General features: G+C 37.6%; 1 protein-coding gene across 1 annotated transcript; it reads left to right on the top strand.

The window, feature by feature from the left end:
- The first annotated feature begins 46,722 nt into the window (after positions 1-46,722).
- LOC129238386 (E3 SUMO-protein ligase ZBED1-like) lies at positions 46,723-116,571 on the top strand. The gene is made up of 3 exons (XM_054873410.1): positions 46,723-47,054; positions 47,134-48,522; positions 116,479-116,571. Exons 1-3 carry the CDS (start codon positions 46,878-46,880, stop codon positions 116,569-116,571), a joined length of 1,659 nt encoding a protein of 552 aa, XP_054729385.1. The 5' UTR covers positions 46,723-46,877.
- Positions 116,572-144,179: the final 27,608 nt, after the last annotated feature.

The raw sequence follows: 144,179 nt of genomic DNA on the forward strand, positions 1-144,179 counted from the left end.
GGCGTTTGACATCCATGCTATTGTGTAGAAGATTTCTTGCTAGTAAGTTTTCATGGTACGACAGTCTGTTTAGGTATCTTCGAGAGGCTTTGGTGATTTCATTTCTAACATAAGGTACATTTAAGTCTTTGTGAATTTCGAAGTTAGTTATATACCAAGGAGCATCAACAATGCTTCGTAAAGTCATAGCCTGGTATCTTTGCAGGATTTCAATGTTTGAGTTACTCGCTGTTCCCCAAAGCTGTATTGCATATGTCCATACTGGCTTTAAGATAGCTTTGTAGAGCAGTACTTTATTTTCGAGACTAAGTTGTGATCGCGAGCCTAAGAGCCAGTACATTTTTTTCGATACTCGCTTAAGGGTTTTCATGGGTTTCGTGGGTTCAGAAAATCGAATTTTTTTTGGCTTCTTAATTTCTACAACATCTCAAGAATATTATCCTAAATTTTCAAGTCGATCCGAATAATAGTTTCTGAGATACAGCCTTCGGAATGTGTGCGCTCCAAGCCACTTTTATTGTTACACACAACTTTAAACGCGTTTTTCTCGGAACTGTGTTTTCAAAGTCGGTTGTCAAATGTTCTCGAAAACTACCCAACCGATCTTGACGAAAAATTACACAGGTGTTCGAGTTACAACTTACTCGTGCTTGAAAGAAGGATTTTTTTTTCCAATTACAACTATTTAAAAAAAAAACAAAATGTCAAGCAAATTTGACAGAAATATTCATTTTTTTGCAAAAATGTCTGCCAAAATTCCATTTTTTACTTTTTTTTCTTTCCTTCGTTCAAGCACGAGTTTATGGTCTTAACTAAAACACTTATTTTTGTTTTTTCATTTTTGATAATCCTGTCAGGAGTTATGCTGACGACGCGGACGCACCCTTTTTTCGAGAGGTCACCGGAAATAACGTCACAATGGAGGAGTTTTAATTTTTTTTTTTTTTGAAAATTTCAGAAATAATTCTTTAAATATGTATCTATAAGACAGAAAAAAGTTTGAATTAAATAAATAATTTTTTACATAGAAAAAAAATATTGAAAATAGGCCTTTTTTCCCAACGAAACCCATGTAACCCCTTAAACAACGCATTGAAATTATTAAAATTCAATATAAAAATGTTGAAAATTTGGCAGAGACGGTTCGTAAAACTTGAACATTTTTAAGTCATCGTGAAGCACCTTGTCGAGCCGCAATACAGAAATTGGTGAAAAAATTCGAGCTGTTGGGACAAGTTAGTGATGTGAAGAGTAAAACCCGTGCGCGTCGCTCAAGAACAGCCGAAAATATTGCTGTTGTAGCCGAAAGTGTTGAAAAAAAACCCAGGGTTGTCCATTCCTCATCGTTCTTTGGAATTAGGCATTCCACAAACGTCATTACAACGTATTTTGCATAAATATTTGGGTCTTAAGGCTGATAAAGTCCAGTAAACACAAGAACAACGTCGTGCCTTTGCTGATTGGGTCGTTGAAATGCATGAAAATGATCCGGAATTCCATCGAAAAATCATCTTGAGTGATGAGGCCCATTCCCACCTCGGTGGCTTCGTCAACAAGCAAAATTGTCGGATCTGGGGCTCAGATATGGGACTCCAAGAGTTATTGTTGAAAAGCCTCTCTATCCTCAACGTGTGACTGTTTGGTGCGATTTATGGTTCGGAGGATCCATTGGACCTTACTTTTTCGAAAATGAAGCTGGAGCAACAGTTACGATGAATGGGTTGCGCTATCGAGAGATAATTAACGATTTTTTATGGCCGGGATTGCATGGTATTGATCTGGATAACGTTTATTTTTCAACAATACGGCGCTACGTGCCACACAAGCAACGAAACCATTGATCTTTTACGGGAATAACACCTCTTATTGGAAAACCCTTTATTTCAGCAATTTATGGTATTGGCTGGGGTAGTTCATTATATTGATTTTAATAAAGCCAATTCATTCTAAAGCTAAGTTTTTCCCCCATTTCCCTCAAGCCGAATTTTTCACAAACAAAATCAAAGCAGTGTCAGCTGTCTAATACCAATTTAGTAAGCTTAATTGTCTCAGTTAATTGATCTTTTTGAACAAACTTGACATACGAAATAGTTGCGAGTCTCTTTGTAATAGAGTAGGGACGGGCAGCAGAGTGCACGCTCGCAGCAGAGCGTGCTAGCAAAGTGCTAGATGGGGGGGCGACAAACTTACATCAGAAGGGTAAGCAATAGGCGTGTACGTATATTAATCACTTCTGAGCAACGCATATGTGTTTGTAAAAAAGAGAGTGAAGCTTTGCCAATAGCAAAGTTACCAGATAAGGGTACTTCATTCCATGGTAGGGGATTTCGAAGTGTTGCTCGTTCATATTAAATAATAAAATGCTTTTGCTTTTTTTTATTCGAAACGCTTCTTTGAATATTAACATCATCTTTGCAAATTTCTATTTTATTTACTTTTATAATTTTTGTAATCAAGAAGCATAGGCGATTTTATAATCAAGAAGTTTGAACATTCGCATGCCAAAGTTTCATAGTTGCTAAACTATGTGGAGAAAAATTTGTACTGGCAATCGGTGTATATTTTTCTGAATGAAAAAATTGTCTTCGTTTACATATAAGTATGTATGTATATCGTATGTTTTTATGTTAGTGCATTTTTTTAAAGAATGCTGGTCACAACAGCGAACAGTAATCTCAACCAGCCATATTTTATTTAAACAATGCATGTTATACATTTTATTTTGTTAAAAAGGACAACTCATACATGTTTCCATTAAAAAAATAGAGGATTTTTCAAAAAAACATTGAGGAAATTATCATAGCAGAGTGGGTATTCTTGGTGAGTACTTAGTTGCTCTCAAATTCAAATCACACGCATATGGCAATGCGCACAGTATGACAAAAGACACAAAAATTATTAGAGAAATTTGTTTGCATCCGCTCATGGATTTCGCACCATCGGTGGCAACGCAAACCACTTTTCGCCATGATACCCCCATGCGTTCAGTACATTCATTAACACATTCAAATAAATCTTCACCTTTAGTCGTCCGTTTCATTGGAGTAACGTCAAAAGGTTCTTCACATATATTTAGGTGGGCATCAACTCCTCGGATAAAAATCGCTAATTGGGCTATGTCAGATATATCTGTACTTTTGTCAAATACATAATATACAAGACTTCACCAATTCGCCATCCGAAAATGCACGATTCTCAAAAGAAAGGTTTAACGCGATTTCATAAGTTGCACGCTTTGCATCTACAACGTAATCTTCGCTTTCCTAAGAAATTAAAAAAAAATGTTTAATAATTTGAATTTTTCCGACCTTCTGTAATTTGGCACACCGAATCGGGCTCTTCGTTTAGACTTAAGGATTTGTATATACTTTTCCTTTCTTCTCCTACATATTCATCATATTCACTCCTATGCAGCTCATAATGTCTCTTTATGTTAAAAACCTTACACACCACACGTTTTTCACATACAAGGCATTGTGATTCTCCGTCTACATATTTGCATAAAAAAGTTACACTCCACTTCGGATTCAAATTAAACAATGTTCTTTTATTTTAGGTCATGCTGAACCAAATGTTTTATATTTAATATTTTATTTAACTTTGCTTATCTAAATTAAAAGTTAAAACAGAATAATATATTACACATTAGAAATAAATTTATGTTTTTGTCGGCAGTGTGCACTTTGTTTTGACGTTCGCCGTTTCAAATTTTTAAATAGAATTTTCAGCACTTTCACTGCATCCACACCATACAAATACACTTAATATTAGTGGTTTTTTATGCGACAATAATATGTAACTTACGGTCTCAAAAAATATCGTCGAAAAATGAAGAAATCACGAAAAAACTGATTTTATTTATGAAATGTCAAAACTTATGAGTAAGAGTTGCCGCAGTTGTTAAATGTGGGAATCAATTTTGGAAATTGTTGATTTTGTTATTCATGATTTATATAATATACATATGTAAGTATATACATACTATTGGTTGTTTATTTTTATTTGCAGTTGTGCATTTCAGAGTGTATTGGATTTAGATAGGCGAGATTAGTTTTCAATCACGTCCACTTTTTATGAAAAATAAAAGAAAAAATGGTATCATTTGACAAACTTCGGTAGCTGAAGAGAGTTTGCAATTTTATAAAGTAATTTGCAAAAAAATTTGATTTTCTGGATTTCTTAGCTCAATTTAAAAAACATCAATTTAAAAAAATATATCCGATCTCAAAAAACATTTAAGTAATCATAAGATAAGTGTAAATAATTTACAGATTCGTCAGTATATGCAGTGATCAATATTATTGAAGATTTAACTGTCATTGCTTTCCAATATGTAAGATTTTAATTTAATCTCAAATTGAATATTTTCAGAGGTCTTAATCTTCTTTACATATAGCAATTAAAAAACAGTATTACGCGAACTTTTGAAATGTTTAATTGCTTGTTTATTGTTCTTCATTATCTTAATGCATTATTATAATAGAAAGTTCAATATGTATTAAATTTAGTTATTGAAGAAAAATCTACCAAAAAAACCTATTTTTTTTAGAAATTTGTTGATATGAAGTTAAAAGTTGGCATTCCTGGTAAGAATTCATGAATAATTGCTCTCTCATTCAGGATACAAACACAGACACAACTCGCTCAATTTTTCCGTTTCTTCCCTGTGCTTTGTTATCCCCCTTCACCTAGCACTTTTAAGCACGCAGAAGCACACGCTGCCGCACAGTGCAAATGTGCTGAGTTTGCCCATCACTATAATAGAGTAAACTAATTATTTCCATTTATTCACCGGATTTTTTAAATTATCAAAGGGCCGCTACACACCATATTTGCAAATTTAGCTAAAGGACAATGAAGCCTTGAACGGAGCCTCAATTTAAATGATTTCTAACGAGGTGACTAGCAGGTGAGTATACTAAAGGGATCGGTTACCCTTTAAACGACAAAGAGGGGTTAATATTATATTTATTCCTTTTACGCCATAGTGAAGCACAGGGCCACAAAGAGAGGTTAGATCATTCCAATTATTCTCGCAGTTATTCTAACCATTTTGGGTAAATTTAATTTTGAATTATTTACCCAAAATCATTCCGAGCATGTGGAGATCTCCTTTAGTTTTCGGCTCCACGGCTATGGCAGGATTTTTCAGATTAAACTGATGGCAATAATTAAAGCCATGACACTGGTATTGTGTGTAGCAATACCGGGAAATGATATCTACAATTTTATTGACAGTCAGGCGGCGATAAAATTCTTTACAAAGCAGTCAGCAACCTCCAAGTTAGCCATGAAATGCTTAATGAGATCGCTGAGTTATTTCTCCCAAATATAACATGGAACTCTAACGATTGTCATATCGAGTGGGACAGATAAGCTAGTAAGACTCTTCACCAAACTGACTTATGAGTACACACAGACAATGGCATAGGCATACCGCTAAAGTTACTTATCCTTGAGAATCTTTTAAGCATAGCGAACGAAAGATGGTGAAACGAACGATGACTAATAGTGACCGACTGCTATAACTGTGCTGATACTTCCAGATACTAGGCGCGCAGACACATTATTTCTGCATAAAGAAAAGAAAGAGACGATTTTGCATGTTCTATCTCTGACTCTAACCAGCCGAAGATACACAGGGTGGGCCATATAGCGTTTGGTTTTTGAACCACCTATTTTTTTGAGAATGGTAACACAAATGACATGTCAAATGTGTTCATAATTTACTTAAAGGTTTGACATTTATGAAATGGGACGCTACACGCTTGAACAAAATTGGAAAATATTGAAAACCTATTTCCGAAGTGGTGAGTGTTCTTCTTCTTTTCTGAACATTTTTACATCGATGGTTGAAGAGCATCCTCTTGCGACATGGGCGATATTTGGTTTCAATAGGACAGTGCAACTTGTCACACTGCCAAAGTTAAACTCGAACTTTTGGCTATCGTTTTTGAAAACCGAATAATCAGCCAAAATTCCGATATAAATTGCTCGCCTCGGAGCTGTGATTTAAGACCGTTGGACTATTTTTTGTGGGGAGCCGTTAAGGCCAAATGCTATGCGAACTATCCAGAGACGATTGATGCTTTAAAACACGAAATCGAAGTTGCCATTCATGAAATTGGAGCCCAAACAATCGAAAATGTGCTTAAAAATTGTGTAGATCGAATGGTCTACTGTAAAGCCAGTCGTGGTAGTCATTTGAACGATATTATTTTCCATTCACAAATGAGAATATTCAATCTTCAAAATGAAAAAAAAGTTTGAAAAAATATTGATTCGTTTTTTTTTATAGCCGATTCAAAAAACAAATTTTACATGGCCCACCCTGTATATAAAATTGTGGCGTTCCTCCTCCTTCTATTTGTGGCGTTGTTGTTGTTGCCTGTGTATGCGCCTTAGAGAACAACCGCCACCAACTAACCGAACCTACCCAAAAGCGCAGGCGTCTTGTTAAACCTTGTGGAGCAACATCAAGGCGCGTACCACAAATTCAAGGAACCAAATTCAAATTCAAGGATGTAAGCGTCAATAATAAGTACATAAGTGTTCAGTTTATAGCTGTTCGAAAGCCTTCATCAATGATGCTTCTGCAATGTGAAAGACACACACAAAATGGTCTAAACACAGTCTTGCTAGAAGATAACATCCACTACCCTGTCTTCAAGCTCAGAGTCATCTCTGCTGAGGATTTTTTTGTTGAAATTGCTCTCAGGAATCGAAATCAGTGCACAACCAGCTGAGCTGCTCCGAAGAAAACCAAGCATTTTTACTATGGGCTAGTTGCTAGGGATCGAAAACTCTCAATCTCACTCACTCAATCGAAGAACAGAGTTACCATTTGATAATTGGCGAAGCATACTTGTAGATGCCTGTAGATTTAAGATGACGCTTAGAAGTTTTTGGTGTGGTTCTAAGTGGTTTGAAGTTCTTCAGATGAGGGTAGGTTAGAAGAAGATATGCTTACATTAGCTGTACATGGGAGGATAGGTCCAACAACAGCTTCCTTCAGATGTTATGTGCAACATGAGTGATTAACTTTCGTGCACAAAGTGAGTCGCAATATTATCGCTCTACTTAGGAAAATAGTCTAACGGCTCTGTTAGGGCTTTCGAGTTCTTATGCCCAATATGAGAGGTTAATATTCTTATGAGAGGTTAGTATTCTTACCCACATAGCAAAATGGTTGTTAAGATGTCACACAGAGAGTTTTAGAGTTCTTACATTAATAAAGGGGTTTTCAATTGGCGCGCGTCGATTTTGGCGCCCTGTGGCAGCCATTTTGTTTTGGTGACATCTGTCCAATCTTTTGTTTACTATTCAGTTGTTTATGCCAAATAACCATGGCAAGTTACACGATTGAACAGCACCTTCAAATGATAAAAATTTATTATCAAAATGAGTGTTCATTAACGCAAACGTTGCGCGCATTGCGCCCATTGTTCGGTAGACGAGGTGGCCCTTCAAAGCCGACTCTTCAACGTTTGGTGGCCAAATTTGAGACGACCGGGTCAGTAAACAATCAGCCAACACCCGTACGTTCAAGGAACGCAAGATCAGCTGAGAACATTGCCGCGGTCCGTGAAAGTGTACAGCAGAACCCGAAGCAGTCTATTCCTCGCCGTGCACAAGAACTTGGCCTTTCGCAGACTTCAACTTGGCGAACTTTGCGTCGGGACTTGGGCCTACACCCGTACACGATCCAACTGACCCAGGAGCTCAAAGTTGATGACCATAGACAACGCCGTTTGTTCGCTGACTGCGCTACGAATCGTTTGGAAGAGAACCACAGTTTTGGGCGAAAAATCATCTTTACTGGCGAGGCGCATTTTTGGATGAATGACTGTGTTAACAAACAAAATTGCTGTATATCGGACGACACCAATCCACACGAGGTTCACCAGGTGATAATGCATCCTCAAAAAGTTACCCTTTGGTGGGGATTTTGGGCCGACGGTGTCATTGGTCCGTACTTTTTTGAAAACGACGTTGGTGACGCGGTCACCGTCAAGAGAGCGCTACACAACGATGATAACCAATTTCTTATGGCCCGTGTTGAACCATATGGACCTAGACGACATGTGGTTCCAGCAGGACGGCGCTACGTGCCACACAGCAAACACCACGATTGACGTTCTCTACATCTACCCGCCCTTATTGAAAAACCCTTTATTATGTGAAACTTTCCTAAGAGTTTACTATCCAAGCCTACTTTACTTCGAAAAAAGTTTCAATTTTGAGAACTTTAAGAGCAAAGGAAATTAGCTCATGTAAAATTCAGCTTCTAATGAACAGAAGTGACCAGAAATTTTGGCCAGTTTCATCAAGCGTCTATCAGAATTGAAAGATTCAAAAATTTGCATACGCTTAGGCATAGATACGAGAGTCATTCAAGTAAAAAATATGCAATTAATTACTAAGCACTTATAGACTTCTCCAATGAAATTATGGACGGAAACGGAATGGTAAAGTTCGAGCTTAATGAGTTCCGAAACTCCTTATACAAAAACAAAAAAAAATATAAAACAAAATATTTACCATTCAACCGCAAGGCAGCGCAAAACGAAGGAAAACGCATTAAAATAATTGCTATGCAAATTTTGCAAAATACTCATTTAGCAAAGAGATGAAATTATAAAAGAAGCGTAAAAATGGTATTAAAAAAATGGCATTTGAGACAACGAAAAGAGGAAAGGGATACATTTCTGCCACAGAAATACGAAATAAAGCTTAAGCACCTGTTATAATAAAGAAAATACGCGCAAAAAGAGGGGTAAGCTGAATTTGAGTAAAAAAAGCAAGTATTTGAAAAATAAATGCAAAAATCAAAGCAAAATTGCACTCATTTAAAATTGATGACAACGCTTGGTTGAATGGAATTGATGACGACGTCGATGGTGGTGGTGGCACTGCTACCTTGCCAAGTATTCGTTGCATAGGTAAAAAGTGTGGAAAAAAATGGCATTGCAAACATGCATTCGAGGCAGAAAGTGTGGCTTTAACGCGCTACGCATAATTGTTTACGCTGTTTTAGCAATTTTTGTACAAAATATGAAAATAAGAGTGAATATAAAAAGTTCAAAGCGAATTCACAAAGTTGCCATCGGGTAAGGAAGGATTTCAATTGAATTGCCAAGTATGAAATGTGATGAAAATAAAAAGAAATCAAAAGAAAAAGTCGGGCTGATGATTGCAGGCTGGAGGGCTGAGAAGGATGTGGAAGCATGCATACTAAATGCAACCAATGAGAAAGGAAAGAATACTATGAGTGTAACTCCTGCAAGATAACCAGCTTTGATGATATGTGCAAGAACATTAGTTGGCGCATACTGGCCAAAATACAGGGCGTTCCATCCATTCCAAGCATTGATTTCCACATGAGAACTATAAATAATTTTGGTAAATATTTCTAAAAAGCTATAGGCGAAATAAATTGAGACAAAGTTATTTAAAGTTCTCATGCGTCAAATATCGATGGAATATCACCTCTGAAAGTAATCTTGAAATCAACGGGTGTACCACCCAAATCACCACCTCATTCTGACAGTGCCCATTGGAGTTAGAAAAGCTATGTTTTGTTTTTTATTAAGCCTACTTGTTTTTAATTTACCTTAACTGCATAGTTTCCAAAAATTAGAGGCCACCGCGCTTGCGCCACCTTGTCCAAAAAAACAAAAAATGTTCCTGCTTCACTTTTTAAGAAACTACATTTCTTTTTATTTATCAAAAAAGTTATTCAAAAACAAAATTTTAATGTGAAATAAATCATTAGCAATGATACACCACCTTGTACAAAAAAATTATCATTTAATAAAAAATATTATTAAATTGGATGATTAATTTTGCGCCACAAATTATTCTTAATTTGCCTTTTCAGAAAGTTCATTCCATTTTATTTAATAAAAAAATAAGTTATTCATTTCATTCCTTTTTATTTACTAAAAAAAAATATTTATAAAAAACTTGGATGACTAATTTTGCGCCACCGTGTACAAAAAAATGTTCTTATTTCCCCTTTTAAGAAACTACATTCCTTTTTAATTACTAAAAACAGTTATTAAAAAACAATTAAAAAACAAAATTGGATGACTAATTTTGCGCCACCTTGCACAAAAAATTATTCTTAAAGAAAGTTCATTCCATTTTATTTAATAAAAAAAATAAGTTATTCATTTCATTCCCTTTTAATTACTAAAAAAAATTATTCATAAAAAACTTGGATGACTAATTTTGCGCCACCGTGTACAAAAAAATGTTCTTATTTCGCCTTTTAAGAAACTACATTCCTTTTTAATTACTAAAAACAGTTATTCAAAAACAAAATTGGATCATTAATTTTGCGCCACCTTGTACAAAAAATTATTCTTAAAAAAAGTTCATTTCATTTTCTTTAATAAAAAAATAAGTTATTCATTTCATTCCTTTTTATTTATTAAAAAAATTGTTCATAAAAAACTTGGATGACTAATTTTGCGCCACCTTGTACAAAAAAATGTTCTTATTTCGCCTTTTAAGAAACTACATTCCTTTTTAATTACTAAAAACCGTTATTCAAAAACAAAATTGGATCATTAATTTTGCGCCACCTTGCAAAAAAAATTATTCTTAATTTACCTTTTCAGAAAGTTCACTCCATTTTATTTAATAAAAAAATAAGTTATTCATTTCATTCCTTTTTATTTATTAAAAAAATTATTTATAAAAAACTTGGATGACTAATTTTGCGCCACCTTGTACAAAAACATGTTCTTATTTCGCCTTTTAAGAAACTACATTCCTTTTTAATTACTAAACACAGTTATTCAAAAACAAAATTGGATGACTAATTTTGCGCCACCTTGCACAAAAAATTATTCTTAAAGAAAGTTCATTCGATTTTATTTAATAAAAAAATAAGTTATTCATTTCATTCCTTTTTATTTACTAAAAGAATTATTCATAAAAAATTTGGCTGACTAATTTTGCGCCACCTTGTACAAAAAAATGTTCCTACTTCACCTTTTAAGAAACTATATTCCTTTTTATTTATTAAAGTTAAATAGGGGGGACTTATTTTCCTGTGGCATTTTCCATTAAGTTAGGCGATTTTGCTGCCATTGCTACTCGAATGCTCTCTTTAAGCTCTTCTATGATCTGTGGCTTGTCAGCATACATTTAATTCTTCAAAAAATCTAACAAAAATAAGTTCTATAGAGCTGAATCCAGAGATCTTAGTGGCAGGGCTCTTCCGACACAAATAATATATTACTGCATATGAAGGGGAATGCCACGCTGTCTTGTGGGAACCAGAAGTTTTCCATTCACATACAAAGTGTGGTAACAGCGATCGCCCTTGACTGAAAGTCTCGACAGTTCTGAAGAAGAATGGGACTAATGATGGATTTTGACTAAGCAGCCCCAATGCAGTCACTATCAGCTAATGAAATGTGGTTTAGTGATAGATGTGAGGATTATTGTATCCCCAAAAGTGGCAGTGCTATTTCTTGAACGCCCTTAGTACTTGTACCATTAATCAACTTAAATTCATTCACTTCAAAAATGAAATTGGGTATACCATACCTTAGTGCCCAAAGGAGGCTTATCAACATCAGTAATAAATAATTTTATATATATAAGTGCATCTACGTATGGGCTCGTATGTAATTGGAGAGTATTTATTTTGTTAGGTACTTGTCCGAGCTCCTCTGCCAATTTGTGATGTGCGTCTTAATGTTGTTCCAGAAGTGGATGGACCTACAGTTTTATGCCGCCTCCGAATAGAAGGAGGTTTTTATGATGATCTTTTAGAGCTTAACGTAAATCCCTCGAAGGTTTGCCATGGCCTGTCAAGTGGCGGTCGCTATTAGAGAAAAATTGTTTCTCTCATTTGGAGTTTCATGCCCTCTGTATGCTCTATAGTTTACTATTTACTATTTGTAGTTTCCTGAAATGATAACGAAGTCTACAGTTTCCCATGTAGTAATCAAGGAGGGTTCGTAAGATCTCTCCACCCAGGTTTGAGAACCTATTTGATGCTCTTCTGAAGGGCAGGACAAGGATGTTGTGCCAACCTCTATCTTAGGCTCTCCATCCAATGTTGTGTGAATTCACTGACCCTCCAGTCTTTGGGCTTACCAAAGCCCACAAAGCAGTTGTGGTACATGAAATTTCGAGATAGCGTCTAATTTCACAATTCAACGCGCATGTTCGTTGCCACCATAACCTTATTGTACTTGAACCGAAAGTATTGAGAACAGTGAACCATTCTCGCATCCTCGCGAGCTTGGATGTTATTATGTGAGCCTACAGGGCACATAAAGCTGTCTGATTGTCTGAAAAAAGGCAGAAGCGCTTCGTAGCTGTGCCACTTCGAAGGCATTCCTGTCACAGATTTCTAAGCCATGAACCGCCTATGGGTATTCATTTTTTAAAGTTTGGCCTAAAGACACCTGACTAGCCCTACCATCCGCGAGCTTCGACACATCTGTATGAAAGACGTCTCCCAGAGTTGGTGATCTAAAATGGTTGCCTGTGTTTCCATTTAAAATGGTTGTCTTGAAATTCCTATATATTTTTAGCAAAAAAGTGTTTACATCGCGTAATTGCTGATACTTCAACGTAAACGTCTCGCTTGAGCTTGACGAGAGCAATACTCCTTTGGCTTTCATAACTGGTGTTTACAGTGTAGATGCTAGTTCTCATATAAAAGAGGTATGCTTCTTCTTCTTCTTGATTGCCACAATAGTCGATTACGCGATTTTGGCCGAGTCGTTTCTTTCTCGTGTTAACCGGTGCCAGTTGGACACACAAAGTGAAGCTAAGTCCTTCTCCCTCTTCCTCTGCTACCACCAGCTGGGAGCATTTGGTTCCATTCGCAAGACATGAATCTGCCAACGAAGGTCCTGGACCTAGCTGCACTATGTCTATGTCGTCGTAAAGTTCATGTAGCTCATTGTTCCATCAGTTACGATACTCGTCGTCGTCAACGTGCAAAGGTCCAAAAATCTTCCGCAGAATCTCTTTCGTTCTTTGTTTCCTCAGTAATGCTGAGCATCTACATAGAAATGGCTCCTCCTAACTGTCCGCTGTTCATTTTCAGGTGGTCTTGTGCTCGTGCTGTGGTCTTCTGTTCGCCCCATCTGCACAAGAAGGGGTACCCCAAATGTATGCTCTTCATTTGCATGCCTACAGATTCTGCAGTAACCATTGGCTGCGATACTCAGCGTTTTAGCGTGGGTCTCAATAGGCTGATTATTAATAAGAACGATGGTGAGTATAGCAACGTTAGACCTTAGCTTCGCTAACAGGTGGAATGATCTCTTAAAACTACAAGGTGAAATCCAAAATAAACAAGACTGAGCTGAAACAGAAACGACAGGAGCTTTGTTCGGATAACTTCGAGTTTATTTATTCCAAATAGTCCCCTCTGGTCTCGATACTCTGAAAGCTTTTCGAAAGAGTGTTTCAGTAGTCCTTCAGTATGTCGGTACAAGCTTTTTGGATGGTCTCTGCGGGCGCAAAACGAATAGCGGAGCCATATCAGGCGAATACGGTGAGTGATTGATGGTTAAAATGCGATTTCTAGTCAAAAAATCAGTCACAAGAGTGGATTGATGAGATGGTGCATTATCATGCAATAAGCGCCAGCTTCCTCATTCGCGGTATTCAGGGCGAATTCGACAAATCCGATGCAACAAACGTTTCAAAACGTCAAGATAGAAATACGCATTGACGGTTTGACCGTTGGCACGAACTCCTCGTGGAAAATTCCCATTCGTAAAACAAATGAGCATCGACTTGATTTTTGACTTCTTCAAACGCAATTCTTTTGGCTGGTGCCTTCCATTCGGCACTTTGACTCTTATTTCGGATTCATGTTGGAAACACCACGTTTCATCACCAGTTACAATGTTGTAAAGGAAGCTCTCGTCTTTTCTCGCCTCTTTAATGAGGTCTTTCGAATGTTGAATTCTGAGCAATTTTTGGTCCTCAGTTGACTTGTGCGGAATGAAACGTGCATAGACCTCTCGTAAGCCCAAATGTTCAATTAAAATGCAATAAATCGATGTGTTGGAGATATTCGACTTCGCTTCCATGAATTTCAACGATGATCTCGGTTCATTCTTGATACATTTTTCGATGGAGTTTTCGGTGATTAATGATTTTAGGCGGCCCATTCATAATTTTGGTGATTGTCATTTATGTTCTCTGACTCTTACACATTTTGATGGATGTTCGGCCGAACTCCGTCTCGTGTTTGTGGTGTGCTGTGGAAGGACTTGCCTGTAAATTGCAAGGACCTACAGTTTTATGCCGCCTAAGAATGGGGTACAGAAATAGGTACACTCGGAGGTTTGTCAAATCTGTTTCTATCATTTAATGTTTCATCCACGGGTTTTCGAAGCTGGGTGGTCATGCGCCAACTCTTTCTAATGCGACGGTTGCTGACCATATCAGGTTGGTAGTTCTACTACCGCCATCTATGACCCGATTTCACAATTACGTTCTGGATACTGTAGCAGGTTAAACTCCTACCTATCCAGAATCGACTAAATATATGTCCGGCATGTGAAGGCACCTCGCACGACACTAACCACCTTTCACATAACCCATCAAACCCACTCATTTAACTCGAATCTTCTTCTGGAGTCAACCTGTCCAAATAGCAAGTTTCCTGATCTTACCGTTAGATGAGCTAGACGAAAACAACAACAACAACAACCCGATTGCTAGAGATAGTGGATGCAAGTGTATCCGTTATTCCATTGTATTAGGAATTCAGCATCCAAACCTTGTTTCAGATCTTCAATGCACCCATTCTGGCTAACTCAACGCCGACTTCGCTTCCGGATGTTTTTTTTTTTTTTTTTTTTTTTTTTTTTTTGTTTTTTAATGAAATACAATTCTACTCTTTTATACCTGAATTTTGTATGAAAACAGATTTATGCCTGTTCAAAAAGCCACATTAACGAAAAGAAATTCCCAGCCAAGCATGCGAAATGTAGTCAAAGGACCTTAAGAAACGTATTCATGTCAGCCCCTAATACGCGCAGGAAAACGACGCACAAAAGTTCGTTCATTTACTTAGTGAAGCAGCAGTTTATTCGCCACTGTTAGCCCACACCTGCCACCTTCGCCTCCTGCCACTTTATCTGTGCTCATCACCCACCATTTATACTTAATGTAATGTATGCCATAACCAAATAACGAATCAGCCAACCAAAACGACCAAAGCACCAAACCACTGGCGTCATCATTTATTGCATTTTCTACAGTACATTTTTTTTGCTCGTACATGTTGTTGTTATTGTAATTTACATATGCATAATACGCTTAAAGAATATGCATTTTTCTGTGTGCTAATGTGAATACAGCTCGAATGAGTTTATTTTTCCGCAAACGTGCGCAAATTTATGTTTCCTTTATCCGGTTGTCGCAAGTGTGCGCGCACACCCACACAAACATCGCTGTGAAGCACTCATTCATTTCATATTTTCCTCCGATATCTGATGCTGAGACTAAAATATCTAATGAAGTAAGTCCTTGTGGCAAAGTGTGCTTGTGTGCTGCATGTGTGCATATGTCCTTCTCACACCTCAACGCACATGTGGCAGGTTTTGCTCCATTACTGGTGTTTATATCTCGCGGGAATAAATCCATTTTGCAGTTTTCATATTTATCATTTTACAACGTTTTTTTTTTGTTTGTGTGTTATACGAATATTTTTTTTATTTTAAACATTTTTTTTCTCTTTATTTTTAGTATTTTTTTTCTCTATTTTTTCTTCTTTTCTAACCAACCCGCATTTGCTTTGGGCCATTTGAGAGCGTGTGGCATGATTTCCCTTCGGAAATTTTCTTGAAAAATAATGAGGCTTCATTTTCATTTTTGTGGCAAAAACGTAGTACCTGCATGTGTATGTATGTGTGCGTGTGGGTGTGCAGATGAAAGTTAAATAAATGCATAGGTGGGAGTGGGTACAGATTTACTGATGCATACGAGTATATTGCGGTAATGATGGTTCGAAAAAAATTAGTAGATGCAACTCTGTCAAATGGATATTTTTGTTTGGTGCACAAAATGAATTTTTAATGAGCCGCTACTGAATTCAATGTGGGTGCAACCAACAAAAATAGATTATTAATTCAAGCTATAACCTATAAAGAAGCTGTATTCCTTTGCATGCGACAGTGCCTATAGATCTCTTTGGCGTTCCGTACGTGACGCGCTTTATAAGAGGTGACGTTTGCGTGCATTCGTATTTTGCTGCACATACAACTGTTTTTGTCCCTTTTAGCATCCTTAATCTAAAAGTCAGAAAGGATCTTTCCAACTTCTTGTGGAGCTCAGAAATGCTCGAAACCAGATCCCACATTGGCTGGTTAATGTTTCGCCTTGGGAGTTCCATCATCTCCGTTAGCTCTTTAATCTTAGCGCTGAAGCTGCGATTGAGTTCTTCCTTTACGGCACTGATGCACTGCATACATGGTGACGCAGATCTGGTTCTTCCAGTCAACGGAGGCGAATGAGCCATTGTGGAGCTCCTTTGGAAGGGGGTTTTTATTAGCTCCCCGCTGCTGTTACTGCCGCCTTCAGTCTCTTTTGATAGAGCTAAAGATGGAGTGGTTGCTGCTATTCTAACTTCTTCATTTGTATTTTGTTTGTTGTTGTTCATGGTGGTTTAACCCCAACTTGTAAGCCGTTATAATTATCCCAATGCGTAGTCACTTCATGATTCCATAGTTCTCTTCGCAAGCAGGGAGGCCATGCGAGGGTTGACAAAGGCTCCTTATGAGAGCCTAAGTTCAGAGCCGAATCAGTGCTAACTAGGAATGTTACATCTAGACCTACGCCGACACTTAATGGCGACGGGATATGGACCGTGTTTAGAGATTTGCCATAGTTTTAACGAGGTGGGGGCGACTGCACCATTAACCTGAATGGCATTTCAGCTAGATGGCAGTATATTCCAAACATATTCCAGCATATCGTAATTAGGACCTTACTGGGCTCGGTCTTAATGTCCACTATCAAATAGCCGCCTCTAACCTGGGGAACAGACGGTGAACAGTTAGCCGCTAACTGTCGTCGCTCCTGGATTTATATTGTTCACCATGCATGGTGAGGGAGGCACTCATTTAATAAGGCAGTCTCGATTCGCCTTTGACACAGTAACGTCATCGGAATTGCTAGCTGCCGCTCATTGTCGGGGATTGCGTATTTGTTTGGAACTTATTCACAACTAACCTGTTACTACAGGCCTTCTGGCTATCCGCAACCTGCCGACCCTCACGGTAGCTTAGAATCCAGCTTAGTCGCCCGATCCCGAAGGAACGGCACGGGAGCCGAACAATGGAAACTCTTCCACCGAAATCCAAACCGGTAGGGTACCTAAGAATTAGAGAAGCTTTGTAATACCAGCTACTGCATTGAAAATTGTGTGACAAAGATGCAAGGGAAATCTTAATTTTGCCACTAAAGACCTTCTGTCTGTTTGTATACTGCAGCTGCTTAGTTCTCGAGTGTCTAATATGATTGACGTTCGCCGACATTTGCTAAAGATATAAATTTTCTAACAGAGCGATTAATTCTGCGCCACCTGATTATCGCCATTATTGAACGCTTCGCGCAGCTGGGCGCAAACAGAATGGTTTTGTAATTCGTGTTGGTCACCTTTTTTAAAACCTTCGGTTGGGCAGCAAGGCTGGCCTTTTTTAGTCCTATTCGAGGATCCTTTTTAAAGGGTTACAGTATGTGTCAGTAGAAAATAACCGCTTTTTTTTCTTTTAACTTTAAGATATATTTCGCTCTGCTTTTTGCTGCGTAAAAGTTCCACTCAAGGGCTATGACGCCAGTGCTAACTCAGGTTAGTGTAGTTCAAAACTTTCCCGTAAACGCAACCAAACAAAAATGAGTGAGAAGTACACGAAACGTTTCAAGGCGGTATTTTTATGCACGCATTCGAGGGCCGAGATTATCTTACGCCATGGCTGAAAAAGTGATTAAAAAATCAAAAAATTTTGTTGTGATGCGGAATCAGCGGTATAAGATGTATACAAATATTGATGACTTTTCCGAGCGCAGCTTCAACCGAGTGACGACAAAAAAGCAGGATAAAATGATCATCCAACTTTTTAAGCCGGACCCTTCTTTGCGACTACGCCAAGCACGCACAATTGTTGCTAAAAAGGGAATAGATGTGAGTATCAACACCATCGCACGATGACTGAAGGAGGCGAACATATCCTACCGTCCGACATCGTCAAAACCACTACTCTCAGAAAAACATATTGAGAAACAACAAAATAAGAAAATGGCGGCACAGTAATGGACTGGCCTTTCCAGTCCCCAAACGCCAACCCCATTGTAAATATGTCGGAAATTATGAAAACGCATTTTGTTGAAAAGATAGTCCACGATTTAAAACAACCCGTGCGACAAATTCGCAATATCTGGTCCTCTTTGTCGTCGAACCACGCAGAAAAGATGTCAGGCTATACTCGACAACGATGGAGACTATACAGCTTATTGAGTAATTGCGTCTCGTAGTTTTGTACATACTTTAATATAAAAAAACTTTAAAATATATATCTTTTATACTTCATGAATAATCGCGGTTCCTTTTTTCTGTCACAGAATTTATATCCATAAATCGGTAGAAAATTAAATTTTAGGAAGCTACCTTGAAACTTAAGTCTTGAGGTATAATAGAAATATGTTAAATTCACATCCAAAGTCGAAGACGCCAGTTCAGCCAGACCCGGGTGCCCAAGGGAGGGTTAAGTCATCAATTAGTTTCGACACTAAACTCATAAAAGTGGTTTTAGCTGATTATTCGTAGGACTAGTCATATTATGTGATTCTAGAAAGAATAAATCATTACTTCGCAAGTTTTTTTTTGTGGAATGTGAAAAAATGCGGAATTTCCTGTTAAAGAAGAGGACAGCTAAATTACACCACCGATGATATCAAAGGGATAAAGTTGAGTGAAAAACACTCCTGAACCAAGGCATAGAATAAAGGCGACTGTAGAGTATAACTTAGAAATTATACAATTCACTTATAAATGACTTAGAAACAAGAATTTTGAAATTTATTTAATTTTGAAATTTTCGCTAGTTTTAAATTCAAATATCTTAAGATATTTTTAAATAATTTTTTTTTTTTTTTAATTTTTGAAATTAAATACACATAGGGAGAGTTAGTTTTCTTTGCAGTTTTTGAAAATCATCCCCTCTTAAATTTTTTTCTTACTATTTTCCTTAATAGCTGAGACTGTGCTCAGTAATCCGCCAAAGTTTCATAGTGGAATTCCATTAGGTTTTCGAGTTATTTTCAGATATGTAAAGCGAAGCAGTGGAAAGTGTAATGGATCTGCTTACTAAAGTACGTAGCAACGCTTCGACTTGCAGACGGACGTAATGTACGAGTACGTAGGCTAGCGCTTCTCGAATTTTGCACTAAAGCACGAAGCTCTGTAAGCTAGCTGTAATTTAGGTTTCTTTTTCTCTTCTTTCTAGACACAACGAAGTGCTATAGGAAATAGGAAATAGCACTCTTGAAAACTCTATCAACAAATAAAAAATGGTTTAAAAAAAAATAAATTAAACGTGGGATGCTTGATATAGTAAATATTACAATCATTCTATTGGCAACTACCTATGTACAGAGGGTTATGAAAGTGAAGCAAAATGCATCCCACGCTTTTAACTCTAATTTGAATTACTCTATTTGTATCTTAACTTTTGTTATAATTCTGTTCTGAGGTAGTTGACTATGACTGATCGTTCGATTTGCTATTACTTCATTATAGGTCTCTTTGTTATTAAAATTTATTTTCTACTTTTTAGTTCGATTAGCAAAAAAGCGTGTTTTTTAGTTTTTTTTTTAACTATTTTTTATTATGAATGAAAATTATTGTTATCATTGCAGTCAGTGAATTAATGATTCGATATATTCGTGTTATATTATATTTAATTCCTTTCTTAACGACTGTGAGTCTAAAGCTATGCAGTTATCGGCCGTGATAAAGAAGTAATCGGGATGAAGAACTTATTTCGTGGAGGGAGCCTGAGAAACGGCTACCCCACTCCTGAAACGGAGAGGTAACAACAAAATATACTGACATAATCAATATGTTACATACTTTTTCCCATATAGATCATTGATTGAAGGTCGAGCCTTGTTTTTCTGATTGAAAATTATTGTTTTCATTTAGTCAGTGATTTATAGTCCGATTTAATTGTGTTATATTTAATTTCTTCTATACCGACTACATGTCCAAAGAAAGGCCAGCATTGGCCTTGACACAGAATAGATACTCTCAGCACAGAAAAAGGAGACCATGGATTATATTGACACAATCAAAACGAGATGTAAAGTTCCTGTTTGGTTTTTTTAATTAATTTTTGTTGTGAATTGTACTTTAATCGATTAAAATTTTATAAATGAAATTAAGGTCATGATAAATTCCTTCTTTACTTGCCAAAATTTTGTTCCGTAAAATAATTTCAAAATTTATGTTTTGATTATTTTATTGTAATTAACAAAATTACATCTTATATGAAAATTATTTCATCTTATATGAACATTGAATAGAGTAAATTTGCGTGTATGAGACTTGTAGTATCTACGCATGTGTAAAGACTGTACAAAGTGAGAATGCAACTACCCTGAAAACGTTTTAGCCTTCTATTCGTACTGCAGTGCCGCGTGCCCGAGCAAGTTCGAATTCGAAAGAGTAAGTCGTAGACTCCCGATATCAGTAAGAGTAACTCGGAGAGTGCAGGCATGCGCAGACCGCGCGTTAGCTCTGTCTTTCTTACTCTTCTACAGAAGATCTAAAATAAAAGTGTGTTAAAAAGAAAGTATTAATCCTGGCAATCCTAATGAGGATAATGGAAAACTTTTATCAAATTATTGCATTGTCATCGGTCCTTGATAGGTGTGCAAAATTCCAAGTCGATCAGATTTTTAGAAGCCAGTGAAAATTAAGCTCAAAGATTCCGTTACATACATACATACATACAACCCGAGCTAATAAAAGTGTGTTAAAAAGCAGAGGATTGTGGAATTAAAATGACGCGGAACGCTAATTAAGTGTACCCCAGTTGCGAAAACACAGCCACTGAAACAACAACAAAAAACAATAAAAAAATTTGAGGTATGTGGTTAATGTTTAATTATAAAAAAAACTTTTTTCTTTCATAAATTTTGAGTAAGCACATAAATTTGAAATTTTTTTCAAAAGTATTATATATTTCATTCTAAAAAAAATTTATTTGAAAGGCTATGCCACAAGCTAAACACGGTCACTCGAACAACAACAAAAACAAAAAAGAAAATTGAGGGGTGTTTTTGTTTTTGTAATTAAGAAAAATCAATCTTTTTGTCACTTAAACTTTGAATATTTTTCAAGAGTGTATTTTCTGCTGGAAAAAAATTTAAAACCTTATATTTTTATTTGAAAAACTATGTCAACTGCACCAATTTTGAATAAATCTCAAAATTATTATTGTTTTCAAAATATTTTCTGTTTACTAAACCAATTTTCGGAAAAATTTTCCAACTCGTGGTGGCACTAGACCAACAAAAGTGTTTTGTACGTTTGATTGTCATTGTCATTGTATTAGAAACGTAGAAAACAAAAAACTAATTCGCATTATTTCATTCTGAGCTGACAGCCACATTAACACATCGAAAGAAAACAAAAACAAATCAGCTAATTTACCAATACCACCTTTAATAGATTCGCCTTGAAATTTTCATTTCCATTTCATAAATTCCAAAATACTTCGATCACTTGACTTGAACTCACTCGCCTACATTTCACATTTTCCTTCTTGACAAAACAAATTTTGCTTTTAGATTTACACTAATAATTTTATCCGATTTTGCTTCAACTGGATTCCAACGTTAATTTTAAAATAGTTAAAATATTTATTTAATTATTTATTAATTTAATAAATCTAGAAATACAAGGTGTCTTAAAGACTATATAGAACTAACAGTATTTGTAACAGTGCCTATACATATTTGGCAACTATTTAAAAAAATTATTGAGTGATAATTTGAATTCCAAGTCAAAGAACATGAAACCTGATTGAACTCAATCAATCTAGTTCTAATTAAATCTCTAAATTCTAATCAAAGGTAATTTCGACGCATAAAGGATTTTAACCCGCTCTAAGAAGTAAGAATGAATCATTAGTGCGAAGATATTTTTGAGGTATGAGAAAATGAGTAAAGATCTGAGTGCAAAACGAAGAAATTTCGTTTGAATGCGTTCAAGCATATTGATATGGCACTGTTGATATACCCTCCAAATGAAGATGACCTCCAGGTTAGATCGCTCAAACGAAGTAAATGGTAGCTTTAAAATGCATGGATCCGTAAAATTGGATCCGCAAAAAGCGAAAAGAAGGTAAATGTAGAATCCCATTTGGCGACGACAAAATTCAAATAACTAAGAAACTGAAAAGTAAAATCAAAGAACTCTCAAATCAGAAATTTCATTACGGGAACAGATACCTGTAAAATTTCGAAAAAAAATTTTTTTTTTATAAAATGTTAATACAATATAATCCTTTAAGAATATGTCAAAAAAAATTTAGAACGTTTTAAGTATTTCTTATATTATAGATCGTCAAGTGCGACGATTCTATTCCTTGCGTTCGAGCGCTGGGAGAGATTAAATTTTCATGTATTCAAACTTTAGACGCGTTTTTCTCAAAACTATATTTTTCGAATTGGCGTACACGATAACTCAAAAAGCTATTGACCGATCTCCCTGAAATTTTGCACACATGTTTTTTATGATATTAATTTCTATGTGAATTTACAATTCGAAAATTTTTCGCAAAAATAATTTGTTCGAAGCAAAAATAGTAGGAAAATTCGCCCCAAAATTCATTTTTTTTAAGGATTTTATTCCTCGATTTTTTTTCCATTTGTTTTTAAGTCATATAGAAATTATGACTTTGATAAACAAAAAAAATTTTGGTTTTTTGTATTTAGGTCACTGACGCCAATGCTACAATGCCTACCGATTGAAAAGCCCCGCTACGACCTTCCTGGAAGAATTGAGTGTACATCCGCCATTTTAAATGACTAAAATAAAAAAGTAATTTTTTGTATTATTTTAATGTATAAATAAACTGCATGCCAATTTTGAAAAAAATATATTATTTTGACTTCTTCATTTTAAATAATTTTACTGAAAATCAGGGTAAGAGTATCGAAATGCGAGTTCTTTATAAAATTTTTATGCTTAGAAAATGGCACATGATAATATTTCTTAATATCTACAATATTTAAGTCTGATTGAAGTTTGTATGAACGTGACCGGCCTAACACAGAGAAACGGAAACAATCATAGATATACCAGATATGTCGTTAATAAAAATTACAAAAAACAAAGAGTCCAAAATGCTGCCTTAAGTGACACCGGAAAAGGCCCGCATATTTCCGCAGTGTGGATTAAAGAGTACTTTTCTGGACCAAAGGCATCACCGTCAAACTTCTGAAGAATAACGCTAATGAACACTGTCTACCAAATATAATACTTGCAACAATTCTTCAAGGATGGCTGAAGTACGTCGTAAGCTCTTGAAGAGATGAGCAAGCGGGATTCCGCCTCCAACGTAGCTGCGTCGACCAAGCAAACACGCTACGCGTCATAGTCGAGTAATCGGTCGAATGGCGCTCGCCGCTACACTTGCTGTTTATTAACTTCAAGAAGGTATTCGATACCATTAAACGCAGCGCAATTTCGGTAGCATTGAGTAGATGAGGAGTCCCACCGAAAATAATTCGTCTGATCAAAGCGCTGTATGAGGGTTCTGAACTGGCAGTACTGTACAATGGTACCATAAGTGGCGTATTCTCAACCAACGCTGGGGGTTAGACAAAGATGCCTCCTCTCACCGCTTCTTGTCGCCATCTTTCTGGATGAGGTCATGTGCCAACTTACCATGCGCCCCATAGGAATTACATGGTTTCCCGCCACACAACTGGAGGGTTTGGACTTTGCTGGCTATATTTATCTGTTATCGCACAAGTTGACCGATATGCAGGCGAAGGCGGACGCTGATACGCAAAGTCGGGCTGAAAGTAAACGTCGCAAAAACTAAGGCATGGGGAACCTCAACCACACCAAGAATAACCACGTAATGATAGATGGCAAAGAAGTGGAATTCGTTGATAGTTTCTACTACTTGAGATGCACTATAGTAGTGGACGGCAGAGCAGACGAAGGCGTCAACAACAGATTGAACAACGCAAGGGCTGCAATCGGGGGCTTATGGAAGATTTGGACAAGCTCGCAAATTTCCGGAAACACCGAGCTCAGGATATTCAACCCATGTGTCAAGTTGTCGCTGCTATATGGAAGTGAAACATGCCTTGTTTCGAAAACGATCCCCCAGAAACTTCAATGCTTCACCATCAAATGCTTAAAGATAATATGCAGAATATTCTGGCCCAACATAATAAGTAGTGAAGAACTCTGGAGATAAGCGAACGATTAGCCCATCTTACGCCAGCTAACACGCAGGAAATGAACGATATTAGAAAACCGCATCATAAGAATGGCGTTAGATCGAAATAGTCAGAGAAGCAGAAGTCGCGGTCGATCAAAGAACATCTGGAAAAGATCCATACAGATAAGTCATATATCCTCCATAAACACAAGACGTTTACTCGTAGATGAGAGGACTACTCAGCAGACAAATAAGATAATAATCAGCGAAAACAAGTATATTCCTTAAGGGCAACCTTTTTAAGTTATCATACGTGTTTCATACTTATACTCGTACCCAAGAAAAGAAACAGTCTTTAACCTATTTACCCTTTTTATCCAGCATATTTATATGTAACATATGTATATATCAATACATATATCAAAATCAACCATCCGAATAAAAAGTTTCTAAAAAACCACTGTAATTTTTTCATACAATTTATTATTTAGCTTCAAATAAAGAAATTAAAATTTCTGTGCACGCAATCAAATCACAAATTCATCATTAAGTTAAATTAATTTCTAATTTAGCCAATACATCCATACCATCTTTGAAAACTTAATCTCTGCTTAATTTCTGCCCACGCTACCCTAGCGCACTCGCTTAAGTACTTTGCATACAAAAGCAATGCGAAAGGCAAAGAAATCAAATTCCACTCAGCGCAAGAAAAATCTTACTAATGAAGGGATAATTATGACAAGGCAAAATGTCAAGGATCATAAGGCGCGCACAAACAAAGCCGGCAGAGGGTGTGAGCAAAAGAATCCTTGCGAAAGTAACTACAATGGCACAATGCAAAGTGGAGAAATGTCTTGAAGTGTAACTGTAGTAAAGCTGCGCAAAGAATTAGACGCATTAAGGATAATCGAAATTAAGGAATCATCAACAGCAGCACAGCGGGAGACGAATGGCCGCCACTTAACTACAAACATAAACGACGGACTAGAGCGACGACGGCAGACTACGTCCAGTGGTTGACAGCTACTGTACATTGCGCAGCGCGCCAGTACGAGCAGAGTGCAGCATACCATTATAGCACAAAATAGAGAGAGAGAGAAAGAGAGCGAAGCAAACAGCGCCAACAACAACAAACCATAGCATTTAAATCAGAGGGAGGGGCGTGGATGTTGAGAAAAATGTTTGTTGAAAAAAAATGGCAAGTGAATAAAAGAAAAGAAAGAATAAAAGCATGTCATCAAAGCAAAAACAAATGCAAAAGCAAAAGCAAACACAGCTGCTGCTGAGAATAGATAAGAAACACAGCGATAGCAAAGCAATGTGCTAACGAAGTGAATGAGGGTTGTTTGCTCGTGGCGTTGCTGCAGCTTAACTGCAGGTAAATGTTGCCATCGGTGAGAAGAGTGCAACAAGAAAAAAATAAACAACGAAGTGCTGTATGTGGAAAAGAGCGCGAATGCAAGCCGAGCACAGCTAGGGCGAAGAATGTGTGTATGGGCAGCCTCAGCTTAGATAGGTGTGTGGGTGCATGTTTATACACGTGAATGCTGCCTGCAATGGCGTGGGTAGCTCGCAATACGGCATCATTGTTTGTATGAATGTGCGGACGACTGTTGTTTAGTGGTTGGTTGATTTGTGCTGACTTTTTTGCTGTTCTCTAGTGGCTGTTAGTGCTTGGGATGGACTGCGAAATAAAAGCTGATTTTGGTAGTTCGTTGTGGTTTATTTACGTTTAGTGGGTTGTTAAAGTTGTTTTTATTTAAAATGTCATTCAATTTTTAATGATGTTTGATTTGGTAATGGTAATGAGTCAAACAAGAGATTTAGTGTATTAGAGAAATCATTCAATGGAATAGAAGCTGAGTGAAGGCACAAAGTGGAAGCTTCTAAGGGAATTTTCAAATTCGCATTTAATTATCTTAGAAATTTATTGGACTTGCGTCGAAATCAAACCTTAACTAAAAATGTCCCAAGTGGAGGATTCACATTTCTGAAAAAATCATATGAAACAAAGATTTCTCTTATCTGAAATGCAGATGAATTTTAATAAACGTCATGCACGTTTTTCTAGCTTAGAGTAATGGTCGCTAGGTTTCAAAGAAGTCGAACAAAAAGTACACAAATAATATTATTTGTGTCTTGTAAAATTAAATAAAAATGAAAAGAATTGCGAAAGGAAATTTTGTAAAACTATTTTTTTGCGGGAAAGACATAAAATACCTCTTTTTGGGCCCCTTTTTGATCATACCAAGCATAACAATTTTACTAAAACGAAAAATTTCCCAAATGGGAATTTTCCTAAATTGGTAGTTTTTAGAAAATATAAAATTTTTGTTGAAACTTTTCCAAAAAACACATTTCTCAAGGATAAAGCATGAAATACACATACATACATTTATAAAAAAAACAAAAGTTTAATAATGATGAAATTTATCGCAATTGCATCTTATGTAATTAAATCACACAAAAAAAAATTGAGTACATATTTCAAAAATCTAGAATATTGCAACTCGCTACTTCTTAAAAATATTGCCCTAAAAATTATGTAACAATATCTATGTTATAAAACATAAAATCAGTACAAGTTGACATGCTGTCAAAAATACAGCAATGTAATGGGTGTCCTATTAATATCGCCTATTTTGAATTTGACATCAGAGATTTTTATTCAGAGAGATTATAAGTTTTAGGAATTTAAAAAAAAAGTGTTTTCTTTTAATTTAATTTAGTTCTAAATTTAAATTTCATAAGAATACAAATTTCCCAAAAGGGCATTTTTCAAAAATGTTTTTTTTTTCTTTAATTTATTTTTAAGTTTAAATAAGATAAAAATAAGAAATTCTCAAGAGGGAATTAAAAAAAAACTGTGTTCTTTTAGTTTAATTTAATTCTAAATTTAAGCTTCATAAAAACACAAATATCCCGAAAGGAAATTTTTCAAACAAAAGTTGTGTTTGTTTGTAATTTATTTTAATTTTAAATTTATATTACGTAAAAATAAAAATTACCCAAAAGAAAATTTTTCTAACAAAAGTTGTTTTTGTTTTTAATTTATTTTAATTTTAAATTTATATTATTGTAGATACATAAAAATTTCCCAAAAAAGAATTTTTCAAAAATAATTTATTTTTTCTTAATTTACTTCAATTTTAAGTTTAAATTACATAAAAATAAAATTTTCCCAGAAGAAAATTTTTCGAACAAAAGTTTTTTTATGTTTGTTTTTTAATTTTAAGTTTAAATTGCAGAAAAAGTGAAATTTCACAAAAGGGATTTTGTTTTATATAATTAATTTACTTTATTTTTAAGTTTAAATTACGTAAAAGGAAAAATATCCCAGAAGAGAATTTTTCAAACAAAATTTGTGTTTTTTTTCTCAATTTACTTAAATTGAAGTTTAACTTTATATCTTTAATATTAAGTTTAAATTATATAAAAATGAAAAGGGAATTTCTCCAAAAAAAAAAGTGAACCGTTTGTTTTTGGTAAAAAGGGCTTATAAGCAAAAAAAATAAAATTAAGCTAAAAGGGAAAGCTTAAAAACATACGGATGCATGTTTATTTATAAGGAGATATATAATTTTAAGCATTTTAATATAAGTGTTGTTGTAATGCTGTTCCTATAAAGCATGATCCAATATGATTTCGCTACATCTTTAAATTTTGGCATAAAAAGTATAAAAAATGTAAGTCTAAATACCTATAATCCGATCAAAGTGGGATGCTATGCTATTTTATTCTCATTTTTGCCATAAAATTAACATCTTTTTGGCGGTATTAATGCATCACCCATTATATTTTTTTTATTTATTTATTTATTTATTTAATTGATTAATAGTCTAAAAATACAATATTTCTTACAGACTATGAAAACAGATTAATGCTGAATAAATTAATCAAAGTAAAATTAAACTTATAATTAATTAGTTTCAATAGTAATGAGTGAAAGGAAAAGAATACATTTTTTATAATTTACAGAAGAAGATTAGATTAATACTAAGAATTAATTCAACAATTCATTTAGAACCAGTTTGAAGTGATTCTTTGTGGAACAGAAATCCAGGCCAGTATGATTTGAAAGCGAATTAAAATCACCCAGAGTTCTAGAAATCGGAGCATTGGAAGCATAATTAGCTCTTTCCATCCCTAACCAGAAAAGATCATGATTCCGTAAACTTCGCTGAGGAATATTAAAATTGATTGATTTTCTCGAGTAGCGATGTCACAATACAGCGCTTTATTTCCATTTTTGCCATATAATTAAACATAATTTCGTGGGTCTTAATAGATCACCCATTACTTTTTGTAAAATTATGTTCCAAAACACTGTTTTTTCTCATGTTTGCTATACAATTAAAAATAGTTTCGGTGATCTTAATGGACCACCCATTACTTTTTGAAAACCATGTCCCAATACACTGTTTTATTCTCATTTTTGCTATAAAATTAAACATAATTTCGGGGGTCTTAATAAAACACCCATTACTTTTGTAAACTTTTGTCGCTGTTTTATTCTCATTTTTCCTATACAATTAAAGATAGTTTCGGCGTCCTTAATGGAACACCCATTATTTTTGTAAAAATATAACATGGAATAAAGACTGCCACATATACGAATTCCAAAGATAACGAGGACAATAATTGCGCGTCGCACAATTATGGCGGTAGTTTGAGCTCACACATGCATGTACGCGTATGTATATATGTATGTACATTTGTACATGTGTGCGTGCATTTAATAATGTCTGTGTGTGTATAGAAAAATATCGCGCACATATTTCATCACGCATGCATCGCCATTCAATCAGGCAGTCATACAAATGAATACAAACACATTTAAACCTATGCATGTATGTATGTACATATGTATGTAAGTATGTAGGTACAATTGTTTGTATGTAGCAAACTGCCATTATGCCGTACTGCAGCTGTTCCCCTTGCATATACTTATGTTTGCTTGCTCTACTTGTTGTTATTGCATGAATTCGCTACCACCACTAACCATTGACATCGCATTTATTTATTGTTTTTTTTTTGGTCTCCCTTCTGCTGATTTATTATTACGACGATGATGATTATTATTATGATTGCTTGAGTGGGAAAAAGTGAAAAAATGGAAATCAGACCGCCATTAAAAATCAACATCAGCTATAGTACATCCCTTCTGCTTGCCTACCGCCCAACCGCCCTACCGCGCTACCCTTCACCGCATTACCATGCTGCTTAACGTTGTTGGCTTCATTTGCGTATCGCATCCTCTCACTCATAGCTGTTACAATTTCATATCCTTGCAAAATGTTACTAGAAAAAGAAATTTAAAAAAATCCTCCACTTCCTCGAATTGTGCGCTACATAAGTTTCTATTCAATTTTTCTACATAAATATTTTTTTTTTTTTTGCATCCAGTGCTTTTTCTTATTTTAGCTCGACTTTCATAGCAAATCAGCGCTTTATGGTGACATAAACTAACAAATCGCATTTTATTTGTTTGAATGTTTGAGTGGCGGGTGGTCTGACAAAGGGGTTATTACAAACTGGCGCAAGGCAAAATATGAAAAGAGGAAAATTATGCATATCCTTTGGTGTTTGATTGTGACAATACGAATAATAAGGCATCGCAATTGTTGGAATTGGAAAATGTAAAGATTTGGTAGACTCTTTACTAGAAAACCCGAGGTTGATTGCAATTATGTGAGTAGAAGAGGAATATTTTTCAGCCGCTCAAAAATAGAAAATGTGTTTCAATAAGTTAAGCCGGACCTTTAACAAAAATAAGGAAAATTAGTATTTTCATTCGAACGTGATTCTCCCAGCAAAAATGGAATACAACAAAAAATAAACTAATAAATTTTATCTTTCTTAGCAAGATAAATGTATACTTTATGAAAATAATTAAAAAAAAAAAAAAAAAAAAAAAAAAAAACTATGAAAATGATACCTTAGCTTACAGTGCCTGTTAGACGGCCAATAAAGGCATTTACATCATTTCGGTAAAGTTTTAGGAATTGTTCAAAAATTCAACGAACCGAGCTCTACATTTCTAAGATTACTATTTTCCTTTCGGCTATAGAGCTAATCACTCAGTTCTTTCATTGCCCATAAACACCTCAACCACCGCTTACTTTAAGATACCCCACAAAGTTAAAGTGTGAAGTGACCTCTGCTCGCGCAGATCTATTTTGTGGTTGGCCACAAGCCTTCATATTGCAATTTTGTGTGAGTTTAGCATCCTGAATTCAGTCTGAAACACCGACGTAATATTTCTATAAATTAACAAAATTTCACTTTATTCCATTTATTAAGCGACCCCAAGCGGATTTTGCTTTCGATGCCAACTTTTAGAAGCGAAAATTTCTCTCTATAATGAACACAATGGAGGGTAGTACCGTTGGTTGTTATTGTAGCAGTCCTACTCAAACATGCTGGCCGGATATCTACTAAGTGTTCTGCTAGAGATAGAGATGGTGGTGCTTCCTGTCGTTTCGAGAGGGTGCCACAAGAAGAAAAGGTGTTCTAGATTTGTTGGCTTGGGAAGCCAAACGGAGGGATAAGAGTGAGATAAGAAAGGCGGATTCCTTCATAGGTGGAACATGTGAGCTATTTTCATTGGAACAACATCAAGACGCGCGCCACAAATAGGAGGAGGAGCTCGGCCAAACATCCAAAACGGTTGACGGTTAGCAGCTGAAGCTCTTTATCTGCAATAGTCGATGATTGGCGCCCGCTTTCGTTTGGTATAAACGGCGATAGCTCGATTATCTTAGCTCTCGATTATATTCCAGGACAACGCAAAGTTCAGGCTACCGTTTGGCTTTGAGTTTTTGCTTATGCTGACTTTTAGTGTGCCCTCGTTTGCAATATGTAGTCGGCGATGGGTCTCCAATTACGGTTTGCTGTTTTTGTAGTAGCAGCATAACTTTTCCCACGCATATTTAGAGGTCTCAGCTGGAGTTACAGTCCCTAGGCGGTTGTAAATCCATTTCGTTCCGGCAAAATAGAACCGACTACGTGGGAACTCTCCATTTACGTTCGCTATGGACGGTGACAGCTCGATTTTCCTCTTAATGGATTGATCTAAAAGTACCGGGAATGTTTAAATAAAACAAAATAGAGTTTAATTTCAGGCAAATTTATTTTATCTCCTCCAAAATATGACCCGTTTGAAGCAACACACACGGGCCAACGTTTAACCCAGTCCTCCATGCACCCCTGGTAGGCCGACGAAGGAATGGCCTTCAGCTCCTTCGTCGCATTCTCTTTGATCTGCTCTGTCGACTGAAATCTCCTTCCACGAAGTGGTAACTTCAACTTGGGAAACAAAAAGAGGTCGCACGGGGCCATATCAGGTGAGTACGGTGCTTGCACGATGGTATTTACTTAATGTTTGGTCAAATAATCTAGGACAATTTGGGCTCAGAGCGATGGCGCGTTATCATCATGCGAAATCTAAGAATTGTTTGTCCACATTTCCGGCCGGCCAAGCAGGCACTACTGATCCGAAGGCGGCATGGACCGGTTCCCACTGTGCGGTTCGTTTAAATTAAACATTCTTGGTATTTTCTGATCATAGGGTATGACCGGGCAATGCAAAGCTTCTTTTTGCTTTTTCACTGCTTATTTTTGCTTGTGATGTCTATTTGATGCTCTCTGGTGCTTTACAGTGAATCCTATGTTCAATAGAATTACTTCTTCTCATAGTTCAATGCGACTTTGACTTTGTTCTCGGTTGGATACTGTTCTTTAGACTTAGCGATCATGCTGTCAGGAACCATTCTGCGCAGCCCTGCGTGACATATCTGCAAGTGCTTCTTTTTGCTGTTTGAGTTGAGTGGACGGAAAAAACTAACACTCTACGGAACTGTCACCATGACCGTGGCGCAGAAGCTTGGATGGTGATGATATCCGATGAGGCATCCCTTGGAGTGTTTGAGAGAAAGATTCTGCGGAAGACTTTTGAACGGTGACGGCGATTATCGCAGACCATGAAACAATGAGTTGAATGAGCTTTAAGATGACGTAGACATAGCGCGACGAATAAAGATCCAGCGGCTACATTGACTAGGTCATGTCGTACGAATGGAAACAAATACTTCGGCTCTGGTAGCAGAAATATCAGGTGGAGAAGAACTTGGCTCCACTTGGTGTGTCCCACTGGCGCCGAATAACATGAGAAGGAAACGACTGGTATAGTAGAGTATTCGAATTGTGAGGTATCGAGCTGTAGTTCCAACGATCTGCCGAAGTGGAATGGGAAAGCATTTAAGGGGACTCGGTGGTCTCGAAATTTCAAAAAATCGATTTTTTGTTTTTTCGATATTTCGAAAGTATAGTAGCTTAGGAATATACTGTAAAATTTGCATGCCAAAATTCCCAATATTATAACGGGTGATTTTTTAGCTATTATCTTTTTAAACAGTTGGTTTAAACAGCTGACGCACGTTTCGTGTTTTGTTTCACTGTCGAACATCTTCAGTTTGGTCTATAATTTAACCATGAATCGTCTTACAAACGAACAACGCTTGCAAATCATTGAATTTTATTATAAAAATGCGTGTTCTGTTAAGAAAGAGTATCGCGCGCTTCTTCCATTTTTGGTCAGTTTAATCGACCCACTGAAGCGGCTATTCGAGCTATTCTGACTAAATTTAGAACCAAATTTACATTATTGGACATCAAACCACCAACACGCTTACGTAGAGTGCGAACTGAAGAAAATATCGTAGCTGTATCGGCCAGTGTTAATGATGACCATCAATTATGGATTCGTCACCGTTCGCAGCAATTGGGCCTCTGTTACTCAACAACGTGGAAAATTTCGCGAAAGGATTTAGGTGTGAAGCCTTTCAAAATACCAGCTGCAGCTGGTGCAAGAATTGAAGCCGAACGACCTACCGCAACGCAGAATTTTTGGTGAATGGGCTCTTGGAAAGTTGGCCAAAGATCCATTTTTTTTTCGAAAAATTGTGTTCAGCGACGAAGCTCAAATATCAAGGGGATGTAAATAAGCAGAATTGTCGATTTTGGAGTGAAGATCAGCCAGAAGAATTGCAAGAGTTACCAATGTATCCAGAAAAGGTAACAGTTTGGTGCGGTTTATGGGCTGGAGGTATCATTGGACCGTACTTCTTCAAAGATGCGGCGAATCGTAGCGTTACTGTGAATGCTGAGCGCTACCGTGAAATGGTATCCAACTTTTTTTTCCCCAAAATGCAAGAGCTTGACTTGTATGACATGTGGTTTCAGCAAGACGGTGCCACATGCCACACAGCACGCGTAACAATGGACTTGTTGAGAGACGAGTTCGGTGAACATTTTATTTCACGTTCGGGACCTGTCAATTGGCCACCCAGGGAGGCTATGTTAAAGCTCATGCCTATTTAGACAAGCCTGCTTGAATTAACGCATTGGAAGACAACATTAAAGCATTTATATCTCACCGGCTAAAACATTGGAAAGAGTATGCCAAAATTGGACTAAGCGGATGGACCATTTGAAGCGGTCAACATTTGCATGAAATATTCTTCAAACATTAAATTATATGGACTGTACTATCGATTTAAATAAAATTTTCATGCATTTTTTTGAATTTTACGTGTGTTTTTTTTGAAAGACTTTCCTATAGCTCTTAAAAGATTATCCTTTAGCTTCCACAGCCCATTAACTAGGGAGAGAGCGGTCCGCGCGCTCCTGTGCCGCAAATTTTAAACTATTATATTCACCTCGAAACGACTTTTTTCGGACTGGTCTTGTTGAAAAAAAAAAAAAACTATTCAATCGAATCGTCGGAAATTTTAATATGTTGGTCACAACATTAATGGCTATCGTCCGTAATGTTATTATTTCAATTATTTCGTTTTTTTTTTATTAAAAAACTAAAAAAAGCCGATTTTTAGAGTGTCAAATTGAAAACCGCGCCATTTTGTCAATTTTCTTTTTTATTCTTGTTTTTATATTCCCTAGCTGGATATAGCTACTGATTAATATTTTTTTTGGTGTTCGTGTTTCAGTTAAATAGAAGAGCCAGAATGACCAACATCGTCCAGGCCCAATTTTTTGGGAGGGTCAATTTCAGCGCCATTTTTTAAATTATTAAAATTAAAAAAAAAAATCAGTTTTGTATGTAACAGAAGTTAAATAAAAAGTCTAAAAAATATCGTTTTTAATTTTTTTATTGTAAAAAAAAATTCCTAAAAATACTCCAAATCTTCGAGATCTTAACCACCGGGACCCCTTAAGGTATTTTGAAGCAGAAAAAATATTTCAGCAAAGTAATCAAATTAGACTGTGGTTAAATAAGTATATTTTGCGCTCAAATTTTTCCCATCAATTAGAAACAGAAAATTAAAAAAGGGGTTGCCATTGTTTGACTGCATTTAAAGAGTGAACAAGAGGAAGAACGCGGGTGAGAGGTTTTCCTCTTCAGTTTAAATGAAATGCAATTACGAAATTGATAGATACAACTGGGGAGTGAGAAAGAAGTACTTGAATATAACTGAATGAGATATCTGTAATTTTTCTTTTTTTTTTTTGCTACGGTTATTTGCGTCCAATTCAATCTTCTATCGCATAACCTACTAGAAATTCGTTTGAAATCAATTCCGTCGCCGAATCACTGAAGCACATAACCCACACTCAATCAGCCAGTCAACCAAACCAATCAACTAACTCAGCAATCAGCCCAACCCAGCAATCAGTTATTCAGCAGCAATTCATTTATTTGATCGAGTTTAATGAGTATCAGCACGCAGCCATACACAGCGCAAGAATAACGCTGAAAGTAAAGATAAGCTTACATATTTACATGCGGTTTGAGGGCTCACTTGAAGACATTTGTGTATATGCCCCGAGCCCGCACTGAAGTACTTGAAATGTAAAATATTTTTGAAAATATTGCAGAAAAACGGAAAATTACAAAAAATGCAATTTTTCACAACGAAAGGAGTGTGAGACAATAACAAAATGCAAAAAATAACAAAAATAATAAATAGAAAAAAAATCGAATGACCTCGCTTAGGCGCACTTGCATGCATACAAATGTATGCACGACACTCGAGTGCGTGTGGATTTTTTGAGCCCGTTCAAGTGTGAGTGTATGTATGAGTGTATGCGTGTTTGCTTCGGCTCCCATCATGCTTGTTGCTGCATGCTTGATGAGTTGACGAGGTTTTCCAGGATATTAAACGTTACGTTAATGAGGACGATTATGTCGATGAATTTTCACTGATGTTGACGTTGATTATAAAGGATTTGTATGGAGTGTGCGGAGAATGCGGCAGGGAGGAAACACGCCATCCGGCACTAAGCTACCAGCCAACCAACTGGGTGACTTACGGACGCACCAACCAACGGCACACCAACGCCAATGACAGGCAACAAGCCGTCCGTCAGTTTGTCAGCCAACCAGCCAACCAGCCAGCCAACCAACCAACCAACCAGTCATCATCATCTAGCCATCCATCAGCATCAGCGCGCTGTTTAGCTTCGTTTACCTCATTTTAGTGATAAGTTCAGTTGATTGATTTGCGAATGAGCAGGTCGTTAGGGATTCAGGTTGATTGTTGTTGATGTTGCCGCTGCTGTCGCTCCGCCGCCATCCACCGACCGCCGTTGACTGCCTGATGACTACTTCACTTAATGCAAATTTCAAATTGAGTGTTGCCTAAAGCGTTTTTTGCCTCATTGAATATGTACGGGCGAATTCTTTCGTTGACTCGCCTCGTACCCCATACCTCCATACTTTGCACTCAGTGCCGCTACTTGTCCTAATACTCGCACCCAGCGAAACCCATCGCCAGCGCCTAACAATGGTATTTGCTATTACGCCATTTGCCCATCCCTTCCATCTATCCGCCCCACCTATACAATTCAGCGTATCTCATCTGCGCATCCATTCAAGTCGAATGCTGTCGTCTCATTGTATAGCCTCATTTTGGACAACAACATCGCAACGAGGATGCACCTGCTTGATTTTTTAGTGCGGTATAATGAATCAGTTGAAGTATTCAATACTGTTGGCGATATGCATGTGTTTGTTATGCTCGAGTTGAAGGACTCTACTACAGGCTGGCGGGGTTTGTATGCGTAACTTTTCGTCCTCCACTCGTGTGCTCTCAAGTGGTGTATATTCGGTATTAATGTGGCGCTTAACGATGCACTTGCATAATGCATTAAATGTGGAATAGATACTTAGTATTACGTGTGATTAAATTAAGAAGCATAGCGGGAGAGGGAGTGTTGTGAGCCTTCGGATAGGCAGAGCAATGCACCACTCAATGGGAATGCAAAATTCTCTATACCACTTGGCTTGTAAGGCTCACTTCTGACTAGGGAAATAAAATATAGAAATGTTTTACTATAGGAAATTCGTTTGTATGAAATGGAGAACTAGTGACAATCTAAGGCAGTGCTGTATTGTTTAACGAAATATTAAGAGTGGAGATAGTAACGGTTGAAAATGCCAGATCGCATTTTTTATTACTTGGTTGACGGGTAGATTCCTCTTGTTTTAAGACTGAATTCCGAGAATTTTAATTCCCCATTTTAATCCCATTAAAATCGTAACGTAAGACGAAAATGCAACATCCTTCTTTGCTAGGAAAATACTTTGTACATTCCCGTAGGTTGTTTTAGGGTTGGCAAAGGCATCTACACAGACGGGCTGAACCTAAACCCACAGCTACCTGCACACTTTCTAGCTGAGTTAATAGCTTTAAGAAGCAATTGCGTTGTGGATCAGGGACTTGTCTGTTTTACATTAAACTCGTAAGATCAGATGAGAGCTCCACTGTTAGATGCAAAACCCTTCATGGCCAAGCAAATCCTTTGTACATTCGCGTAGGTTTTTTTTGGATCGGCAAAGAAGTGCTGAACCTACATCTAGGGCTATTTGACTAATGCAGCGTCTTTCAAGCTGAGTTGATAGGTTTAAGAACCGACCGCGTTGTGGGTCAGCAATCAAGCTGTCATAAAATCTCTATATTATTTTCTCCAAAGTAGTAATTAGCTGACTTGGGAGACACACGTTTCACTGAAGGTGAATAGTGCATTGAAGATTTTTCAGCAATGCCGTAGAGCCTTTGGCAAAACTTGGGGTCTGAAACCTGCTGTGGTCCTATGGATATACACGGCACTTATCAGACCAATCATCACTTACGCTTCTGTGGTCTGGTGGCGACGGAGCCTGGTTAAGTCCACAATCCGGGAACTATACAGGCTGCAAAAAAGTGTATGTTTATGCATCACGGGTGCCATGAGTACAACCTCTGGTGATGCCCTAAATGCTATGCTTGATTTGCTCCCCCTGGATCTTAAGATACAACAGGAAGCAATAAAAGCAATGTGTAGACTCCATAAATATGGTTTCTGGCACGAAGATGGAACTTCGGGACACAGAGAAATCTTTAAGTTGCTGTCGGAGCAGTATCCACTGTTTTTGGCACCTAAAGATGACCTGATACCCACAGTTTCATTTGGAAGGAAATTTGATGTCAGATTGATGTCAGAGCAATCCAGAATGCATGCAGGGAGGTTTGACGGATATTTTCTTTACCGATGGGTCCAAGACTGAAATAGGGTCTGGAGCCGGATGGTACTTAAACGATAGTAATGAGTATCACTATTCCATGGGGGGAATGGCAACTGTTTTCCAAACAGAAGTTTTTGCCATCCTAAAAGTAGCCGAATGGATAATCGAGATGAGATGGAGCGGGAAACATATTGGAGTCTTCAGTGACAGTCAGGCTGCATTGAAGGCCCTGGAGAACGCGAAGCAAACCTCTAAGATTGTTCAAGAATGTAAGAAGAAGCTTAATTCTGTCGCAAGACAAAACAGGCTTGTACTTATATGGGTTCCGGGACACTCCGGTGTTCAAGGAAACGAAATTGCCGACGAATTGGCCAACCGTGGATCAGCGGTGCCCCCACAGGGGCCAGAGCCAATAATCGGAATCAGTCCCGCAGGAATCAAGAATTGGATCAACGATTATGTAGGCAATCAACATAAAGAGCGATGGTCCGGTCTAGAACGCTGCAGAACTGCAAAGTGTTTTGTGACAAGTCCGAACAGAAAACTGTCAAACTTTCTTCTAAAACCTAGAAGGAAAGACATTCGGTTGATGGTCGGCATCATTACAGGACACAACCCATGGGGTCAGCATATGACCACCATTGGAATCATCGAGGACCCGGTATGCCTGTCATGCTTGGAGGAGGCGGATAGCACTGAGCACTTTCTCTGTGAGTGTCCTGCCTTTCCTAGAGCGCGACTACGAGTATTGGGTTCCGATGTCATGAGAATGAGTAATATTCGTTCTCTAAAACTGGAGGATATTTACAGATTTGCCAAAGAATCTGGAAAATTCTCACAGGACTAACTATCTCTATCTCTGTCTCTATTCTTTCCTATCTCTTTCTCTGATACTTTTCTCCTTCCCTCCTTGACTATCTACCCCCTTTCCAGAGCTTTAAATACAATGGGCTTTTTAGCCTGAGTGTTTTAGGAGCTACCAAATCTTCTGGTGCTCCTTGGCTCGACCTTTTCAAATTCATTTTCAAATTCAATTAGCAGTAGAGCTATTCTGGGTCCCTGGACACAGAGACATTCGTGGAAATTTTATAGCGGATGAGTTGACAGAGATGGGAATTGATTGCAATTCAGCCCTTAAGTCTATCTTGTATGTGGGCACCCCTTATCCTTTACGAAGCACTGGATCACGCTAGTCTAAACCCCAAAGACCAACAGTAGGTGGACCATGGATACCTTTTTTGTTTTTTTTTTTTGGTGGGTGAGGTAGGGTTCAAAATGCCTTCGCATTTACAGCGACCGTCGTCAACTGCGTCGAATGGTGTGGCCACTAAAAAAATCCCCCTTCCTCTACTGGTGAGTCTCCCTTTCCGGAAATACTTTATGCATTACTTCGGTGGGGGCAGTCGGGCGTCCATGAAATATTATATATCAAAACTTTTCACCCACGTCTGGGCCCTCCATATTTGTATGTATTTTCATGCTATAGACTTGTGGCTCTGTGCCGTCGTAACAGTGGTATGTGGAGTGTATGTGTACGATATCGATAGTTTCACTTGCCACGAACCACAGAACCCTTTCTGAGCTAAGTAGACAGGTCTGACCGGAAGAAATGAACACAAAATTCGGTCCCGCAGGTTGATTGTTGTTGATGCTGCTGCTGCTAATGAGAGCAAAAAGGTAGTAATCGCTTGGTGTCAGGTCCGGACTAAATGGTGAATGCAATAAAACCTCGCAGCCAAGCTGCCAGAGTATTTGACATGACAAGTCACTACATACGTGTGTGGCCCTGCGTTGTTCTAACGGCACCCAAAACTTTTTCTGTTGGCCGTCAATCGCTAGCTTCAAACGTTCCAATTGTTGACAATAGAAATCTGAATTTAGTGTTTCTCCATACGGAAGCAACTCATAAAAAAGTCACTCCTTTCAAGAGCCACTACACTCAATACACAGTAGAACCTTCCTGGCCAACAGTCTTGGTTTGGTCGCCGTTTTAGCTACGTCATCGCGCCTTGATCACGATCTCTTTCGCACAATATTGTCGTATGCGACCCATGTTTCAACGCTAGTCACCATCCGTTTGGGAAATGGGCCGATTTCATGCCGTTTGGTCAAGGCTTCGCAGATGGAAATTCGATTTATTATGTTTTTGGTGTCAATTGGTGTGGTACCCAAACATCGAGCTTCTTTTTGAACCGAGCTTTGAGTAAATGGTTTCAAACTATTGTATTATCGATTTTTAGCTCCTGGGTGATGCTACGACTACCAACATCCCGATCAACTTCGATACATTACGAGATGACCATCGCTACAGCCATCTACCGAGAAAATAAAGGATTTCTTTTTCCCCAAATTAATATATTCCATTGCATTCAAAGTGGTCTTCCATCCATATTTTATTGCTAGTGGCAGGGCTTTTCCCAATCCTTGAAACACTTGGTCATCAGCTCTTCCAGCGATGCGATCTTTATCCCCTCAATCGTGGCAAATCTCCTGCCTAGAACGAGAATTAGGCACGCAGGAGGGCGAGAATATTTGGCGGCTAAAAGTGCCAAGGTAAGTCTGTTGTTTTTAGTTAAAAAATGCAGATGCTTTAATCCATTTTTGTCGATAGCAAAAAATCATCAAAAATGCCAAATCATATTTTACCTTTAGATCTATGAAAAACCAATGAAACCAAAAATGCAGAATATCCGTTAGTATCAACATATATTGGGCAGATGTGTCGCAATATAACAAAAAAAAAAAAAAAATGTAACAAAAAAAAAAATGGAAAATAGAAAAATTTTTAAAGTCACCTGTTTTTCAATAAACCTCCTATTTGGATATATGAGCCCTTGAATTTGAAAGTGGTATAAGTCATATTTTCCTTAATCCGAGATATTTAGAGTTTTGCATTTTAAAGGAATAAAAAATATTTTTGTACTATGGAATATGATTTTTCGACAGTAACGTAGTGCCAACAAACAAGTATTTATAATGATTATGAAATTTATAATCATTTTTAAAAGGAAATGTGGTTTTGAAAGACCTAAATGACTTTTACCACTTTCAAAATTAGCTGCATGACTTTATAAATGACTTATACCAGCGAGGAAACATTTTTATTAGTAATTAACATTTTATTCAAACTCATTTCATTGTAACTAAGTAAATTATTTATTAGTATTTAGGGAAATAAAGTTTTTGGTAAAAATTGGTGGGATATACCTGTAGGGTAGTAAATCCATCATATCTTTTATCTTTTTTTTCTGTTATTGGTCTAATGGTTGTGTATAATGGAAGTTTTCGTATATTCTAGGTCTTCCTCTTTTAGGCGAGAGGTCTAATACTTTGAATTCGGAAATGTCATCCAAAGAAGTTTTATAAAACTTTTTATATGGAGCATTTTTTGGAAATCTGATCCATTGTATTTTTAGCCAAGACACAGCTTCTCCATTGGTGTTTTTCTTTCTATCATTCGTTGCTTCTTTTAGTTGTTTTGTCTAAATGATGTCTTTCTGAGCCATTTGTACTACCAAAAATTGGTTTTTCTTTTTATATAATTCTATTAAATTGTATTGTAATAATGCTTAGGTATGTATAAATAGTTCGATTTTTTAATTTTAGTTTGTATCAAACCAAAATAGCAATCTTTTGGCAAAAAAGAATGGCCGGATACCATAAATTTATGATCAACCGTTTCAACATTATTATCAGATGACTGAACTATTTTTAACCAAATTAAAGCTATGTTAATGTTACGAATTTGCTCTGAATAGGCATAACCGTAAGCTATGACATGCTTTTGAGTGGTAATGTCACGAATCAACTTCGTGTGATCCTCTTGATGTGATTGTTTCATCCCATGCATAAATTTTAGCACTTTTATTGTGGAAATTATGAAACCCTAAATTGTATACATGCATGTTGCGCTTATAATAAACTACCGAAATAGAAAGTTTTGGATAAGAAAGTGCTTTCTGAATTCCGTACATTTAGATGAAACTTAACATTTTCTCATATATCCTTAGTAATTTCTGGGCCGTATTTGTTTATTGATTGTTTTCGAACCAAACCATACAGAAACAAATTCTGTTTTTCGAAACTTGCTAATTTCCAAAAAGAATCAAAATTAGCTTTCCTGTCTTCATATCAGATTCCATATATAAATGTTTTGGAACAAAGGTAATCTTTATTTTCGAAAAGCTTGCCACTCACATGCTTAGACTCTTTTGTTTCATATTCCATATGCCAAACTTTGTGAACAGACTGACTTATACCACTATCAAAAAAAACAGTAACCGTATTTTGTTTATCAACTAAAAAAGAAAACACATTTAATCGAGTTAATTTTCATGGAATACTTTTAATCTCTTCAGATTATGTTATTTTGTTAAGATTTGATATGAAATAGCTGATAAACTAAATTTTTGACTTATACCACTTTCAAAATCAATTGCTCATATATGGACGCAAAATTAAAAAAAAAATACTCAACCAAACTTAACAAACGCTTCTAATATAAAAATTAAACTACTAAAATAAATTTTGAAACGCCTCATTCTTCTTCACTTTTCAAACGAAATCACCTCCCCCGCAATCCACATTTATTTCACTTCCCAACGGTCGTTCAAAACGAATAGGAACATACAAATGAAAATTTGCTCAATAAGCGTAAATTTTCATTTATATGAAAATTGCAATCATTGCTCGGACGTCAAAAGAAAGCAAACAAGTAATAATAATTTACATCAAAAAGAAATAAATAGGTATAAGGATGAATTGATAATCTGTGTTGCTTTTGAATGCTGCGCAGAAAGACATAATTTGTTTCTTTAGCAAAAGAAAAAAAAAAGAACACAAAAAATCAAGAAAATCAAGAAAATGAGTAAATGAAATATGAATAATAAATTTCACCAAATCAGCAAATAAGAAATTAATTCATTCACAGATATACCAACACAGATAAGTACGACTTCGCAATGCTGTCGTTGAATGAGGAGAGTAAAGAAGAGGAAGAAAACTTAATAAGACAATTTTGCATGCCAAAGGACTTCTTCAATGGACTTCTGTGAGCTGCATTAAGCAACTTTTATGGTTGTTTTTTTTTTGTTTTTTTTTTTTTTTTTTGTAGAAATAGTATTAGAAATTGATGAATACATACATACATACCAAAGCATTTTTCTGACTGCATCTTTATGCATTTATTTTTATTTTAAACCTGTCTTCGCAACTGGTTCTGCTTCCTACTTTATGACGATTATGTTTTGTAGTTTTCTATGCTCTTCAGTAGTTGCTAGTTATAATCACTGTTGCCAGAAGTGCAGATTCAATTCATTAAAAAACAAAAAAATTCAAAGAAGCCTTCACAAAAGGTAGCTGGAAAATAATAACAAGAAACTAGGACCGAGTGAAGTACCCCCCAGAGCTCCTCAAGAAGATCATAGAAATGCGACCACAAATTTTACTAGACATGCGCAACGCCTGTCTAAGCGATGAAATTTTCCCAGAAATCTGGAAAAAGCAGCAGCTCGTGCTAATAAATAAAGGCAAACGCAACCCGAACCTCCCATCAGCAAATCAGCCTTTATGAATGCTCGATACAGCAGGCAACCTCCTTGAAAGACTGATCAAACTTCGAATGAGCCCTGCCATATATAAGGCCGGAGGACTATCAGCAAGACAGCACAGCTTTGGACGCGGAGAGTCTACAATAGGAGCTGCAATCGAAACTGTCATAAACAGCGGAGGAGCAGCGCGACAGGGCAGTATTTGATCGAGAAACATAGTCCTCCTTGCTGCCTTAGATGTGATGAACGCTTTCAATAGCGTAAGATGAGCGCACATATTAGCCGCCTTCGAACTAAGGTTCAAAATTCCGGTATACCTACAGCGCATAATGAAGAATTAATTTTTTTACTGAGACAAACTAGCAAGTACAGCACTCAGACAACATGAAGTCCATTGTATTGCACTTGGGTTCCCTTTTTAAATTTTCTTTAAATCTACCCAACCTCCGAAGAAATCTGAATAGACCATGTGGGTCGAAGAACCCGAGGTGGGCGCTTCTTAACACATCAGTACCAATGCCACATCACACCCCAAGCCCGATTCGAGCGAAGGTCGGGCAGATGCACAGAAAGTGGTCCACCATTTCATAGTCCTCTCCACATGCTGGGCAGAGTGCGCTGTTTGAGATGCCTACCTTTCCAATGTACTTCGCCCACACAAAGTGGCCCGTCATCAGTCCAACCAGTTGCCTACAGTCCCTTCTGCTTAACAACAGTCGGCCTGACATCGAAATCAATTTTGCCCCTATGCAGTCTCTCTCAGCCTGCCAAGCTCGCTTGAAGTAACTCGTTTGCTAACCGTGGCTTTGATGGCTGCAGAAAGGAGTGGCACAACGGGTTCCGGGCCAAACAAATTGGCTTCAGAGCTCACCCTAGCTAAAGAGTCAGAGAGCTCGTTACGCGCGATACCCACCGATCCCGGGACCCATGTTAGGATTAGAATATTATATATACGTACATAGTTCAGCTTGGATTTACCGGACTCACCTAACCCTGAAGTGGTTGAAGGGCTGTCTAAGGCCATGAGCGCAGCTTTGCTGTCGCTGCAGACACATACAGATCTGCCTCTCCATTTGTTTTCCACAATAAAGTTCATTGCTTCATGAATAGCATAATAAAATAATTACTTGTGAGTAGAGGAATTACAAAATACAGATGGATCTTGTTGTAGTGACGTCACATCCGGAGCGGCACAAGGATCAATTGTCGATCCCGACTTGTGGACATTCTGTTAGAAGCTAGCAATTCCGCTAACCACAAAGGAGGTGCTAAAATATCTAGCACAAGACTGAACTCAAGACTAACCTTCTGGACCCAACTAAATCACGTAGCAGAGCAAGCCGCAAGAAAGACGCAGGCATTCCTACTCAGTAGAATGATGGTGAACATAGAGGGGCCAACTCAAAGAAGACGGGAAATTATGATGGCTACCACGCTTTCTGTTCTTTTATACGGAGCTGAACTGTGGGCAAAGGCGCTAAATGCAAATCACAGGTGTAAGCTCCTAGCAGCGGTACAACGAATGGCAGCTCTGAGAGTTGTTCCTGCCTATCGCACCGTATCAGGGCCAGCAGTTCAAGTGATCAGCGGTTCAATACCGATCGATTTACGAGACTTTGGCTGGACAAAGTTGTGGGTAATAAAGAACGAGAGGATGGAAGAAGAAGTAGGCAAATTTGTAGCGCGCGAAATAAAGGACGAAACGATAAGGCTATGGCGAGACTGCTGGACATACGAAACACCCAGCAGATGAGCAGGCAGGTCACTACATGGAACAGCAGGAACTCGGTGACATTTTTTCGGTACTGGAAGGTGTGAGGTATAGAGTAAGTACTTAGTCTTGCCATAAATTCTGTGGCAAATTTCACAATGCATACGGCGAGAACAAATTCACAGAAAAAATTCCGTTACTTTTGCCTTTGTTCGTATGTATTGTCTACTCATAAATTGTACTCAGTTTTGTGGCAAATTTCGCTTGTTAACAATGGAGTGCGCAGCTAAGGCAAATCGCATTGCAGTGATTGCATTACAAAGGGGTGGTAAAAGTGCATGTGGAATTTACGAATTGCTGAAAAAACTTAATTTTTCGAGAAAGTTTGTTTATCGCACTACGAATCGTTTTTCCCAAACGTCTGAAGTGACAGACAGAAATATATTATATGTATATAATTGGCGCGTACACCCTTTTTGGGTGTTTGGCCGAGCTCCTCCTCGTATTTGTGGCGTGCGCCTTGATGTTGTTCCACAAATGGAGGGACCTACAGTTTCAAGCCGACTCCGAATGGCAGATATTTTTCTGAGAAGCTTTTTCATGGCAGAAATACACTCGGAGGTTTGTCATTGCCTGCCGAGGGGCGACCATAATTAGAAAAATGTTTTTCTTAATTTTGGTGGACAGAAATAGTACGTTCGAGAAAGAGTTCGCAGAAATCCCATAAAAGCCGTTCGAGAAAGAATTCGCAGAAATTCCTTTAGAAAAAAGAAACCCATGTCCAGCGAAATAAGTGTATCGACCAGATCCATGTCAAGACTAATTAGAGATGAGCTCCACAATACGAGAAAACTTATCAGGTCTGAACATAAGCGTGTAAGGCAAGTTGATAGCTCTTTCTCGAATCTATGGGTGGTGGTGCATGGCCATTCTTTGTTCGTGCAGTGATTTGTCTGGTTAATTCCGATAACGAACGAGACTCAAATATATAATATTAAATACTTACTTTCAGGATTATATAGCCTTCTTTCATGCGTACATCGTGAATGTACAAGTATTTGAATGTGTTTATATAATATAAGTGGAGTCGTACCTGTTGGACAAATTGCGTCTAGCAGTAACGAGATTGAGCAATAACAGGTCTGTGATGCCCTTAGATGTCCTGGGCTGCAAGCGCACTACAATGAAAGTATCAACGTGTATTTCCTACTCCGCTGAACCACTTTCATGCTTGGAATCGTGAACTGAAACTGTTCACATGAACTTGGAATTCCTGGTAAGTGCGAGTTCCTCTTCCGTCGCTCAACCATAGGGATGTTAAAAAATAATCGATTTTTGCTTTAATCGATTTTTTTTTTCTTATTATCGATTTTTTGTAGTCGATTTTATTAAAGGCGAAAATCGATTTTTAATAAATCGATTATATGAATTACACATTTTAAATCGATTTTTGTAAATAGTGCCATCTGTGCGACGGATGATAAAATGGATAAGTAAGCTAACTAATGTGAACAAGTCGATAAAAATCAGTGCCATCTTTACGTACAAATATGTAATGAATTGTGATCCTGCCTTTATTTATTTCTTGGAAGCTTTGAAGTGTCGAAATAAATATTGGTTTAACCATAAAAATGTCTTCCGCTGCTAAAACACCCAGAAGCTGCTGGCGCAAGTATTTTACAATAAGGAAGGAAAATGCAACCGCAAAATGTAAATACTGCCCAAAAGAGTTAAAAACATGCAATAACACTACAAACTTGAAACAGCACATGGAAAGAAAACATTCTGATGTCTTACAAGCTGACGAGGTAAAACTCATTATTTGATGTAATAGTTATTATTTAAAATATTTTAAATTATATTTTGTTTTTATTTTTATCACCGCAGAATTCACATGAAGTTGATGTCCAGGATACTACCAATTTGAGGCATAATGATTCATTGGTGCATTCGCCATTGACAGACACTGAGGCTTCGTCGTTAACTCCAAAACGGGCTAGATCAACTATCGGAGCGGCTTTTTCAAGAATTTCAGCATATGCCTCAGATGGAGAAAAAAATAAACAAATAACAAACAGCATCGCAGAAATGATATGCCGGGACAGTCTTCCTTACAATATGGTGGAAGGAACAGGATTCAAAAAGCTAATGAAAACTATCGTTCCTTTGTACAAGGTTCCATGTCGTAAAACTATCACAGATCTCATTGATACTAAATATGACGAAAAAAAGACCCTTATTAAACAAAAATTACGGTCTGTTAAAAACGTCTATCTTACAATAGATGAATGGAAGGATATGCAGTTAAGAAGTTTTTTAGGCGTGACTGTTCACTTTATAGAAAATTTTGAAATGAAATCGGTGAATATCGCATGTGAACCGCTTCATGACAATCATACAGGCGAATATTTATCGGAGATGGTTCTTAATGTTTGTGAAGATTGGGGTTTGTCGCATGACAAAATTGTGAGTGTTACTACAGACAATGGCGCTAACATGGTTAAAGCTATTGAGATTACTTTCGGCAGAGCAAAACATATTCGATGCCTAGCACATACGTTGAATCTAGTAGTTGAAAATTCTGTGAGTTCCTCTGATGTTAAACTTTTTTTGGATAAAGTACGAAAAATCGTAACTTGGTTCCACCAAAGTGGTGTAGGCGCTGAAGAATTGCGACAGATGCAAATGCAGGAAAGCGTTGTTGAAGGAAAATTGAAGCATTTGGTCGGAGATGTGTCTACAAGATGGAACTCACAATTATTTATGATTGAACGTTTTGTGTTAATGAGCAGCACAATTGGATCTATTTTAATAAACCATCCGAATGCACCCCAAATGCTTCAAGCAAACGAAATCGTTGTGCTCAAAGAAATTGGAAAAGTTTTAAAGCCTTTTCACAATGTTACCGAAGAAATGAGCGCTGAAAAATATGTGACAGCTAGTAAAGCTATACCTATTATCAAGTGCTTGAGAACTTTGTTAGACGCTATACCGATAACCAGTGATTTGGCCAATCAATTCAAATATTCATTGCAAACAGAACTAAAAAAAAGATTTGAAAACATACAGAAAGTTCACCTTTTCTCAGTCGCAACGTTTTTGGATCCTAGATTCAAAAAAATTCATTTAGATGAGCCATTATCTTTGTCAAAAACAATTAATTATACCAACCGATGCCTAAGTTTAAATACTAGGAATGATGATACTATACTGGTGACCGATTTTGAATCATCTGTTTCATCACAAGTTGCCAGTGACGATCAAGATATATGGCAGGTACACCATAACAAAATAATGGCTGCTAATACGTCAATGACAAAAAATACAGAGATAGATTTATATATCGCAGCGCCATTATCAAATCTTAAAGTAGACCCTCTCGATGTATGGAGAAGTTCTGAGGGAACTTTTCCAAAATTAACAGACTTAGCTTTGAAACACCTCTCAGTGATGGCCACTTCTGCACCAGCTGAAAGATTATTTTCGAAGGCTGGGAATATTGTCAGAAAAACTCGAAACCGTATTTTAGGAAAGCGACTACCAAAACTATTATTTTTAAACTCTTTGACTGAAGATTTATGGCAATAATTTTTTAAGTTTCTGATAAATTTTGATTTGAGGTTTGGAGGAAGCTTCCTTTTCTTTTTTAATGTTCATACCCAACAATTCTCGTTATATTTAATACTTAAATTAATCGTTTAATTTTATTTTGATTCTAGTCGAATGTTAATTGATACAAAACATTTGTGGCAATTATTTAATTGAATTTTTTTATTACTTAAACTAAAAGCTTGAAGATAGCTTTCTTTTATTTTCTTAGTTTTGTTTGTTATATTGCTATATTTTGTACTCTTATAGTTTTGTATTATTTTTACTGCAATAAAATATTTAAGAGTACTAAAAAATGTATATATGTATCATTAATTTGAATATGTATTTATAATCTTAAAGTCGTCCTTTTAGATATTTTTTCATACTTATATATCAAATATGCATTTTTCGTATTAAAAAATCGAAACATCCACAAAAATCGATTATTCCCTCAAAAATCGATTTTTTATAAATCGATTTATCTTGAAACGAAAAAAATCGATTATTAAATGATCGATTTTTTCGACTCGAGGTCACATCCCTACTCAACCAGTCACATTTGGACAAGGCACTTAAAGAAAATTAGACTCGACAGTTGCAATCATCTTCTTCGGTGGCACGCGGTCAACGGCCATGAATATATTCTTTCCACAAATGAGAAAATGTTCACTGTCGATGAAGTTTTTAATAAACAAAACGACAAAATCTGTTCTAAAGCTTCCAAAGAAACCAAATTTGTTGTTCCAAGGGTTCAGGGTGGCTACCATCCAGCCTCCGTAATGGTTTGTTGGGGAGTTTCTTGTGAAGACATCTCTTCTTTTTGCAAAAAGGAGTTCAGACCACGGCAAAGGTGTACCAGGAGGTGAGTTGAGCAGTACTCTTTTGAATGGAGAGTATTGGATCTTCTAACAAGGTTCCGCTCCACCCCATAAGGCAAAAATCACCCGGCAGTGGGTAAAAAACAATATTCGTGTGTTCATAGAGGCAGAAGATTGTTCGTCTGGAAGTCCAGATCTAAATCCATTGGACTGCAGTTTGTAGTCAAAATGGGAGAACATGGCCTGTCGAAGACCTCACAGAAATTTGGGGAGTCTCAAACAATAGTAGGGGCGAGCGATGTCAGTATCCATGGAAACCGTGTGATAGCTGACCGACCTAATCGTGTGAAGGCTTATTTAAGGCTAGGTTGAATAAAAAATGTATTATAATTTCGTAACTTATGGCAGGACTAAGTACAGTACCGGTGCGAATATACTGCCTTGTGGTACTCCGACCGATATTTATCTCATTTCCGAATATGCCGGTTTTTGCTTTACTCTGAAGTAGACATTTATTACAATTTACCAAAAACTATAATTAAAACTTTGTAATTCATCGGGCTGAGAAATTGTTATTCATTCATAAACACAAGCTGGGACTATGCTGAGACGCAGCATCTAATTGCGCACGTTGGACAAGCCTTGTGGAGTCCCTATGCTCCTCAAAGGACTAATCAGTAGAAAAAAGGAAAAAGATACAGCGCCCTACTATTAATTTGTACACGACTGTACATATTCACTTTTCGCATTCCCACTTCCCAACACTTGATGGCACTTAAGAATATTAAACACGCCCAGCGTACCACCTCAGCCCAGCAAACACTAAACTCGCCGCCACACAACGCGTACAGCATCAAATCAGGATTAATTTTCGTAATTGTAGTCCAACGAATAGAAACGACTTAATTTAATATATGAAGCCAAACACGCCTACGCACAATTGCATTAAATTACATTTAGCGAGCAAATTTAGCCTTTGGAGCCAACAAATTATTTGAGCAAAATGAATTAAATGGAGTAGAATAGGATTTCCAAAAAAAAAAACAAAAAAAAAAAATGCGGGCAAATATCTTCACAGCAGTATTTTGCTACCTAGTCAATACACATTTGTTGCTGTTTTGTGTGTATGCCCACATACATACATACATATAACCGCTTGCATGTCCATTGGCGCCAAAGATGTCAACAACAGCAACCCCAACTGAAGTGGGCTTTACCCATAAGTGCCATGTTTACTACTTCTTCGATGGCCACAATAATATTTCGTTACTTGAGGTTAAAAGCTCTGTTGACGTTTCAAACAGGCTCCCTCGCCCAAGAATTTATTTGTTTGGCAACAAATCACTCGCACATGCAGACATACGAATTTAGTTCTTCATATGAGGACCACCCTCAAACTCAGCTTTGTTGAAGTTTCCTTACCCATACATACATATATACAATCATACAATATTTGTGACGCAGTTGGGAAGGCGGACATTCCATTTTCGTATTTCGCCTGAAGTGATTTATTTGCAATTGGGTTTATTTGTGGTTGAAATGGCATGTGGAATATTTGTTAGTGAGGGTCATTGTACAAGTTGGAAGAATTAGTTGTTGCTGTTGTAGCAGCATACATGTACGGGAAGTGCTGCTGAAGGGACAGTGCTTAGCCAGATATAAATCCGGGTTGTTCCGGTAATGTAGGACCGATTGCGGGACGTCCAAGAATTAGTCGTTAGATGGGGTGATTATGTAGTGTCTGAGTTGAAGACTGCTAAAGAAAGTTCTAGTAGATGTGAGTTGTGCTTACAGTGTCTGACTCCTCGCATGTCACTCTGTTTGGAGATCCTTTTGCGATCAAACCAAGACCATTTGGTGAACAATCCAAGTCCAATGACTAAGGTTTTAAGAACTTCTACTTTGAGCGGAGCAAATTGTCGAGTAGAAAATTCTGACCTCGCAGGTTATGTCCTCTTTTAGCTTGTCCTCCTTTATAGGAGTTTAATTACAAGATATTACACGGCTCAGTTGTTCGAATACTGACTTCGCTCAAAAGTTCAGCTGTTTATTTAAGGACCTCTTCGAGTTGGCGACAATCGATAATGTAAACGCCGGTACTTCAATCAATATGAGCTGCACGAACGAGTTTAGCGCCCCGACTAGAAATTTTGGTAAGGCGCTAATTAGGCGCAAATAAGGCAGACCGCATTCCAAATTTGTGCCTCATAAGGCATCCAAACTAGGCCCAAGTCCCGAAAGGTATCGCCACACATCTGCCTCATTAGGCGCAGGTTCGAAAAACCGAACTTCGGTAATACTCCGGATGCCTTTCTACAAATCAGTTAGGGATTCCAATTTATACCTAAGTGAGACACTGCCACAGATTTTCGTGACCACAACCAAATTTGGTATTGTTCTGGCATGCCAATCTTTGCCTTGCCTAACGTGGGCCTGGTAAGGTAATAGTGAGGCGTACCTCAGTAAGGCCTGCCTAATTCGGGCCTAACTGATTCTTCGGCATGCCTCACTGTAATTCTAGTCGGGGCTTTACGATTTAGGGGCTAACGAGTTCTTGTATGACTCCCAACTAAATATAAAGCACCGCCTGTAGATATAATCAAACTGCTGGTGATGACCAGCTCTGTATTGGAAAGACCAAGTGATGAATGAATTCAAGTTGGAGGCAGAGACAACTGGCATACATCGTTGAATTAAATAACAAATTATTCAAGTTTCCTTCAGAGTATCTTTGGGGACCAACCTATGTAAAACACATTAAATCCAGCTGACTACGGAAAAGCGAAGAGACATACCTACAATTCTATAGCCATGAGACGAGACAATGACGACATCAGAAGCTTCAGAGGAAATTGTGTCGATACTCAGGCGTCGCGACTGCCAACTAAGAGCGGGAGATGTTTATTAGGGGCAGTATACTATGGACTGTAGGTCCCTCCATTTGTGGAACAACAGACGCACACCACAAATAGGAGGAGGAGCTCGGCCAAACACCCAAAAAGGGTGTACGCGCGACTTATATGTATATATATATATACTATGGACGAAATTATAACTTGTTTATTGAGGCCATATGTTTCAGCTAGGAACTATGAGAAAGTTTCCAGTTGCTCCATCTTGTTGGAACCACAAATTAGGATACTACTCCGCCATTGGCCCCAAAAAGTTTTCAATCAATGTTCTGTAAGAAGCTTCTGAAATCGATTCCGGCGTTTCATTCTCATTTTCGAAGAAATATGGACCGATAACTCTAGTGGCCATAACACCGCACCAAACAGTATATTTAGATAGGTGCAACTGATGCTGGTGTGTTGCCCTTGGATTTTCAGAGCCCCACAATCTACAGTTTTGTTTGTTGACATAACCATTTAAATGGAAATACGCTTCATCCGACATATGCCGATATTTACGCTGCGTTAAAACAATTGATCGTTGACAAGAATAGAAAAACTCCATAGTTTTAACGCGCTGTGTTGTACTGTTGGGTTCCGTAATAAATTTCCACCAATTCAACTATAACCTACAAAAAGAGAAAAGTAAATATGTCAAAAAATAAAAAAGTTATTTCTGCTTATTATTTGTAACTCTTATTTCGCCCTCCCTGTATATACTATGGTCAGTTGAATGAAAGCATTTTTTTTTTTTAAATACGTCCCAAGTAGCAGCCAATGATCCCGGAGATCACAAACTTTTTTTGGTTTCTATATGGTCGGCGAACTAATCAAGCCATTCACAAGAAAATTTGGTTTCCAATCCACAAAACGTTGTCTCGTTGTAGGTCTTCACTTAAGAAAAAAAATAACTCAAACATTTGTAAAAAAATAACTTAAACATTACTAAAAAATAATTTATTATCACATTTTAAATTACACTGGCACTAAATAATATTCCGTCAATTCATTTGCTACTTAATTTCCCTGGACTACAGAAGAATTTAAATAAAGAAATTAAGAATCCTACCTCCATTGCCACTGACTCTCGTGACCATCTGAATCGGAATATGAGCGGCACATTTCAGCTATCATTGGAGAAGTAGAGAACAAAAAATTTATTCGCCTTGTTTTATTCTGTGCTGACAGCTACATGGACACAGTTAAAGAAAAAAAACAAATCAGCTGATTTGCCAACATTATCTTTAATAGATTCTCCTGGTCATATCTCAAGTTGATAATAACATAAATAAAAAGTCAAATAAGAAATGTTAAAAATAACTTTGTGCTGGATCTTCTTTTGTACCCGAAAATCGGAGTTTCTCGCGCCAAAGACCAGCAGTATTCTGCTCGTCTACTATTTCTCTGAAAATGTCCTCTGAAACTTAGTCATGTCTTAATGGAACTATTCCAAGTGCTCACCTCAAACTGCTTCTAAAATTTTCAGTGAAGAACTTCAGTTGTGCGTTTCTACTTAATGGAATATACTAGGTTGCTCAATAAGTTTTGCGGTTCGTTAAGAAAAACACAATTTTATGGTTTGAAATACACTTTATTATTCAGTATAGTCTCACTGAATATCAATAAACTTGTTCCAACGAGATTTGAATTTATGAATTCCATACCTGAAGTGAGAAGCTGGAAGGACTGCGAAATTCGCTTTAACAGCTGTTATGACCTCATTATTTGATGAAAAACGCTTTCCACGCATACGTTTTTTTAAGTTTTGAAACAGAGCGAAGTCGCAAGAGGCCAAATCTAATGAATTCGGTAGATGCTCCAACAATTCGAACTTTAATTCATGGAATTTTGCCATTGGCGAATTGTCCTGATGAAAAATACGTAAACTTTTATGTCGGTATGTAAACGCTGAATAACTTTGTCATTTACCAACCGATCGACTTCAACAATATGTTTTCGATACGTCAATTCAGTACAATTTCAACCATGGATCGCTTTACACCGAAACAACGTGCTGAAATAGTGAGACTATACATCGAAAATAGTCGTTCTATTGTTCTAACTCACGCATATCGCAAAAAGTATCGCGGCAAACAGGCACCGTCTGACAATACTATTCGTCGTTTGGTGCCGAATTGTTTTGAGTACGGGTCAGTAGGAGATCGTCAACATGCCGTTCATCAACGACCAAGACGTTCCAATAAACTTGTTGAAGCAGTGAGGGAGAGCGTTGCCCAGGAGCCAACAGTGTCGTATCGTCGTCGCGCTCAGCATTTTGGCATCAGTGAAACCACAATACCGGGCATTTTAAAGGATAATTTCGATTTGTTTCCGTATAAAGTGCAATTGACACAAATAATATTGTGTCGCTCGAATGTTTGGCACTGAACCCAATTTTTGGAAGCAAATTTTATTGACTAACGAGGTACATTTTAACCTCTCTGGCAGCGTGAATATATAAAATTGCCGCATTTGGGGAACTGAGAATCCACACATTGCATGACCGGAAAGTAACTGTTTGGGTCGGCATTAGCGACAAAACCCTCATTGTGCCATATTTTTTATCAAGAAAACAAAACGGTCGATGGAAACCGATATCGATGGATGTTGGCTCATTATGTCTGCCCGCAAATGCGTGAGAAAGGTTTAGACGGCTATTCGTTTCAACAAGACGGTGCGCCATGCTACACTGCGAATGCAACAAATGAATTTCTGCAACGAAAATTCCCGGGACGTTTAGTGTCAAAAAGAGGCGACATCGACTGGCCCCCCAGATCACCTGACTTACTAAATATTGCTTACACTGCCCAATGAGATGCCTAGGGCTTCTACTATCTAGATCTCTTGCAGTCACTCGACAATTTTCCTGTATATTTCTACGATTTCTGGTGTGGTTGCTATTTGTGGACGTCTTTGACGTGGATCGCCTACAAGGCTTGTACGGCCACGTCTCATTTCAGCAACCCATCTTTCTACTGCACTAATTGATGGCGAAGACCTTATACACTTTCAAAATTCGTTCATAACTTTCTTTTGCTTTGAAACCTTCCAAAAATAAAAATTCATTCACTGCACGACATTTGATTTTTTCCATTGTAGAAAATAATTGGCTTGTAAAAAAAGAATGACTTGACAGATTGTAATGAAACTTCACATAGTAGGTTGTTCAATAAGCTTAGCGGTTCAATAAGAGAGAACTCTTCACATGAAGAGCGTACCAATACAAGAATGATAGAAGAAGATTGCGCCCATCAAGAGTGTGTGACGTCACGTTTTTCCAAATTTTGCAGTATTGCCAACCATTTGCTCTTCGCAATAAATTTAGTGCTTTTTCATACCGAAAATGCGAAAATTTTGAAGTTTTGAGTTTGTTTCTTTTTTTTTAATTTAAAGCTACCGAAATTTTAAGTTAAAAAAACTGTATTATTATACAAAAGAAGGTTAAGAAATGCCACTCTGAGAACACTTTAGTGCTAATGAAAATTAGTTGGTTCTTATTAAATTAGATATTTTGAAAGTGTGAATTTAATTGTTTGCTCCTTTTAAGGTTATGCAAGAATATTAAATGCCCCTCTCTCAACTCTTCTTAAGATTGAAAACCTTTTTACACATTTTAAAAGGCGTTTGAATTTACTAAATGCGAATTAAAACCATAGAGGTGTAATGATTTCCTCCGGCCCCTAATTCTTAATGGGACATAGAGCATCATTCATAGTAAAAATAAACAAAAAAATACTGGAGAAACCATAATGACATTTTTACAAAAAGAGTACCTTATATTGTTACATAACCTGAAATTTATCAACAAAGTCGTTCTTCTAACAAAGAAGTTTCTCTTAACAAAAAACTCATAAATTAAATTGTACATAACTATAAACCATTTATTTAAAAAAACGCACAATTTGTCACGCATTCAAATTTCTTGAAGTAATTTAACAAAATATTAATATTTTATTTTCTTTAAATGGGCATTTTAGTGCGTTTTTTATATCCAAAGCTAGGCAACTCTGCACTAGCGAGAGAGATTTGACTGCCGAAAGCAGAAGAACACCAACAACACCGGCAATCGCGGGCAATGCCACCAGATGTTAAAAAAAAGTAAAGCTAAATAAAAGTGAGTCAATTATTTAACTAATTCTTAAAAAATGTATATTTTACAAAATTATAAACATTACTTTTAATTAGAACAGGCTAGAAAAATGTCATGAAGAAAGAACTAAAACTCCGAGACTAAATAACAAAAAAAAAATGCTAAATCAAGTTACGAAACTGGTAATCGGGCCATACTGGAGCTAAAATCACGTAACTCGTTGTCAAATTCGCTGAGAGCAAAGTAACGGTACCACGATAGGCGCAATCTCATTATTCTCTCCATCGTGGTACCAATATAACAAAAAAAAAAAAAATTAAGCCAGCAGCAACGCCCTTTCTTATTGAACCGCAAAACTTATTGAAGAGCTTAGTATGTTTTCTTTTAACTTCTAGTGGAGCCTAGGACGTCAACTACTCCAGAACGCCATCGAATACAGTTCCGCCATCTGTGATCCTCAATTAGCTTCGAGATAACACGAACTGCCATTTCGTAATCGGCTGATATACGCCAGGTTAAATGATTCAGTAAAAAAGAACTTGGGATTACTAGAAAACTCCAGATAAACAAAATTGTAAAACCCTAACGTGCTTTCAGTGCGCTGGATATAAAAGTTACTGACATTCATTTCCTTACTTTTTAGCCCACTTTGTTGCAATAAAAATGTCACTAAACGATTTGCCTTTATTTGCAGAAAAAGCAAATCTCACTCAACTCAAAGTAACTAAATTTATAAGTGCATACTTAAAAGTAACTTAAAAAGTTTTCCTACTCCCAGCCTGCCTATTTCAATTTATTTTTACTTTTATTTTTTCCACTTCAACTTAGCGAATTGCACGAAATTGAAAAATATGCAATGCCTGCACCTTGAGTGAAATGCAATTTCCAATTTCCCAATTCCAATACTCACTCACTGACAACAAACAGAATTCAGTGCGTAGAGTGCGTGGGCAAACAAACTTCAATAAAACTGCCACGACAGCTGCGTGGCGACACGTAATCGAATTACATTGTGCGCGCTTAAATGTCAAAACTTGCATTTGCACTTTTAGTTATGTCCACATGCACACACACACACACACCTACGTATGTATGTATGTATATGTAATATTCTTGATTTTTGTGAAGTTTGTTTAGAAATTGCATTTTTGTGTGCTTTGAAAGTTTTATTTGTCATTTGTTGTGAGTTGCTGATTTTGCATTGAATTCGCGCAACTTTTGCCCCGCGCACAAGTGAAATGTCAACTGAAGTTTTTGACATTTACATACAGTTTTCATTTTTTATGCCTTCGAAAATTGAATTCAATTGTAAATGTCGTTACAAAAGTGAAAATGCACAAGCGCTCATATGCCAAGAAAAAATGCAGTTCATAAATGCAACACTGCGGAAATTGCGCAGTTGACAGTTGTTTACATGCAATATTTTTATGCTTACAAACGAAGTACTCGGTTGATAGAAATATTTAGTAGAGATGAGGTCTAAAGGAGACTTAAAAGAAGAAGGTTTAAAAGTAAAGTGTTATTCATAGGACGCACTAAGATGTTGTTTTAAAATAAAAAATATATATGTAGATTTAAATTATTTTAGGTTTCGCTAATTTTATTCAAAATACGGCTCTCAATAGTTATACGAGTGCTTTGAAGGGGATAAAATAGATATTAATGAATAAATAAATAATTAAAAGAAACCCAAAATTCGCGATATTTTTTGAACACACCTCGTATGTAAAAAATGACATCATTTAAATGTCCACCGTGCTCACATCTACACAGAGCAAAAAGTACCTAATAAAATTAATAAGATTGTCTTCATGAGCAGTTTTTGCACTTAGGGGTAGTCAAGACGTGTGAAACGAAAAAAATATCATGTGAAATTCTCTTTGGTTTGATTAAGAAATTCTTATTGATATTATTAAGTGTAATTTCTTCTTAATTTTGTAGCAATTCTTTTTGAACGTGTTATTTATACGAAAATCTTCTCATTTCCTTTTAAAACTTCTGAGAAAAAATGGGGAAAAATTAAAAGAGAGAAAGCAACTTATTTCTTGATGGTATCTTTATGAATATTTTTATAAAGAAAACTTATTAATTAGATTTTTAAAATTTAACTGTCGGTTTGCAAAACTCAAAATGTTTTGTTTCGTATTTTCTAGTAATTGACATACATTAATCTATGTATATACGTTAGTAAATATATTAATGTCAGTGAAATGCTTACTTACATATGTAGGCCAACATAACGGTTCCTTGCATTCCTTTTTTATTTCTAATATATGAAAGTAGAAAATGCTTATTATATTTTCAGTTTCAGTTTAACAAGCAAAAAGTGTGGGCGAAAGTGCTAATTTTTCAGTGTAATTCGGAAACTATAGAACGTAAGTGTTGGCTACATCACAACTGCAGTCCACGGGAACAGGTGATAACGTACTGGAAAGTCACATGGAAGACTAGTGTTGCAGAAACTATATTAGAAAAAGCGTTTCCTTAGATGCCATCTTTAAGGATTGGCCACGGTATAGTGACTACAATGGTTATGATCTCGTAAGTATCTGATAGTAAGTATCTTTTTATATTTATAAAATTTTATTCATTTCTTCACAAGATCGAAATAGACTCTGCAAACTTATTGTTTCTAAATTTGGAATCTTTTTATAAGGGCATATTGGACATTTTTGAAAAAGAAATAAGACACCTATACAGCAAGGATATTTCAAATGGTTAGTATTTGGTTTCATCTTAATTGCTCCAATTTATTTTAATTATTATTTGTATAGATACTAAATACAGTGCCAGCTCGCTAATCCGAATTAATGATTGCAGACCCTGATTCGGATTAACGAGATATTCGGATTACTGGATGTGCTGTTATTATGCTTATAATTCACTATATCCGAAAATAAAACAAAAGCCAGGATTTCAAAACAAATTTATTTTATTTTTATTAATCAACAATGAAAAAATTAAAGATTTTTATAAATAGGTACATATGTACATATGTATGTATATTATGTATTTACATATTACTTTTTTTTTTACGTAGATAATTTGGGATATAGGTTTGCTTGTCTTTCAGTGCACATGCTTCTAAAACCTTGTTCCGCAATTCTTTTAGCATTAATATGTAATCTGATTGCAGACCTCGTTCCTTTGCCCAATCTATTGAAATATTTAAGGCCTGCAGAGCTTCACGATTTTTTGTGTCTGACTCTGAACTACTACACGAAGTATTGTCAGAGTTCATAATCCAGCTAAGAACTTCATCTTCAGAAATATGCACTTCATTGTTGCGGTGAAATAAGTTGGTTATTGTGCGAAATTCTTCTGTTTCTTCAACACGATCATTCTCTGGCAACTCTTGTTGTAACAATGATAGAGGGATGTTATCATCTGAAGCCCACCTCTGAGATTGAATATGCTTCCAACAAGACTTTATAGAAGAATTGGGCACCCTGTCCCAAGATCGTTTAAGCAATTCACAAACTGAATTGTTTCAAAAAAATGTCTGAATCATCCGCTATAGAGCTTATCCAAGAGATCTTTTTTGTAAAACAGCTTAGTCGTATCGCGTTCTGATCCATGGGTTGAATAATACTAGTAGAATTTAGGGGAAAAAACATAGTTTTATATTGCTCACATTCAGATACCAGCGGCTCTCCATGACACTTCGCATTATCCAGTAACAATAAAGCTTTTTTGGGCAAATTATTTTCAATTTGATAGTCTTTTACCTGTGATATAAACGATTTAAAAAACCATTCAGTAAAAATATATGTTGTCATCCATGCATTTTTCGATGCGTAATATTCAACAATATGTTGTTATTTAAACGAACGTGGATTTTTGGATTTCCCAACCACAGCAATGTTAAGCTTGTGAGTTCCAGATTTGTTGGCACAGCACAAGAAGGTGATTCTCTCTTTGCTCATTTTGGTACCAGAAGCAGACTTTTCTTTACAATGCACTAAAGATTTTCCTGGAAACATTTTCTAAAAGAGTCCAGACTCATCAGCATTGTAAATTTGGTCGTCAATCAGGTTTTCAGTCTCGATAATGTCATAGAGCTTATTTTGAAAATCAGGTACAAGATCGCGTCTAGCAGATAAGGATTCGCCGCATATTTTCAAAGTTCGCACAGAAACTCGCTTCTTAAAATTTTGCAACCATCCGTCACTAGCGTGAAATGATTGATTCGGATACATTTTTTGATGAAGTGATTTAGCTTTTTGTCGTAAAATTTCTGCGAAAATGGTTTGATGCCGTGACCGCTTCTCTTCAAACCAAGCATACAACTTAATCTCTAATTCTTCATTCTCTCCCGATTTGAGTGTCTTGCGCTGTTTTAAAAGTTTGGCATCAGAATTCTCAGCAAATCTTATAAAAGAATAAATATGTATGTACAGTAATATTTACAGAATACATTTTTTACACAGGTTTTTTACCTTTTAATATTTTCAGCATTTCTTTTTATGTCGCAAATTGTTGAAGCTCCTACACCAAATTTCTTTGCTAAAACTTTTCCTGATTGTCCACGATTTACTTCTTCTATTATTTTAAGCTTATCAGCTAATGACAGTGTTTTATGTGCACGTTTTTTTGCCATGTTATTATATTTAAATTGATGTTTTCGAATGCGGACTATAGAGCACGTAATGCGTCATAAATTCAATTCGGATTACTGGATAATTCGGATTACACACCTTCGGATTAGCGAGCTGTATTGCATTACCACAATTCTTCTGCATGCATTACTGCCTCTTCAGCGCCTTAATAAAACCGACAAACCTACTATAGCCGATGCTTAAAATGATTTTGTCACTCTTGTAGCAGCAACGAATGATATTCAACGTAAAGTTATGGACATTATTAATCAATTTGCTGAAAGAAAAGAGAAATGTTAACCCAGAATCATTGCAGTTAGAACTGATATTACGTGTGTTTCCGTATTTTATATTTGTTTCGATGGCATAAAATGGAAATACTTACGGCCATTCTTGAAATAATATACTTATGGCCATTTAGATTCGAGGCTGCACACCAACTGCATAAAGAATATGCCAGAAACATTTCCTCTAGAACAAACATTTCACTAACTCTGGCTATTAAATCTTCGCTGAACTTCGCAAATAATTTATTGAAAAATGATATTTTTCAAGAAGAATGTATATTTAGAAGTATTGAAAATATTAAACAAGAAAAGAGTACATACTTATCTTCATTAATGTCTGATTTAAACTTGTATAAAACAACAAATGGACTTATTTTTTAAGGCATTGCATTTCACTTTGGTCATACAGTAACAGTTTCTCAGAGCGATAATATAAATATTTATTAAATAATTAATTTTTTTGTAAAAAATAATAATGTCACATTTTGCGTAAAAAATGGGAAAATATAAGTTTTTCACAAAAATATCAATCGTATTTAATAGGCAATTCCAGCAATGTATATAAAATAATAAACTTTAAAGGACTAGATGGGCCTACACATTTTTATGACCTAAATAATGGACTTAAAGTATTAAGGTTGTAAAATATTAGCACTAAATATATTCAAAACAAATAATATTTTTGTATATATAATAATACGTAATAATGTTTGCATAAGAATAAATAAACCATATTATTTTATAAATGAACTGAAATTTTATTTTTTGTTTAGGTATCTATAGGGTTAAATAAATAAAAGGTACTCCGTTTAAAATTTAAAAGATATCTCTTCGAAAATATCAATAAGATTATCTTCTCAATATCTTGTGATATCTCTTTGGATATATTAATAAGAACATCTTATCGGTAATATATGATACCTCTATAGATATATCAAAGAGAATCTCTGATAATTTTTCGAAGATATCTTTTTCAAGAACTTAAGAAGTTTTTTTCTACAAATATATGAAGAGCTTCTTCTTGAAGAAAATCCATAGAGATATAATATCATTTTTGTTCTATTTTATTAGGTGATTTTGGCTCTGTGTACAGGTTGTCATAGGAGAATTAAGATTTTCAAGTACTCGCTCACACATTAAGGGGGGAAGTCCATGTAGAAGCCTCAAAATCTGTCATTTTTTAAACACATTTTTAAAGGTGATAAAATAATTATATTATTTTGAAGCTTTAACACAACTTTATTTAACCTCTCAAGAGTCCAAAAAAATTTTTTTTTTCATTTTGGTTTCCAAAATGGTGGCTCAGGATCATTACCTCTTCGGCTGCCTACGGCGCGAGGTCCCAAACTGCTCTATTGATTACTCTTAATCTATCGATCTGAAACAAAAAAATTAAATTGGTTTTTTTATAACAAATTAACGGAAAGGATGAACCTATAAAATTAAAAAACAAGTATAAAATTATTTATAAAATAAGCCTTTGAAAAAAAGTCAGAATTTACGGCTATTTTATTGACATTTTTAACCGACAAAAAGTAATTTATCAACGCGAAATAGCTGAAATTTTAGGTTTATCCTTCCTATAGTAATTTACAGAAAGGCCTCACCAAACTTCAAACAAATCGGTCGAAAGCTTTTCGAGTTACAACACGAGCAGTTTTTAAAAACACAGTTTCGAGATAAATGAGTTTAAAGTTTAAGGTACAGGACCGCTCTCTACATAGTTAATGGGCTATAAAAGCTATAATATTAGGAATTTCCGCATGAAAATTTCATAGTATATTCTTAAGATACTATACTTTCGAAATATCGAAAAAAAATCGATTTTTTGAAAATTTTACATGGACATCCCCCCTTAACGCATTCAGTTCAGCAATCCCGTTCCGAATGTTGTTTCAGCTTATTCAGATAGACTTTACTTTTCAAACCACCCCCGCTTTTTTCGCCAGTCCTTTTTTTCTTCAGCAGAATCAGTTTCTTGACATTTTTTCACCAATCTTTGAAATTTTGTCTCATCCGGTCGATTATTTCCACCGAAAAAAAACATCACGAATTTTGCGATACACTTTTCTAAAAGAGGAACAATTTTTATAAAAAATTTCAATAATTTTAACGCGTTGTTTTATCGCGTAAAAATGTACAACTGTACTTGACAAATGTCAAAAATGGCATAAAGAAGTAGGAATTACTTAGTACTATACTACAAGGTGTCACTTTTGAAGACCCTTCATAATGATCCGCTTTTAGATGTAACTGATCTGCTGGTGGTTGCCAGCTCTGTGTTGCAAAGATCAAGTGAAGAATGAATTGAAGTTGAAGGAAGAGACAACAGGCATACATCGTTGAATTCAACAACGAATTATTCAACTTTCCGCCGAGTATCTTTGGGGGCCAACCTATGTAAAACACATTCAATTCAGCTGACTACGAAAATGTAAAGGCGAAGAGACATACAATTCTATAGCCATGAGACGAGACAATGACGACATCAGAAGCTTCAGAGGAAATTGTATCGAAAAACTTATAACAAAGCGGACAGATACTCAGGCGACGCGACTGCCAACTAAGAGCTCTTTACACCGGAGATGTGTGTACTAAAACTTGGAAGGAAAGACGTTCGGTTGGTCGGTATTACTACAGAACCAACTCATGGGGTCAGCATATGACCACCATTGAAATCATTGAGCACCCAATGTGCCTGTCGTGCTTGGAAGAGGCGGATAGCACTCAGCACTTTGTCTTGCCTTTGCTAGAGCAAGGCTATGAGTTTTGGGTTCCGATGTCGTGAGAATGAGTAATATTCGTTCTCTAAAACTGGAGGATATTTAGAGATTTGTCAAAAAAACTGTAAAATTCTCACAAGTCTAAATACCTCTTTTCCTTTATTCTATCCTATATTTTTCCTTCTGTTACTGCTTTCCTTTCCTCCTTTACTATACCTCCTTTCACTTTGCGGAGGTTTAAATACAATGGCATGAGTGTTTTAGGTGTTACCAAATCTCTCGGTGATTCTTGGCTCGACCTATTATTCAAATTTCATTTTTCAACGGACATTGATCGAGAGGTTCACAAACTTTTGGTTCCTACGACCAAAAACTGGAACTTCTGTTGAGAAAGCTGCTGCTGTAACGCAAAGTGTTGATGAACAACTTTCACCATCGATAACTCCACGCTCTTAACAATTCGGCATTCATGAATAGACTGCTTGACGGATTTTACCAGTAGACGAGCTCATGGTGAGCTCATAATAGAGGGCGCTGCTACTAGCCTAAATTGTATTTTTTTTTTTGTTATGTTGGTACACTCTTCATATGAAGAGGCCTCTCATCGCGAAAATTATTGAACAACCTAGTATGTGAAGTTTTTTTTCAGTTCGACAATTCATACTTCGTTTACAAGCCATTTGGTATCGACGTGTCACAGTATTTTCTACAATGCCACAGACAAAACATCAGAGGTCAGCTGAGACTGAGATTGTAATGTTGATATACGAAAAATTCAACGTAGCCGCTGCCTATATTGCTACGTTGCCCTCTGATTGTTTGAGCGTGAAATAGGCGGACAGAATTCTGCAGCCGAATCCCCGATGACGCGGCGGCCGAAGTTACTCTCACGATTTCGCATCGAATGGTCAGCCCTGACAATCTGTTATCCTTGAGGACGGTGATGTTAAAATGACGCTAGATGCTAATTAAGTCTCTTCCCGTTCAGGAAATCCAGCTGCTCAGACAACAACAACTATATGAACATCTTGTTGGTACTACTGTGGGTACTTAAAATTCAGATTTGACAAGTTTTCATAACCTTCCTTATAAATTTATTAAATTCGTGTGCCAAAAAACTTCGATCGAAATATAGATTTAAGCATACTTGGGAAATGAATGGGGCAGCCGAAGCACCTCTCACAGTTACTCTCTCTCTCCTCGGATGGCCAAACCATGCAATCTCTCATCCTTGGACGTACATCTGAAACACTAGAAGGGTGCCGGCGGTCTTCCCAACATACTCGGTTTCATTTGAGAGCCTCTCACGCAATTGCACCAGTGTGACGTCATGCCTCTCTGATAGGCGCAAACTTGTTTCTTTATCAGCGAAGTCATGGAAGCTGAATTTTCGGACTTTGAAACATATTGTTCCTTTTTTGTTCACGCTTTCGTTAATGATAATGAAAGCGATCTGCGTCTTCATAGTCATTTTATTCTGTAAAGGTGTGGACGATTTACGGTACTTTTATTGATATTTTCTATGCCGAAATTATTAACAGATTTTCTCAAATAAATGTTCTCATTATGTTAGCTTTAATTTTTAATGGTATTGTGGATTAGTATGTTAGGTTAGGTTAGGTTAGGTTGAAGCGGTTGTCCATTGTCGGACACACTCAGGCTCATGGCCCATTGTGATGCCGCGTGGAGAGCTACCCCCTATCTCTCCTGAAACCAATGTGTGCAAATAGCACAAATTTCAAATTTCGCAAGATCCTTAATTTCGACAGAGCCGAGGTCTTCTAACTCGTTGAAGAAATGTCCGCCTAAAATGGCGAGTCTTCGTCTGGATAGAGCAGGACAGTGACACAGAAGGTGCGGGATCGTTTCTTCCTCTTCCTCGTCTAGACAACTTCTGCAGAAGTCACCCACTCTCTGGGCATGCCTACCGATTAGGCAGTGCCCCGTAATGACTGAAATCAGTGTGTTAAGACTATGCTTATCTCTTCTTAGTAGAAGTTCTGTGCGTTTAGTATTGAGAGTCGGCCACATCTGTCGGGCTATTTTGCAAGTGGCTGCGTTACGCCATCTTTCGTTCGCTACTCTTATAATTTCCTCGCGGATACGTAGTCTACATGTTTGCAAGGGTGTATCTATATCGTTGTCTATGTACTCATCAGTCAATTTGGTGCCAATTTTCGCTAGTTCATCGGCTCTGCAGTTCCCCTCAATGTCGCAATGGCCAGGAACCCATGCTATCATTAGGTGAAATGACTCAACCATCTCGTTAAAAGATGCGCGGCATTTCATGGCTACCTTGGAGGTTATCGACTGTTTTGTGAGGGATTTTATCGCAGCCTGGTTATAAGCGAAAATGTAAATATCATCTCCAGGTATCGCATCACACTGTACCAGTGTCACGTCTTTCATTATTGCCATCAGTTCAGCCTGAAAGGCACTACAGTAGTCGGGGAGCCGAAAACTGAAGGAGATCCCCAGATGTTCAGAATATACACCTCCGCCCACCCTGCCATCGAGTTTTGAGCCATCTGTGTATACATGGATGGACTCGCCCTGTCTTACCACGTTCCGTTCCCACTCTCCCTTCGAGGGTAGGATGGTCACGTAGTGGCAAGTATAGGCGGAACAGTATAGTCCATCTGTCTGGGAAGCCCCAACGTGCCATCCAGGATTTTGCCGTGGCCATAGTCTGTGTTTGACCACGTGCTTAAAGTGCTCAGCCTTATTGCTGAACTGCGCGCAATGTACTTTGCCTGCAGGTCTACCGGAAGGAAGTTTAATATGTATCACATATAGTGCTTTCGATAGTCTGGTTGACATTGCACCGGTTATAAGAACGGATGCAAGTCTTTGGACCCTGTCAACTTGTTTAATATTCACGCCATTCTCCAGGGCATTCCACCATATTGCAATACCGTAGTAGAGAATTGGTCTAATTACTTCTGTGTACAACCAGTGTATCATTCTGGGTTTCAAACCCCATTTTTTCCCAATGAGCCTTCCGCAGGAGTATAGCGCCGTCGTAGCTTTGCATACTCTATCTGCGACTGGGAGCCCCCAATTTAGCTTCCTATCTAGTACAAGTCCTATATATTTAGCGTTTTCTGTTACCCGGAGGGGTTTTCCTCCTAAAAGTATTAGTATGTACATATGATATGCTCTCATACACATACATACATATATTGGATATAAATATATGTATGTATTTATGTACGTGAATGCTCTTTTGAATACCATCAAAATTGAAGAAGGTTACAAATTTTACACACCGCATGTCATTCTAAAAATATCCATGTTATCCTATCAAACAATTACAACTTACGTGCGAACATTTTATCAACACCTACGAAATACAAAAGTTAGCGCTTCATCACAGCCAAAGTGCCAAAATTTCATAATGCAAACCTTCCTAGAAATTCTCTAGTCTTTGCTTTCCTTTCAGTTATTTCTCTTTATTATTATTTTGTGCCCCTCTATTCTTCGCATTTTCACGCCATCCGCACAGCTGCGAAATACTACACAGATCCCCGTATATTATTTACATTCCACACTTCATATTTTCAATGCAAAAATGTCAATACAACAATGGCGCTTATGTCACACACAACCGACATATCAGAATGCGGATCACTGCTAGTGATGAGCAGGCGACAACAGCGGCGAGGGCTATGAAAAAGTCGAGGCACAATTTGTGTATTTTGTATGAATGAGCGTTGAAGTGTGTGTGTGTGTGTGCTGGTGAGGAGCGATGCATATCACGCATTTTTTGTTATTCTTACTTATTTTATATGAAAAGGTTATATGCACACATACATCCATACATCCATATGCACATATTTGCTTACTTGCTTTTGTTGTAATTGTGTAATTGTTTGGACTGGCGATGCCGCTCATTCGTGACAGTTTATTTTAATTTGTATGCCTTTTTTTGGTATCCAATTTTTCGTTTGAGATGTTCACACTCTATTCCTCAGCCTATTCGCCAGTTAATGATCTAATCATCCTCGTAAATTATGCAAGCAATTTATTCGGTGTACATTTTGCTAGTTATCTTAATGCGACGATCAGTTGTCAAGCTGTAGCGCATCCTTTCGACACTTTTACGCACTTAATTGCTGGGCAAATAAAGATGGCTGATGTATAAATATTTGCTTTTTTCCTCTGTATGTTCGTGCTCGTATAGATTTTGGATATGAGAATTGACACACATGCAACTAGGGATTATTTTGTGTGAGAACAACTGGATTAATAAAAAAAAAAATTAAAAACTAAAACACAAACTTAATTAAAAACTTGGAACTCATGCAACTATAATTATTTTATGTAACTAGTACTGGACTTTAAAAAAAATTTTTAATTTAAATTAAAAATTAAAAAGGCAAATGGTACTGCATTCATAAAAAAAATTAAACAAAAATTAAAAATAAAAATAAAAAAATTAAACAAAAACAATTTAAAATGAAAATAAAATAAAAAAAGTAAATTAAAAAAAACTGAATAAAAAAATTGTAAATTAAAAAGGCAACTGATTCATACAAAAAAAAAAAAATTAAAAAAAAACTAAAAAACAAATTTTTAAAATAAAAAAAAAAATTTAAATTAAAAAGGCAACTGGTACTAGATTTATGAAAAAAAAATTAAAAAACGAAGTTTTTAAATAAAGTGAATAAAAAATTTAAATTAAAAAGGAAAAAAAATTTTAATTATTGTGCTCTCTTGTTGCAATTGTTAAAATTGTTCGGTCATAATATTAAAGGTAGTTGTAGTTTTCTTGAACAGGTTCTGGGGTCAGGGCCGTAGAGAGCATATCCGGGCCCCGGGGGAAAATTGCAAATGCGGGCCCTTTCCAATTGTGTCTAATTCATTTATTCGAATTACTCTGGAGTCCGGGCCCCTCTGAGAACTCCGGGCCCGGGTCAAAAAGTCCCCGATCCCCTCCCCTCTCGTTGGGCCTGTCTGGGGTGTATCTGAAGTACGGTATTTTGCTTTGATTGAAGTTGTACATCTGCGTCAGTTTTAGATGGATTATTTTCGCGATGTCCTTGTGTCGCTTCAGGTACATACTATAGAGTTTGCCAGTGTGGAACATCCCGCTAGCACGTGACCTAATGTCTCACTCTGACTATTGCATCTTCGACATCTGTCTGCAGCGGCATTTGGATCTCGCATTACATATTTAATGTAATTTCTTGTTGGAATCACACCATCTTGTATAGCGAAAATGGAACCCTTCGTTTCGGCGAATATCGGCCTGTTGGTAAGCCATAAGTGCGACTATTTGTGCTCGGCGTGTGGGCTCAGCAAGTCTTTTCGATATACGCCGTGGACAGCCATTTCAGACCATCTTCGAATCTTGTCATCCGTTGAGATTGCGTTCCTGATTTCGTAGGATTGATTCATCCAAAGTGGGGTGTATTTTATTTTATTTGTTTTTTTTTTCAATTTCATTTTATTTATTTGATTTTTAGTTTTATTTTATTCTATTTCATTGCTTTTATTATAATTTTTTTAATTCGGTTTTATTCTCTCAATTTAATTTAGTTTTTTACTTTATTTTATTTTAATGATCCTTTTAATATAATTTTATTTCATTTAAATTTATTTTATTTTTCTTTATTATATTTTGGTTTATTTAATTTTTTTTTTACTTTTTGCTTAGTTCTATTTTGCTTTATTTTATATCATTGTAACTTAATTTTATTATTGTTTTAATTTTTTTAATTTAATGTTTTTAAATTTAATATAGTTCGCTTTATTTTATTTTGTTTCATTGTTTTTTATTTAGTATTTTTATTTATTTCTTATTTATTCTCCTTTATTTAATTTAATTTAATATTTTAGTTTTATTTTATATTTTGTTTAATATTTTTAAGTTTTATTTTGCTTCACTTTATTTAATTTCATGTTTTATTATTTTTTAGTTCTTATTTTTTTTGTTTTATTTTAGTTCATTTTATTGTAGTTTAATTTAATATTTTCACATGTTTTATTTTATTCTTCTTATATTTAAATTTATTTAACTCAACATTCTTATTATGTTTTCTCTTTAATGTTTTAATTTTTGTTTAGATTTGTTTTACTTCATTTTACTTTATTTTATTTTTATGATTTTCTCCTTTTATATTTTTTTAATATAATTTAACGTGGTTTTATTTTACTTTATTTCCCTTTTTTCCTTAATTTATTATTTTTATTAATTTGTTATTTATTTACTTTATTTATTTTACATTTAATTTATTTTATTTAAATAACTTTTATTTAAATACTTTTTTAATTTAAATCTGTTATATTTCACTTAATTTTATTTGGTTTTGTTCTTTATTTTAATGTTATTTTTTATTTTATTTCTTGTTCTTATTTTTAATTTATTTTATATTTATATTTTATTTATTGTGACTAAATTTAATTATTTTATTTTTTGCCTTTTTTATTTCGTTTCATTTTTTTATTTTAAATTTAATTTTATTTAACTTTATAGTTTTTATCTTAATATTTTAATTTAAGTTTTTTAATTCTTTTGTTTTATACATAAATTAATGTAATTTTTTCTTTTATTTATTTTTTAATACATTTTTATCTTGTTTATTTTATTTTATTTCATTTTACTTAATTTTTTTATAATTTTTTCTCTTTTTTTTTCTTTTTTTTTACTTTTGTTTAATTTTATTAAATTTAATTTAATTTTGCTTCATATGTTTTACTGTATGTCTTTTTAGTTTTTCTTAATTTATTATTATTATTTATATCTTATTACTCTTTTATTTTATTCTTCTTTATTATACTTTAACTTATATTTTAATGAAATATATATATAATTAGCGCGTACACCCTTTTTGGGGTGTTTGGCCGAGCTCCTCCTCAAATGGAGGGACCTCCAGGTTCAAGCCGACTCCGAACGGCAGATATTTTTTTTGAGCAGCTTTTCCATGGCAGAAATATACTCGGAGGTTTGCCATTGCCTACCGACCGCTATTAGAAAAAACTTTTTCTTAGTTTTATCTTTCACAGAGATTCGAACCCACGTTCTCTCTCTGAATTTCGAATGGTAGTCATGCACCAACCATTCGGCCACGGCGGCCGCATTATTAATGAAATAATTTAATTTATTTTTCATATTTTTTTTGTTTAGTTTTATTTTTTCTTCATTTTATTTCATTTAAGTTTTTTTAAATTTAAGTTTTTAGTTTGTTATATAGTGTATTTTATTGTACTATAGTTATTTTAATTTAATGTAGTTTTATAATTTTTTTTGGTTCTATTTTGTTTTATTTTAAGTCATTTCATTTAAGTTTTGTTTTTTATTACCTTTTTAGTTTTATGTTTTTTTTGGTAATTAAATTTTATTTAATTTCACTTTATTTTAAATTTTTTTCATTTTATTTGATTTTGCATTGCTTGATTTTTGTTTACACAACGGCAACAGGTGTAGCTTTCTCTACCCAATTCTGAAATTCCATCATATCCTTATTCCCACTCTATGCTTAAAATTCCTTCACATGTGAGAAAGAAAGCTCATTTGTTTACGTGACAAAAGCTATGCTTTTTTACCGCCGTTTGTTCTTGTGCTTTTACCTCATTCGCTCTGTGTGGTGGTGCTTTCTGTTTAGCAGAGACTACAACCATTTCCTCCAGATACAAATTTTTATATGGATGTGACATGCATGCGGATATTTTTTATGTATGTATGAATGTATTGCATTGCGTGCCGTGTTAGGACTTACAATTTTTTAATCTTATTGCAGTATTTAACCAATACAAAGCGCCATTAAAATATAGATTTCTTTGCGGGTAAGTCGTCTCCACGTATGGCTTAGTGCAAAAAGTTCATAAAGATTGCAGTTCTTTGCTCATGCCCACTGTACTAGCAGAGGTTTCGTAGTTTCCCACCATTGAACCAAAGATTTTTTTTGTCCATCTTGACGTTGAAGTCGTTAAGCACAATTTTGATATGATGACGTGGACAACACTATTAAGAGCGCTCCATCTTTTCGTGGAAGCGCGCCTCGGCCACGTCTTTCTTCTTTTCAGTGGGTGGCAGGACGAAAATCTACGAGATATTAAAGAATCTCGTTTTGGTGCGAGTTATGTTGAGAGACCCCTCAATCTGGATGAGCAAAAGTATTTGGCGCCGAAGTCTCTCTCCACCACAGTTTTAAGCTCGAATTTACACACCTAGGTGTAATTACTGTGACCCATTTACAACGAGCCCATAAAATATTTCCGCAAAAAATCAGATATCTCGTTAAGATATTGAAAATTTCCAAAAGGCTGTGGGGAGAATATTGGCTGGTGATTGACTGGCAAGAACTGAGTATGAAAACTTCTCGGAGTGCTACTTTGGAAAGGGTAATACTGGCTGGCAACTTGGAGATTTTTCCTAATCATATCAATGATTCTCTGTAGCTCTTTCTAAGAGTACCAGTTTTCTGATCTTAGCAAGGAATGGAGGAGCACTGGAATGAAGCAAGCAATGAATGAGCACAGAAGATGGTTTGTATACCGATATCACGTCCCCCCAATACCAAATGCACGTTGAGAGCCTCCAACGACAGCTAGAAGAACTTTTGAAGTTGAATTTTTAACACCCATAGAATCGGCTTTATTTTTCTTCAAAAATATGAATCTTGATACAGCTAACACCAAGCTCCCACGTGTCGGTCTTCAGACATAACTGGCATTCCATCTCAAAAGACACACCCATTCGGTGCTGCAGCAAGCGCGTTCAATGAGATTCGATGTAGTTACCTCTGGGCAAATTTGAGGCAGACCCACTCTACCGGTTTATGCCTGCTCACTCTGAGTATATCCTTTCATTTACAAGTCACGCTGATTAGCCAAGACCACCCAATTCTTGAAACCTCAGAATAACACCGCATGAACCTCCACTTTGCAGTTTATCGACAACCGCGATTCCTTCTATCCAGAAACATTCCGTTTTTCCTTGTCATAAGCTGAAGCGTGTCATACAATTATTTGGGGCTTGGCTTTGAAATCTGATTGCTTAAATTATTGAATTATATTTCTCTAATATTCCTGGCGGCCGCCGTAGCCGGGTGGGTTGATGGGTTGATGCGTGCCTACCATTCAGGAAACAGCAAAATTATTGAAAAAGTTATTGTCTAATAGCGGCCGCCCCTCGTCAGACAATGGCAAACCTCCGCGCGTATTTCTGCCTTGAAAAAGCTCCTCACAAAAACCATTTGCAGTTCGGAGTCAGCGTGAAACTGTAGGTCCCACCATTTAAGGAACCAGTTCAAGACGCACACCACAAATAGGAGGAGGAGCTCGGTCAAACACCTAACAAAAGTGGGCGCGCCAATTATTTTTAAATTTTATTTAATCTTCTCGGCCTGAGAAACTGTTTTGGATTTTCGTGCTTAAGCAGATTTAGGAGCAAAAATTTTCAGCGTTGCTGTGGTTCAGGAATAAGCCAGCTTTTGCAGCTTACTTAGTCGAAGCATTTCTGTATTTCGAAAGCTTTAAAGTCATCACATTAAGGACCTATAAATTACAATCCGAAGCACGTCTCTACTACAAAGCCGGCATAACAACTCTGAGTTCACGACATCAGGTGGCTTTGCTTACAATTTTGTCGGGGTGTCTTAGTACAGTTCTTTGGCAGTTTCAATTTCCAAATTATCAATGGTTCTTTTATCCTTTTTTTACTTTAATATCTGCCACACCTTTGCACACTCACAACCAGCCAAGTGCAATTCCATTTCATAAACCACTTTCGTGCATCACTTGCATATGGAAATATAAATAATAATCCTTTGATAAAAATCCCGGCGTCCGCTCGCATGTGAAATTCAAATACATCATTAATACCACTCTCCTCCATTTTCGCTTGCTCCCTCCATAAGATTTCGCATCTAATTTCGCCTTTCAAGTTATTTAGCATTTTTCCAATTTTCATTAACATTTGCACAAAACACTTTAGTAATTTGCAAATTTTACAATTTACACAAATTGTAGCTGCAAATTGCATTAATCACGACAACGGTAAAATCTTCAACAACAACAACAATCATTCAAGTGTTAACAAAAGCGAAAGTTGTTGTAATGTTGCAGAAAAAAATGTGCAAAAATTTAAATCAGTCCCCAAACAACTGCGCGAGCACGAGTTCGCTGCGCCGAAACGCGAAATCCACATTGAATTGACGCCTTGATGAGTTGCCACTTTGGCGTTTCCCCCCACACGACTCTGCCTCCGCCTCCTCCTCCTCCTCCTCATATCCACACGCCCACTTTGGCGTGCGCGCCCATTCAAATTCAAATTCAAAAACTCTCGATTCTATTTCCCCACCTTTCGACGTTTCTTAATTTTTCACTAAATGCATTTATTGTATGTTGTTGAGTTGGGCGTCTGCAGAAAAAATCCTTTTTATGATAATTTCTCAAGAGTGCCGTCCTTTGATCAGCGAATGCGTCCGGACGCATTTCGGCTGCAAATTTACAGCTTGAACGCGTAGCAGGAGACATAAAAGGCATTCAAGCATAAATTTAGCGTCGCACTTCGCTAGAAATCCACAATTGCAAGCAAATAATAATAATTCGTTAAAAGCGAGAATATGAAGCAGCTAACGGACGCCGTCATTGCTGAGTGAATGATTTCTGAATTTCTACGGAAGCTGTCATCTTATAGCGCGCCGCCGTCGCCATCCACCGTATCCGTAGTAGGAAGCGAGTAGAGAGACGCTACAGTTTTATTGTGCGCGCACCTCAATAAAAAAATGCTGATTTCCTCTTCCGTGTCGGTGGCTCAAACTTTGCTAGTCAGTTCTAAGCTGTGCCCGTATAAAGAAAGCTAGAAAAAATCTAAAATAAGAAAAAAAAACGTTACCCGCTTGCCCAGGGAAATCACTGCAATTAAATCTTAATTGTTTTTTGTTTGTATTTTTTGCTATTTTTTATTTTTATTATTTTTTGTTCGCAATATTCCTGCGCCACTGCGGTCCACAAGCGCCAGTTCCATTTGAGAGTTTATGCAATTTAGCGCTCACTCTCGCTTGACGCCACGGGCTTGTATTCGGTATGATGTCGCCAGCGGTGCGCTTTCCATATATGGCGAAATTCATTTGCATAATTTCTTAATTTTCTCGACGTATTTGAAATGCTCGCCGAGCCTTCGCACGGTTTTCATATGTCTATGTAAAAGTGCATACGCATGAGCTCTTATTATTTTTATTCCTTTGCTGCAGGTGCACAATCCGGATTCACTTAATTTTTTCCCCTTGCACCTCAAAAAAGCTAAACTTACTGAGACATTACGAGATTTTTCATGCATTAATTTGAAAATTTGCAGTTGCGTATTCGTTAAGTGGGAGAGGACTACGGAGAAATGTGGACAGAGTAGAGGACAGTGGTGCGAAAAGTACGAAATACTAAATTATAAGCTTCGAGCTGTACAAACCTTCGATGGTTGAAAGTTACAAAATGCAGTAGCGTTTCGAGTAGTGAGGAAATAGATGAGTGCGCGAATAGAGGTACTGACACAGAAATTGAGAAATGGAGTGCACACATCTAAGTTGCTCTGAGTTTCCTGTTGTCACAAGTTTGGAAGAGGAGTAGACTCATCTGAATACATGCAAAGTACAACATTCCAACACTCGACGAATGTGGAGCTTACAACTTACAGGGGCTCAGAAAGTGATATCGTTGTCTAAACGCTTATTTCTTTAAAAGTCTGGCATACTTGATATCCGACAGCCATTCACAGTATTGTATCGTTCATTATCCGAGAGACGAAGTGTTTTTACCACTTTGAGGATTAAAGATGGAACTTGAGTCCAAAGTAGTGGTATCACACCTCCAGGTCTAAGTGAGCCCCCTTGTGCTCTTATGGAGACTGGAAATCTAAGCTAACCTACGGAGGCTCTGCAATATGCATATCCGACTTCTCACGGAATATCACTGAATTATTGGGAATCTCGCCGCTATGAACGGAACACCGCCTAAAGATTGCTATGGAAAAGTATCGCGTACACTTTGACCAACACCCGACGCACGAGGAACTCATAACTTACTTGCTTACTTACATAGATGTCACTACAACCGCAAGTCGGTTTTGGCCGAATCTAAAGTGCAGCGCCATTTAGCACGATTCACTGCTTGCTTTAGTCAATTGGTGACGCCGAGTGCTGCCCGGTTATTGCCCACTTGATTTCCGTAGAACGTAGATTAGGTCTGCCTCATCCTCGTCGTCCACCAGTGGGCTTCCTCTCGAAGGACTACCGTGCCAAAGCACTTTCGCTTATCCTCGAGACATGGCCAAGCCAGCACAGCCGCAGTATTTTAATACGCTTCACTATGTCCACATCGCAGTACAGCTCATTCAGCTCGTTGTTCCATCAGTTACGGAACTCATTCTCGACTACGCGAAAAGGACCAAAGACTTTTCGGAGAACTTTTTTCTCGAACATTCCCGCGCTTTCATCCATTGTCGTCATTGTCCAAGCTTCTGCAACATATACAAGGATGATTAGGTTTTAGTACAGAGAGAGCTCTGTTTCTCAATTGCTTAAAAAAAAAATAAATAATTGGCGCGTACACTTCTGTTAGGTGTTTGGCCGAGCTCCTCCTCCTATTTGTGGTGTGCGTCTTGATGTTGTTCCACAAATGGAGGGACCTACAGTTTCAAGCCGACTCCGAACGGCAGATATTTTTATGAGGAGCTTTTTCATGGCAGAAATACACTCGGAGATTTGCCATTGCCTGCCGAGGGGCGACCACTATTAGAAAAATGTTTTTATTAATTTTGCTTTCACCGAGATTCGAACCAACGACCTCTCTGTGAATTCCGAATGGTAATCACGCACCAACCCATTCGGCTACGGCGGCCGCCAAGTAACATCAGTTGACAAGAGTTATCCTCTATTTAATCTCTATGTTGACGTCGTTCTGGCTGTTAACACTAGATCCTAGTACCTAGATAAAGAAAGCCCTTCATCGCATCAAATTCGCGTTTGCCAACAGTGGCGTGTTGTCCAAGACGCGGGGACTCTTTGCATGTTGACAGCGGGTTCGATCACCGCAAGACCCACTTCTTCTGCTTTCTTCTCCAGACTGGAGTACGCTGACCGTACGAATCGCGGGCTAGGGCTCTAAAAATCGATTGTAAAAAGCAAAATTGGCAGTTCCTGTAGTGCCAAAAAAAAATGTATGCACCCTTTAATACCTTATTCCTTCAAAAAAAGTTTTTTTCGGGGTACAACCTATTTATTGAGGAAAAAGTGACTATTATTTCCAGCAAGGTGGAGCATCTCTTCATTTCCTGATGTGAGAGCTTATTTCAATGAAAACCTGCTGAGCAGATAAAATGGTCGAAGGGGTGACATCGACTAGGGCTAGTGTGCTCCAGACCTCACGCAACTGGATTTTTTTTATTGTGAGGATTCATCAGAGATGAGGTTTAACTGCCATTAGATCATTAGAAGGCGGAAATTGGCAGAGAATGCAATTAAGTTTCTAATGAAATGATTCGCCTCCTTTGCGGTTTCACTGCGCCGCGTTATCAGCAATTTTTGGATCCAAAAGGGGCATCAATTTGAACAGCTCTCATAATGAGGTTCATTCTTTGCGAAGATCTAGTATTCTATTAAGCTTCAGAGTTCTTAGTGTTTGCCGTCGGAAAAATTTCACATCACGACGGCCAATTTCGCGAAGCAAAATTTCATATCACTTGACCACAACAATCACCCGTCGACTGACGATAGCAAGCCTACCAGCGCATTTCTGCGATGAAAGAGCTTCGCATAAGAAATCATCAGCGATTCGAAGTTTGTGTAAACCATAAATTGAAGAAAAAGCTCGACTTCAACATCTTTGAAGGATTTATGCTCTAGTCTACTACATTCTCTAAGGGATCTGCCCAAACAAGACGAATATGGAAAGTTCCAATTAGCGTCATTTTATATCATATAAAAATCGTCGCTTCATGTCACAAAAAATACCAAGTGTCTTCTTCTCTTTCTTCTTTTTCGTCCTCGCCGAAGTCCCTGAGTTAGATCGGCCCTCCTTGTACACAATCTCCAGATTACTCGGTCCTTGATTGTCCCTTGGTTGACTTCGCTTCGCTGCATATCGTTTTTAATAGGGCTTAGCCAGGATTTAAATGGTCGGCCACGTCCCATTGCGGTTCTGTTCCGGTCTTCTCATAATGCGCTCATACCAGCGCAAGCTATTTTCTCTGAATTTCTCAATTATTGGAGCCACATGGCAGCTACCTCTGATGTGTTTATTGCTTATCTTATTCAGTTTTGTTTCCGTTCGATGCCCATTGCGGCATTCTCAACTCCGCCACATGGATTCTTTGTTCCTGTTTAGCAAACAGCGGCCAGCATTCTAAGGCATACGCCATTGCAGGTCTAAACACAGCTTAATAAATTTTGGAAATTGCATCTTCATCCAAATATTCTTGATGCATTCAATATTCATATGCGTAAAAAAAGTGTGCATACAATTTCCATTCCCTCTTGCTTTCGATTTTGTCCCACTGTTTCGCCCCACATCACCAAATAACTGCAAGTACTAAATTCCTCATTATACCGAGTTTGTTAGCAGCAAAGGCAGCCATGAAAAAAAACGCTGCGGAATATTATAATTGCAAAAAGGACGCGCATACCAGCTCCCCTACTAAAAAATTCACTCACCCTGTCGTCACTTGTGCTGCATATGAACACGCCCATTTCTGCCAAACGCGTACATACTCGTACCTACATACGCACACAGCCGGCGACAATGTAAGCACAGCAAATATTAATGCCGAAAGCAGCTAAAGCAGCTTTTAACTCATAAAACTTGAGCAGCTTGAAAAAGCGGCCGCAGGATATGTGGCAAGCGCCGGGTGTGGAGAGGGAGTGAAGTGCACCGTGTCAAATAAAAAAAACTGCTGCAGTAACAAACAGGCTTAAGAAGCAACAACTATTGCATAATTGTGATTAAGTCGGCTGGGCAGCGCGAGAAGCGAAAGGTGGCAAGGGTGGTGGTGAAAGGTTTGAAATAGTACTTAAATTAAAAAATGCGCAAAAAACTTAGGCAAGCGTAAGCGTATGCACCTAAAAGCACACAAGTGAGATTAAGTGTTGCATAATTACAAAAACAGCAGCAATAGTGGAAGAGCCTCGCTGCCAAAGGCGGCAAATGGTAAGAATTTAAACTTTTTCAAACAAATTTGGCCCGCAAATATGTTAAAGTAATGCAGTTAGTTGGAGGATATGAAAATTAAGTGCAGTTAAGTTGTGAAGAAAAATGTATTATAAAATAATAATATTTTAAGGGTTGATCACAATTCGCGTGTGTATTTGATTATTTGAGTGAGAATTTTGATTTAAACGAAGAAAGGAAATTCAAAATTATGCATTCGCTGATGCCAATTGGAAACCTATTAGGCCAGTTCAGTGGCATATGAGCGATTTTCGGAGCCTTACGTATTGCATAAGGCATTGCAATGCCCTAAAATTAGGCGATTGAAGAGCGAAAGAATGAAAGTTACATTGGACTCTCTCAATTCTAACAGGGCAGGAGCTAAAGAATCAATCAATCAATCAATTCAATCTTGAACAAACTAAAGAGCTATAAAGCGACTTTCTCGTGTGGGGATCCTTGAAGTCTTTTGCGTAGCGCTTGAGGAATGTTAAATTGGAGTATACTTTAGTAGCCACAGAGTTCACATAGTTAATGAAAATGAGATCTGAATCAATTAAGACTCCTAAACTCAAAACATTTCATAGCCTTGAGGGTCGCTAAAAAGTTTGTGCAAACTCGAACAAATGGCGCTATTGGCGCGTATCGAAGTCATGTTTAGTTAGTAACATCTCTTCGAAGATTACACACCGAGTTTCAACTAGATCGGTTCATCTCCTCAAGTATGGCATTCGTTTGAATCGAGGAAATAGAGTGCTTTTCCATCGAAAACGCATCAGCTCACGCCTTAGTAGTTGCGGTCGCAAACTTAATGGAAATAGGGTTCCAACTCGTTTCACATCCCCCCTATTCTCCAGACATGGCTCACTCGGGTTTCTTGCACTACTATTTGTTCCCAAGTTTAAAGAAATGGCTGGCGGGAAAAAGGTTTTATTCAAACGTGGAGGTGGTTGCGGGAACGAATGTCTATTTTTCAGCCTTAGATAAATCCTATTATTTGGATGGGATCAACAAACTAGAACAGCATTGGACAAAATGTATACAAAAATAATGTGTATGAAATATAAAAACGTTCAACCCAAACAATTAAGTAGTTTTTATTTTTACACTGACCTTTCAAATGACCCTGATCTCAGCAAGTCGCTTGTGAGCTAAGAGGCTAGAAACAAAGTTAATTAAAAATCGCTAAACTGCTGGTAAGGCAGGTTGCTTACCTAAGACAAGACACTCGGTGAGCCTAAGGTCAATTGTGAAACCTCCATTTGATTTCCATCCACTAACTAAGCCCCTCCCACCAAACATTTTGCAAATTTTCCAGGTCTTCAAATAAATAATCGCCAAGATATTTGGCACGGCTTCTATGAAGTACAGGGCATTCCACTGACATACAGAGGAGGTGTTGTACCGACTCAATTTCTTCTTCATCTCCACAGCTCCTGCAAAGGACATTGTGAGGCATACCCATTCTATTGCCTAGGGTGCCAAATTTTTCGCTTGGCGAGCAGCGGAATTCTCTAATGCATCGAAAGCAGCTATAAATGAATGGCATTAACTTACATAGGCGTTTTGCGAAACATTCTGTATTGTTAAGAATCAGTTGGCTAAATGACAGTCCAGAGTATTGTTTAAAAGCGCGCGGAAGCATTTTGCCGAGAGTAAACGCGAAAAAAAAAATCAGTAATAGATTTCAAACTTAAAAGTGTGATTGTATTATATAATATTTGGCTGGATTTTATAATCAGCAATTTTCCGTGCGTTCGAGCAACGTAAAGTAAATAAAGTTTTTGTACCATTTCGCACCATTACTCGTTACACTGATACTGGCAGCATCGCGAAACGTCTTGAAGGTGGTCATCAAAAGACTGCAACGTCACTTGAAATGGTTCAAAAAGTGAAGAAGCGACTTGAGCGAATCCCCCGACGAAGTGTCCACCAAATGGTAAAAGAACTGAAAATATCTGACCGTAGCATCCACCGCATACTGAAATATGAGCTCAAACTCAAGCCTTACAAGATCCAAACGGCGCACACACGGCAAAATGAGGAGTTTAGGAGGTCAAAAACTACAAATTTGAAAAAAATTATTCATTTGCACTTTTTAGGGTTCCTAACCAATACGTTATGAAAAATAATGATAAACAAGAATGAATGGGTACTCGGGAAGCCTGTACCTATTACCCAAAGCACTTTTATTATGTTGTTTTTGCACGTTGTTGGTGTGTGTGTCGTATTATTTATGTATATTAACTACTACATTTTCTTAATTGTGTTTGAACTTAAAAATACTTGTAAGTACCTAACTTCTAACCTATTCAAACTTACCTACATAACTAAAAAGGAAAAGTGATAGGAGTAAAACAGTTAACAGAAATAAAAAATATTTATTTAGGAAAGGAAAAAAAGTAAGTATATTTCAATACCTATACATGATACAATACTATATAGGTTGGGTCCTTATTTAGGTATATCTATAGTTTATAATGATTAATAATCAGGATGCTTCATCATCATCTTCATGTTCTTGGTCATCATCTTCGTTTTCGTCATCATCATCTTTATTGATGACGTTTTCTATTGAAGGATTTTCCAACATTTCTAAAACCTCCTTAGCAAATGGTTTCCTTCTTTTATAGTGGCTTATAGCTTATAAGCTATAAGCATCCAGTGCGCAATGTCGGTATTGGTGCCGATCCTGGAGGTCTTTCTAGTATGGAAAAGCCGTACGCTTTTAAATTCCTTTTGGCTGGTCTCCAATACATCTTCGGAGAATAAACCTACAGGTAGTGGCAGCTGCTTAATAATATCTGCTCCATGTATCAGAAGTTTGTGGACAGAAGCACTCATTTTGTACCAGCCATACCAATCAATGCAAAGTTTTGCAGTTTCAATACTGTAATTTTTGAATTTTTCGTGATTTACGTTGAATCCGCATGAGAATACGCTTAGGGTGTTGGCGAATCTTTTGATGATTTCCGTATCTATACCTGTTATATTAGACGATTTGGTAGGCTCAGCAAAAAATTTCCTGGCCGTATTTCCGTCATTTGAATTCCCCCCTCCTTGTTTCGGTTGATCCACCACCAATCCCATTTCTTTGTAGAACTTTTCAGTTATCTCGTTTTTTCTTTTTTTAATATTCTCTTTGGCTGCTGTGCCCCTGGCTTGCCATTGCTGCAACTCTATTTTATACGAGATGTGGAGTAGATACTCGTAACACCTTAAGTACGAATGGAGCACAGATATACCAAACTTGAACGGAGCCTTGGAATGTTGTTTTCTCAAAAGCAAATCTATGTTGTTTAGCTCATTGGGTGATGCTTTACATATGTTGCAAGCTTGCGTTGATGATGTGTCAGTTAAAACGTTGCAAGTCTTGCCATCCATCATTGTACATACAGGATAATGTTTGAAAGTATATGTTTTGTCGTTAAAAGAGAACACATTTTATTCGTAACGCACTGTCTTCTGATTGTTTATAAATACTATGATTGTCCAATATGTAACTAGTTAATCGTTCCACACACTTAGACGATGATAATTTATAAAAGTTTTCATTTTGTAGCACTAAAATCAGATCCATTTTTCTAACATGTATTTTCGAGTGACTTTGATCACTCCGACTACCTGTAAATAAAAGAGGATAGTGTCACAATGAGTTCGTTTGAGTTCTCAAAATTCACAATAATAACGGCCAACTAACTGTTAACTGCAAATATCGAAGACAGAAAACGGTACTTAGCGGAACTTTTTTTGTAAGTCTAAGTAAACATGAATTATAAAAGGAAATTTAACTAGACATGCAATATAATATTTAAATACTTACGATTACATTATTTTTAATTTTACTGTATTAATAAAATGTACATACCTGTAGATTCCATGTTATTGACTACTGTTGATATTTAAACACGAGGCGAAGGAAACAATGCGTATTGTTCATTCGACGGTAGAAAGCAAATTAAACGTACAATCATTTCGCTTATCTGCCGGGCCCTCCCACTCCTTTATTGTAAACATATTAAAGGTGAATTATTCGCTTTGTGATGGAACGACTATCAGACTCGAAAAATATAAACTAATTTAGACTTTATCTTCAAGTTGATAAATCGCTTTTTGACCTCCTAAAGTCCTCATTTTGCCGTGTGTGCGGCGCATGATCTCACACCAAAGCAGCAAAAAGTCAGACTTGAGAGAGCGAAGGGGTTGTTTTGCTTGGCCGAAAGTGGTCAATTTCCGAACATTATGTTTTCTGACGAGAAAATTTTGCAAATTGAGCAAATCGTAAACTCCCAAAGCAATAAGGTTTATTTGACCGACCCTTCATACGAGAATTTGAGTCATCGATTGACCACCAGGAGGCAGCACCCGCCACAGGTAATGGTTTTAGCCGCTGTAACCGCAGATGGGCGCTCTCCAATCGTTTTCATCGCGCCTGGCGTCAAGGTAAATGCGAAATATTATCGGGAGAGTATTCTGGAGGTTCCTTTGAAGCCGTGGGTAGACAAACACATCGGTGGCAGACCATGGACGTTTTAACAGGAGTCGGTACCGTCTCACAAAGCCCGAGTGAACCAATAATGGCTAAACAACAACATTCCGAACTTCTTAACGTCCACACAATGGCTCTCAAGTTCACAAGGAGCGCATCCGATGGATTATTCTCTTTGGGCCACTTTGGAGAAAAAGGCCCGAACTAAAAGATTCACCAGTCTCGAGACGCTGAAACAAACCATTGTCCGCGAGTGGGCCAAAATATGTATATGCAAGCCACATTCGGGCAGCTTGCGATTCGTTTCTGGACCGTCTTAAGGCCATAGTCAAAGCAAAAGGCGGTCATATCGAGCAAAATTAAATTTATTGTTAATTTTGTATTATTTTCACACATTCTTTACTTTGAATTGAATGAAAGTAATTTTCCAAACTAAATTTATGGCATTTTTAATTAGTTACACTTCGAGTGCCAGACCCTGTAGCGTTGCAAAGTTCTCGTTCTATCGTCGCCACTGCGCAAAGACCTATGAGTTTTTCGCAGGTTTTTGTTTTCAATACTTCAAGTGATACATCATGGATTATTTTCGTACAGACTTCTGCGGCATACTTAATTTTAGTTTTATTTTATTTTAGTTTATGTAAGAGTATTTCAGGCCAAATTACAAATTACTTGATACTTAGCCTAGAAATTAAACGATTCAAGACTTCGAAGTGGATCTTGATAATGAAAATTCAATATCTGCTCTCCCTATTGTGTTAGAAAATTCCGAAAGTGCTCTAAATATTGAAGCTGACGGATAATGATTAGCTCTAGTAGCGTCAAAATAGTACAGCGTTTGAAAACGTAAGATTCTGTGAGGAATATTAAAACCGGTTCGGGGCATAGAATAGATTATCGAACCAATTCGTATAGAAATTTCATCAACTGAATGAGTTTTACTATTTCTAAATTCTGTAAGTTTATTAATTCACAGCGAGCAGCATAAGATTGAGGCTGAGGAGCAAAACGGAGCAGTTTTGCGTAATCTCAGTTCTTGGCACCAGGGACGTTAGAAAGTGTAAGCAAACTTATACCCTTAGAGTATTTATTCCTTAAAAGCTACCAATTTTTAAAAATGTTTTATAATATTCAAGCACGAGACATTTTGAGGAACGAATAAATATCCATTTCGTATGCATAATGGCCTTTGATGTAGTGCAAAAAAAAAAAAAGAATCAGAAATGCATTTGAGGCATTCCAAGAAACAAACAAAAAAAAAATTACAAAAAACGATGAATTAATGAGCGAACAAAATGTGCATTCACGCCCGCTAGGCAAGCAATGGAGAGCAAAACGCTTTGATCTACACGCATTTATGCGCTTAATAAGGACTAAAATCAAAGAGAGGCAATGCCAACTGGCATATTTTGTTATAACAATAGAGCGAACACCTTTTTTTGTTTAATTTTTGTTATGAAAAATGCTTAGTTTTGGAAAAGAAAAACATTCCGACCGAAATCTGCACATAATTATTACTATTTTTCACGCTTTGATAACTAATTTGCAGTTTTCAAAATCGCATATTTACAAAAAATTTCTTTAAAATTTATGTACTTGCAGCACTTTGCTTATTTTCTAACGCCCCTGCCAACATCAGCTTAATTTTAAACACCTTTCATGCCGTCAATAATTGCTTTGAAAACAATGCAGGGCACTTGAAACTTTTTTTCTTTTTCTTTTTATTACTTTTTAGTTGTGTGAGTATTTTATGTTTCGCTTTTTTCGACTTCAAAAGTATAAAGTCACGCTCACAGGTGCCTCGTACACTTTTCCACAACAGCCAGTTTTCAAATCAATTATCTCTGTGTATTCTTTCACGCCTTCGCTGTCAATTTCCAACTAATTTCCACTGCCACTTGGCGCTGGAGTTGCCATACACTTGCGCTAACGAGCTACGTAAACGGTTGTGGGCGCAAGCAAAGCAAAAAGTGCTGCCATATAGGTGCACATGTGCCAATTAAGTTTAATTGGAAAAATGGTTCATTTAGTTGGAGCGAGGAAGTAGTGGCAGGGTAAAAGGTGTGAGCGGCGAGAATTTTTAATGAAAGGTGTAGCAGAAAAAGTGGAAAAGATAAATCAGGTAAGACAAGCTGATCATCAATTGCTTGTGGGTAATTTTCCAATAAATTGTAGTTAAAATACCAGATAAGAAGAAATTCATACATCATCAGAAGTGATACAGAATCGAGAAGTGATTTCAATGTGAATTTAGTCTTATAAACACAAATAAAATTTTCCATAAACAAACATTTATCAAAATAAACGGGTTTTCCGCACTAAGATTGTGACTCGAGTTTAGTACTCTTCACGACAAATCACTTCTCCTATCTTATCTGACTTATTCAAGGGTGGCATGGGCGTAGACGAAGCAAAAGCATATTTTCTATATTTTTTTTCTCTAACATAATAAGTGAAATACAGTGGCCGACAGAAGTCTACATACACCCCTCCCCTTCGTTGTTTCCAAAGTACAAACACTTTGCTTAAAAATGTGTTTATTCAATTTCATTTGAAATCTTTTTCTAATCGACTTAACTAAAACAAATCCATTCTTTAACCTAGAACAACACACTTATGCTAAAAAAATGCAAAAACAGCGTTGACAAAAGTGTACATACAGAACTGGTTTCCTAGCTTGTACTCTGATATCCTATGTTGTGATAACGGTAAAATAACGTTTGTCTATTTCTTTTCTTTTCTTATGTATGCTGCTTTGCTAATATTGATTTTATTTGCAATTTGAATATATAAGCGTCTACAATGGCTCCTCGAAAAGAAATATCAGTTGACGTTAAAAATTTAGTTATTCAGCAGAGGAAAGAAAAAAATCATATGGCGAAATTTCAAAAATCTTAAACTTTAGTCATGCAGCAGTCCAGACCATTGTAAATAACTTTAAAAATAGTGGTTCCACCGGAATTAAGCCGCTCAGAGGCCGCCCGAGCAAACTATCTCTCAGAGACGTCAGCTTGATTCTAAAAGAAGTGGACAAAAATCAAAAAGTTTATGCTCCGAAATTGGCCGAGGATATAGCAAGCTCATCCAACAAGTGTGTTCATCCAAGAACCATTCAAAGAGCTCTGAACAAAAACGGCTTTCATAGTAGAACACCACGAAAAAGCCTCTTATTTCTGAAAAAACCCGTAAACTTCGGCTGGAGTTCGCCAAAGCACATACGGAAAAGGGGATGGATTTTTGGCAAAAAGTTTTGAGTCAAAATTTAATATAGGTTGGGTCTTTCAACAAGATAACGGTTCAAAGCACACACCACACATTGTGAAGGATTGGCTGCTTTACTATGCTCCAAGGCAATTAAATACACCAGCGCAAAGCCTAGATTTTAATATTATTGAACATGTCTAGGAAATTTTAGATCGAAAAATTAGAAAAAATCCAATTTCAAGAGCTTCAGTACTCAAAGAACGACTAATAGAAGCTGGGAACAATATAAATTCTGCAGAGTTATTAAATTTAGTCACCTTAATGCCACGACGGCTTCAAGCTGTATTTGATGCTAATGTTGGGCCAACTAAATACTAAGAAGCAATATTACTTAGAGTTAAGTGAAGTTTTTCACTCTGGAGTAAGATATTTGTGTACTGTATGTAGACTTTTGTCAATGTTGGTTTTAGGGTTTTTTGCCATAGCTTTGCTATTTTATGTTAATTTATGGATTTTTTTAAGTTTATAATGATTAGAAAAAGCTTTCTAATAAAACTGTATAAACACATTTTTCAGTAAAGTTTTCGAACTTTCAATCCAGTGGAAATTGGGGGTGTACGTAGACTTTTGTCGATCACTGTAGTTTCTTTGAAGCTTTTAAGCACGTCAAATATAAATATTTCAAAAGTATTTTATGAATTTTTCACTTAAAATTTTTTAAAGCTCAACCAGTAGGACCACATTTCTTGTAACCACACAGCATAAATTGTTTCTTCGCATTCTCCGAAAAACTCATTACCGAAAAAATTATACCCTGCTCATTATTATAAAAAAAAAAACAAATTAACCATTTTTTATAGTGACCCTGGAAACTCCCCAAATGCACAATTTTTCACGCTAGTATAACGCGTTAAAATTATTGACTTATTATGAAAATGGTCGATTTTTAACAACAACATAACGCGGTGAAAAAGGTGAAAACTGAAATAACCTCATTTTAAAAATTTTTTTGTAAGACAACACCTAGGCGAATTTCTTCAAATTGGGAAGCAAGTAAGCCAAGCCTGAAGAAAAAGCGGGACATGAAACGAGGTGGAACCCCATTTCCATTAATTTTACGACCATAACTGCTGAGGCGTGAGCTGGTGCATTGGAGTGATGAAAAAGGAAAAACACTCGATTTCCTCGATTCAAACGAATGCCAAGCACAAAGAAATACTACGATCTGGTTGCAACTTGGTGTGTGTTCTTCGAAGAGACGTTGCTAACTAAAAATTAACCTCGATACGCGCCAGTTGTGCCATCTTTTTGACTCCCTATAAGTAGGGAAATTTTATTTTAGCTTTAGTAACACAGTCCTGCGAGGTACAGTTTCTAAAACGGCTATGGGTGTTTCTTGAAGGTTTTTTTGTGCTGAAAACGAATATGGCCTTGAAAATGTTCCAAAACGTCAGGATTTTTGGCAATTTGTAGTTAAATAGTCAGAAAATGCAGATTTTGACCATTTATATGATTTTTTTTTGAGCAAAGTAAATTTTTTTTTAATTTTCCACAACGGCATCGCAAAATCTAAAAGTCTCCAATTCAAAATAGAATAACTTTTTTATATAATATTAATCGTAAAAATATTTTTAAAAAAGGACCTTAAAGCTAAAGAGTAGTACTTTGTAATGCCGTTGTGGAAATTTAAAAAAAAGCTTTACCTTGCTCAAAAAAAAATTTTTTAAATGGCCAAAATCTGCATTTTGCTATTTAACCTCAAATTGCCAAAAATCCGGACGTGCTGGAGCATTTTCAAGGCCATATTCGTTTTCAGCATAAAAAACCTTCAGGAAACACCCATAGCGTTTTTAGAAATTGTAAAAAAGCGAGATTTCGCAGGCCTGTGTAATGGATGGATTTCTCCCCAAACGAATATTATGTTTTTTTTTCTCCTTGTTCGCTCCTCTCGGGAGCATAGGGCCCCGACAAGGCTCAGTTTTGCGTTGGTTTCGTTAATCTATTTTGATTTATGACAGGGTAGGTGATTAGCCTGCCGCTACTTATGCTCATTTTTACCAAATTTAATCGATTTTTAACCATTTGTATGGTTTTAGATGTATTTTGCCTCATGTTCTTTTTTTGTTCGCAACAAATACTATAAAAAAATAAGCGCGTACACTTCTCTTAGGTATTTGACCGAGCTCCTCCTCCTATTTGTGGTGTGCGTCTTGATGTTGTTCTAAAAATGGAGGGACCTGCAGTTTTAAGCCGACTCCGAACAACAGATGGTTTTCACGAGGTGCTTTTTCATGGCAGAAATACCCTCGGAGGTTTGCCGTTGCCTGATGAGAGGCGACCGCTATTAGAAAAACCTTTTTTCTTCATTTTGGTGTTTCACGGAGATTCGAACTTACATATTCCGAATGGTTGCCACGCACCAACCCATTCAGATGCGACAGGCGATCTTAAAAAAGTCTTAAACAGTTTTTCTTTGCGAACTGCTAAAAAAAGGATTTCGCTTATTTCACTACTAGCCAGCTGGTTGGTGCATCGAAAACAGCTTAGGTTTAGCTTTTCTAAAATAAAAATTTTCTTTGCGAAATGACAAACCAATTTGAATGCAATATTGAAATTCTTAGTCAATATTTCTGATTTTATTCCATTAGTAATGCGGCTTAGCCTGAAGTGAAATAAGAAAGTATCTACGAGTATTTTTGCAAATGCACTGACCAGTGTTGTCTTGGTGAGAGCAAATGCATCACTAAGCACCAGCCTACTGCCACTTTACCTCATTTTCAGACCACTTTATAGTATAAGCGCAACTAAAACGGAAACTCAAGTGTGCACATACATACATATGGGCGTCAAGTCCACACCTTATGTCGCATAATATATGTGTGTATGTGTGCACGAAAGCATCTCTTACTTAGCAACTGACAGCTAAAGTGTCTCTTTCGCAATATGCGCACACACTGAAATGCATATTTATTTACATCCACATGTATCTATGTATGTATATGTGCATATGTGTGTATGTGTGTATATGTATGCCGTGTGTGGCTGGATAAGTGCTTGCTTTTCGCATTTTCATACTAATGTAAAAATATGCAATCCGGCTACTACCACTGACAGTTGCATCGTGATTTGTTGCAATTACTTCAGTGCTGTTGTTGTTTTTATTGTTGCTGCTGCCACTTTTGCTTTTGTAGTTTATTGTATGCGGGAATTTTTAATGAAGTACTTTTTCATTATTCCCCCGCTATTCATTTCTATTTCTGTATATTTATATATTTTTTCATTATAATTTTTGCATTTGCGTTTCATTCTTTCTTTTTATTTTTTTATATTCATTTTTATGTCATGGCAAAGGATGTGAAAGCATTTTTTTCTACTTTGCACATACGAAGGAAATACCTTATTTTATTTTACTTTTTTTATTTTGCTTTTTTTACTTTGCTTTTTTTTATTTTGCTTTATTATTGTTATCATTTTCAACTATGCAAGTGGAAGCTTCTTATGAGCTTCACTAGGCGCCTCTGCATTTGTCTTAATTTCTACTTTAGCATATCTCTGTTTGTCATTATGTCTATCCGTTCATCCCACTGGTCCTCTGGGTACTCACATGCGCGCCGAGACAGCTTAAAAGGCATCATAATGCAAATGTGCGCTCCAATTCCTTCGCAAAAAAACAGAAAAAAATCCTAATGTGTGGACGACAGGAAATCAACGTCAATTCCAAAAGCTTATGGGTGCAACTAAATACTAAGAGGTGAGCTTGGCGAGCTCATGAGTCTGTGGAAGCATTTGGGTAAGGTGTTTCATTTCAGAGATGCACAAAATTTATTACTTTGACACCTGGTCCTCCGAAATCGGTATAAAGGGTGACCCACACAGAGAAGCAGCAAAATCATAGATACTACCGCTGACCATCATGTTACACTCAAGTCTTCCACCAACAGGTCTACTAACTGCTGAGTGGTGTGCCGGCTATTAGAGAGCAATGAAAATTCAGTGGCTCCACCACCTTTCATTTAGATGCTTTTATATTCCGACTTTCTGTACTCATCAATATCTATTTGGTCCCCTTCAAAGTATTCCCCCTCAGATATACAGACATTAGACTGGGCCAAAAAAATCGACTATTTTTGTTTTCTTCACTATATCGAAAATCTTGTTCAAGGTGATAAAAAAAAATATTGTGAAGATTTGAGCCCTTAATATTAATATTAAGAGGTCTATCACCTTCAATTTTGATTTTTTATTTGTGCTTTGAATTTTGCGTCAACGCTCCCCAACTACTGAGGTGATAAAATTTTTGTATACCTATATAGATTTTTAGTAAATTAAATTCCCTACAAAAAAGATCTCCTTCAAAATATTTGCCAGATGAGTCGTTTCCGAGTAATCAAGCTTTGAACATTGATGTATTTTTTTTATTTAAGTTTTTTTATTTTGCAATTCTGCAACTTATCAACAAATAAATATAAAAAATCGAACAATAAAAATTTTGTAAGGAGATTCAATTCTCTATAAAAAAGGTTTCTTAACATTTTTTTATAAAATCGCACTTTCAAAAGTTATTCACAATTGTAAATGAAAAAAAAATTAAATTATTGTTTTTTTAGTTGTTTAACCAATTTTTTATACTCAGTGGAACAAATTGATATTTTATTTAATTAAAAATCATCATTCTATCAATGTTATCACTTAAAATATCTATAATGTTATAAGATATCCAAACCTATTTTCTGTAAATAGCTACAGGTGCTACGGACATGTACTTTCTACCTATGGACTATGCACTCCCTCCTACACTTGCCATCACAACGTTCACGACCCTCATACCCTCAACGGTCGAGCGCGAACGGGACGATGTAAGGCAGGGCGAGTCCCTCCATACATGCACAGATGGCTCAAAGTTCGAGGGCTTGTTGATCGGAGGTGTATATTCCGAACAACTGGGAATCTCTTTCAGTTCTCGGCTCCCCGACTACGGTAGTGTCTTTCAGGCTGAATGGCAATAATAAAAGCCGTGACACTGCTACAGTTCAATGCCATACCTGGATATGATATCTACATTCTCTCTGATAGCGAGGTGGCGATAAAATCCCTCACAAAACAGTTGATCACCTCCAAGTTAGCCATGAAATGCCGCACATCTCTTAACGAGATGACTGAGTCATTGCACCTGAATAAAGGTAAACTGTGTACCTGGCCGTTGTAACATTGAGGATAACTTTAGGGCCGATGAACTAGTGAGACTCGGCACCAAGTTGATTACCCTTACGCTTACCTTCACGGACTTGTAAGCTACTTATTTTTGAGAAAATTCTAAGAGCAGCGAGTGGAAAATGGCGTAATGAAACCAGCTGCCGAATCGCCCGACAGTTGTGACCGACTGTCAGTACTAAACGCACAGCATCTCTGCTATGCCAAAATAAGCAAAATGAAAAAGAGAAAGAGACGACCTCGCACCTCCTGTGACATTGTCTTGCTCTATACAGACGTAGATTTACCAATTCAGATAGACATTTCTTTAATGAATTGGTAGATCTCAGTACTGTGGAAATAAGGGATCTTTTAAAAAATTTTCAAAGTACAGACTGGTTTTGGGAGAGATAAGGATGAGCTCCCCACACGGAATCGCAATGTGCTATGAAGGCGAGTGTGTCCCACAGTGAACACTGCTCTAACCTAAACTAACCTAACCTAGTCCTCAGTAAGGCTCCTGCGCTAATATCGGTCGTTTTTTTAGCTGCATGGAAATGACTGTAATCGGTAACTATCAATTCACAGCTGAGAACGATAAACTGTGTTGGTATTTCTATTCAGTAAGGAAATCTGTTTGCGAAGTTCAGAGTGCGAAGTGTTGAAGAAGATGCCGAAATGTCGGTACGTCGTCGTTTACAACTTGTTGGCCTTTGTAACTCGTAGCCGCGGTGAACATCTACCGGCTATCCTATTTAAGAAATAAATGCCAGTGAATTATCTACCAGATTGTAATAAAAATAATTTCATTCCAACAAATTTTCTGTTCTGTACTATCATTCTAAGTTCTCAAGCCTTTTAAAAATCTCCTTTTAGTAAAGGTGGTAACTAATTCGCAAGCTTATGAAACAAGGCCGCTGATATGGGGTGGCCAGCTAGTCGCAATGCAACCAGACTGAATGAAGGAACGCAGTTCAGCGCTTGAGTTGTTTTATATTTGGAGAGCTCTTCCACTTACTAAAACAACTATTTATTTCATAAATATGATGAAAATTATACGAAATTCGAGATAATAAGTGAAACGACAGCTCAGTGAACGCAGGCTATAACAGGCGTGGAGCTTTAGTGAGCAATGCACTCGTGCTAAGCGGATGAGTCACGCCTCAAATGTCTTTTAGCAGCTGCTTTTGAATTGAAAAAATTTCAGTCAAAAAGTAGTTGAAAGAACGAAATTCGGCCTAGACAAACGGTGGCCTTAATCAGGATTACCGACGCAGTTATTTCTGATTGAAATTGTATTATGAAAGACGTTTGTTACGCGAATTATTGAACAGCTGATTTGCCTATTGCATAGTTTTGTTAGTAAAAGATGGACCGCAGACAAGAAATACGGATATTAGTTGCACTGATACTAGGTTAGGTTAGGTCCTTCGCGAAGGTAGGTACCTTCTCGTGGTGTGGGGCTTAGTCGAATCAGTAATCATACCTTATCAAAGGATGGTAGTGTGCCCGCTTACGTACACTCCAGTATCGAGCGAGTGCACTCCTTTTTCTGTGGTTCGAGCTGCCTTTTTGAACAATGACCAAGTTCTGCCAATCGGAGGAGCAAACCTCTTGAAAAAGCTCTGAGTTGGAACAAAGTTAAATACGACCCATGCCAAACGGAGTGCTTCGGATACCTGGCGACCTCCGACTCTATCTAGACTTACCTGTATACAGGGACCTCAGTGCAGGTGGACCTCTTTTGTCACTCGTGGGATCAAAAATGCACTGATACTAAGAAATAGTTATTTATTAAAAAAAATCTTAAATTGCAATTTCTCAAACAGCTCACAAATATCAAAACAATTAATGAAATTTCGAACGTTTTCATGCAAACTGACATTGCATCCAGCCCTTCTTGTTCTTCTCCTTAAAAGTTTCATTATTTTTCATGCACAATAGATATTAACTGTAATTTTTCGATGATCTTGGCATCGGAAACTCCGCATCTTCTTCTTCCTGATTGGCCCTATAACCGGTTACTCGATTTTGGTCGAGTTTACAAAGCGTGCCAGTCGTTTCTTTCGCGTGCCAACCGGCGCCAATTGGATCACACAAAAGTGAAGCCAAGTCCTTCTCCACCTGATCTTTCCAACGCAGAGGAGGCCGCCCTCTTCCTCTGCTACCACCAGCTGGTACCGCATCGAATAGTTTCAGAGCCGGAACGATTGTTTCCACTTGGATGACATGACCCAGCCAACGAAGCCGCTGGATCTTTATTCGCTGCGCTATGTCTATGTCGTCGTAAAGATCATACAGCTCATCGTTCCAGCGCCTGCGATATTCGCCGTTGCCAACGTGCAAAGGTCCAAAAATCTTTCGCATATCTTTCTTTGAAACACTCCAAGCGTCGCTTCATCGGATGTTGTCATCGTCCACGCTTCTGCGCCATACGTTAAGACGGGCATGATGAGAGCCTTGTAGAGTGTTAGTTTTGTTCGTCGAGAGAGGTCTTTACTACTTAATTGCCTACTTAGTCCAAAGTAGTACTTGTTGGCAATAGAGATTTTACGTTGGATTTCAAGGCTGACATTGTTATCGGTGTTAATGCTGGTTCCTAAATAAACGAAGTCTTTCACGACCTCGAAATTATAACTGTCCACAGTGACGTGGGTGCCGGTACGCGAGTGCGCCGACTGTTTGTTTGAAGATAGGAGGTACTTCGTTTTGCCCTCGTTCACCACCAAACTCATTCGCTTTGCCTCTTTATCCAGTTTGGAGAAGGCAGAACTAACAGCGCGGTTGTTAAGGCCGATGTTGTCAATATCATCGGCATACGCCAACAATTGTACGCTCTTATAAAAAATTGTGCCTGAGCGATTAAGTTCTGCGGCTCATACGATGCTCTCCAACATGAGGTTAAAGAAGTCACGCGAGAGCGAGTCACCCAGTCTGAAACCTCGTTTGGTATCAAACGGCTCGGAGAGGTCCTTCCCAATTCTGACGGCGCTGCTGGTGTTGAGCAACGTCATCTTGCAACATGAACATTCTCCTAATCCGCTTAAATTATGAGATCTAAGTCTAGTTGTCAGTCTGCATTAGTTGCACTTAAATCCTGAGATAATTCCGAATTAAGTCGTCAATCCCGATTAACGCCACCGTATGTCTAGGCTATAAGCGCCATTCAAAAAATACTTCCCTGTTCACCATATGAAAAGCCAGAGGTAGATAATAGCGCGAATACACTCGCTTCTCCCTCATCCTCCTACTGCTTGTTAGACTTACCCATTCACCTACAACTTGGCGAAGAATCAGATTCAGTCTAGTTAATTGTGGTTTTCCTGTGCTTTCCACGCCCACATACGAAATCTCAACCGCCGATTCATTATTTGCTTTAAGTATGCATTGCGCAATTTTCAATTATTTTCACGCCTTGAGTGCACAAGTATGTGCATGCGACCGCTCACTTTGTGCGCAGTCAAACCGCATTTTCCGGCTCCACAATATCCATTTGGTTCCACATACAACACACAATTGTAGGCTCGTTGCCTCGGGTTGTTGGCTGCCTGGTTGGTTGGTTGGTTGTTTGGTTGGTAGTTGGGTGTAATTATAAGCTGTATGCCACACTTTTATCTCCGTTACGTTCAACCCAATCCACATTAGTCCCACCGCTGCCACATTTCCGCCATTACAGCGTCCATATAATCAGCGGTGTAGCACCACACACATACGCATGTGTATGTATTTGTATGCAACACTGCTTGTGTTGCAATTAAAAATGCAAAAGAGTATTCGTTCCGCAAAACCATTGGTCTGTGGGGAGTTTGGCGCAATGGAAAGCAAATGGTGGGGAATTTGTATTGTAGCTGTGTGAGTGTGAGAAATCTAGATTGGAACAATAATGTGGCATGTGGCATAAATTATGCAATGGTCTTATTACTTTTATTCAATCTTTTTTTTTCTACTTCCTTCAGAACTCCTACGCTATTCAGTGTGATTTTATCATTATTTTCAAGTGGAATGAATACCTTATTATTGCTTTTCTGCTCTACCATAATTTATTTGAATGAATATTTTTAATGAATATTAATGAATGAATGCAATTGTAACAGTAATTGGTAGTTCAGTGCAAGATTTTTAGAAGGTAGAAAAATGCATGTGGTTTTTCCAACGCAGGTGAAGAGGCTTCCACTCGCCTTTACTAGTCTCCCCTCAAATGTCTTGTAGCAGCTGCATTTGAATTGAAAAAATTTCAATAAAAAAGTAGTTGAAAGAATGAAATTCGGCATAGACAGACGGTGGCGTTAATGGGGATTACCGGCGAAGTTATTTCTGATGAAAATTGTAGTATGACAGACGTTTGTTACGCGGATTAGTGAACAGCTGCTTTGCCTATTGGATAGTTTTGCCAGTAAAAGACGGACTGCAGACAGGAAATACGGATATTAGCTGCTCTGATTCTAGGTTAGGTGAGGTCCTCCACTCGCCTTTACTAGTCGCTGTCTCCTGAGTTGGGCATAGTGCCCTAAATAATTAATGCAATAAGCGGATAGTTAAAACACTGGAAAAATGAAGACTTAGTTATAATAAAAGCCTTATTTTAAGTAGCATCAACAAATTAGTATTAGCGCAACCTGGCTGTCTCTGATCCATATCAGTTCAGAAAACTTCAGCACATTCTTTCTCTCGAGCCCACGCCGAATCTTGTCCTCGTTTAGACGCCATGTGAAAGGAGTATCAGTCTTATAAGACGATAAATTTATTCGTTATGAGAAGACTTTGCTGTAAACTCGCCGGCTCAGTCTAAAGCAGGTCTTCTTGGCAATAGTAACTCCAGGTATGTTCAAGACTAATGGCGCTTACTAGTCTTCGCAGTAACAAGTAAGAGGGATGTAAGGAGCATTGATGCGTCATATAAAGCCTCTCATGCTTAACCGACAACCTCCATTTCCCGTAGTGCACCCTGCTTCTACTAAGAAGGCAATGTCGACTGAGTACGTAGCGGTATAACTATGCGAACATCCTGCTGTATTAAGAAATGACTACAGCCCGAACAAGCTGTGACGCATGCTTGGAGGCCTTACATCCAACTTTACAATCCTCGAAGGAGCAGCCCTGCCACCAAGCTTTGGAGTTCGAGGTCGATAGTCTATGAATTGATTATCAATATTTCAACAGTAACGCAGATCCTCCCGTCGTTAAGCAGAGGGGACTGTAGGCAGCTGGTTGGACTGATGGTGGGCAACTTTCTATGGACGAAGCACCAGACCATGCCCAGCAGGTGGAGAGGAGGCTGAGACGGCGGACCTCCTTCCGCGCGTCTGCTCGGCCTTCGCTCGAATCAGGCTTGAGGTCTTTCGCATTGATGTGTTGAGAAGCGACTACCTTGGCTCCTTGGCACCTTAAGATCTACTCAGAATGCAATGGACTTAATGTTGTCTGAGTGCTATACTTGCTTGTTTATCCCGACAAAAACAAAAATAAATCAGAAATTCGTTTACTATTTGTTTGATGATTGGTGATGTTTTGTCGCGCTTTCGGTTTCGGTTAAAGAAATTCATCATCATCAACGTCAGTTAGCGCTACAGCTCTGTGTGAGATTTGGCCATTTGCTCCGATCCTTGGTTGATTCCTTCCAGTTTTTGATCTTCACTTTTATCATGTCGTCTTCTAGTTCGTCAATCCATCTTGGTCTTGGCCTGTTGCTTTCCTTGGCCTCTTGCTTTCGTTGCAAATGTTTAGCGTCAATTATTTTTCGTTGAGCTCTCGTGGGATCCATTCTCATGGTATGGCCTAGCCATCTTAGGCTCTGAGCTTTGATGAACCGCACAACATTTTCCTCTCTTATAAGTTGGTCCAGTTCATGGTTCCATCTTAGTGGCGTGGCGTCCCCAGAATTTTCTGAGTCTTCCTTTCATTGTACTGGGACCAAAGGCTTTTCGTGAAAAAATGGAGATCCATCTGATCTGTGCTTTCCTGAGAAATAAATTGGGCAATTCCGCTTTAGCAACATGAAACCAATTCAGTCGGCTCCTTCCTGGCAAGCTCATCAGCACTTTCACTTTCCTCTATATTCCTATGCACGGGAACCCAGATCAGAGAAATGTTACCTGCACACCCAAGAGATATGATCTCCTCCTAGAGGAGCTGACTCGTTTCGATCTCCACCATGGCGTCGTCAGATGCGTGATCGGTGCTTTTTAAGAACTGTTTTTAGAGTCTCAGCTGTCAAATCATAGTTATCGGCAGTTCTTAAGCAGCTAAAATCACACCTGATATTTGTATAGCTCCCCTCGCAGTCCACAAACACCCTCTTTGCATAAAAGAACGCCCATACAGTTTAAAAAAAAAACTGCTGAAGTGAGTGTTCTCGAGCGAATATAAATCTGGATAGTTCCGATGCCACTAAACGAGCTATGGAGGACGATGGCTGCAATAGTTTTTAGCGGCCCGCGTCATAGTCAATCTATATATGATCTGTCAATATAGTCAATATATATATAATCTGCCATTTCGTTTTTCTTGATTTCTGATGCAACGTCTACCTGGTTAGCTTGCGCCAACAACTCGGCGTTGGTTATTGTTCGGGGCCAGAAGTTCGCAAAATCCGACAAAGGCAGCGATTTATGAATTTGTGAATCAGTCGATCTTTATTGGAAACGCTTTCCCAAGTATGCTGGGATATTTTGCATTCACGGTTATACAATAAAGGCTGTTAGCCTTTTTCTAACATTTGGTAGTTTCTACATTCTTGGCGTGCAATCTTCCGCAGCACAGCCTTACTCGTTGGTTCAAAATACAAGATTTCCTTAATATTTTTATTTTTAAGCTGTAAAAATGAATGAAAACCCCTGCACTAGTGAGATCCGACGTGACATTCTTTTTACGTGACCACCATCCCACATTCCTCATGTGTGATCCCATTGCAAACTCGCTTCCATTGTCCATTCGTAAACGTCTTCTTGCATCTCGCACTCTTCACTTGCTGTATAGTTTCTCACTGCATTCTTCTTGAACGTGCGAAATTTTTGGCATACCACTGTCAAAATATTTACACAACATTTGTCATGCATACGATCTACAGCGTACAGACATACGAGTACCCATCGAAGGCGAAAGAACGGATCATTTGGTCGGTGAACGGTCAACGTTGGCCTCACTCAAATTGCATTCCTCTGCATGGTTGACGACGACTACCTGTCTGCCCGCACGCTACCAATGCTGGTGTGAACTGTCAACGGCTGTTCATTTGGCTACGGTAGCCGAGTGCTTAGTGGCAGACAGAAAAGACAATTGCCAAAGCAATATTTTCTTTTGTGCTAAGGATTTGTGTGCACTTCACTTTTGAATGGCATTGCTTCCTTCTTCATCTTCCGTAGAAGTCTTTGTTTATTTGTTCAAATTTAATTGTAGCGGTTTAAAATGTGCCTTCCTCGCTGCCCTTAGTTTCGGAAATAATTCTATTAGATTGCTGTTGTTCTTGATTTGTAAGTAATTAGTGAAAATGTGTCTGTTGTACTGTGACGCTGCACCTTTCGCCACAAAATCCTATTATCCTACTAATGCGCGAACGATTACAAGCGGATTATTGTGTGGTCAGAGCACACAAATTGTAGGCGTAGACTAACTGGTTAAGATCTACTGTTTTTCTTTCGCACTTGTGCTCTTGCATCCTAGGTCAGTGTGTGTTTTTTCTTGGTCCTTCTGCGAAACTCATTCAGTCGAACCACTTTATGGCCTAAGCACATGTTCTCACGGCTATAAAATTTACAACTTTGTCAAGAGTTGTTGGATTAGCCTGAGAAAGTGTTAAAAGTGATGAATAGTCAATTAAGGGTGACTTATAAGATGCCTTTCTGCCAACCAACAAAGGGACGTGGGATATGGAATAAATATATAAAATATATTCTTCTTTACAGACGCTTGAAAGATTTCCCAAAGAGAAACTCCCCAAGCGTTCGAAACCGCATAAGTGATGCCATATGTGCTGGATGGCTAATTGAGGTCGCCACACCAGAAATTATAGATAAAATCAAAGAGTAATAGAATACAAAATTTTCTCATCCGAAGCAGATCGTTATTCAGTTTTCTGCGAATTTCACAGAACCAGCTGACGTCACTTGGGGACTGAGATTGTGTTGGTGATATATGAAAAAAATCAACCAATCAAAATTTGTTGCCGTCTGAGTAACGACTGGTTGGACGAGTGTTTGAATGCTTGTGAAATAATCGTGCAAAATTCGGCTGTCGAATTCCCAAGTGACGTGGCAGGCAAAGTACCGGTCACAACTTTCTTTTTCACCATATTTAAAGAGCAAACCTGGTAAATCCATCATCCTCCAGCCGACCTCTGTTGTAAGCAACCCGCTCTCAATTTATTTATTACGTCAGTTTCAAGCAGATTAATCAAATGCACCCTTCCAGCCGTATCTTCATGGGACAAGTACTCCAAAGAAGTCGGCTTAAGTATGAAATCACTTTACTTAAGCCTTTTGTTTAGTTTTAAGTCATTGAACTATTGAAATTCCAAAGTTGCAGCCAAATTTTTGGTCTAAGGCATCAATATTATTCCACTTCTGAAATTATTTGATTTTATAACTTTATGTCCAGCGAAGAATCACTGGACCTATTACTAAATACGTATTTCCTGGGTAACACGGAAAAGGCTGTAACCACCAATAGTCAAATTTTGGGTACCGTATTGGTTCCAATATCCTCGACATTGTCACAGAAGCCAAGATAACCTAGGCTGTAGAAAATTGCCAACCTTATAAAGCATCGGGATCAAATGGAATATTCCCTGTACATCTGCAAAAGACAATGGGCTACGCTATGAAATGGTTAACAACCATATTCAGAAAAACTTTGGACTCATTATCTTATCTTCATTTCTATTAAAAACGTTACAGCGATTAAGAGAAACTTTTATAAGGGAAGGCTTGACACCGTCGCTACTCGCGAGATCACAAAGGTAAATCTCCAGAGACAGCACTAAATACTCTAGTTACATAGATAGATAAATCGATATAGAATAAAGAATATCCTCTGGTAGCCTTCTTCGATATAGAGGGCGCATTTAACAACATCTTACCAGGTGCCATAAAAAACGTCATGACTGATTTGGGTATCGCCGAGGGGCTTGTGAAATTTATCAAGTAGGTGCTACTAGGCAGGTTCGTAATTTCGACGTTGGGTCTCTCGACGGTACGCCGATCCATCAGGAGGGGTACCCGTCAGGGCGGTGTACTTTCTCCTGTGCTGTGGATCCTGGCAATGAACCGATTTTTAAAGGATTTATAGGAGAGGAGGACGCATGTGCTGGCCTACGCAGATGGTGCTGTAATGAACGAGGGGTGCCTTTTATATGTTGGGATTTGGCAACCCTGGTGTTGCAATCTGGCAACTGACAGCTGTATCGCAAGGTTTGACATTTTTGGCTTTTACGTACTCAGAACGTTTTGAAATACCAGTGCTATTTGTGTTGTTTACAGTAACTTAAAAGATTCATCTCGGTCCAAAAATGGAATTAAATCGTGAACATTTTCGTCCGATTATTTTTTACAACTTTCGACGTGGATTAACTCAGCAACATTGCAAGGATGAACTTAATTCATTTTTTGGCGATGAAGCTCCATCAAGGACCAGTGTTTCTCGATGGTATGGTGAATTCAATCGTGGTCGTAGTTCACTCCAAGACGAATTTCGTGAAGGTCGTCCAAAATCAGTTGTTGTTCCGAAAACCATTGATGCTGTGCGCGAACTGATATTGCAAGATCGTCATGTGACCTATCGTGAGATTGAGACAATCTTAGGCATTAGTGGGACCAGCATACATTCAATATTGCATAAACATTTGACTTTCAAAAAAATGTGTTCGCGTTGAATCCCACACAATTTGTCAATTGCTCAAAAAAAGGCTCGTGTCGATTGGTGGAAGGAAATGCTCAAAAAATACGATCGCGGGGCTTCGAAATACGTCTATGACATCGTGACAGGTGATGAATCATGGATTTACGCGTATGAGCCCGAAAGTAAACAGCAGTCGACTGTAAGGGTGTTTCAAGATGAGCCAAATCCAACAAAAGTTGTTCGCGCACGAAGCCCTTCCAAGCAAATGGTCGCCTGTTTTTTCGGAAAAACTGGACATGTCGCAACCGTACCACTAGAACAACGCGGAACAGTAAATTCTGAGTGGTACAGAACCATTTGTTTGTCAGTTGTCTTCCAAGAAATTAGGAAAACCAATCGCCAAAGACGGATCACTCTTCACCAGGACAATGCGAGCTCTCACACATCGGCTCAAACAACTGCATTTTTGAGCACCCAAAACATCGAATTAATGGGTCATCCGTCGTACAGTACTGACTTAGCACCGAATGACTTCTTTTTATTCCCGTACGTAAAAAACAAACTGAGAGGTCAACGTTTTTCGACACCTGAAGAAGCGGTTGCGGCATTCAGAATGCATGTTTTGGAGGTACTTCATTCAGAGTGGCAAAAGTGCTTCGCCAATTGGTTCAAACGCATGCAAAAGTGTATAGATCTTCATGGAGAATATTTTGAAAAACAATAAAGTGACTTTCGATGATTAAAATTTGTTTTTATTCTCTAATCCCGACATAGATCTCAACAAAACGGAACTAATCTTGTTCGCTAGGAAATAGTGGAATCACACTGTCAGTCGGGGAAAAAGCAAGCTAGCTAGGCCTAATATTAGATAGGAATATTTCGTGGAAGCAAACGTTAGATGATAGAGTAAGAAAAGCAGCCACCGCATTCTATATATGCAAAGGAATTGTGGGAGCAAAATGGGGCTTAACCCCGAAAATAATGCTCTAGCTATATACACCAATGGTAAAACCAATCACAACACACGGTATCTTGGTTTGGTGGTCGACACTTGAGAAAAAAACTATGGTAAAACGTTTGGAAAGTATTCAAAGCGATGCTAGCCTCATATAAGTTTGGGACAATGAAGTGGAGTCAGTATCTATACTGATGGTTTTAAGCTCAATGATCACGTAGGCATGGTATCCGTAGCGAGACTGGGTGCCCCAGTACCGTATCAAACAGATAGAGCGAGCATACCCATACCTCTAACTTTTAAGCTACTAATAGACATACACATCATCAAATCTGCCAACGTGCTATGGGCTCAATTCCTGACCTGTTCAACAAGTACGATGACATAGCCAGAATGGATTAAGAGTTGCACAAACCCACTGTTGAAACTTAACAGGAAGGACGTGAGCAATTTTTTGGGGCTCAACAGGGCATTGTCCTGCAGGAAGGCATGTCAGAAGACTGGGAGCATCCTATAACAACTACTGCTGAAACTGTAACGACATGGAAGAAGAAGAGACTGCACAACATTTTTTATGCAGGTGTATGGCTCTGGGTAGAAGAGGTTCAATATTCTAGGAACAAAATTTTTGAATACAGCACTGGAAAATTACTTTTATTCAACTCAAAGTAAAAAATGTGTGAAAATAATACAAAATTAAGAATCAAATTATTTTTGCTCGATATGACCAGCTTTTGCCTTGACTATGGTCTTGAGACGGTCCAAAAATTAATCGCAACCTACCCGAATGTGACTTGCAGGTATTTTGACCCACTCGCGGGCAATGGCTTTTTTCAGCGCCTCGACACTGGTTAATCTTTTAGTTCGGACGTTGGTTTGCAAAATGGTCCAAAAAGACTAATCCATCCGATTCGCATCTAGTGAATTTGAGAGCCATTGTGTGGACGTTATGAATTTCGGAACGTTGTTTTTAGCCATTCTTGGTGAACTCGAGCTTTGTGAGACGGTGCTGAGTCCTGTTGAAACGTCCATGGCAACCTCCAGAATACTTTTCCGATAGTATTTCGCATTTACCTTGACGCCAAGCTCGATGAAAACGATTACAGCGGCCCAAACCATTACCTGTGGCGGGTGCTGCCTTCTGGTGGCCAATTGATGACTTAAAATCCCCTATGAAAGGTCGATGAAATAAACCCTATCGTTTTGGGCGTTTACGAATTGCTCAGTGTGAAAAAATTTCTAGTCAAAAAACACAATTTTCGGAAATTGACCGCTTTCAGCCAAGCGAAGCAACTCCTTCGCTCTCTCAAGTCTGACTTGTTGCTGCTTTGGTGTGAGATCATGCGCTTTTTGGATCTGTAAGCCTTGACTTTAAGATAATTTTTCAGTATGTGGCGGATGATACGGTGAGATATTTTCAGTTCTTCCGCCATTTGATAGGCACTTCGCCGGGGAATCGCTCAAGTTGCTTCTTCTCTTTTGAACCATTTCACGTGACGTTATCCATAGAACTTTTTAAAATTACTAAGCTTTTGCCCTAGTTCCTCAATCTAGGCTCTGGTGTTTTCCATTTCTTATGTAATGTCGTTCCATATATTAGATCAGACAGTCCTCTGCTGGCAGCGCCTTTATTGCATCGGTTCTGCACTTAAATAATATGCTGACGACACCCTCCAACTTTTTCGTGAGCTTTTAGATAATTTAACAGAAAATTGAGTTTTGTTTGAAACCCCAAAAAAATACCGAATTAGAATTGCATGCTTGCTCCCTTGCATTGCCATAAATTATCAATAGCTGATACTTCACTTTTGCATACTTCACGAATGCATTCTTTCTTCACAAACTACCATTTCACTCCACTCTGTTTTTCGCACTCAACATGTGGTATTTTAATTTAACATTCATCGCTTCCAATTCGCTTCAATTTTAATTATCACAGTTCACTTTGTGCGTGTAAGCGCTAAAATGCTTGATTAACTTTTTAAGTCCTCCTACATGGCTTTGTCTTTGAGCGCTTTGGTGATTTTTAGAGTGGAAATTTCCAACGAAAAAAGGCGTGTCAAACGACTACTCAGAAGTGTAATACCTCTTCACAATTGTGGCCTCGATTATTATGCGTTCTGTGATTGCAATTCTGCGCCGCTCTCCTTTCCTTTGAGATGCTAGAGGGCGGCGTCGGTTGCTGTCAAGCGTAATTTGACATTTCTACGCAGATTTGCATTTGCACTCTAGCCTTGCATTGCAGGTGCTTTTTGTGTGGCAATAGCTGGATTTTTTAATTATGCTTAAGTGGGTGTTGTTTTTGGTTGGGCGGGCGGAAATGCAGCATTCACTGACTGTTGGACGGTCTGCAGTATGCCTGGGTATTCCACTTCTATGCATTTTCGGCTTTCGATTTATGCCCGAAATGCGTTCTTTTAAGTAATTGCAATTAGGGGACTATAGAAACAGGTTCATTATGGTTAAATGGCTTTTGTGCAATTGGGTGGTAGAAAACCCCGCAAGATACCTGGATTACAGACGTTTCACCAGTGGAAGCGACGACTTCTCCATATGAGGTGTGAATATTTGAGGATTCGTAGAAGTAGGCTGCAGAGGTGGAAATTTAGTGCACTAGAGAAGACAAGACGTAAGTAGGTCATAGTCACCCCGGTAACATCATTTTTTAAATGTCAAGAGAACAATATGTGGACGACATTCACGGCATCCGAGGTTTAGGATTGGACTCGAAGCAGGTTTACTAATAAATTTTGCTCCATTGATGGTAAAATGCGTGTTTGTGCCGAAGTGATGGCCCTTGGCTGGGATTCACCGCGTCAATCTAGTAACGTAGAACCAATGTTGTTAAGAACATTAGTCGCTAGAACGTCATGCTAGGCAGAAAGTCACTCCCATATTCCCGCAAAAGGATAGAAATACCGCATGGTATACGTTCCCACGGCAGTCGATTCTACGTGACCGGAACGACTCGGATTTACGAGTATATCCGGCCAAGGACTGTCACTGCCGCAGTATTCCGCGTATATGTATGGATAATCTTTATGCTGCTAAAACAGCAACAACCGCCTGGCATGGGGTCTACTCTACCTTAGTAGATGCAGGTTCTACAGAACTAGGCTAAATTTCCATAGAACGCAAGGTTTGTCAAGGAAAGGTCCGGAAATGGAGAAAGAGTTGGCATTCAGTTTGGGGGCATAGTGCTGATGAAACAATAACGACCGAAAATTTCAGGTAGGATAGTAAACTTTTGCTAAGTTTTTTAAATAAATGCAATTGATTAATTTCGTGCAATCTCCAGAAAAATTATTTTTTAAGTGAAGTAATTAATTGAAATCCGCTTGGTTGGATTAGGTTAGATTAGATTTGTGGGGGGTTGGGCAAGTCCAAGCACTCAGTCAGTAGACCATTGTACTGCACCCCGATAGATTTCAGTAGAAAGAAGAGAGATAGGAAAGATAAAGAGTGGGTAGTAAGACGAATAAATTAGTTTGAGGTTACTCTTCCACAAATCTCTTGGTTGGAACTCAACTTTTAATGAAGAGAACTGATTAGTTGAAATATACTGACGATGAGATGCAAAATTAATGCAATGGAATAAAAATATGGAGAATTTTGAGTATTTTATTTGAAAGAAAAAACAAATGAAACTCTGGCAAGTTGCAAGGCCAGCTGACTACAAGGCGCTTTCCCTAAAACTTAATGTCACTTTACTCTTTCAATTTCCATGTACTTGCAACTTTTTGACCGTGGGAAAGCAATTTGTGATAATATATAATTGAGAAAATAGTCAAAGAATTACCTATAGGAAAGTCGCACAAGAACTGCGTCAAGCCAAAAAGCTCATAAGACCTTTTATCTACTACTGGGAATTGCGTAAAAAAAATTATAGGTTTTCTGACCGGTCACTATTACATAAATTATCATCTCTCAAAAATTCTCATTGCGAACGAAATGAAGTGTAGACTCTGTCGGTAGTAGTATGGAACCACAGAGCATAATTTGAGCAACTGTATCGCCTTGGCAAATGCAAGACTGCATAACTTTCATCGAGATCAAATGGATCCAAATGAAATCAAAAATCCTCCTGTTACAGATATTACGAAATTTGTTCGCAATTTACTGAAAGAATTTGACTTTCAACCAATTCCCAGCCTGAGGCAGAGAGTATCTAGGTTGGTTAAATAGAACCTGATGTAATATCAGGTCAATCCATAAGTTCGTGCGTATTTTCCCCATAATTTCACTTTAATACGATTTTTGCATACAAAAAAATATTCGCGGAATATAACGGAACTATTTATATTTTCTTTGATATATTGTGCATTCAACAAGTGATTTTAATCGCAGATTATAACTCGTGTTGTTAAAAAATAAAATGGAATCTTTGAACGCGAATAAGAGGCATATTTTGTATTTTTTTTTTTATAAAAGTGGTAAAAATGCAACAACTGCTGCTGCAGAAATAAACACTGTTCACGGAGAGGCTACCGTGAGTGTAAGGACTGCGCAAAAGTGGTTTTCAAAATTCCGAAATGGTAACTGCAACGTGCAAGACGCCCCGCTCGCTGGTCGTCCTGAAGTCTTTAACTCCAACGCCTTGCTCGAACTTGTGGAAGCTGAGCCAAATTTGACAATCGATATGATAGCTCAGAGGTTGAATTCAACGCATGGAACAGTTCACAGGCACCTGTTTTAGTTGGGAAAGGTTTCAAAGCTGGGGAAATGGGTTCCGCATATACCTTTCGTCGCCAACCTTCAGCAGAGAGTGAATGTGTGTTCTCAGCTGTTGCAGCGGAACCGACCCCTAGAGATGGCCTTCACCCCAAAAAGATTCTCCTGTCTATTTGGTGAGATATGGCCGGTATTGTTTATTATGAACTTCTGGAACCAAATCACACGATAAAAAAAAATAAATAATTGGCGCGTACACTTCTGTTAGGTGTTTGGCCGAGCTCATCCTCTTATTTGTGGTGTGCGTCTTGATGTTGTTCCACAAATGGAGGGACCTACAGTTTCAAGCCAACTCCGAACGGCAGATATTTTTATGAGCAGCTTTTTCATGGCAGAAATACACTCGGAGGTTTGCCATTGCCTGCCGAGGGGCGACCGCTATTAGAAAAATGTTTTTATTAATTTTGCTTTCACCGAGATTCGAACCAATCGACCTCTCTGTGAATTCCGAATGGTAATCACGCACCAACTCATTCGGCTACAGCGGCCGCCTTATTATTCCCATCAGTTATCAAACCTGAATGAGGCACTTAACAAAAATCGACCGTCTTTAGTGAATAGACGCAAAGTTTTGTTTCACCACGACAACGCAAGACCTCATACCGCAAGGCAAACATTAGGAAAAGAGCCTGAACGAGCTCGGATGGGAGCTAATGCCGCATCCACCATACTCTCCGGATATTGCACCTTGTGATTATCACCTTTTCCGTGGACTTCAATCCCATATGAGTAACAAGAACTACTCCTCCAAAGAAGCTATAAAAAGGGATATCGAAGCGTATTTTGGCTCCAAGGACAAACAATTTTTTGAGCAGGGAATTAAAAATGTGCCTAAACGTTGGAAAGAGGTTGTAAATAGTGAAGGAAAAAATATATTATTGATAAATAAATACTTTCAACATCTTTTTTATTAATTTTAAAACCACCTTTAAAAAACGCACGAACTTATGGACTGACCTGATACATTAATGGTAGTAGTGTCAGTTAAGAGGACTAGCATAAACTACTCCTAACGCATGTAGTAGGGCACATAAGATCTTTTAGGTCGTAGTGGCGGCCATTGGGCCCACTACAGATACTAAAGTATTAAAATTAATTAATCTGTGATATTTCGCGAGAATTCTTAACAATTATTTGCATCGTGAGAATATTGCTAATGTTAGATGCCTCATAAGTGCTAATCAAGCTCAGCAGACTGTTCAATGCCTTTAGACGCTTGCTTTCAAAAATTTTATATGCCATTTCGACAGGTCCTCGACTTTATGAAAAGCTTTCTTTCTTGTAATAAATAATAATTAACAATTTGATCAGAAGTGAGGAAAAAATTGCTGTGCATTTAAAATAAAATTTGTCATTTTTATAAATGTCTAAAATACTTTGGATTTAGTACGACACATGCGAGACGATAAAGAGCTAGGAATCCCCCGCCATTCAATTTCTAAACTTATAGCGGTGGTCAGCGGTCACTGGGTGATCGGCACTCATGCGGAGAAGCTTGTACTTCCGTACAAACCCCCATTGCAGAAACTGTGGGGATCCGAAAGAGAAAGAGACTATTGGACATTTTCTTTGCAAATGTCCGGGTCTGGCGGCTGGGTGCTTTTGGTTCCTTGGTGTGCCTTTCGGAGATAGCCTGAGGCAGTTCTGCAGCCAAGATCACGTTTCTCAACTCCACTACATCAATAGCTGTAGATGGTTTTTCTTCCTATAAGTTTTAAATTTTTTTGCAGGTCCTACTTGTAGTGTATCCGTGGTACTCTTGCCAGTTAGCCGAGTTATCTATACAGTCAGCGTCAAGTGTACACCATATATTGATAAGTTTTGACAATTTTTTTTTTTTTTTTGTAATTTCAGTTACTTTTTTTATAAAAATATAGTTAATACTACATCAGCTACCATATAAAGTGAAGTTTCGAACTTTGTATACAATTTTTTAAAATTGGCAAATTTTCATCAAAATTGCAAAGTTTTTACTAAGAATGTATGCCGTTTTATAGATCATGGAAATTTAGTGCAATAAAAAAGAAGTTTCTAGTGGTTCAAAAATTCTGGAAAAGCCTGGAGACTGCCACGCTAGCAATGATGAGATTGCAAACTTTAAAAAGAGACATGGAAGACGACGATGTCTAAAAATTTGCGAAGAAAAACGCGACAAATAAGAGCAACCCATCAACCCACTTTTGAAGAAATTGAACAAAACAATTAAGGATTTAAGTTTCACAAAAGAGCAGTTATTCAAAGCCGATGAGTCTGGCTTATTTTAGAAGCTCTTACTCGTTAAAACTCTTGTGCGCTCAAAGGAAACCTCGGCTCCAGAGCATAGGCTAAAAGGGTATCTCCATAAGTACACGTATTTGATGACAGTAGGCGTTCCTGGGAGAAGTTGGTGTTAGCATCGTGTGCTGCCATCTATTAACCCAGCGAGTCGGGGTAAAGAATACATCCGCGGTAAGGCATGCCTGTCGTAAGAGGCGACTAAAATACGGCAGGAGCGGGAGCGGCTCGCCTCGAAAGGCAACATATACCCCGAGTACCTCCAGCGGCAAGGTTGTAAAGCTCATCAGGATCGAGACCAGTAAGATACTGATTACGGTATACTGGAAAATATTCTTAGATTAGGAAGTCTATGGGCTGGTAAAAGTAGTAGTCTATCACCTCAGTACAGGAGGGTGACACCTCACCGAAATGGCTGATAGGCTAATGCTACAATCGTCTCCGTCCCGTTAAAACTCTGGCAAGCCTTCGGGTACGTTTCTTACATGTCACCATTAAGTTGATGGTGCAGGCTCAGTTGAGAAATACCGACTAGTTCCTATCCCGGCTCTGAACTCTATTGCCCATGAAGCGTAGAGTTAACCCTCACATGGCCTTCCTACTCGCATAGATAACCATGGGGCACTTAGGGAAACTACACTTTCATGTAAGGATAGCGGCCTGAAGTCAGGACTCAATAGAATTGCTTATAAATACACAAAATCCAAAAAAAAAAAACCAACGAGCAAAGAACGCAGAGATGGTCGAAATGGCAACGTGGATCCAAGAACAGCATTTAGGAAAAGTAACTTACTGCTAAAATCCCCGTAGGCACCCATCCTTAATGCAGCTGGAAGCGGACCAGCCCGCACTGCGTTCAAAAATGTCAAAGTTGATAACTCCACAAACGACAACAGGCACCGTAACATCAGCATTCAGATAAAGGATGCTTCCAATGTCGCCATTGGAGGGCTGCAATCAGCGCAGCATACGCCAACATGCACTTTTGCAAAATTCAGCTATTCGAGTAAGACGTGTTTCGCGATTTTCGCTAAGATGGAAGAAGAGCAGTAGCGTTCAGTAATTCGCTTTTTGTGTTTGGATGGGAAAAAATGCGAGGAGATAAACTCAAAATTTGATGCTGTCTATGGGGATGCTTCGCCATAGATGACCACAGTTAGTCATTGGTTCAACGAATTTAAACGTGGGCGAACATCCGTTTTTGATGAGGAGCGATTAGGACGCCCGCCAGATGTGGTTAGGGAGGAAATCATTCAAAAAGTCCACGACATGTTTCTCGCTGATCGATGGACAAAAGGGCGCGAATTAACAGAGGCCATAGGTGTGTCGAACAGAACGACAATTAATATTTTGCATGATAAGTTGGCGATGAAAAAATTGTCGGCCCGCGGTTGTGGCTGCCGCGATTGCTCGCGGTGGACAACAAGCGGATGCAGCTGTTAACTTTGAAGCGGTGTTTGGAGCAATTTAAGCGAGCTCCGAAGGAGTTTTTGCGACGAGTTGTCGCCGCTGATGAAGCCTGGATTCATCATTACATCAAAACAATGGATTTGCATGCTCCGGTGAATCCGCATCAAAGAAAGCGAAGACAGACCCATCGGCCGGAAAGGTCATGTCGACGATTTTTGCGGATGCAAACGGCGTCATCCTCATCGATTTTTTAGAAAAACGGAAGAACGATCACTAGACCATACGACAGTGAGTTATTGAACCATTTTCATAAAAAAATTAGAAGACACGGCCGCATTTGGCGAAAAAGAAGGTGCTGTTTCACCACGATAACGCACCAGAACATTCATCCGGAGTTGTCACCGCCAAACTGCATGAATTGCGTTACGAATTGCTGTCGCACCCCCGATATTCACCCGATCTGACTCCCTGCGTCTTTTTCTTGTTCCCTAACATGAAGAAATGGCGCGCGGGAACAAAATTTAGTGCATGCGAGAAAGTCATCGCCGAGACAAAGGGGTATTTTGGAGAGTTCGACGAATCCTATTGGGTTGTTCGGAAACTAATTTCGTTCTTTGTGTGGATTTATCGAGCTCCGAGGTCAAACCCAGGCCTTTCAGGTAATCATAAACAGTTGAATTCGTTAAATTTAACCTCTCACCGATCTCACGTGTTGTTATTCGCCGGTTTGCATCAATTAATGCGTCTTCATCGCGTCTTTCTCAGCTTCAAACGGCCTTCCAGAACGTGGTGCATCTTCGACATCAAAATTGTAGGATCGAAATTTTGCAAACCAGTTTTGGCACTGGCGTACTGCCAACACATTTTCTCCATAGACATCGGTGAATTTCTTTCTGGCTTGAACAGCATTTTTAGCTTTTTTATAGTAAAAAAAAAGTAAAATATGACGAAAATGCTGCTTATTGTTCTCCATATTTAAGAGTGCACCGATCAAAAACTACTACGTAAAATCAATTGAACTTATTCACACACAAGCCTTGCTATATCAGCTGTCAAAACATATAATGATAACACGGTGTGACAAAAAAAAAAATATTAAATATACTTTTATGGAGACCTAGCACGATTTGTGGCTATAGAAAAACTAAAAAAAATGGTATAGGAGAAATTTTCAATACACCCCCAAAATCTCATTTTATGGCCATAAAACCGTTTTTCAGTAGGTTGATGTGAACAATCCCTCCTAACTTCGCCAATTTCCATCCGATTTCGAATTTGTTTTTTTAGTTCGAAAGAACAAAAACAAGCCTTTTTGACAGTGTGTTGACATTTTTTCTGAAATGACAACTGACGAGACTGTAGACGGAAGTATTCGGAATTTTTTTATTTTTTCTCTATTTTTTCAACTTTGACATCATTTTTGCGATATTATCCGATATTGAGGATGTTTTTTAGTAGACTACTGTTATAGTGAATTTAATTCTGCGTCGAATGAGCTATATTTGACTGTAATTGAATTAAAATTCATAGAGTTGTGCGAGTTTTAAGATTTTATTTTTTTTACTAATTTTAAAGCAAGTGTCAGTATAAACACATCATCAGTACGAAACAGTACAGGTTTAAAATTTTAAAAGATGCCGGGAAAAACTAATCTTAATTTCAAAAATGTTTGCTAGACCTGCTCCGTTTATAAGAGTCATCACAATTTTAGGGATCCTTGTCGGGCCTCAGATTCGAAAACTCATGCGAGATGAGAAATTTACGAGTAAGCTCAGTGCAGTGGAAAGACGGGCATGGGAAAGTTTTAAATCATTGTGTGAGAAGTTCCTTGGAAATAAAAAGAGCTCTGATTATGTTGAAGTCGTCAAAGAGTTTTTGAGTGCGTACGAAAAAATGGAATGCAATATGTAAATCAAGATACACTTTCTGCACTCACATTTGAATTTTTTCCCGGAAAACCTGGGCCAGATGAGCGATGAACAGGGTGAAAGATTTCACCAGGAGATAGGAGTCATCGAAAAACGTTTTCAAGGGAAGAACTCCATCAACATGCTTGCTGATTACTGCTGGTCCTTGAAACGTAAAACAAGTGATGACTCTTATAAACGGAGCAGGTCTAGCAAACATTTTTGAAATGAAGATTAGTTTTTCCCGACATCTTTTAAAATTTTAAACCTGTACTGTTTCGTACTGATGATGTGTTTATACTGACACTTGCTTTAAAATTAGTAAAAAAAATAAAATCTTAAAACTCGCACAACTCGCACAACTCTATGAATTTTAATTCAATTACAGTCAAATATAGCTCATTCGACGCAGAATTAAATTCACTATAACAGTAGTCTACTAAAAAACATCCTCAATATCGGATAATATCGCAAAAATGATGTCAAAGTTGAAAAAATAGAGAAAAAATAAAAAAATACCGAATACTTCCGTCTACAGTCTCGTCAGTTGTCATTTCAGAAAAAATGTCAACACACTGTCAAAAAGGCTTGTTTTTGTTCTTTCGAACTAAAAAAACAAATTCGAAATCGGATGGAAATTGGCGAAGTTAGGAGGGATTGTTCACATCAACCTACTGAAAAACGGTTTTATGGCCATAAAATGAGATTTTGGGGGTGTATTGGAAATTTCTCCTATACCATGTTTCTTAGTTTTACTATACCTACAAGTTGTACTAGGTCTCAATAAAAGTATAATTTCACTGTCGCACAGTGTAATGCGACTTAAGTGTAAAGTTAGCTGTGAAAAAATACAATTAAATCCTGTGTCGGGAAAACACGAAATTACTTTCTGAAACACACAATATTTTCGGAGGGCTAAAAAATTGGCCGGAGCGTAGGGAGAAATGTATCTTTCTAAAGGGGTACTACGTTGAAAAATAAAAAAAATTTGTTTGAAAAAAAAAAATAGTGTCTTCATTTCTAAGAATTTTCCAATAACAGGTGTTATTTTGAATAGCCCGCTATTTCGGTAGATGTCACTTTTTAAGCTGTCATTTTTTGATATTTAACTAGTAGAAACTACGCCATTAATAAAAATGGAACGATACACGCTTAAACAACGCATTCAAAATTGCGGCAGAGACGGTTCATAAAACTCGAACATTTTTGGCTCATCGTGAAACACTTTGTGGGCCCGTAATACAGAAATTGGTGAAAAAATTCGAGCTGTTGGGACAAGTTAGTGATGTGAAGAATAAAACCCGTGCCCGTAGCCGATAATATTGCTGTTGTAGATGAAAGTGTTGAAGAAAACCCAGGTTTGTCCATTCCTCGTCGTTCTTTGGAATTAGGCATTCCACAAACGTCATTACACCGCATTTTGCATAAAGATTTGGGTCTTAAGGCTTATTAAATCCAATTAACACAAGAACTCAAGCCGGCCTATCATCAACAACGTCGTGTCTTTGCTGATTGGGTCTTTGAAATCTATGAAAATGATCCGGAATTCCATCGAAAGTTATCTTGAGTGATGAGGCCATTTCCACCTCGGTGGCTTCGTCAACAAGCAAAATTGTCGGATCTGCGGAGTTATTGGATCTTACTTTTTCGAAAATGAAGCTGGAGCAACAGTTACGGTGCATGGATTGCGCTATCGAGAGATGATTAACGTTTTTTTATGGCCGGAATTGGATGGTATTGATCTGGACAACGTTTAGTTTCAACAAGGCGGCACTACGTGCCACACAAGCAACGAAACCATTGATCTGTTAACAAAATAACACGTCTTATTGGAAATGCCTTTAACACGGGGACTTATTGAACCCCCCTCGTAGTAAGCAATCGTCGTATTGCTAAGAATATGCACAAGTATATTACATTTTTTGCTCAAGTGGATGCCGTGTCGAAGCAGCGTTTGGAGCAATTTAAGCGAGATCCGAGTTGTCACCGCACATTTTTTCACACCACTCAATTCTATTGCAGAAGAGAGAGATCTTTAAAACTATTCTAAATTAGTTTATTTCCGGATTAAAAAAGCCACCACCATTACCACCACCTCAAACAGCGAGTATGCCCACTTTACCACACGCTGTCACTAAGTTGCTCTCGCTACAAAATGAAACAGTAACAAAAGTAGTGACAGTAATTGGCGGCGACGAAGTATGGGAAAGGTGCAGCAGCAGCCACAGTGGTAACACTACTGCAATAACAGCAGGGGTGCTTTGAGTGCTGCCACCATGGCACGTTTTTTTTAGTTTATTTATTAATCACAAATCAAATATGGCCGCCATGCGTATTTGTTTGACAAAAGCGCATATATGCAGGAGTGTTTGCGGGCAGCGTGTGAATGGAAGGCGCGCAGAAAAGTGTGAACGTCTGCATGATTGTCATCAACTGCTAATGTGTAAACATACAAGCCTATGAATGGGTGTGCAGGAAGTACGTAGTGCCAGTTAATTTGCGCTACACTTTACGAATTATACGTTTTTTTTTTCGTATTTCTTTGAAAAGTGTATAAATTAACGCATCAACCCTGTTTGCCGCCTAGTTTAATTCGCTGTACGCCATAATAAATAAAATCCAACGAGGGTAAAAAACAAACTTCTACAATTGCCGATGATGTGCAGCGCGAGCAGGCGGTGATGTAGGAGGAGTGACAGAGCAACAAAGGAGGAAGCGGCGGTGTTAATCAGTAAAAGTAGAAGCAGCACTCCGACGTACGGTAATCACCCAATTGAACACAACACTGCGCGACTGCAGTGTTTAGCTTTAGCTGTTCGAGGTTTGAGGCGTTCACTAAGTGGCAGCAACTCGACACTCAGGCTCACACAGCGTCAGATTGCCGCGCTTTATGCCACTCAAGCAGAAGTGAACTGTGATTTTTCATGTGGTGACTGATGGGCAATAATGGAGTTGACGCACAAATTAATGCACAAATATGGCAGCTTCGGTTAGGTTTGTTGGGCGCAGGGCAGGAAATGATTCATTATGTATGCACACACATGCATACTCGTACATATACATGGGCCTGTATTTGTTTACTTATTGGGCGGCGCATAGTATGGCGCGTTCGATGGCGGTGGCGGTGGCGGTGCGGCGACGGTGCGGCGGCGTAATGGTAATCATCGATTGTGGAAGAAAGTAATAACGTAAATAAATCATTTATAAATCAAACAAACATAAAAGCAGCAATCAAATGCAAAACTGAAGTCTGAGTTGCAGCTGCAGCTGCCTGCGCCTTCCGGTTGGCGCTTTTAAGTGCTACTTTTCCACTTAATGATTAAACTAAAAAATAAATAACATTTATGTGTTGAAATAAGCGCACTATGCATGAACAAATATAGGCTTATCTAATAAGAGGTGTTTCTTTTGGTATTCAAAGAAAAATGCTATTTTTTAATATAAATGATCGGATGTTTAATTCATTATAAAGAGGACGGTTTGCCGTTAATAGTGGAAAATAACATCAGGCAAATGACCACCACGACCACGCTTACAGCAGAGTACCCTTTTCATAAAATTTTTCATAACCGCATTGCTGTTAACCGCCGGCTGCCCTATGTCGTCGATAGCCTCACGAATTCCATCTTTGAGGTTTTGAATCGACCCTGGGCTGTTCACGTAGATCTTCTCTTTCACGTGGCCCCAAAGAAAAAAGTCACAAGGCGTTAAATCACAAGATCTCGGTGGACAATTGTGATCACTTCTGCGAGAGATAACACGGCCTGGAAACTTTTCCCGTAAAAGATCAATGGTTTCGTTGCTTGTGTGGCACATAGCGCCGTCTTGTTGAAAATAAACATTGTCCAGATCAATACCATCCAATTCCGGCCATAAAAAATCGTTAATCATCTCTCGATAACGATAGATAACACCTGTTATTGGAAAACCCTTTATTTTGAACGACATTTATTAAAAGGGCTTAATGGCGTAGGCGACTGATTATCTAAATGAAAAATAAATAAAAAATATTGAAAATAGAATTAGGGTCCCAAATATTGCATACCGATCAATTTTTTTTTCATACTCATCTAATCTGTCTCTAACTCTACTTTATTGCTAGGTCATTTACCTCCATCTCAACTTTTTTAAATATTATTTAAAATTCATAAAAAGACAAACAAAGGTACCGTTAGCTGCTAGGCAAATGAAAATGTTTACCGTCATGCGTTCGATAATGCTTGCCTTACCATCAAACTTACTGACAATCCTAGTAAAATTTTAAAGTTCTTTCATTTGACTAAGGCCTTCGCCTCAATTTTTGGAGGTTTCTTTAAAAGGGTGTAAAACGGAAACGAAAAATATTTTTGAAGTGAAACTTCTTAGGCGTCGGTGGACGAGAGAATGGAGAGTAAAATGCAACGTTTTGGGCATTTTCGTTCCGCGAGAGAGAAAAAAGATATAACGTAGAGGAAAAGGAGAGAGAGAGCTATACCTTATATATATCTTAGATACACTATACCGTTGCTGCGGTCCTGGAATCGCTGCGTTTGTGCTGGTGATAAATGTTCGGAGTAGTGCTCATTGTTGCCACAGTTTGTGACCGGCGTTTACCTACACCGGTCGACCATTCTCCTTTTTTTGTAAATTTTGTCTATTTGTATTCTCTGCAAATGTTGTGAATTTATTTAGATATATATTCTTTCTCTCTCTCTCTCTCTCTCTCTCTCTCTCTTTCTCATTCTCTCTCGGGTCTCTCCCTCTTTCTTCGTCTGCCTTGAAAGTTTCACTTCTGTTATGTGTACTACGGTACACGCGCTTTTTTTATTTTTGGTTTCATTTTTTTATTTCCTGATTTATTCCTAAAAAATAAAAAAAAAATTGTTTTCCCATACGAGGTTCGTTCAAAGAATTACACATGTAAACCACGGCATCGGCCAAAGGCTGTTGATGCTTCCCCTCCTCCACAAACAAAAAAAAATATTTCAGTGTTGACAACCAACAATTCGAAGTTGTGAAGAACTTTGTCTACCTTGGGACCAGTATTAATAACAGAAATGACGTCTGCCTGGAGATCAAACTCTTGCCAACAGGTGTTACTTTGGGCTCAGTACGCAACTGGAAGCAGCGGAATATGGCGCAGAAGCATGAACGATGTCAAGAGCGGATGAAAAAGTTTTTGGAGCCTTCGAGAGAAAAATTCCACGTAAGATTATTGTGCGGAGTACCGCGTTAGTGAGGAGTGCCGCGTACGGTGGAACAGCGAGCTATGAGCTATATAGAGACATGGACATAGTTAAGCGTTTAAAAATACAGCGGCTACGACACCTTGGCAATGTCACCCGTATGCAAGAAGACGCTCCAGCAAGGCGAATTTACGACACCGGCACCCCAAAAAGGAAGACGTGGGAGAGGAAGATCGCATCTCCATTGGAAAGACAAAGTGTTGCAGGACATGTCTTCACTCGAGATTACCAACTGGCACCGACGAGCGAGTGAAAGAGAAGGTCTACGCCAACAGCCCAGGGTCGATTCAAGACCTCAAAGATGGAGTTCGTGAGGCTATCGAGGACATAGGGCAGCCACTTTGCAATTCGGTTACGGAAAATTTCATGAAAAGGATATTCTGCTGTAAGCGTGGTGGTGGTGGTCGTTTCTCTTTATAATAAAGTAAACATCCGACCATTTATATTGAAAAATAGCATTTTTCTTTAAATATCCAAACAACACCTCTTATTGGAAACCCCTTTATTTGGGAGACGAGATTATTAAAGGGCGCCCTGCTCTCATCTTCCTCTATTTTACTATCTCGGAGTCGCCTACTCCTTCCGCGTTCGCTTACCAATCATGTTTTGCATTCATAATCTGATCACAGATTCACATCTGATTTCAGCGATGAAAATGCAGCGATTGCTACCCGCCGTATTGCAGGGTGGTATAGCTTTGCTAGTTCAAATATATGCGTATTTCTCCTAAAACCAGTGTGCTTTTCAAAAATTTTAGAATACCTCCTATTTCTTCAGAACTGAGACCTTCCAATTCGTTACAAAATTGTCTCCCTAGCCTGATAATTATTTCCTTATTTAAATGTTTGTGCTTAATATTAATTTTTTGTTTACATACTTTTAACGAGTAAATATTTAAATGTCACGTAGAAAATTGGGCAATTACAGATGTCAAACCTGCATAATACAAACACGCAGCAATTGAATTTTCACATCATTAAGCGGTACACGCGCTTTTTTTATTTTTGGTTTCATTTTTTTATTTCCTGATTTATTCCTAAAAAATAAAAAAAAATTTGTTTTCCCATACGAGGTTCGTTCAAAGAATTGTCAGCCATCAAAAAATGGTCTTTACATGTCCAATGGACACCCATATAGCCGGTTCGACTGAACCGATTTTGATGAAATAAAATTTAAATGGCGTAGAATTGATGTAGTTATCGTGTGACTGGGATCATTTGGAAAAAACAAATTTTAGTTCTTAGTTTTTGGGACTTTTAAAGTAAAAACAGAATCAAAAAATGATTTTTCATTTTTGAACGTCCACTATTTTGTCAATTTTTTTTTTTTTTTAAGATCGTACTTCACACGCTAACAACATGCATACTGAACAAGAATCTTCTTGTATTTGTGATTTCAGACACCTGTGAGTTCCGGAATCCGTGTCGCCACCGATATACCTGTTTTTGGAAGACCATGAATTGAAGGCTCACAACTTTTTGAACGAACCTCGCATGTCCAAATACAAAATTTTTATATTTTAGCAATGGGTCAAAAAATAAAATGCTCAAAATAAAAATAAAAAATCTTTTTTCGTTTCGGTTTTACATGCCTTTAAAGAATCACCAAAAAAAACCATTTCAAAGGAGGTGGGGGCCTTCACAATCTATGTAATTAGGAGTCGCGCCTCCTTTCTGTATTTTTGTAAAGATTACATATATACATATAATTGGCACGCACACCCTTTTTGGGTGTTTGGCCGAGCTCCTCCTCTTAAAGCTGTTGTATGCGTCTTGATGTTATTCCTGTGAACGGCAGATATTTTTTATGAGGGCTTTTTCATGGCAGAAATACAGTTGGATGGTTTGCCATTGCCTGCCGAGGGGTGACCGCTATTAGAAAAAACGTTTCCTTCGTTTTGGCTTTTTACCGAGATTCTCTCTGAATTCCAAATGGTAGTCACGCATCAATCCATTCGACTACGCCGGCCTACTCGCTGTCTTCAAATTAGATGACGCCTCACCTCTCTATATTTTTAGTCACGATTTACTGTCCTCAAACTTAAATAAATTCACTTTCAGGGGTTAGCGGTAGTCAGACTTTTCAGAAAATTGGATTTTTTGCATTTTCTTAAAGCATAATATCATAGAAATATTGTGTGAAAATTTGAAGTGAATCCGACAAATACTTTTTGAATTATTCAGCAATTAGCAAAGAGCACTCGGGCGCTCCGGAGTGTTTGAGAGCAAGTAGCTAGCAGCAGAAAAACTTTAAATGCGTTTTTATTGGTGCGTTTTAACTGGTGATCACTGTAACTTGTAACCGCTTCGTAGCGGTAAAATGTATACTGCTTTTGAAAAATATAAAAAACTCGTGCCTGATCGTAGGATTTTCTTTTTTTTTTTAATTCTGATTTTTTTAAACAATTAATTGTCGGTTTTTTTCTCAAAAATCTGAGAAGTATTTCCTGAACCCACCATATTGTTAGTTTTGATAAAAAGCTTCGATTAGGCACAAGATTGTCTATTAATAAAACTAATTTCTATTGCCCGACTGATTTTAAATGAATCTCCAAGAACTTGTGATGATCACCGCAAGGGACTTCTGAAGAAACGGGCTCCACACAAACAGCGATAACTTTTACAATTATTAACATTTTTTTTTTTAATTTTTCCAAAGTCAAGTCGAAACCTGTTGTATTAATGCTATGTTTTCATTTTTGTAAAATAAAGCAATTGACTAGCAAAAAAAAATGATTGAAAATCATCATTTTTTCGGGCCTCTGTCTACCCCTAACCCCTTCAGTTGGGTATCCTTTTCGACACATTTGTGATGCACCAATTTTTATTCACCAACTTATTCTCCCATTTCACTTCAATGCTGCTATTTGATTTCTCACGGCTTAGCGGAGACACACACCATATGGGTAGTGGAGCAAATTAAATAATTAGCTATAATCTGAATGGACAGCAGCGACATCTGTTGTTGGAAATCTTTGATTGGCAATTAGAAGGATAATTAGCAAAAATGTAGAAATTGCGAATTTGAAGTAACGGTAAACACATTTAAGTACATCTTTTTATAAGCGTAGTCAATTATTTTTTTTTACTAAATTAAGCGCGAAACTAATTAGACTTACATACAGCTAAAAATTATACAATTTCACAAGTACACAATTTTAATTCACAATTTACCAGACGGGGTCGGATTCGTCCACTTTGAGGCATCCGAGCTGCTTGGATTGGGGTCACAGGTGCCCTTTTCGGGGCCTTAGTTGCAATAGGTACTGCTTTTTGGGGACGTTGCAGAGCATGAGCGACCTGGTGATAAATGATTTGTGCATCATTTACTTACAACCAGCAAATATATTTATCGGTTGAAGTGTAAAGGATTTTAAGCAGTTTGCTCCTGGAAGTCAAAAAGTTTTGTTTGTATTTGTGCGCAATGTAAATAGACAACAGAAATGTGTTTATAATTTACTTAAAGGTTTGACATTTACGAAATGGGACGCTATACGCTTGAACAAAATTGGAAAATATTGAAACCCTATTTCCAAAGTGGTGAGTCTTCTTCTTCTTCCGCGGTTACAGTAAATGGCGAGCGTTACCGTGACATGCTCAACGAGTTTTTGTGTCCAAAAATTGAAGAGGATGACATGGACGACATTTGGTTTCAACAGGACGGTGCAACTTGTCACACTGCCAAAGTTACACTCGAACTTTTAGCTACCGTTTTTGAAAACCGAATAATCAGCCGAAATTCGGATATCAATTGGCCGCCTCGGAGCTGTGATTTAAGCCCGTGGGACTATTTTTTGTGGGGAGCCGTTAAGGACAAACGCTATGCGAACCATCCAGAGACGATTGATGCTTTAAAACACGAAATCGAAGTTGCCATTCATGAAATTGCAGCCCAAACAATCGAAAATGTGCTTAAAAATTGGGTTGATCGAATGGCCTACTGTAAAGCCAGTCGCGGCAGTCTTTTGAACGATATTATTTTTTATTCATAAATGGCAATGTTCAATATTCAAAATAAAAAAAAAGTTTGAAAAAATATTGATTATTTTTTTTTTTTATAGCCGATTAAAAAAGCAAATTTTACATGGCGCACCCTATATTAGTATTAAGAATAAATATTAAACGCAGCCCTAAAGGATTTTTTTTCAATATTCTTTTTGCTGATTTTTTAAGTTATGTAGTAATAAGTTTATATGGGGTGCTTTTTTTTAGCTTCATGAGAACTATCGTTATCGATAACTGTGGTTTGACAGCTGAGAATGGCAAACTGTGTTGACATTTCTGTTCAGTAGGGTTTGACATATCCTCTCCGACAGCCAATGGTGCACTCGCAACTGGCTAGGAGATATCTGACTTCATTTCGATTGCATCCGAATTATTCGATATGAAGCTCATCTGGGTACCTGGTCATAGCGAACTTGCAAGAAACTGCGAGGCAGATGAGCGGGCTAGACAGGGGACATGTGAGATAGTTACCACGCGAAACGAGAGAATTGTGATTCCGTTGACTACCTGCGGTCTGCTTCTAGAAAGGTGGACTTCACGTCAGCTCAGCGAACGCTGTGCAGGTACACAAACTTGTAAGGTCGCGAAATCTTTCTGGCCACGGGTACATCGGAGGCGTGCGAGGGATCTCCTGAGGTTCACAAAATCTCAGCTCTCTAATTTCGGGGGTGCCCTTACAAGACATTGGCCCCGAAGTATGATGCTGTGAGTCTCGGCACTAGTTCGAATGCTTTTTGAGTCAATTGTGTCATGAGTGATCGGATGGGCCATGTAACCCGTTTAACGCCGTAGCCGCGACGGGCATATGCCGCATATCCTATTCAAAAAATAAATGCGATAAAATTATCTACTAGATTATAATAAAAAAAATCAATCCGACGTTATTTCTGTTTCGTATTATCATTTTAAGTTCTCAAGCTCTCGATAAGTTCTCGATATTAAAACTTAGTTCAATTTATTTATATTGGACAAACATACTGTACGTATTTTGATTGTGTAGTAAAAAGCCGTTGGCGCAGACGGACTTCTTGCCGAGCTATACAAAGCTGGAGGTATAGAGCTGACAAACCGCATGCATCAGCTCCTTTGCAGGATATGGTCGGATGAGAGCATGCCAAACGAATGGAACCTGAGTGTGCTGTGTCCAATACGAATTACCGCGGGATGAGCCTGCTTAACATCGCATACAAGGTTCTGTCGAGCGTATTGTGTGAGAGAATGAAGCCCGTCGTCAACAAACTGATTGGACCCTATCAGTGCAGCTTCAGACCTGGTAAGCCCACCATATACCAAATCTTCACAATACGCCAAATCCTGGAGAAAACCCACCGAAAAACAACTCGTCACACACCACCTCTTCGTCGATTTCAAAGCCGCCTTTGATAGCACGGATAGAAATCACCTCTAAGCCGCTATGCTAAGTTTGGTATCCCCGCAAAACTAATACGGCGGTGTAAGATGACGTTGTGCACTACCCCAAGCGCCGTCAGAATTGAAAGTAACCGTTCCGTACCGTTCGATACCAAGCGAGGTTTCAGACAAAGCGATTCTCTATCTGGAAAAAATCGTTCGCGCTGAACCGCACTGGTCCTATGTTTCATAAGAGTACCATATGCTACTAGCATATGCCGACGACATCGACATTATCGGCGAAACCAACCACTCTTTATGCTCGGCATACTCCAGTTTAAAAAGAGAGGCGAACAATATGGGTCTTGCGGTGAATAAGGGTAAAACAAAGTACCTATTGTCAACACACAGAGAGTCTTCGCATCTTGGACAATATTTCAGTGTTGACAACCAACAATTCGAAGCTGTTAAGATCTTTGTCTAGCTTGGGACCAGTATTAATAACAGAAATGACGTCTGCCTGGAGATCAAACTCTTGCCAACAGGTGTTACTTTGGGCTCAGTACGCAACTGAAAAGTTGAGCTCTCTCTCGAAGGACTTAACTGGCACTCTACAAAACGCTTATCATTCCCGCAGCCACTTTGCCATTCGGTTATGGAAAATTTCATGAAAAGGATATTCTGCTGTAAGCGTGGTCGTGGTGGTCGTTTCTCTTTATAATGAAGTAAACATCCGACCATTTATATTGAAAAATAGCATTTTTCTTTAAATATCCAAACAACACCTCTTATTGGAAACCCCTTTATTTGGGAGACGAGATTATTAAAGGGCGCCCTGCTCTCATCTTCCTCTATTTTACTATCTCGGAGTCGCCTACTCCTTCCGCGTTCGCTTACCAATCATGTTTTGCATTCATAATCTGATCACAGATTCACATCTGATTTCAGCGATGAAAATGCAGCGATTGCTACCCGCCGTACTGCAGGGTGGTATAGCTTTGCTAGTTCGAAAATATGCGTTGATTGGTAAAATATTGTAAATGTATTGAGTATTTCGGACGTGCACTTGCACTTGTGGCTTTACTCCCTAGATTAGGTTAGGTTGAAGCGGTTGCCCTGTGGGACACACTCAGGCGCATAGCCCATTGTGATGCCGCGTGGGGAGCTTTCCCTATTTCTCCTAAAACCAGTGTGTGCTTTTCAAACATTTTAGAATACCTCCTATTTCTTCAGAACTGAGACCTTCCAATTCGTTACAAAATTGTCTCCCTAGCCTGATAATTATTTCCTTATTTAAATTTTTGTGCTTAATATTAATTTTTTGTTTACATACTTTTAACGAGTAAATATTTAAATGTCACGTAGAAAATTGGGCAATTACAGATGTCAAACCTGCATAATACAAACACACAGCAGTTGAATTTTCACATCATTATTTCCAGCATTTTTTGCAGCATCAAACTGACTCCGCTAGACAGCCAAACAATTTAATTGCGGTCAAGAAATGTGAGAAATTAAAATGCTTTGAAATGGGCAAATAAAAAATCGACTATAATTAAGCTGTTTCAATGACAACACTCAATACATAATTAAAACTATAATAGATGCGTTGATAATCGCCACAATGTGTGCTTGAATGCCGATTAGAGCTTCAAGTGGGTTATTATGCGCGTGAAAACAAAAAAACAAACGAAACATACACAGGCTGAAATGAAATGCTGAAACTTTTAGCTGAATTATGATTTAAGTACTTCGGTGGCAGCCTCTAGGAAGGAAAAAATAATAATTAAATAAAGTAACCGAAGCACTCAGTCCCATTGTTTAGGCCAATTCAAAGTAAAAATTCCACACAAAAGTAACAACTGGCCATTTTCATTACTGCCAGTGGATATAACCAAACATTTTGGTCTCTCAAACGCTTTATTTACTGGGGTAAAACTTTACATAATGAAATAATTATACACAAACTATTAGATTGACAGTTAAGCCTTTTAACCGCTTACACAACAACAACAATAACACAAAACTTGCACCACAAACTTTGTCTACATATAAAGGGTGATTCGAATACATGTTTGTTAAGGATAAAATGAAATGCACAAAAATTATTTTTTAGTATTTTTATATAAGGTTAGGTTAGCCTGGTTTTCAATAAGCCACGCATAGACCTTTTGGTCCTTAGCGATACCAGATGGGGACCGACCTCTATGAATACCTAAAGTAGACATCATGTAGGATGTCAGCGCTTTTGGCGAATCTAAGTAGGGCTGGGAGCTCCGCTTTTGAGACGTCTTCCAGACCCTCAAACAGTGGGGCTCCCAGGTATCTTAGTCGCGTTTTTAATAATGCCGGACAAACGCACAGAAAGTGTTCTAAAGTCTCCTCAACATCCTCTCTGCATTTTCTGCATTTGTCCGTGTTAGCAATCCCTATCTTGTACGCATTTGCAGCCAGTAGATTGTGGCCTGTTAGCATACCTATGATAGTTCTGCATTCCTTTCGCGAGAGCGTAAGTACGAATGGAGTCAGTTTTTTGTCGTTAGTTCTACACTTGACTTTTGCTGTTTTGCATGTGGTCAGGTTAGTCCACTTGCCTTTTCATGTGGTCGTCCATTTCGTTGTAAATATATTGTGTTTAGCGGTTTTGGTATGTCGTTCTCTTGTTCAAATGGTAGTCTCACAGCACTTTTTGCTATCTCATCTAGTATTTCGTTCCCCATAATGCCTTTGTGACCAGGTACCCAGTAGATATGCAGCCTATTGTTTCCGGCTAGCCTTTCTCTGGCCTCCCTGCTCCGTCGAACATTTTTGGACTTAATACAATATGAGCTTATTGCTCTTATTGCTGCTTGACTGTGCACGTATATATTAATTGTTGAGTTCTTTCTTGTTCTAATGTAGGCTAGCTCCGCGGCCTTCTCCACAGCAAAAACTTCCGCCTGGAAAATACTGCTGTTGTCTGGCAGTTTGTTAGGCTGCCTTATTCCTAGTTTTGAGCAGTAAATACCCGCTCCCACTCCGTCTGAAGTTTTCGAGCCGTCTGTATAGATGTGAAAAGTTCTATGGCCAGGCTTCATGCCTTTGTGCCATCCCTCCTCTTCAATTGTAGTGCGAAACCTTCTCTCCCAATTAAAGTACGGAGTCATGTAGTCCGTGCCACCTGAGCTCCACTTTCCTATTGAGCTGTGACCGAAGGTTCTGCAGGTGAATACCCCCGCAGCCATTAACCTCCTCGCGGACTTCCCTGTCAGGTTTTCCGCCATGAGGTCAATAGGTGGCATGCTGCATTTATAATATATAAGATTAAATAGGTGACCGAAAAACTTCTCAAAATTCGTTCACTTCTTCTTAAGATAAAATAAAATGTACAAAAGCAATTTTTTTATTCTTCTTTTTATTTTTTTATAATATTAAATGGGCGAATTAAAAAGTTTACCAATTCTTTCACTTTATTTCGACGCTGAAATTAGCAAAATTATAATTATCGTGGCCAAACAATTTTCTAACTAATTTTCAATAGCAAAAGATTTTGTGAAGAAAGAAGCATAAAAAGTAAAGAAAGTCTAAGATCTTATCTGGTTGGCCTGCCAGAACGGAATCATTGGAGTCACCCTTTTGCTCTTACATTCGCTCCTGGCCTACGCTTCTTAAAACTGAAAAAGGATCGGTACTAATAACAAAAAAAAAAAAAATTAAAAAAAAGTCGATTCTGCATGAAGTGTCGAATGAATTTGAGTTTTTAATTTTTTTTGATTTGTGTTTTTTTTTTTTTTTTGATTATTAGTACCGATCGTGAGAAAATAAATATATACAGAGAATGCAGAGGTGTGGCCAACATCAGACCGTTAGCGGACTCTCATCGATTTTGAAGGAATGAGCTGATTGGTCGACGTAACTGGGGTTAGCCCATGAACTCTTTTGCGTACTGGGCAGCACTGCTAACACTTGGTGATGCGGGGAGAATCCTAAATATGTTGCGGGTTTAAAAATATTGCGGGCAAAGTCCTGTATCCAATTCAATAAGAAAGTCTGCTGATTCAGTTTCGAAATTACAATTTTTCTCTCACAATTTATTACAAACTATTACCTATATATACACAATTATTTCAAACAAAACCTACTTATTTTCACAGAAAATTATAACGAATAATAAGAGTTGAAAAACATTAAAGTATTTTAAAGTAATACTAAATTGGACTCAACACTTGGGCTTATAACCAACTCGTAGTCGAAATGACATGTTTTGCAGGAATTTATATTCAAATAAGTGAGAAACATAAAAATGAAGAGCGTAAATCGTATGGAGGGGAGGAGCTGACAATTAGTTTTTGAATCATTTTTTGCGAAAAACTGAGAGTATTTATTGTCTCGAAATAAATTACATATTAATATTCATGCTTAAGTGAATAAACAAACTTTTTTTTTAATAAAAAAACCCGCCGACGGTATGATAAATTTTATCAACTGCCAAGTCAGTCTCACGAATTTTTTTGCAACGTGGTTCAATCGTGAAACAATTTATTTTTTTCCAGGAAGAATTCTTACATCCATACATTTCATACTTCGAACGGTAAAGTGCTCTCAATGTCGAAACAAGCTTTGATTTAAAAAGATACTACTATTTGGACCACCCTGTAATAAGTCTACATTTGTCTTATCTTGTTGCCTCCTCTACTCTATTCTGTAATTTGCCAGCAAGATTTCTTTACTACTCAAGTAGCCACTTTTGGTCATTTGCGCATAAATTCGGAATTTTCTAATTGACATTTGTGTTTTTTTTTCTATTATCTATCTACGTATCCACCTTACGCGTATGTTTGTAAGTTTGCGTGCATGTTTGTTGTAGTTAGCGTTTTAGCCGATTTCTCTAGCCAACTCGTTTGTGAGTGCACTTGACTTCCTCAGTTTGAAGTATTCATTATTGTTCAATGCACAATTGAAAGGGTATTTATGGGTCACAACTTTATTTACCTTCCAATTTTATGTATTTATGTATTTAAGCATTTTGAATAAATACTTCAATTTTCGTTGATTTTTGTTACTGTGAGTTCCTTAATAAAAATTAACAAAATTTAATGAAGGCTTTGTTTCTTGACTGGATGGACTTAATTTGCGCATGAATAATTAAATTTAATAAAAGTTGCCTATGCACCTATAACAAAAGAGGAAAAAAAATAAAATTTAAAACTACTTAAAAAATTTGAAAATATAACTTTGAGGTGCTTGAACTTCAGCGAAAATTAAAATCATAATCATCTTAGCACTCACTCATAAAATATGAAAATTTTAGAGTTTAAGGCTTCTTTATTTAAGTTAAAAAAAATTATATAATTTTAAAAAAAGGCTAAAAAGAGAAAATTTCAGTGAAAATTTGAGAAAATTTCTTCCTAACATTTCAAACCTTTTTATAAATAAAAAAAAAACCTCTGAATTTATTGAATACTAATTAGTGCCGTGTATTCGTAACAAAAACAACAAAAAAGAAAATACCAGCTAACGACCTTTTTGAAAAAGGAGTCCCTTATCTTGTTGCTTAACCTCAAATATAGCAAAAAAGTGTTTTCTGGTTATTCTTGAAAGAGATTAAAAAAAGAAAGAGGTAATGGATTGGTGGAATGGTGGATTTTTTATATTGATCTGATTTTTCAATACAGTCTATTGTACATAACCACAGAACATTCATTTTAAGAAACGCACACAGTCAAGGTAATTTGTCAAGCATACAATTGCAATTTTTTAAATTTAATTTTTGTATTTAATAGCCACCCTATTTTCTTTTCTTTAAATGGGCATTTTAGTGCTTTTTATACCCAAAATTAGGCAGCATTGCAGTTGCGAGAGAGAGATTTGACTGCTCAATGGCGAAGGAGCAGAACAAACTTCGAAAAAATGTTAATAAAGCCAAGAAATGTCACAAATAACCAACGAATAATCACCAACAATAATCACAATGGCCGACAAGGTGGCCAGATATTAAAATAAGCAAAGTGAAATATTGAATTTATTTAAAAAAAAAAATTATATCTTATACCATTATAAATATCACATTTTAAGTGAAAGTTGCTAGAAAAATGTTACTAAAATTCCGCGAAAAAAAATAAACAAGTTACGAAAATGTTAATCTGGTCACACTAGTCACCAATTGCACCACTGCGACGCCACAGCAATCAGCTCATATCAGAATCGCTGTGTGTGATGTGATGTCGCTCTTGTGCAATTTATTAATTTGTTGTTTGTATAATTTATTGTGCATCTCTCTCATGCAATCGCACCAATTGTACTCTGGCGCAATCCCGTTTCTATCATTCTCGATCGTGACCAGGTTTGGCCATCAGCTATGGTGAAGAACAAAATTATGCAAGGAACTTCGACTGCAATGTCACCAGGTACTCGGTAACAGAATTCTGCACGCTCATTTCACACTTATTCACACATCGTCCAATCAGTTGTTGTTCAAAACTTTTAAGAAAGAAAAGCACACGTGGAGCGATTTACAACGAACAACGAATGACTTAAAAATTTATTTCCAGGTTTTGACAAGTACATGAAAGGCTGCTAGATTTGATAACTACATCAATAGTTTTAATACAAATATTTTGCACTGGATGATGTTGGAATTTACATTTTGATATACATTCTCAACACCCCCACTATATCAAAATTACAAACATAACAAACAATACAAATACTGTTAAAAAGAAATCAATATGGAACAATACAAAGAATTTGCATAAATTTATAGTGTTTTATTTCTGACAATCCCTTAGTTAATAAGTCTGCAGGCATGTTAGCAGTTGGCAAATATTTAGTTTAAACTAGACCGCTATTAATTACATCCCTGAAAAAATTATACCTTACCTCAATATGTTTTGATCGTTTATGAGATGTGTGGTTATTTGCCAGTTTTAATGCACTTTGGCTGTCATTATACAATATTATCATGTTGAAACAACCTGTTAATTCATATTCTAAATTTCTTAAATATATGGCCTCTCGACAAGCCTCTGACAAAGCCATATACTCTGCTTCACAGCTACTGAGAGCAACTGTCCTTTGTTTTTTGCTCTCCCAAGAAATGGCAGATCCAGATTTAGTAAAACAGATGCCAGTATAAGAACGTCTATCAATGCTATCACTAGCCCAGTCTGCATCTGCATACCCCTCTAGTTCTGTTCTCTCTTTAGAATATCTTAAACAATAATGCTTTGTTTTTAACAAATATTTTAAAATTCTCTTAGCATAATTCCAGTGAACATGTGAATAACAATTATTAAATTGACTGAGGTAACTGACTGAATAGGCAATGTCTGGTCGTGTCAAAACTGCCAGATACATCAAACTACCTATAAGTTTTTGATATGGCAAATGATCTTCACAAATATCAGATTTCTCAATATTTAATTTAGTCTCTATCGGAGTACTAACTGTATTACATTCAGACATGTTAAACTTTTTAATCAATTGCTCAATATATTGCTCCTGATCCACTGTAATTACATTTGCATGTTTATCAATATTAATCCTCATACCTAAATATTGCTTTACCTGACCTAAATTTTTAATCTCAAATTTTTGTTCCAAGGCTTCAATTAAAATATCAGTTTCTGACTTATCATTTGAAAATATTATGAAATCATCAACATAAATTCCAACATAAGTTTTCTTACCATTACTATGATTTTTTATAAACACACAAGGTTCTAATTTACTTTTGCTAAATTCTAAATTATACAATGTCTCTTCGACTCTCTGATACCAGGCCAGTACAGATTGTTTTAAACCATACACAGCCTTTTTTAACTTTAACACTTTAACAGGAAAACCTTCAGGTAAATGCATATATATACTTTCTTTTAAATATCCGTTAAGAAAAGCTGTTGTAACGTCTAAGTGAGTAATGTCCATATTGAACTGAACGCTTAATGTAAATAATAAGCGCAAGGTTGAATGTCTAATGACCGGCGAGAATGTCTCTTGGTAGTCCACACCAGCTTTCTGCGTATATCCTTTGGCCACTAACCTTGCCCGATACCTCACATTACCATCGCAATCATATTTTCTTTTTAGGACCCACTTGCACTGCACTACACTAGCATTTTCCGGAGCATCAACAATCTCCCATACTTGGTTGTCTTCGAACGACTCCAACTCCTCTGCCATCGCCTGCAGCCACTGATGCTTCTCTGGACCACTGATAGCATCTTCATATGTCGGCTCGTCCTCCCCTGTGGATCTAGTACAAATATTAGCAACACCGTACCTTGAAGGCTTTTTCCTCTGTCTTTTCTCTTTTATTTCATCAACTAGTTGAGGGGCTTGTTGTGTATTATTGGATTGCGAATCATTTGTTTTTTCAGGTGTATTCTTGATTTTTTTTCAAGTCATTATTATATTCTCCACTCTCTGCATCCCGGAATTCTAAGTCACTAGAGCTTGATTCACTGTGATAATCTAATTTCACCACAGATTCAACCATTGAATCCCCCACTGAATCTGTGTTCTCTATAGAAACTGTAACTATTTCTTCTTTCTTTGGTTTTTCCTTAATGACAACATCTCTACTGGTTGTAATCTGCCTTTTGATTGGATCATAAATTCTATATCCTTTTACATTCTCACTGAAACCAACTAGTACATGTTTCTTTGATTTTTTATCCCATTTCGTTCTTTTTTTTTTTGGTATGTGAGCCATCACAGTGCTTCCAAATATACGAATATGTTCTAAGTTTGGTTTAATTCCAGTCCACGCTTCATATGGAGTCTTTTCAATGCCTGAGGCTACTGACCGGTTTTTTAAATAGACAGCTGTGTTCGCAGCTTCTGCCCAAAATGTTTTGTCCAAACCAGCATCGAAGAGAAGACATCTTGCTCTCTCTACAATGGTTCTATTTGATCTCTCACTTAGCCCATTCTGTTCGGGCGTGTAAGGATTTGTTTTTTGATGTATGATGCCTTCTGATTTCAAATAATTCTCAAAATCATTACTGCAATACTCCCAACCATTATCCGTTCTCAAGATTTTTATATTTTTATTATGAAAATTCTCCACCACGCACTTAAACTCTTTGAAATAGTGTAATACTTCATTTTTTGTTTTCAGAAAATAAATAAAGGTCATTCTGGTATAGTCATCAATTAATAATAGAAAGTATCTTGCACCGCCAATCGACTTGGTCTCCATTGGCCCACAAATATCAGAATGAACAATTTCTAGTACATCTGTTGCTCGGGATCCAGTACTGAATGGCAATCTTGACTGTTTGCCTTCACAACATACATATCTCACAATCTGATTTGCTTATTGTGAACGTGTCAGGATAATCCAGCCCATTCACTAATCCGCAACGCTTCATTTTGTTCATATCATTGCTATTTATATGACCAAGACGCCTGTGCCACGTTTCCCCATTCACTATGGTAGATGACGATGATAATAAACAATTCTGTGTTTTTAGATTCAATTTGTAAACACCATTAGTTAAGTTCGCTTCAGCAACCAATTCGCCTTTATTGTTTTTAATTAAGCATTTATTCGTTTCAAAAACGACACTGTTTCCATTTTTAATTAACTCACTGACTGATAACAGATTTGTTGTAAGACTTGGCACACACAACACATTCTTCACTGTTATATCAAAATCGTAATTTGTTGTTATTTCTACGTCACCGGAACATAAAACAGGCACCTTCATCTTATTCGCAATTATAATTTCATGAAATGAAGATGAATACTGGGGATTTATCAACCAACTTTCATTCGCGGTCATGTGCGCACTCGCACCTGAATCAATGTAAAAATCAGTTCTACTGAATTCGCCGCTCAGAAATACAACACTAAAGGCATTACTTTGACTTTTGTTTTTGTCTGACCCTTTGGCCGATTTATCCTTTAATAATGGACACTGATTCCTGTAATGGCCAGTATTTTTACAATGGTAACAAGTAACTGTTTTTGTGTTCCTTGTTTTATTTACATTTGAGGTTAAAGTATTGTTGCTATTTTTACATTTCTTCTGCCAGCCTTGAACGACAAATGCGGAATTGCGCTCTGTTTCACTCACATCAACTGATTCCATATCAAGTAATTTTGTTTTGATGGTGTCCGTAGTTATTTGAATGCCAGAATGTTCTACGACCATAATCATAGGCATAAATCGCTCAGGTAAACCGGCTAGCAACAAAGAACCGATCCATTCGTCACTAATGGCGAATCCTGTTCCTCTTAAACGTTGAGACGTTTCCACTATTTGTGTCACATAATTCGTCATATTTTCACTGTTTTCTAACCTTATGGATATAAGATGACGAAGCAAACTAATTCTTCTCGAAAAACCTGAATCGTCGAACAAAGCACGCAGCTTTTCCCACAACTCTTTCGTAGTCTTAGTTTCCTTTATGTGCACATATAAAGATGAATCAATCGTCAAAATCAGCTTAGCTCGTGCTTTTGTATCTGCCGCAACCGCTGCCGCTTCGATTCCTTCTTCTTTGATCAATTTGTCAGCGCCTTCCAAAACTAATAAGTTTTCTACAGCGAACGCCCAATCCTCGAAATTTTCGCGCCCTTTCAGCTTTGGCACATTTGTATGATAACTGGAATTCATTTTTCTGGCTTGCACGATATAAATACCACTTTTTATTAGATTTTACTATTACTCGTAGCCCATAACCTTTTAAGAAAGAAAAGCACACGTGGAGCGATTTACAACGAACAACGAATGACTTAAAAATTGATTTCCAGGTTTTGACAAGTACATGAAAGGTTGCTAGATTTGATAACTACATCAATAGTTTTAATACAAATATTTTGCACTGGATGATGTTGGAATTTACATTTTGATATACATTCTCAACAAAAACGAAGTGACATGAGCGCAGGTTGTGTTGTTTTTTTTTTTTTTGTATACATGTCACCAACATAATCTCTTTTTTCGTATGTTCCAATCTCATGAGCTCAGTTACGTGAGCCACTCACCTTCATAATCATACACTTTACACTTATACCTTCACAATCGCTGAGAGCCGGTTAACGGTCTGATACTGGCCACAGCTTTGCATTCGGTACCGCGTGGAGTTTCTCTGCTTCTATTTCCGCCATTATTCGCATAGCGTTTGCTAAAAAAACATTCTTAAACGCAGCAATTGGTGGAGGTATCTCCCCAGATTTTTTCATTTCGTTCAGTACCCGAACGAATTAACGCTTCACTTCACCTCAAATGCAGCGCATAACCTAAAAACCATAAATATTTGTATTCGGTATAGATTTTTCGGTTGCATCGATCTTGATATCAAGTATATAGGCTTGGAATTATCTTAAGGGATAGAATTTTTAACGGAAATGGAAGTTCGTTCTCTTTCTTTTCCACCAATGAAGCAGCCTTCCACAGGTGACAAATAAACTTCGATTTCAAGTTTAATCGACAAGTCTAATTTTTTTCTGCTTTTGAATTATTTCCCAAGCTTTTTGTATAAGACTAATTGAGTCATTCTAAATGAATCTGTAAATTTATTGCCTCTGAACTGCAATTTCAATGAGTATTGCTTTCAATTACTTGCAGCCAGCGACATTTTTTCTATATTACGAATAAAAATTGTATATTCGTTATATAGAAAAAATATTTTCTATGAAGAAAATGCGCGACATCGTCAGAGAAAAATATTATAAAAAATCAACGGGATGTTTTAGGAACTTCAAACCTGCATTGCGGTTCACTTTTCGTTCCAAAATTCAATGAGCTATAAAACTGCATACCAAAATGTTTTCTAAAAATTCTAGTTAATATTAATTAACTCTGAAATTGAGATGGAAAGTTTGTGGAACTTCTTTCTAATTTTTGCATAAAATTAGATTTAAATAGTTTCTGTTACACCAAGAGCTATGCTTTTATGCAAACACAATAAAAATTCCAAAATAAAAAATAAAAAAAATTAAAAGAAAAATAAACAAAATAGACAAAATTGGTCAAAATGTTGATGTGGTACAATTTTTCTAATTTGGGATCAAATTTGAAATTTAGATTTAAACGGTTTTTGTTACACAATGAGCTATACTTTATACAAAAATAATGAAAATTCAAAAATTCCAAAAACAAAAAAAAGCACAAAAATAGTCAAAATTCTTCAAAATGTTGATGTGGCACCATTTCGTCGCGGTATGTAGCCTCAAACCAGTACGATGGGCCAAAGTATTGTAGTATTTGCCTTCAATACAAAAATCACCAAATCACAATCAGTTAGAGCCAGATCATCATGAATTTTAATTAGAATACTATTCATATGTCGGTACTGTGATCAATTTTTCCTATAAGCTTTTTAAAGCCTCAAAAAAAAAAAAAAATATTTTATTCTTTCAAATCCTGCAGTTACTTCAGACGCCTTCGAAAAATTCTTAAATTATTCCTCACTGTGATAAATTTTCCCTGTAAGCCTTTTGAAGCCTCAAAAAAAATCTCTTTTATTCTTTCAAATCCGCAGTTGATTTCAGACACCTCCGAAAAATTCTCGAAATATTCTGGGCAAATATTTTCTCGAATACTGACTTATGGAACAAAATCCAGATACGAAAGCGGAAATGGGGCTGAATTGGCAATTTGGCCAATGATGACTTAACAAGAGCCGCCATTGAGTGGAATCCCGAAGGAAGCCCCAAACGTAGAAGACCAGCGAATACCTGGAGACGACTGCTGGAGTCAGAAACCCGCGCCACGCAGGTTAGTTAAGAGATTGTCGCAAAATAGACCCGAATGGAAGAAATTCGTTGTGGCCTTCTATTGGACACTGGAACTGGAATTTATGATGATGAAAGCTAAACGTTTTTTTTTCTGGAAAAGCAGTATTATTTTACTGATATACTCGCATTTGTATTACAACATAATTCCTCAAAAAATTACAAAGAAAAATATTTCCAAAGAAAAAAAATTACCCAAAAATCGTTCTACACTGAGAAGCATTTAAACAATTAAGAAACATGAATTGCGCAAAGTGATTGGAGGAATGATTAAAGTGTTGACGAAGTCAAAGTGGGTTAACTGTGTCGTCACGGAAACCACGCTGTCTGACAGCTCAATAGCTAAACAGTAGAGCAGTGAATTAACGCAAACAGCTATTCTGGAATGAAAGAAATAATAAGAAAAAAAAATGTGGAGGAAACCTAGCTGCTGAGCTAAGTGAAAGAGAAGGGGGGAAAAATAAATAAAAAAAGTTTTAAAAAAATTAAAAAAAAAATTGAGGAAAAATAAAAAAATAAAATCTCTGGAGAAAACCTAGCTGCTGAGCTAAGCGAAAGAGAAGGCAAAAACAAAAAAAAAAAACAAAATTAAAAAATTTAAAAAAAAATCTCTAAAGAAAACCTTAGCCAACTCGCTGCGTCAGCCTAGCATGCAAAAAATAAGAAACTAAAAAAAAAATAAAAAAAAACTATAAAAATAAAAAAAATCTATGAAGAAAACCTAAGCCAACTCACTACATCAACCTGGCATGAGTGCCGGTCAGCTTGCGTGCTGCGGAGTATGCGCGTCTGCGCAGCAAGTATTTGGCATTTCTAGGGGTAATTTGATATTTTCGTGTTTTTTTATTTCATTATTTTTCGCTTGCTTATTTCGTCTGAATTCTTTGCAAAGCATTCCGCACATACGCACTATTTTTTATGCTTTTAGCGAACAATTGAAATGTGGAGTGATATTTTGGTCATGAAATCTTGCATAGAATTTCGCGCTATTCTCGTTATTCTTCGGTTCTGGCATTCCAACGCACCGGTGCTGATGATTCATGCGCATAGCTGTGGCGTAGGGAATTCCTTGTAATCCTATTAATGGCTGATTTACTGGCTTACTTAGACATTCGTTCTTTGTTAATTAACTTTGCATGGGTTTTGATGGCACTTGGAGTTTCCTCTGTACCTCGAAACCAATGAATTTCAAACGCTTGCTGTCAAAATAAAAATATTAAATTTCTGCAAGAGGAACTTCGCTGTTTAGAGGAACTCGATATTTTGTTATATTTTCAGCAATTACAGTTGGAGCTTATTGTCTCTTAAAAAAAAATGAAAAAAAAAGATTTTGCATTAGACAAAGCAAAGAGTTTGCTCATTTTTACGTTCCCGGAGTTCCATTGTTGCTTGTAAAATTTTTCACAGAAACATGCGAAACTAGTCAGCGCTTTTCAATTGAAATCTTTTTTTTGTCAAAGAATTATCAGTGGCTTCTTTACAGAGTATAAGGGCTATATTCAAGGCTGCTCTGAAATTTAAAATTATTCTATCCGTATGGAAAGAAGTAAAAGTTGTCTTTATTCCCAAGGCAGGGAAAAGTTCACACACAACTCCCAAGGATTTTAGGCCAATTAGCCTATCCTCCTTCTTGCTAAAAACATTAGGAAGAATATAAGAATAGTATATTAAAGTATGGTCCGACAATTCAAGCCCCCTTCCATTTGGAAACCACACGCCTCTGCGCCCTGTTTTAAAGATACCACCTTGATCAAAAAGTTCCGCGGAATATATTCAAAAAACTCAAAATACAAATTTATTCCTCAAAAGCAACATATACTTTCGAAAATAAAGTACTCCCCATCAACTGCAGCTCACTTATGCCAGTTTTTCAACCAGCTCTCAAAGCTCTCGAAGCATTTCAGGAGCTCTATTTTCGGTATAGCCATTCGGAGCCATCTTCGATTCGTAAACCGTATCGTATTCGTAAACCGCTTAATGAATGATGGCTCGGACTCAACTTTGGAAATCATATCTTTGGATATGAATGTGTTTTGGAAACAACTTTGCAGCAACACGCGCAATCTACAAACAAATCATGAACTACAATGCCCTAAATGGATCCATAAGCAATTTCGAAATCCTCTATAAGCTGTCTGATGGTTATTTTGCGGTTATTGATCACCTTTTCTTTAACTTTATTGATGCTTTCATGAGTTCTCAATGTTGACGGCCATCCACCACGTTCGTCATTCTCAATGGACACACAGTCTCTTCTGAAGAGTTCATGGCACTTTTCAATGACTGTTTGCTTTAGAGTTTCATTACCGAAGCGAAACAGTTTCCAAACATTTCCAAGGTTTTTTTTACAAAAGTCGAGCATTGGCGATAAAATGGATGGAATGTTAAACGCATAACCTAACAAAAAAATAGAAATCAAATAACTGGACTTAGAGCGTCACCTAGAGTTTATTCCGGGAACTTTTTAATCAAATTGTATTTCATTTTTTCTTCACGCTGAGCGATCACTCATGACAACCTTTTCTTTTCTTTCTTTTCTTTCCATCTTGTCACAGACCGCCAGGTACGGAGAGTTCAGGATTCCAGAACCCAGAATTCTTACATGCATAGTAAGATTGCCCTCTTTTAGATGAAATAGATTAGGAAGCCCTAGGACTGCACTAACTGCCGACCGTTTGGCTACAAAGTGGCGTGGAATGAGTCCAGTCAGAGTGAAATCAAAGCAAAATTGAGGGAGTTATGGCACTTTTACTGAAATAATTTTGACAGTTTTGTTGTTTTACAAAAGATTTTCATGATTTATGCATAAATATTTATTCCTTGACTAATACGCATGCCTATTTTGGCTTTGCTTTTGTGCGTGACTGCCATTCAGTATTAAAGCGCAGCAGATTAGATGGATTGGCCAGATCATAAGAATGCCCAACGAAAGAATCCAAAAAGGGTGTTTACCTTGCGTCCAATTGGAGGAATAAAGATAGGCCGATCAAGAAAGAGATGGCTTGATGACATACAAACAGACTTAAAAGCGATGAACGTTCGTAATTGGAGAAATGAGGCAAGAGAGAGACTGCATTGGAGGAGGATTGTTGATGAAGCTATGGTCCACCACAGACTGTGAAGCTAAGAGAGAGAGAGAGAGAGAGAGAGAGAGATCATTCAGTAATACCTGATTTGCACTTCAACATTATGGTGTTTATGCCTTTGGTACCTCAACCAAGCCCAGTTCCCTTATTCAACTTAAGATAGGACAGGATTGAACTGATCGCTGTGCTTTCTTCAGGCAGCAATTGGCCGAGATGTCCAAACTTCTCCGCGCTATAGCGTCACATTCAAGGAGGAGATACGTTGGGGTCTCCTGGTACGGCTCGCAAAAACGACAAGAATCATTGGGCCGTATCCCGATCGTGTGCAGATGACTGCGCAGTCTGCAATGGTTAGTTTATTCTTCGGGAGGGTTATGAGAGTTTTAAACCTGTACCACTGCGTATTTATTCAGTCGAATTTCTGCCCGAATTTTGTCAAAAAATCACACAATTTTCAATCGATCTTCAGTGTTCAGCCGTCAAAGTATTCTGCACCAGATGCCACTACACAGCCGCTAAAGCTATTTTCTATTTTTTGAAAAAAATTTTATGCGCGCTACCACTTTCGTGTGCTCAAAGCGTATCCCGAGTAGTAAATTTCAGTTTTGAAAGGAGAGAAAAGCCACGCGGATTTAGAGCTGGTAAGTACGAGCCTTGATATATATTTCATTACTTCCTTTTGATATCATTCGAAACATTTACCCAATGCGAGCGTTAATTGTTTTCATGCAGAATCCACAAACTTTTTATTTCCGCACATTCGCTCGTTTCTTGTGATTGCGCCCACGCAGATGCCGCTATCTGGCTGCGCTACACGGCAGATATCGACATATGAGCAGAGTCTAAGCTTTTTCTGGTTAGACCGATTCATTACTACCTTCGGACAATTCGCAATTGGGAGAGAGTGGCATGCACTGACATATCACGGACGAAGAGCGGGAATTGCCTTAGGAGACTTGCATGACAACTGCCCAGTTGAATTTAGGAAACTATCCAGTACAGATTGTCACGATCTATAGTGCATGTGGAAGAACCCAATACTAGCCCGCTTTCTGCATGACAGTTTGCACCTACCCATGTACCTGTATTTTGGCAAAACTCATAGCTGCTGCGTTAGTACTAAATGATCTCAATGTTTTATCAATCAATGCAGAAACCCTCGCTCTTCTAAAGTCTTCTTTCTATGATTAAACTGCAAAGAACTTCCGAATTTTCATCCTTATAAAGTTTCACAATTTTTAAATTATCATTTTCCCCTTTTCATTTTCTGAAGTTCGCTTACTTGTTGAGCCCACCGTGCGTCTAAGGATGACGAGCAGTGATGCTGAATCTAAAATACAACAATGCCAATAAAACAGAGTCGACACAGATTAACACTGCTGATGGCAAACAAATGCTTCAGCACTGCTAGTAAATATTCCAATGTAAACAACAACTCCAACACTATAGAGATTGTAACAGCAGCAGTACTTGGCGAATATTTGTAATGAATGAGAGCAAATGCATGCAATGAGCGACTGCGTTTATAAATTGGCGTACTCCATTAATCGAAACGGCAGCGACAACGTAAATAACAACAACAGCAAAAATTCATAGTAATAAAAGCTAACACAACTACATGCACACATGTATGCACACACCTTGCCGAAAAAGTTGGGGAGAACAAGAACCTTTGTTGCTGGCAAAATGAAAGGCAACAAAAATCACACTAACACTTCGAAAAGTAAAAACAAAGATGGAAGGAGAGTCACGCACACACATGCAATATACGCACTAACACACCCAAATCACCAACAATCCAACTGGAATACTTCCAATTGGAAAGCCATTTGCTGGAAATTCGCTTTAACTAAGCGAGTGCAAGCAGTACAGCAGGAGGTAATGCGCTCAAACTGATAGCTAGCCATGCTACTCTTGCTGTAGTCGAACAAAGAGGCGTGTTAATGCGCATGCGCCATATTGGCAAGCGCTAACACGGCAGGGGAAATGTTGCTCGAATGTGCCGGTTGAGTGAAGAGTATAGCTGGAGATTAAGTAGTAGCATGAGCGCCTGCTAAGCCGCTTTAGAGGCGCTGCTGTGAGATGTTTGAGGTTGACGCCCAATATTTGCGCGTGTACCTTCGCGCAACGCTCGAAGTACCGTAGTTAAGAGTGCGGCGGCATTGCTTGTTTGCTTGCTATGAACCTGCCTGCGTGAGTGTTGGCTAACTGCGCTCTATGCGCTGAGAGTTGACGTGATTTACCGTTTGAAAATAAAAACAACTGCCTCGTATGCAAATGCTGTTTGAAGAAGGTTGGAATAAAACAACAAATGCAAAAGCCGTGATACATGATGAATGCACTTGCTGCTTACTGGCGTCGTTTTTATTCTTGTTTTTGTTTTTGTTTTCGAATATATTTTATTCGATTCTCATACGAAAATGTACGCAAATCTCATAAGATGGGCATAGAAAAGGTATTAGCACACATAAAAAACAAACTAAAAAATCGCATGCATGTGTGTCTGTGTGTGCATTCTTGACGTTTCTGTAGGCGGCGGCGAGCCACAGTCCGAGCCAAGCAGTCCGTTTTATGTTTTGCCATATTTGCCGCTACTAGCGCTATTGCGCCACTGCCACATGCCGTCTCAAAGGTTTTTGCATTTTGCAAAACTGCTCGGCAGCGCACCGCAGTTAGTGCTAGAGTCGAAGCAGTGTGCTCGTCGTTGTTGTCGCCGCCACCGCCGCCGCTGCCGTCATTGTCGTTGGACAAAACTCTCGGTGCGCCTGCAATCGGGCAACAGTTGTACGTGGAAATTATGGCGAATTTGTTGTGTGTATTTTATGCGAAATTGTCGCTTAATATTTTTGCTAAATTTACGAAAATTTACGTGCTCTAAAGTAGGCTTCGTGTTAATCGCGCATCATTCAGCGCGCTATTTACTTTACCGTTGTGGTGCCGTTGATTGCCCTTCTCTCTATGCGTGCCAGCAACGTTGGCGGGTTAATGCGACTGTGCGCTTTGTAAGCGCGCTTCTAATGAATGCTTGCGGAGAGGTACGTACGTACGCGCGCTCGTCTGCCTCCGAGTTTTTGCGTGTGTTCGTGTGTGTGTGTGCGTATATGTGTCTGTGTGTGTAGGTGAGCGCAGTAAACCGGTTTATTGCTAGTTAATGTTTTTTGCGTAAGCTGTGGCGCGGCATAAACATACTCGTATGGCATTCTAACGCAACTCAAGTGGATAAGCGGCAAGTGCGGCGTTGTTGAGTAGCCAAACAAAGCAACAAAATGCGGCAAAGCGATGTCAAATCAACTTATTAATGACACAATTTGCATTGAGCGGCAAAAAAGTTTAACTAAAAAATGATTTCACGTAAATTGACATTAAATGATTTGAGCGTCAACACTTGTTATGAAATTTAATTGAATTCTTAATCGAATGTGTATTGTTTTTGTTTTTATATATGTAAATAGCGATTTAAAGGCCTCGTTCGCCTTTCTAATGCAATTAAATTGCAAATCGAATAACCTTGTGAATTTTTTTGAAAAGCAGTAGAAAACTGAAAAAAAAATTTTGTTCAAACTTTTTCGCTTATTTGTGCATCATTTTTTTTTTTTTGAGTAATCCGCGCTATCAAAATCAGCCGCCATATTTGGCCTAATTGTGAGATTGGCGTCACCTTAAGCTAATCTTAACCTAATTCGGTTCTAATTTTTTTAAAAACATACATATGTACATAGATAAAACAATTTTTTTGCTTTTTTTTAAACTAATCTAGCCCAATTCGCCTCTAATTTTTTTAATTAAAAAAAAATGTTTCTACTGCAAACGGATTACCTAAGTTTGCTGATGGTTATTTAATTTAATGGTTGTTTTAATTTAAATAATTATTTTGTTAGCAATAATCTCTCTTTTCTTTTGCTTTGGCCACTTGTAAACTAGTTATGAAGCTTTCTTTAATAAAATCAAACGAAAATTAGTAGTCGAATTTTTTAATATATCGCTTAATATTCAATACTTGCGGTCATCGCTTCTTTTGTAACAAAAAAAAAAAATCCACAAAAATTTGGGAGACTTGAATAAATATTTTTTATTAGGTGCGGAACTAAGTTCTCGCCGTTTTTTTTTTTATGGGTATACAACTTCATTCTGAAAAAGTGGTTACATGTGAATCATTGAAAGTCTTGCCCATCCATGGCTACTACTTTTTCCCAACCTTTTGGTAGATCTCGCATACCCTCGCGGTAAAACTGTTCATCTTTTGAGGCTATCCACGGATCAAGCAATTTTTTGATGTCTTCATGTGAATGGAACTGCTGGTCAACCATCGATTCGGACGGCGCGTGGCGTAGGATTTCCCATTTCAGTGTTTCCAGCTAGGTTTTGACGGGTTTGGCAATGTGAGGCCGAGCGTTGTCACGTTGTTTCA

Source organism: Anastrepha obliqua, chromosome 2 (assembly GCF_027943255.1).
Source record: "Anastrepha obliqua isolate idAnaObli1 chromosome 2, idAnaObli1_1.0, whole genome shotgun sequence".
NCBI lineage: Eukaryota > Metazoa > Arthropoda > Insecta > Diptera > Tephritidae > Anastrepha > Anastrepha obliqua.

Excerpts from the sequence above, each read along its gene's own strand:
- LOC129238386 (XM_054873410.1), top strand. The coding sequence starts at position 46,878 with ATGTCTTCCGCTGCTAAAACACCCAGAAGCTGCTGGCGCAAGTATTTT. Across the intron at positions 47,055-47,133 it reads ATGTCTTACAAGCTGACGAG|AATTCACATGAAGTTGATGT; the intron begins GTAAAACTCATT and ends TTATCACCGCAG. Across the intron at positions 48,523-116,478 it reads ACGATCAAGATATATGGCAG|TATGGCGCGTTCGATGGCGG; the intron begins GTACACCATAAC and ends GGCGGCGCATAG.